We start from the raw sequence: 137,898 nt of genomic DNA on the forward strand, positions 1-137,898 counted from the left end.
GAATTATACAGAATATCCTCTTAAGTGGGACTAACACCAAGACATATTTACAGTTATACCAGAAGATTAAAGATGCAATTTGTAAACCAAAGGATTTTTTTAAATTACCTCCAACAGTGTTTTCTGAAACCATCCCAGAGAGATCACACTGCTATTTTTATGCCAATTCCTCTGTCAAATCATTTGCACTGCCACTATGAGATTTGCTGACAGAAAGGAAGACAGCAGATAGATACACTACTTTTTTTTATGTGACAGCCACGTCACAAACCTGCTTCTTACCTAAGAAATGTGAAATGTTTGTCATGTTATCAGCATGAATGTGCCAGTCAATACAGTTCTGCAACGATGATGACACATGAATAATTTCTTTTTCTGTTATGTTTTCTTGTTATCCACTGTGTAATGTATATTAGATATTGCTTTCTGCATGTGATCTACACAGTATTTAGGGTTATTACAGCGGACAGTTACAATCAGTTTGTATTGATTCATGATCGCTTGTTTGGAAAATCCCAGTTTGGATTTTAGTATGTCAGAGAGTCATGGCTCTGGCAACATTGAGGAAGGAGACAACCAAGAATGGAGTCTTTGAAATGCTTGCAATGAGATTTTGCAATGAAAGGGCATTCTTTAATGTTTTGGAACTGGGGGGAAAAAAAAAAAAGTTAGAGTGTTATTGTCCCTTTTTATGTCTATTTGTACACTATGAGTAAAAGGCTGTGAGAGACTGAACCAAGGGCTGAAAAGCTTTTCTTGCTTTTTTAACCTGAGGTACCTACTAAATACATACTATGTTAATTCCAGAAGACTGAAGATTCTCAAAAGAAAGCTCATGCATATCTCAAGCCTCGATCTGTTGAGAGGTGCCTCCTATCTTCTGAAATTTTAACTGCCCTGAGCTACAAAAGTGTAATTTCCATTTAGTTTGTCTGAGGTGTGTCAAAGGGGTATAATAGTATATAGTGCAGAACTGGCAGGCACCATATTTCATATTATCTTCCCTTTCACAGAAAAATCACACACAGCATACGTTTTTCTGTTGACTTGGGATAGTGGGAACAAACTAGATGGCATAAAGACAGACAACAGTGTGAATGCACACTGCTGAAGATGAAGGAAGCTTCTTTAATCAGTTCTTTCCTTTTTCTTTTGTTTCCTGCTTCTTACGCAAGGAGCAGTCATACCACACCGACGAGCACAGTGTGAATGCTTGTATTAATAGGTTTTCCTTAACGTATAATTTCAAAAACATTAATTTACTCAAATTATGTGTACATAGTGTAAATCACTTTAGCAAACTAAAAACCTGCAGAGTTTGACTCAAAATCCTATCATAGGTCATATTCACAACAGTTTTTAAAGGGATATACTGACAGAGATGGATCTGGACAGGCTGGATCAACGGGCTGTGGCCAATTACACGAGGTTCCACAAGGCTCAGTGCCAGGTCCTGCACTTGGGTCACAACAACCCCATGTAACGCTACAGGCTTGGGGAAGAGTGGCTGGAAAGCTGCTCAGCAGGAAAGGACCTGGGGATGTTGGTCAACACCAACACGAGCAGCTTGTGCCCAGGCGGCCAAGAAGGCCAACAGCATCATGGCCTGTATCAGAAATAGTGGGGCCAGCAGGACTAGGGAAGTGATTGTCCCCCTGTACTCAGCACTGGTGAGGCTGTACCTTGAATACTGTGTTCAGTTCTGGGCTTCTTACTACAAGAGACATTGAGGTGCTGGAGTAGGTCCAGAGAAGGGCAATGAAGCTGGTGAAGGGTCTGGAGAACAAGTCTTATGAGGAGCAGCTGAGGGAACTGGGGTTGTTTAGCCTGGAGAAAAGGCGGCTCAGGGGGGACCTTATCACTTTCTACAGCTACCTGAAAGGAGGATCGAGAGAGGAGGTGGCTGGTCTCTTTTCCCAAATAACAAGCAATAGGACGTGAGGAAACGGCCTCAAGCTGCATCAAGTGAGGTTTAGACTGGATATTAGGAAACATCTATTCACTGAAAGGGTGATCAGGCATTGGAACAGGCTGCCCAAGGAAGTGGTGGTATCACCATCCCTGGAAGTGTTCAAAAACCATGAGATGAGGCTCCAGTGACATGGTTTAGTGGTGGTCTTGGCAGTACTGGGGTAAAGGTTGGACTTGATGATCTCAAAGGTCTTTTCCAACCTAGTTGATTCTATGATTCTATGATCATATGACATGAACAAAGTGATATCAACTTCAAGTTGTACCTGCTGAGGAAGGAAAGGTCTTAATACTGTTTTGATGGATATGGCATACCTATGTATTAACAAATATGAACATGCCAGCAGCCATCCTTCTTTTACAGTGGTCAGAAGAGGCTGAGCACACTTCTTAAGTCTTTTTAACAGCTAAAGCATCCTGCAATTAGAAAAATTCTCCATTTTTAACTGCTTTAGCAAAGGAGACTCTACTTATTATAATGTTGTGGGACTAGCACTGTCTACAAAGTTGCACTGCTTACTGTGTACCCACACAGTTTGGGTTTTGTCACTGTATCAGCTCATGTACATTTATAACTGGATGTGCGCTCCAGTCTGTTGCAGCAAACAGAGAAACTGGCTGTAACATACCCTAAAGAAAAGGTAAAGCTATGACCTCTGGGGAACACTGAGACACTTTACCATGTGCCTTAATGTTAGAACAGAGAAATGTATTAAAAAATAGTTTTTCTATTTGGTTTCAAGATATTCCTGTAAGCTTTAGCTACCCTTCAGGTATTTTTCCTTCAAGAATAACACACTACTTTGAAGATAAAAATGCAGATGTGAATGTAAAATATTATTTTTTTAATTATTTTATTGTTCATATTAATTTGGACAATCCTTAAAGATATTAAAGTGCTTAAATGAAACAGAACTTGGCCTTTGTTCCTTCAGGACAAAAAAAATTCTTCTCGTCTGTTTCCTGGCGATTTGTTTGGTTACAGCTAACAGTATCGGTGACTTGTTCCACCTTGAAGATTAGGAATTTTGCAGGGGGGGGACTATGTCTAGAAAGCTAAGAATATGTATGAAACCTCCTGCATTTCACCACAGCTGATGGTCAGCCTGTCAATCCTAAATGACAGTTATATTAATCTATGGAAAGGGTAAAGAAAATAAAGGTAAAAAAATCACTCAATAAGGTACAAGAACCAAAAGGATTTAGTGTTGCAGATCTGCAGACAGAAATAAATCTGGACAGGAGAAGATCAGAAAGAACACAGACACTTGGCAGAAGCATATCAACGTGAATGAAACTTCAAATTTAGACATCATTTTCAGCCTGACACTGTAATGTTTCTAAAATTACTTGTTCCTTGCCATGATCAAGAATATGCATTGTAGATGAAGGGGCTGAAGAGAAAGCTAACTACAACAGGTGTCCTGACTGTCCTTTACACTACAGTGAATGGGTGCCAGTATCCCACAGGAAAGGTGCATGGAGGATTACACTGATCTGCAGAAGAGGCTTTTAGAAGTGCAGCCCAAGGAGGCTTTTTCTAGAGAAGGACAGGATAATGCATATTAAAAGGTGGTTCAATCATATGAAATGCGAGGGATGTCTTAACACTGGTAAAATTTATTTAAGGATTAATTATTTCAACTGATGAAATCTATGTAAGTAGCTGGAAAAACACACAGATAAGACAAGCTTTCAATTGCTAAATGATTGAAGAAAAAACTCATGTAATGTCCATGCCTGATTTCAGTAAAAAGCAAAAAGAAAATCATGCAATCAAAGACACAGGAAAGAGAAGGACTGCAAGAGGAGGAAAATCATAAGGTTTATAGGAAAAAGGTGCTAGGAACACAATCATTGGTAGAGTGAAACCTAATCTAGTTGGAAAATTTGGTGAGGGCAGTAAAAAGCTCAGAAAGCTTGTGCATTGTTGCAAGGAACAAAACAGAAGAATCTGAATCACTGCAGTAGGACATAATAAACTTACATTTTACAAGAGGCAGACAGGCAAGAATAATAAAACATAGTTTCTGAAAGATATCTATTATTAAACACAGCTAGAAATAAAAGTGCTGAAGAAACACTAAGTAAATAAATGTTACATGGAGAAGTGATAGAGCAGATAAAACTGAGTCATCACTGGAAAATAGTATGGAGGAATTTGTTTCAAGGTCCAGAATCAACTTTAAATACTGATGCTGTCTCAAATCCTATGACTATTCATTTACATTATGTAGAAGATTGAAATAGTCCTGAGAACTTGGGATGGAACCCTGATTTCTTACACTGTATTTGAGCATTCAATTCTTTCTCATTCACTTTTTTGTGCAGTTACTATGCTCTGAGGCCCTGCGTCCCCTCGTTAATCCAGGGACGCTGGCCCCCAGCTAGGCACTGGTTTACCCAGAGTGGACTGCTTCTGTGAGTAAGTAGGAGTCTAAGTTCACAAACCTGAGGAACTCTGAAGTTCAAAATACTGACACCAAAGTAAGTGATGAGTTCTGGGGAATAATGTTTTTTAATAACTGCGTTGCATAGTGCAGCAACATGTCCACATTCCACCAAAAACTTACCCCAGATGCCAAAAAACCCCCTCTGAATCTTACCTGACCAGCAAGATTTTAAGAACAGTTTGTTGAGTCTTTCAGTTTCACAAATACCCTGATCACAGCAGAGACATTTCTTACAGTTTAGGTCATTTTCTTTTACTGGTAAGTATGAAGAAAGCCAGAAGTCATTTTACTTTCACATACTATTTCCCTAAGCCAATCTGCGCTGCTTGCACAGAGGGAGAGTTTAAGGCAGAAGGAAGACAAAAATCAAATGAGTAGTAGCACATTTTATCAGACAGATTAAGGAAATCGGTCTTGCTCCCCAAATACCCTACCTTTCTACGCCTGGCCAATTGCTAATGGAACACCTTGATCATTTGTTTTTCAAACCACAGATAAGGAAGGTATACATTTATGAATGTGGTGCTCCTTTCTAAATTCATTTACCAGTGTGTCTATACAAATTTGCAGATATGTAAACAACTGCATATTTACCTGAGGTGAAGCTAATAAATGTTTAATGTATTCTAAAGCAAAATAACTTTTTCAAGCCAGTGCCACAGCTGAGTCTAATGCTTGCTGACAGATTCTATTTTGACAATTATTTTTAAAGGTCTGCTTCTCTTCATTTTATTAGTGCATGATAAAGTCAAGCCCTAAGGCATCCAATTTCTGAGTTAAATGGTGAAATACAGTAGTTACTGAAGAGGACTAAATTAAAAAGATAGAAATTACATTATATTTGAAAGAAAAAAAACCCCTACCCTCCACACAGAGTATTTTTTTAGAAACTTGGGCTCTAGAAAGAGTATATAGTAAGTATAAGGTGACAGTATAGACAGTATTATTGACAGGCCATGCTTTAAAGTTCAGTTTCTATGCCTTTCAGTTGTGCTAGATGGTAAGGTACATGTCACTGAATGCAAGAGAGAATAGTAACCCCTCTGACTTCGTGCTGTTTAGAGTTGTTTGTTAACAGGCTTGGTAGGAAAGGTATTGACAAAACTACTGAGAAAGGCAGCGAGCTGGCAAACCAGCAACAGCTATGCTGAGGGTGAGAGGATGCAAGCTATGAATTAAAAGCCTCTTCATTTTGGAATTGCAATGATAGACACAGAACTGTGAACAGAAAATCTGTCTATCATTTCAAAACATAACTTTTTGTCCAGTAAAGAAGCATGAAATAATTTATTTAAGTTCAAAGACGTTTCGCTAATTATCCAGACATTACTAACACCAGGGATAAAAGATTTTAAGCAGAACGCTGTTTCATCTTCTTCTGACTGTTTATTTACATTTTATGGAGAAGTCTTAGAACTGAATGATGTGCAATATATGAATGTAAAAAGAATTTGACCTACCCCTTTTTGGATACCTGAAATGTATTACAGTGTCAATAGGAAACTAGTAACCAGTATACATAAAAATCTTTTGAATTATAGATGTGAGAAAGAGGTCTGGAACAGCAGAAATACTAGCTTACATAAGCTATTCAAAATAAACAGCATCTAGTAACAGCACTGCAGCTGTTTGATTACTAAATTAAAAGGAGTTTATTGATTACCTTGACCTTTATACAAGTAGTAGTGTTAGTTACCGGTGTACCTGAAATAATCAGAAGCATAGGAGATGGGATGCATCTGACCATAGGTAAATTGCTTCACCGTTTATAAGTAGGCTAGTAATTTAGACTCATTTTATGATCGGTGGTGAAAAATGGGAATTCTAGATTGTGGTATGTCTCATGTTAGAGACGATATCTTAAAATAAATCAGATTAATAGTTTCTGTGTTTTCCTTTGATGGTAATGAGATACCTGCTGTAGACATCTACATTATAAATTTACCTAAAGAGAATGTCATGAATTCTGACTCTAAATGCAACAGAAATGAGTAGTATGTGCACATACAGAGAAGAAATAGTCTAGAAGATTCCCGGAGTGTGTGGGAGATAATTTCCCAGCTGATGAGTCAGACAAATAGAGAAGGTGCCTTGCTGTGAACAGAAAAGGACTTATGGTGATGTGATGGTTGAGGCCATCTTGGGCATAGCAATCACAAAATAAGTTTTTGATTCTTGGAGAACGAGGGGGCACAGTAAAACTGCTATTTTGGACTTCCAGAGGGCAGACTTTGGTCTGTTTGGAGCTGGCTGGTCTCTTCTCCCAACAGCACAAATGGAAACAGCCTCAAGTTGCACCAGGTGAGGTTTAGATTAGATACTAGGAAAACTTTTTTCATGGAAAAGGTTGTCAAGCATTGGAACAGGCTGCCCAGGGAAGTGGTAGAGTCACCAGTCCTGGAGGTATTTAGAAGATGTGTAGATGTGGCACTTAGAGACATGGTTTAGTTGCTTTCACTACATGAACACTGGTTCATGCTGACTGATTTTCTGCAATTCCATTAGTATGAAAGTATTTTTTAAACATTAGCTTCTGCTACTTCACTGTCAATTTCTAGCACCTCTTTTTCGAGTAAACAAAAGTATAACTTCCAAAATATACAAATTAAGCCTTCCAGTTTGTTCAGTCATGAAAAGAATTCAGCCATAGTGTGATATTTCTGTTCGAGCACTGTGCCTCAAAAAAACATGCAGTCCAAAGAGATGAGAATAATGGAATATCTAGAAACATGCCACGTGCGAAAAGTCTGAAGGACATAGGATTGCTAAAGTAAAAAATAACTTGCAGTCATACTTGCATACATAAAACACTGTTGAAGAGAAAGGAAGTAATTTGCTTTCCATTTCTACAGTGGATAGGAACAATGGGCCTCAGTTGCAGCAAGACACATTTAGAATAGACAGTAAGGAAACACTTCACAACAATAAAGATGATGAAGTACTGCCGGTGCAAGCTCAGGTGTCTTCATCACTAGAGGTTTTTAAGTGGTTAATCAAGCCACTGTCAGAAATGCTTTAGGTCTAATTGATCTTGCATTGAAGATAGTAGCAAATGGAATACATGGCATCAGTCCTTTCACATATATTGTCTATGAGGCATATCTGCTAGACCCCATATTCCTCTTCCCAGAATTGAGGAGAATTTACCACTCAGAAACAGTGCATTGTTTTTCATCTTCTGATATTCCAGTAATTAAACTTTCATGAACAAGAACAGACTGTGAATGTGCTTTAACAAAAATAAATAATCTATTTGAAGCAGAAATAGTATTTAACTTATCAGACATGGAATCATAAAATAATTCAGGTTGGAAAAGATCTTTGGACATCATCTAGTCCAATTACCTCCTCCAAGCACGTTCATACATGCACCAGAAGTCTCTAATTGCCCTGATCACATTATAATCTCTTTGCCCAAGGCTCAGCTGCCTGCATCAAAGTCAGCTATGATATAGCACAGCTGTGATACTCTGGTTCAGACTCCTGTGAAGACAACTAAGTTGTGAAAAAGAGCAGTGAGAAGCCTTATCTGGCTTTTCTAGCCATGCACTCCATGTGCATGGGCCCACAAGCTGCATTTAACCTCAGGCCCTTTGTTTTCATCCTTCCTTGAGCTACAATGTATGCATGCTGTGCATGGCCTTATATCTTGTTGATCCTGGCCTTGTTGGCTTGCCTTTCTGGCTTGACCTCAAACATGTTTTGTCACTACAGACTTCTCTGGTCATCACTCCATGAACCTGGCTACCACCACCAGATCTGATCTCCTCATTTAGGTTATGTGGAACTGTCCCCTATCTGCAAGGGAACAGTCTGTCTGCAGGAGACAATTTGTGCACACTGCCTGAGGCCATCAGTGAAGCTGCTGGTGCCTCTGTACCAACATATTTAAGAAAGGGCAGTAAACACCAAGACAAAGGAACAAGGCTAGAGCAGGAAAAGGTGTTCCACAGTGGAGATGGTTAACACTCCAGGGAGACTGCAGCCTCTAGATAATCCCATGATCGAGTAGGTACAACCATAAGGAACCTGTGGACATTGAAGGACCCATGCCAAAGCAGGTACATCACTGAAGAGACTGCAGCCTGGGGAGAACCACCATCAGAGGAAACCACTAAGAAGGAAGGCATAGTGGAAAAAAAGGAGTAACAAATAAGTAGCTGCAGAAACCAGTATGCAGTGAGCACCAACTTGCTGCAATGGCCTTTGCCTCAACAAAAGGACTGAGACTAGGAAAAGGGAACGAGATGTGTCTGGAATGAAGTTTAGCATGGGAAAGGGGGAAAAAAGGTGTTTTCTTTAAGTGTTTGTCTTTTTTGCTTCTCAATACTGGATCAGTAGTTGTTCTAAACTGAGTTAAATTTCCCAAGTCAAATCTGCTTTGGCCACAACAGTAATGGGTGAGTGACTCCCCTGTCTTGATTTTGATTTGTGAGTTTTCTCACTTGTTTTTTCCTATTTTTCTTCCCTGTCTCACTGTGTGTGTGTATGGGAGGAGTGAGCAACAGCTTGGCTACTAGCTGGGGCCAACCCACCTTAGCCTAAACAAATTCAGCTTCATAGCCCCTCTTCCTACATTATATACTCCAGGCCCATAAACACCTTAGTGGCCCTTACTGAATTCTCTCCAGTTTGTTGATATTTCTCTCGTACTGAAGTAGCCAAACTGACCAATTATAACTGGTTAATAACAAGACATTTAAAATTATGGCCGTCCTTAAAATTTTCTCCTTTTCTGAGTAATTCTTTAATTAAAGAAAACTTTTGATATTATTAAAAGAAAAACTACACTGACATACAAGAATAAAAAATTAAACAATCTAATCCTTCTAGCTAGCCATCCTCGTAGGGCTGAGATGAGATGGGTTAGGAAGGATATTTAAGGAGTAACAGAAAGAGGAAAATGAAACAACAGTTTCAGGAAACTGAAACTTGTTAAATGGATTAGGGCAAGGCTGAGACATTCTCCTTGTCTTCCTTCAGGAGACATTCTCCTTGTCTTCCTCCTCAGACTGTGAAATTCTTGTGTAACTGTTTTATTTATTCTTTCCAACAACCAAGAAGAAAGGAATGGACTGCAGTGATAAGATTTTTTGACATGCTTCCAGTCAGTGCTAGAGGGTTCAGAGTCAGAGTTTCTATTTCTTTCAACAAAACCCAAAATAATCTAACAAAGCCTTCTTTTGACTTTATCCCTCTGAAAATCTGGACTGAGAATTTTAGGCTGATTCCTGAAACTCACAGAAAAGAATCAGAAGCAAAATAAAGGAAAAACCCCTCAAACCTATGTCATTTACTCATAGAAATATAACTGACAACATTATTGGTAATGTTCTAAAATATAACAATAAAAATCAAATGGAGTCATAAAAATATATGTTTAAATAACATTTAAAACTTTAGCTAGACCTTATAAAGTAGATGATGGAAGCTTTAACATATTTTCTTCCTATGTGTTACTACCACATTTCCAAACAGGAGCTGCAATGTTTTACCGTGTAATAGGCAGAGACTATAATAAAATGGCTAAAGAATGGAGTTTAAAATGCTAATTTTGTATTCTCACGCTTTGTGTGAAGTGCGCCCCTATGTGCAATATACTTATGATGAGAGAGCTTCCTAACAACAAGATTTGCCTATTTTTTGGAGGTAACTAAGAAACAAAGCAACAATCAAACAACATGAGAACCATGCAACATTTCCAGCCCCTAGTCTAGGGAAAGCTAGTTCTCTCAAAACATAATTATTAGTTATGATTAACCATTCTCCCATACAGCCTGACTAGGATCATTGATTCATTTTAGAAGTTACCAGTTTATTGTCTCAAAGGAGGATATTTAAGCCAACAGCAAGCAGGAATCATGCTGAGATGGAAGTGATGTCAAAGCATTTAAGCCAAAAGGGCTGAAGCTCAGAAATATATTCAAATGAAAAGGGCAATGTGCAAAATTTACATATTTGTTCTTCCCTCTCAACAGAGAAATGCAATGTAACACCTGTCTTAAAGTCTGCTTGTTCATTTCATTGGCTTTGCCTGTTTGATTTTATCTTTTAAAAATAGGTCTGTTGAAGGATGATTCCATGCTTAGCTTTTACGCTGAACAATTTATTTTTGTTTGACATGCTACAGAAATTGTTGCACATAGTCTGGTTAAAGGATACACATGAACATTCACCTTTGCACTTCTACAAATTGCGGTTCTTCTTCAGATCAAGGGCAAATTATTCAGAAATCTGTGTTTCAGACCCCTCTGTGCTACCACTATCATCTAGTTGATCATTTAAACTAACAGATGACATGACTGCTAGTACAGATAAAGTCTTCAAAAGCACACAAAAAAAACGTAAGCTTAAGCTCCCATTGAAACAAGAGGTATTTATCATGGATATTAGTGGGTGCTAACTTCATATACAGATGTCTTTTTTGAGGCATTTGCTGGTTAAGATAATTTTGTAATGATAAATCACAGGAATAATAGGCCATAGGAACAGAATTAGCAGGGTTTTCATCTTGAAATGAAATGACAGAAGTGGGATTTGGGAGTTGATCCAGTCCAGATCCCTCAGCCCTCGTGATGTGGCTGAACTGTGCATGGGAACCCAGCTGTTTTGAGGGTATGAGCAGATCTGCCAGGGTACTGTAGGCCAGATAACCTGTTGAATTTAGCTTTGCAAAACTGGAACAGCCACTGAATTGACAAAGCTCCCTAAGACTAAGCCCCATTCTTTGCCAAAACTCTTGCTGAGTTGCAGGAGGAGGCAGGCTGTTCCACAGGGAGGGCAAACTACAGTTAAGGTTACACATAGCACAGGCATCACCGTGTCCTGTCACGGCACAGTGCCTGAGCAGGCTGAGCACAGTGGGGATTCCCATCACAATGGGTCCCATCTGCAGCCCAGACAAACTGAGGTAACCAGTCATGTCTAACATCAGCCCAAGAAATCTAACCAACAGGTCAGGAACAGCAGAGGACAGGGCTGGAGAGAGTCAGCTGAGGCCAAGACTAGGGGCTCAGGCTTGAGCTGAAAAGGGGCTCCTGGCCATGAACAGAGTGGGTGCGTCAGGGTCCTAGGGGAGGCTTCTCAAGGCACTAAGGTTATTTCCCAGAGGGATTCAGGAGCCTCAGCAGAAGAGATTTTCACTGTTAGCAAGAGGAAAATTCTCCCAGCACAGACTCTAAGCTGTCCTCCTACTTCTGTAGCAAAACATCGCAGTCTCATTACAGTTAGAATTACCTTGGGTAACCGACTGTGAAGGAAAAGTAAATGACTGTAGACAGACCCATAAAACCAAAGAAATAATTAAATAGGTCCTTGTGGATAAGCAACATTCCAGAAAACAGAGCAACAGTTTCGCCTATTTATTATTTGGTAGATGTGTTCTGACTTTATGGGAAGAATTAAAGCTGCTTATTACTTCTCCCATTTTCAGTATTGATCCTGGTATCCAAGAAATAGTGCTTGGATTATGATGCCAATTGGTTCCTGGGAAGGTGGAAAGTACACAAACCTTATATTTCACATTTCCCTCCTGATGCAACAGCATTGCCCCTCCTGCCTGTTTCACCCATGGTTAGTGTTAGTTAAATTTAAAATTAGTAAGACCCTACAAGTGTAGATTAAAAGAGACCTTCTTGCTCTCTAGCCCTTTGCTTTCTGTTCTATAATACAATTAATAAACAAATAAACTTGGCATTTGAAGTAATTGGTGGGTTTGCTGTCACTTTTTTCTTGAAGGCTACTCCAAGCTATTTCTTTGCATATCGTGTAGTCAGGATGTGCAACTCTCAACACTAGTAGGTCTTACAGTCAAGTGTTCCTAACAGATTTAAAAAAGAAAAGGCTAATTTTATGACTGGCCATTTCAAGTTATTTATTTTATCAACAAAAATGGATGAATTCCTGTTCTTCACTGAATCAGTGAATGGAAGAGGAAAGACCATTACACAATTGATAAGTAAACAAGGTCCCATCCCGCAGGGCAGGGATGGATCATCGGATCATCACAGTTTTCTCAGAAATATCACCAAGCCTTTCTCAAAGGTGTTTATCAAACAAGTTGAATAAATAGTCTGATCAGAATCAACAGCTTCACTTGACATCCATGTAGCACTGAAGTGTTGCAAATAATCGTGGTAAAGGGAAACTCCACCTGACAAAATTCCAGATAGTTCAAGCTATATAGTGAAATTTTTCTGCTTATCAGTTTTGCTTCATTCTCTAACCCTTCCCCCAGCTTTTCTCCAGTCTGTGGTAGAAACATGCTAATACTTGCCCAATAATGGAATAACATTTAAAAGAATACTCTTTCCTCCAGCTCTGCCAGTTTTTTCAACTATCTGAATACTGCCACTCTATTTATCTTATATTTCATTTATCTTTATACTACTGAGGCTACAACAGTACTATCAACAGTGAAAGAAGATCACTAAAGCGGCCTTACTACTGGCAAAACAGTTTGAGCGCTGGCATAGTGGATTTGCTGTGCAGATTTGGATAATCTTAAGCTACACTTATTCATAAGAAAAGTTTTGGCTTACCATAGAAACAAAAATATGCATTTGAGTGTAGTTCACCAGAACTCAAGGGAAGCTCTTTGTACTCAAATAGTTACTCATTGGTCTCAGATTAGTGTCTGAGTATTATTTATACAGCTATACTGAATTTTTAAGAAGTAAATATCCATGGAGAGAAAATAGCTTCTTCTATTTCAATTTCCAGCTTTAACTTTGGATGTTCTGAGCTGGATCCATAGCTCCCTGAGCACTTGCCAATTATTTTTCCACCAGAAAATCTGGTATAGTAAAAAAAAATAAAAAAAAAAATACAAAAACATTAGGCTAGACAGAAGGACTTGTAACAACTTACCTCTGCTCCTTCATAAAATCCTGATGTTTTCCCTTGAGAGAAATCACAATTTTACAGTATGAGAATCTGTAAATTCCATTTGAAAAACCTGAGGTTAAATTCTGAGGTGATAGTTTTTCGGTTTTTTATATGAATTTTCAGTGGGGGAGAGAAGCCAAAGTCGCTATTTCCTTTTAAGAGAGCTGGCCCACAGGGGGTTTTATTTCCATTTTGTGGTCATGAAAATGTCTACATTTTTTACTAAGTCTGCTCCATCTGACTACAGAATATATATAAAGAAAAGTATTATTTTACCTATATGTGATCCTGTTGCAATTACCAGTGTTAGTCATTGATATCAGCCATTATGAGATGGCCTACTGATTTCACAAGGATTAGTTATGTCAGTAATATTAAAAGCACGCATCTATGACAACAGAGAGTTTAGAATAATGTAGTTTATGAATTATTATATGCCTTTAAGCACTTCTGCTTCTGCATTTTATGATGTTTTGTTACATACTGCATTTACAGGAAAGTCTATTGACAATTTTTATTTCCAAAGCTTCAGTGTCTGGATTCTGGTGATTCTATGAGGGGCAAAAAGATTAAATTCCTGGACATAGGTAGTTGCAGACAAAAGTTTGAACATCTGAGATATAACACTTATGGTAAATTGAACCAATAAATGAAACATAAAATTATTTTCTTAATTGAACTTTCAGACAGTTTTCTAAGTATGAAAGACCCAGCTTAGTTTTTCTGAATGTAGTTTTAGTAATGCTGGGTTGTAAGAGATCAGAGGGAGTTTTACGAAGATCAAGTAAAAGTGAAGGGAAAGGAAAGATGACACCAGAGAATTATGCTAGTAAATTAAATTTACTGAGAATATTCCTGGGTCTTGAAACCAGCTGGCACAGCAAAGCCTGCTTCTATGCTAGTAATTGCTGCTACCCTGGGAAATCGGGTGGTTGCATGCGATCTATTGGCAGCCCTCACTGGAACTCTCCAACTCCAGCACTATGCCCAGGAATTCTTTGGGTAAGTAAGTTGCTTGTGGCACATGAAAACATCATGACAGGAACACTAACTAAAAAGCTAAAAGCTTACTAGCATAGGCAGTTGTATTCCAACACTCAGAAACAGCACTGCATATTGCATAAAGAGCTAGTAGCTTGTGTCCAGTATTAGGATTGCATGAAATATATATATATATATAAAATTTAGATATACATAAACATATAAAAAATAAATGCTCTAACAGCCATATAATGTGACAACAGCTCCTGTGGCTTCCTACGTACGTTGTAGTCTCAAACACTGTGTCTATTCAATTTCACGTCATGTCTTTACATTGGGTTAATCTAATGCTATGTTTACTTATTCACTGTTGATCTCACGCATTGGTCTTCCGCCCCGAGTTACAACTTCCTGCTCTGGGCACACTGAAACAACCCACAGAGCATGGTACCAAGGCAAACACATAAGATGACCTACTTGAAGATGTTCCTGCTCACTGGGGGGTTGGAACTAGATGACCTTTGAAGGTCCCTTCCAACACAAACTATTCTATGATTCCATGTCTGAAGCGCACATGTTCCTTTTGTCACATATTTTCTGACATTGTTTACAGCTCTGTCATTCTTCCAGAAAGGCCTCTAACTCACTGTCTCATGTCACAGAGCACTCTCAGGCTGGTTCAGCTGACCCACCATGCAGAACAGCGCCTTACATGGACAAGGCTGGAGTATATAGAGCTGATGATCAGTAACTATTTATAGGATCCACAATAAGTATAATGTATGATAACATACAGCAACAGGGAATTTCTCCTGTCTATGTAAACTTTGTTGGTGTAAAGTTAGCAAAAATATGCATGCAAGAAGCACAGTGGACTAGACAAAACAGTTTCCATGCAGCTCCAAACAAATCCAAACTGCCTTGAACTATGCACACACTATTTGCAGCTGACCTGTTCTGTTACATCCAGCAGTGGGAAAGAATTTTGAGTGCACAGATCATGACGTCAAGCTGAGAAAACTTACCAAACATTCCTTCTTGATAACAGAAAAAAGAACACTATGGCTCTTCTTGGCCAAGCCCAGCCATGATCATCTCCTGTAGCTGTTTCCAGATGATTTACAGAGCAAACACTATCTCAAGGCACAATAAATTGTTGAAGGGTTTGTGAACAAACTGCTCCACAAATTGTACACTGAGACAAACATCCTGGACCCAAAGAAAGTCAAAAAACATCCTCATATTTTGAAGCATTTTTCATCTCGAGGACAGAACATCAGGTTTGGGGAATTTACAAACCTTCCAGGTGAAACAGTCAAATTGATTTCCAGAAAAGTGTTTTGAGCAAGAGTGGTTCTATTTGTCAAATTCTGTAGTTCTCTCAGCCGACAGAGAAAATGTCAGCTGTGGTAGCACAAATCAAACTACCTCAAGTAATGTTTGCATGCATGTAGCAAGAACAAAAGGGTTTTGTTATTACCCGGGGCTCTCTGACATATAACTGCGACAGTGGAGCCAAGCACACTGGTTAGTGCTGAGAGTGTGAGGCAGAAGCAATTGTATAAAAGATTAAAAACCACATCTCTAGTCCTGTTTGTGCCATAAATCCTCCAAGGACTTTTGTGATTTTGTGGATATCAATTACGCGTCTGTGCCCACATATTCAGGTAATCTTGAGCTCATACTTCTACCAACAACTGAAAAGTCCTGCTGCTTTGGCCAGCACTGAAAGATCACTTCTTGTCCTCTGAAGCAATGCCATATATATTGCTCTGCTAAGCAACAAATCTGCTTTGTCTTTGTTCACAGCCTGCTATTGTTATTCACAAAAAGCCAATGCAGTTTTCAAAAAGCTGAACTAATTTCTCCACTTCATGCAAGAGATTAAATCAATACAGTAAACAGTAAATAACTTGAATCTCTCAAAAATTCTATATTACATCATGCAATGCTACTGTGAATAGGCTATATCATTTCATAAAGTACAATGATGTGAATGAAACTTAATTCCAGCTTAGAACTCCATACAGTCAGAATTGTTTTATATGTTTGCATTTTTTATTTTTCCTCCTCACTCTATTTTCCCCTAGTAATTTAGGTAGTTTTGCTTCTTTTGACTTGTGGCATCTGTCAAAACATGGCAAAAATCAATTTCACTAAAATAACACAGATCACATATATGAAAAGGAAGCAGGAGAGAAAACTAGTAAGATCTAACCTACCTTTTCCTGTTTTACTGCCGTATGTGTTATAACAGCTTAATACCCTGCTCTTCTCTGCAACAGGGAAATAAAAATAGCAAAAACTATTACGTGAAAACTTCTTTGCAAACACAACTTCAAAAGGGTGACAATATTTAAGGAATGCAGGATTCAGGTTGTCCAGCCAGTGAAATAAGTCGGGTTTTTTGCTATTCCATGTGCTTAAAGACTGTACCCTCATCATTTTTATAACACACACTTGAAGAGCTTACAAATATGGACCAAGTACTTCCTCAAGGGAAGTACTGAGTTTTCCTAGACCAGTGAGAATTTTCTGAAATACATCTTTGTTGCATGGCAAACTCTCAGATGCTGTTAGATAATTTTTAATGAAGCCCTCCTGCTACCTTCTGAGCTACTTTCTTCTGTTGAGATTTAAAAATATCTTACATTATTCCTAAATTAGTCACATTTGAAGCAATCACCAGGGGTTTCCTTGCAGGTTTCTCAGAATTGGTTGCTTCACAAAATGTTGACTTTGTGAACTATGAAAACACTGGAGTAACTGACAAATTTGTCAAGTCTGAACTGGAATGTAAAGGCAGCTTGTTTGATGCAGTAAATCATGTGAAAGCTATTTCCAAGAAGCTTTTTGACAAGCTGTCAGGACATTGGTTGGACAAGCACTAGGCAGTGCTACTCAGGAGTGAAGCAGTGACAATGGTGAAGAAACTCATGTCATTTCAGCTCTGTATTCCACTTCTTGAGAACCAGTTGTCATATGATAGAAAATATCCTTCCTGTCAGATTGATTTTGTGTGCTAAGGCTCTTCAAGCTGGCTGCTTAAAAGATGCACATTTACAAAGTGTAACTTCAGGCACAAGAACCTAAACTATGCAGGTTCCTCCTTTCCCAACCAGTGGTGAGAAAGGCTCTTCCACAGGCTCCTTCAGAGATCACAGGTGAGGCTCGTTTCACAAATTTACCCTAAAATGGCTTTTCTCCTGGGTTCTTGTCGGCCCACTTCTCTAAGCCTGTTATGGTCTCTCTGAAGGGTAGATAGCACAGCCATCAGTCATTCCTCCCAGTTTTGCATCATATTCAAACATCATATTCAAATGGCCTGTCCCGTTGTCCAGGACATTAATGAAGATGTATGAAGATGCCCCAGTATCAACTCCTGGGGCATGCCACCAGCAACTGTCCTCCAGAAGGACTTTATCCTGATGATTGCAACCCTCTGAGCCCAGGTCTTCAGCCAGTCTTTAGTCTACTTCACTGTCCACTTATCTAATTTGTACTTAATCAACTTGTCCTCAGAGACAAGCTGTTAGAAGAAATAAAATCAATAGCCTTACTAAAGTTGAGATAAACTGCCCTTCCCTCATCCTCCAAGGCAATAATTATCACAACTAAAGGGTTACCCAGTCTGCAAGTGTGTAGAGGTCGTGGCTGTGGGTTCTTAGGATTCCATAATAGAAAAGGACATAGAGGCTTTATCCTCTAAATGTCTTTGCTTTATTACAGATTACCACAAGCACCACAGAAATCACCACTAGCCAGTATAACTATGATTAATAACGAAAATATGTATCAAGCTCTTACAAATTATTATCAGCAATCAGTAATACAGTAATAGTAGCAATCAGTAGTATCACTACAACTGATCACATAGCAACAATCAATATAATAGCAACAACCAGTAACAGCAACAACAAAATAGGTATATACTATTACAGGTTACTGGAAACATAATTAATGAAGCAAACGTATCAACAATGTAACACTCATGTTCACATACCTATGAACACCATATACATATATGGATACATAATACTGGCATCAAGAAAATTAATTTCAGAAGGGGGCAAAAAACCCCAGAGGGAGAACCAACCATCCCAGAAATCAGAGGGCAAACCAAACAGAGCCCAGAAGTGCTCAGCGGGGGACCAAAGGGGGACCAGCAGAATAACTGACAGATTCTCACTGCAAAGACGATCCACATCGCAGAGTCTGAAGTCAGCTAGGCATCCCCACTGAGTCCAGGATCTTGAAGAAAGCTTGTGCAGAAAATTCAACCTATTTAGGAAAAGTATCTGCAGCATGGGAAGTTCTCAGAGAGAGGCTGCATTTTGGGCAAACATTAACTCATTTTTGCATCATAGCGACATAAGAGGCCATGGGACGCCACCACTTCGAGCAGCCAATAGATGTAGTTAACTTTTATTTTTCACCTGGAACAGCCAACAGGTGATTATATTTTCTGTTCTCTCAGACCAGTTTTTACTTTTCCAGCCTGTTTTCCTGTTCCTACAGTTCGAACAGCTAATGGCAGTTACTGTTTCTTACTTTCTGAAGATATTTCCCCTTTTTGTGGAAAATTGTCAACAATTTTCAGCAGCATTTAAAAAGAATATAATTATTATTGCATTGACTCAAAGCAAAAGCATTACACCAGACTCATAGCCCCACCTGACGAGCTCTGATGTTTCACAAGACCCACCAATTGCTGACATCTTTTGGGTTTTATGAGAGCATTATATAATTTTAAAGTCTACTGTAGGGATACTTCTCCTTAGTTATCAATAAACCTAAGATCTAATTGTTAGTCTCCCCTTTCTTGGAGAACTTATTCATCTTAGTTTATGGCCTAAGGGAGGTGGTATAGATTTAGAGTAAATTATAGATGTCTGGTCAGATAGCAAAATGTTAAATGCATCTTTTCTTGGGTTTATAGCCTTCCTGTTTCTTGTTCTGCTCCTTTTCTATCTTGTTTTCTAGTTCAGCTCTTCATATCACATTTCTCTGGTTTTATATGTAGATATGCCTATGACAGTTAAATAATTCATAAAAGGATTGTTCATGGCTTTCCATAAATATCATTAATTTATGGAATGTCACTCTACATAGAGAGTCCACAACAATTCTCACACCATTACATGCAACACCTGTTGGTATCAGGAAGCTGTGTTCTGTCATATGTCATCATTTGAGGCAGTACTGATAAAATTTCTATTTTACCAGTCCACTCGACAAAAATTTCCAGAACAATCTGATTCCTGACATCAAGGAAAGGAAGATTTTTAGTATTCTGAGCAGTGTGTGATACTTTGTTTTGCAAGCACATCGTATGGGAAATCAGTCTGTATTTCAGTGATTATTAAGTTTAGAGTGAGATTATGGTAGTAAACAGACTGCCAATTAATCAATGTCTTGCTATTATCTTGCCTATGAACTTCACAATTGTCATCTCAGTATCTTCCCACTTGTAAGACGTGCCAAGCTGCAGTACCACTGTCTTGAGAAAACTCTGTAGAAAGTCCTCTCCATAGAGGCCAGAGGTGCTGACCCACAGAATATAGAAACCCTCGTTTCCTTGTTTTCTTCTTCTGATCCCAAGAGTTCAATAAAACTACTATGAAGAAGGGTGGATGAGAAAAAAGGCAGAGTTAATAGGTAGTGATGGCACATTCATATTTAAGAGATGCACAAAGTATTGATCTTTAATCACTACTGCAGTCCTTTTTCACCTTTTTTCTTTTTTTCCTTTGAATTATCTCTGTGATTTCTACTGTCATTTAGCCAAATACACTAGCTGCAGGATATTTGAATCCTCTGGAATAGATATTGGATATTTCTCCAATAATGGTAATGACCTACACTGTTCATTATGATCCTTTTTTTTAAATCTTGTCCACCACAGTTCGTGCCTTCTGGCTTTTTCTCCCTCTTGACTTATTCTCACACATGGAGACTGGCTTCTGTCAGACCAACAGGAAAATGAACAGATGACTCACTAAGAAATTGGACAGCTGACCCTGGCAACACTTAATTTGCTGCTGTGCTAAGACTACCTCTCATCAGGCTGACCTTATTACTTTGCTGGCCTTCTCGTCTTCAGCTGGTTGGAAGCACTTACTGTCAGTAGCTGTTGCTCTCTTCAGGACAATGTGGTATTAGTTTCTGATAAAGCTCCTACTTGCTAGACTAATAAACCTAATATACATTAAAAAAAAGTTGCCCACCCCAAGAGAAATTTAGAGCTGGATGTCAATATAAATGATAAATTATCTCTGTCAATGCATAGCAATATCTGTTAACTATCACATAAGTCAGACTAACAGCTATAAATACAGATTTTATACATTACTTTTTTAAATTAAAAGCCATGAGCCAAGCTGAGAAGAAAGAAATTATGAAAGCTGATGAGAGGCATGCAGAACTTCAAATTTCTGATGATTCTATTCAGTTCTTACAGATGATGGGATATGAATTTTCTGTCTGAAAAAGCAATGTGGATGGATAAACGTTTCTATGTTGGTGTGGCAAGGTTTTGTTAGCGTGGAGTTGCAGAGGTGGCCTCTGTGGAAGGTCAGAGACTGTGCTGGATGCAGTTCCAGAGAGGTCTGGACAAATCGCAGGCCAAAGCTGAGCCTGTAAGTGAAAGACAGAATAAGGGAACAGAGATAGGAGGAGGGAATCAGAAGGAAACAGAAAGAGAACCCTGAGGTCAGAGGGGCAGGAACTGCTCCATAGCAGAGCAGGTATTCCCGAAGGGACAGAGCCTGTGAAAGACCCATGCCAGAACAGAGGAAAAGAGCATAGAAGGAGCAACAAAAGCAACCACTGCGCCCTAACTGCAAGCACCACCCCCCCTCACGCCCTCCCACACCTTTTGCGTTCCTTGCCTCACTGAAGGCATTGAGTATAACCTGCGGCCATAACGAAGTGAGAGGACAGGTGCCTGATGTGAAGCCGAGCCTGGGATAAGGAGTGGTGTGTTTTCCCTGTTTTAATGCTTTTTTCTTGGGTTTGTTTCTTGATACCTGAAAGAGTAATTAAATATCCAATTAAAGTCTATTTTGCCTGCCTACGTAACTGGTAAGTGACCCCCTTGTCTCTATCTCAACTCACTAGCTGTCTTGCTCCTGTTCTATTTTCTCCCCTGACATGCTGAGGGGGTGCAGTGAGTGCATAGTTGGGCGGATGCTCGGCTGCCGGCCAGGGCCAACCCACCACTACTGATAATGTTGCTGGCTTCTTTAGTAGTCCCTACTCTCAAAAAGAAATGCACCTTGTTTAGAAGAATTTACCTTTCTAAGCCACAGAGAAGCTAAAACTCCTGAAATCCTCACTGTTGTAAATACTTCAGAGACAGCTTCACATTTGAGAAGACACATGCAGATAGGTAGTGTTTGATCAATTATAATGTCCTGTGAACAGAATCACACAAAAGATTCTCATGAAACTAGAAAAGAAATACTCATATTCACCAGGGTTGAGACAAATGTGACCTACATGACTCTTCTTGGAAAAATGTCCTGTTTTCTTTGAAAATGCCATCTTGGACATCATCTCTACAGATATAAATTACATCAACATTAATAATCATATCTAAATAAATTGACCTTCTCCTCTATGAGAAGACTGTTTGTATTAGTAAGAGTTGCAAGCTCCAAATGTGGTGTGCTATTATGCTCCTTCAAGCCTGACTGCTTTCTTAAAGACGCAGAAATCGGTATCAGGAACCCTTGTCTATATTCAGTGCAAATGCAGCATTCAGCTGCAATTTTTCAAAATAATTAGATGCTTGGTTGAGCACCTACTTTTAGGCAGTTCAGTTGAACGCACATATAATTATACCAGAAAACACTGTTTACAACATTTATTCCTTTTTGATACTAATCAAATTATGAAACAGATTTTAAATTTTATTTTTGAAACCACTTAACACTTCTTCTTAGATTTTTGAGTTATCTAAAAGATGACAATTGCACCAATAACATTAAAACACACAAACCACAAAACTGAATAACACTGTCAATATAGAAAAAAGAACAAAGAACTAAAGCAGCATAAAAATGTGGCGATGAACAATCAAGCAAGTTTGTGTAAAATAAAACTAAATGACAGCTTTTAAGTACATATTAACCACAACCAATCAAATACAATGAATATATACTAAGTCATAAAAAAGCAACAAATTGTAAATATTTCACATACTGCATATAAAGAGCCTTCCGTCCTTGGCCAGCGATTGCTTTGTGTTAACGTAAAAGGCTTAGAACAATGCTGTCTAACTGAGAATAATACAGCTTTAAGAAGATAATAAATTTAAAATAAGTTTCATACCAAATCTTATAGAACCATAGAGAAATAAAGTTGAAATGACTTTCAGAAAGTATCTTATCCATCCATCTACTCTGAGACAGATCAGCTAGTTAAACTAAATATTTTATTAACCTGGTCAAAAAAAGAGATCCATTTAGTAATGCAGATTTCAGAAAACTTATTCCATACCTCAATTTTTTTTTTTTTGTCAGAGTCTGTCCTATTGTCTAATAAGTCATTTTGTAATTTAAGCTTATTACTTCTTCTCCTGTGTACCATGGGCACATAGAAACAATTATTTCTTCTTTGTTTCTGTGTTTTATTTACCACATGACTCCACATGAGAAAAACATACTCTCGACTTCAGGCTAAATAATCCCAGGTCTTTAATCCCAGTCATCTTTAGAGGTCGTGTTTCCTAAGCCTTTCATCATTCTTGCCAATGTCCTTTAGAACCTCTCCAACTGACCTATGTTTTTCTTGAAGTTTCATGACAGAAACTAAACACATTACTTCAGCTTATCAGAGCCCTTGAACAGAAGGTTATTTTATGTATTTTACAGGTTATTTATGTCATTTGTTCTTTTCCAGAAGGGAATGACATGGCTGACTCACAATCAGCTTGTGATTCATTCCTTTTTTCTCTAAAGAACTGCCACTTAGCCCATTGTTTTCCCTCATGTATTTAAGCAGTTGACAATTTCTGATTAAGTGCAGTGTCTTTTGCTTGCCCCTGTTGACTGTATCTGATTTTTAAAACCCTTTCCTTCAATTTGACAAAATACTTTTGTAGTACAACAAAGAAGCAACATCCTCAGCATGTTTAAGAGTCTTTCTTCAGATTACCATGCTTCCCAGGTGTGCTATATTTTAGAGACCACAGCAACAACTCCACTGCCAAGGATGTAAGAACATGTCAGCATATTTTCATAATTCTGGAGGTCCTGAATATCTGCTCTGACACTTTTAAGGAAATCCAGCTCATGCTGTAGTCTGCTAAATAAGGTCTTAACACAGCTGAAGAATGCTTATTTCCATAAAATTCCATGTGGCTTCAAGTCCCACAAAAATCACCAAAGTACCACATAGGTGCACGTAAAAAAACTGTGGCCAGTAACGATGAAATCACAAGTACTCTTAAATTAAGCAAACCTTAGAAGTAAAGATGAGTACAAAATCATCAATAAACTGTTATATCAGATAGATACTTTCACACAGGTTTGAAGCTTTTCCTGTGCTTCTCCCTTACTCAGTTGCTATGGGATACTTTTTCATATCAGTCATGGTAAAAAAAAAAAAAAAAAAAGGCATATTTTGCCTTAATCTGAGTATTTTGGCTGTTTCGAAATGTAAAGAAATGTTTATGTTCACCATGTTTTGGTAAACTCTGCTTCTGTTTTTCTGTAATACAGAAGCTTCAAAAAATAATCATCTGGCCTAAGAAAATAAGCAGATGAAAATTTTTGGAAGATTAAAACCAAACATCTTCAAAATTATAAAAGTTTTAAAATAAGGTGGTTTGTCATTTATGGTAGAAGAACTTCTTTTCAGGTTTTCACAGAGCACTGAAGCTAAAGGGGTTAAGAGCACTGGATGCGTGATGCTTTAGCTTCAGGATACCAAAAACCACTTAAGATCCTTTGACTTAAAACTTGAATTAAGGACCTCTTAGGAAATCTTCAGGATATCTCAGGATAGGAGATGAACATGACTAGTGATAAAGTCATTCTATTTAAGCCACAGGTCTTTCCCCTCCTTTATTTACATAGTTTTGATTTTCATTTAATTTTCCTTTTATCTTTCTGAAAGCAAAATATGTAACTTTTTAAAAATATATTGATGCAAAGCCAAAATGAGAATTAAAAGTAAAAAAAAGCAGTAAAAAAAAATTATATATATATTTTTAATAGTCCTGCCACAGTCATTGAAGATAGAATTATCAGAATTGAGCCCTAACAGCTAAAGATTTTCAAGAAAAAGAACAAATGCTCTTTGTGCTTTTGGGGTATTTCATATACACCAAAAAGTCTGGGGTTTCTTAAATTATAATTCATTTTATGTAGTGAAGTTTTCTTCAGGCTGGAGAATGCAACAGTATCTAGAAAGCTGACACCATTATTACATTAGTGAATGCTAAGTAGCTTAAGGAATAGGTTTCCCAGTAACATCTCTTCTTAAGTCTCCTCTTGCTTCCTGACGTAGTTTTTGGTTTCAGATTAAGTATCTCACTACATTATAAATTAACTCCAGTTCTAATTGTCTCAGTGTATTTTGACTGTAAACCTAGCAGGGTGAAGACTACCATCGCACTGTAGAACACAAATGGATTTTCAGTTCATGATGGCATCTATAGATTTCCACAGGGAGGACAATGATGCCTGGGATAATAAACATAGTCAGACTTTCATTCCTGAAACTGAAGAACTTGAATTTTCCACATAAATTGGTTGCTAAAGAATGCTATTTAAAAAGTCAGAAAAAAACTCCCTCTCAGGTCTTAGTATATATCATAGAAAAGCAATTGCTTCAGTTAATGAAAATAATAGAGCAAGAAACATTTCATTATATTACAAGTAATATTTAAATAGCTCTTATAGAAATAGTTTTGTTTATCTGTGCTCACACAATTTCACCCTTTAATAAGCTCTCTCAATGACTTCCTTGAAAATAGATGCCTAGGTTCCTGTCCTCTGTCGTCTACAATTGAAGCACATTTACAAATTCACCTGTAATGAATGGGCATACAAATGCTCTGACATTAAGTACAGGCACTTAAAAGATTAAACACCTCACTGATGCCATTTTGTTTTTCATTGCCTTGTACCTATGAATGTTATACTCTTCTCACAGAAATGTCTTATATTCCTGGATTTCTTCCTGTGCTTGCACACACACACGCGCACACACAAAAAAAAAAAAAAAAAAAAAAAAAAGGAAGATCCAGTGCTTCTGAAGTGTTGGGGTTTCTTTTCATTATCTTACTCCCAGGACATGTGTCACACTAACACATCAACTCCTTGGGAAACTATATAAATTAAACTATATAAATTAGATTTATTTTTGCAGGAGCTTTCTTAGCCAGTATAAGCTTATAAGCATCAGTGAAGGAAGCACACACAAACTTCTATAGCTAGTCAGATAGCTGAGGTTTTAGAATAAAGAACAGTATTTCAACATTCTTAGAGTAGGGAGTATTTAATTTAAAATATAGAAAAACTACTATGCAAAGGGAAAACAAATCTCCATTATTGTTCATTTCACCAGAAGGCTTTTGAGTAGCTGCCTCATTAAAAAATAAAATTGTATTGCTAAGCAAATTAGCTAATACACAACCACAAAGTAAGCATACTTAAAGAGTGTATTAAATTTAGAAAAGAAAAATGTCTCATTTTAAACAGAGGCAGACTTAATACTGGCAAACAAAAATCTCATCTGCAGTGTCTGTGATGATTTGATGAATCGGAAACCCTTGAAACCAACAGAAAGACTAAGATTGACTTCAATCATCTTTGGGTCGGGTTCCAAAATTTACACTGACTCTAATAACTCATCATATTCTATTAATATCTGTCTTATTAATGCTGAAAACCCCAGTAAGCTTTGAATTAGCCAGTAGGTATAAAAACTATTCCTTTGAGAGAGACTCCATGTATCACCTTCTTTTACAAGAGAACTTGGAGACTGAAGATATATTTTTGAGTTGCTGAACCACATAATTCCCACAAGCAGAGATGTTTCAGGAATCACAATAGTGGAGACCTTCTTCACTCCTTTGCCTTACATTCAGCCTTTTGCTTTTCCCTGGATGCTCTCCCATTTCTTTTCCTTATCACCTAAATACAGGAGAAAATTGTCCTCTGCCCAGAATAAGACTTTCTTCACCCACTACTCTGTTAAGAGAGTTATTTACAGCTGGCTTCTTCTGGTCAGGGAGCCAGTCATGACTCTGTTCTGTGAGTGAGGTACTGAAATATCAGCAATAACCTGGTATCATATAACTTGTACAATCTATAACCTATACAATTTGGTCTAATAAAAGATTTATCCTCCTTTGCAAATCTTGCTTCCTTAATTATCATAATATATCTATTAAATACTTATTAAATGTATGTTCTATTTTTATACCCACATAAGCTACATCTATGTAAGTGAGATTCAATTACATAGAACATTAATATAATACAAATAATGAAGAATTACTTAAGTACTTCATATATACTGATTTCAAAATACTCTAATTCTGGCCTCTGTATTTCAGGTTTGCCAGCAGTGATAACAAAAACTCATGGATCTGAGACTGTCCTTTAGAGAAGAAAAATGATTTAAGCACAGCACTTTGTAGTGATTCATTGCACAGGAGCTATGTTTAAAAAGATACAATTAGTCAAAATGCATTTTTGGAAATCACCTAGAACTTATTAAACATTTCTACTGTAATAATTTTAGTAATTTTAATAAATCTGGATTTTTTCACTTTTATTAGCCTATCAACTCCAACAAGCAACACATCATTTCAAATATATTGCAAAGGATCTCTGCCCCATAACTGTCTGAATTTGGCCTGTATCTGTAAAAGTCTACTAAAAAATTGAGTGCTGCCTTTAGCTGTGGAGGTATTTGGAAATAGTTTTACCATAGCTCTCAAAGGAAATGGAAGCTGATCCTTTTTCAGAGCTACATTATTTAGAATCAGAGTATATACTTCACGTTTAACACTGTCTCAGCAGTCTGTGAAATGTCTCATGCTGAACTTGGAAAACGTTATACCAGGAGAGCTGCTAATGGAGATAAGCTATATTTCTACAGGACAATTCTCTTGCTATTGTCTTCTAAGATGTCAGAGGAAAGTAAGGTTGAGCTGATAGAATTTTCAATATTGCTACGGAGTTGACTATCACTGCTAAGTGTTTAAAAAAAGGAAAAATTGAAAATCTTGCCTGATATTTTCAAATTACTCCAAAAATTTGAAAAAGACCCTGAGCCTGAGGCTAGTTTCTGAAACCCCTATTTAGCTTCCTGCCTCTTTAAGAGAACTGTCTTCAGGAGCTTCTGTGACTACATATTGATTTAATGTATAAAGCTTCTATTTCTGAAAGCTTTTATTCAATGCTTTCTGATTTGCATTTGTATTTTTGATGCACTGTGGGAAGTTTTGGTCTTGCTGAAGTGAATGGAAATTTTTCATTATTTTCAGTGGGATCACAATTTCAGTTGCATTTGGGGCTTTCTAGGATTCCTTAACTGGTTAGAAGTACAAGCAACTGTTGCCTGTTACAACAATCCCCCCATTTTAAAACACAAGTTCAAGAAATAAAGCTACCCTGTTGTTATTTATTTATGAACTTTCATTTAGTAGTGAAAGCTTTAAACACGATTTATTGAAAGTTATATAGCAAACCAATGTTAACATCAGAATTCTGTTGAGGGGAGTGTTTTGTTTGGGGTTTTCCTCTGCAGAGATATTACTTTCTACTAAGATACATATAAATTGCAGCACATTTAAAGATCACTGCAAATAGCACGAGAACATACAGTATATACTTACCGGAACACAAAAAATCATGGTCTGATGTAATGTAATTAAAAATATTTTTCATCTAAATTCTCATATTGATTGTAATATTATACTGACAGAAACTGGATAATTTCTTGAAGAAAAACTAATAACTGAAGAGTAAGATGACTATAATTAAAAAAAAACCAAAACAAAACCCCAATATTAAAAATTAGAGAAAAGATTTCAGGCTAAATTTCTGACAGACCCAACAACTATTCTGTTGACAGATAAAACTGGGATCTATCTTCTTTTGTCAAAATTCTGCTTGTATACCTCTTCTCCTTCATTTTTCTCTTTTGATTATTTACATATAAGTTTGAGATGAGAAGATCAAGCAACTATTTAAATTACTCAGGAGTGCAACTTCTGAACAATTTTAATTTAATTCATCTATAATGTATAAGCTTTCCCTGATTTCACTTCACCATAATTATAATTGCTAAGCAGATCTTTTACAGGCATGAAAAAAGAATCAGAACAGAAAAGAGAAGCACATCAGTGCGCTAAAGCACCCTTTTAAATTTTACAGATTTTTTTTCCTACTTAATGTTTCTAAAAATGTTTTATTCCTGACTGCATCCTTCGCCGCTTTATTAACTCATTTTCCGACAAATATTTAATTGTGATCAAAACTGTTGTTTTCAAAATGTAGATTTAAAAACAGAGACTATAAGACAGGGCAGACAACATTCCATGAGGATTGCTCACTTGACATAACTTATTAGTCTAAAAATAAGGTTGATATCTCCAAAGCTTTTGATGGAAACAAAGGACATGGGTAAGTGACACCAATCTTCTCAGCCTATCTACTCTGCTGTAGTTGGCTCTTCAGACAGCCAGATCATTAACCCTCCAGAAAACCAGGTGTGCTTAAATTCACAGTTCCATCTTAGCTCAACTGTGGGCTATTTTTATCATGCCTGTATAACAATATTCTTTGCTTATAACCAATCACGCTACATTAATACCCAATGGAAGGTATAGGGTCAAGATTTATTGAAAACAGTGACGATCAAGGAAAAGAAAGCTGTTCCAGAAAAGGCTGGCAACAATGGAAATGAGTACAAAACATAAACGTCAATGTACCCCCCTCCAGAGGCTTCCTGAACATGGATGGATTTAAGTTCCAATTTTTAAAGTGAATTTGAATTCAAAATGCAACTAAAAAACTTCAGAGACTTAACTAGAACAGTTCCATAATAGGGGAAGGATTGTGAAAGAAAAGTTTTAAAGGTAGAGAAAGGACAAAATTATTTCCAGTGGGACTTTAAGTCACTAAGTGATGAGAAACAAGAAAAGGAAAGCTGTCCCAGATACCCAGAGCTGCAGAGATAAGAAAGGGGAGAGCAAGCGCAGGCTGACAGAAGACGTTTCTCTGAGGTATTGGAGAGAGAAAGCTGCAATCTGTAAAGGAAGGAGCCTTGCTGTTGCGATGTTGAGCCATGTGTGCTGTAATTTTGAACTGGCAAGCGCTGAAAACGGCATCTTGGCATGCGTCAGCTCGCAGCGTCCATGCATCAGCAAGCCTGAGGGACCCTGTGCCTCTGACAACGACAAATACTGTTGTTCAAAGCCCGGCCTGACGCCTCCTGCCATTTAAACAACCACCAACAAACACAACCGAGCAGCAGAGCATTTTCCCCCATATTTTTGAGCAAGTGAGAGTTTTAAGTGCTCCTGAACCCCGTCGCGGCACCCACGTTTTACCGACTCCCCAATGCCGGGCCGGTTCCTGCCGGCGCAGGGCATCCCTCCCAAGGCGGGGGGGCAGCGCAGCCTCGGGCCTTCCCCTGCTCGCCGGGCAAAGGCGGCTCTCAGGGTCGCTGCAGCACGGCTGCTGGTAGGGCTCGAGGCCGCGCCGCGGGGCTCGAGGCCAACCCGGCGGGCCCGGCCCAGGGGACACTTTGTTTCTCCCGCCTTTCCTGCCCGGCCTCTGCCCGCGCGGCCGCAGAGCGCATGCTCGTTCCGCCTTCCGGCTCGTCTAACGGCTGGCGGGGTGTCCGGCGCCGGCGGTGCGCATGCGCAGGGCGCGCTGGGAGGCAGGCGGGAGCGGAAGCGGAAGCGGGGCTGGTGACAGGCGCAGCGGGTGTTGCTCGCTCAGAGGCAGGTACCGGTGGTGCTGTGCTGTGCTGTGCTGTGCTGCGCTGCGGCCGCCCGGCTGGAGCGAGGCGCAGCGGGATGCGCTGCCCCTTCCCTGGGGCTGAGGGGAGTGAGCGGGCGGTCTGGCTGTGGAAGAGGGGCTCTCGTAGCCCCGAGACCCCGCCGCCTCCGCCTGGCCGCCGCAGGGGAGAGGCAGAGCCCGCGCCGTGGCCTTGAGTCGCTTCGGCTCCTTGCTAGGCTTGGCTTTCCTCGACCTTCCCTCCCTGAGCTGTCCTGCACACGGCCTCTGCTGCGGGGGTCGAGTCTTCGCTTTGGCAAACGCAGTGCTTCAAGGATTAGAAATTCTTTTCCTTTTTCCTTTCCTTTCCTTCGTCGGTGCTGAGTGTACTGAAAAGAAACTTTTGTTGTTAATACGCCTGTGCTAATACATCTAAACTCTTGGTTTTAAAGATCTCAGCTTCTTGTAATTGCTCAGTTGACTCTGAATTTATTACAGTGTTTGTAGCCCTGTCTCCCTGAGGTGTGTTTTTCAGTGGGTGATGAAGTATTGTTGGGATAATAGCAGCATAGTAGTCCATTTTCCTTAGGTAACATTTGGTTGTGGCCTCTTTTGCACAATATCAGATTAGTAAATTTTAATCTGAAATTAAGGGAGACTTTTGGTTTGGGTTGTGAGTGGGTTGTGGTGGGGTTTTTTGGGTTGGGTTTTTTTTTTTTATTTTCCTTCTAAAATTCTAGTTGTATTCTAGTGAAAGTAAGTTCTAGCTGTGTCGTTAAGAGTAATAGCCTAGAACTTGTTTCCAGAATATAAGTACTTGAAGATCTGCAGCAACAGCAAACTGGATCTTTGCAGCTAAGGGAATAAGATGTGTCACACTGCTGACTTGGTTTCTTCTTCTGCTTTAGTTAGCTGACATGGTGTTTTCTTCTCTTGAGAATTCTCAAGGAAATCACGAGTTACAAAATTCTAGACTATTAGAAAAATTCTAGACTCTACAAGCTTTGTTCTTTGTGAATGGTCCTCTTGATTCCTTTGCTACTGCTGTATAATGAAAGGTTTTTGTTGTGGCTGATGGCAGGTTTAGTTTGTGGTAGTTCTGTAATGTCTGCTTTGTTCAATTGTATAAATGTTCATTTTTATAAGAAAATTTCACATAAACTGTATAAAGAGTGTATGGCAGTGTCTACATAAGTATGCATATTTAAAATGAAGCGTTATGTATTTTGCATGTTTTAACTTTTGCATAATCATCCCAAATATTGCACTGACTAGTGTTTGTGTTTACAGGGCCTTCTGATATCTACCATTTTGACAGACCACATTGATAAGATGCTGATGCTCTTGGCTGTTCCTTCATGCTTCATGAAACTTTGGTGAGGTTTCCTTCTGAGGTCCACACAATCATGTGTTTTATTCTCTGATTTGTAGAATGAGTGAGTTTATATGTCTGTCTGCAAGTAGCATCTGCTTGGATAGATGAGGAATCTCCTCATGCTTCTGACTGCTACACCTTTCTTCTCCCAAAATGACATTAATTCCCTTTTATGTCATTTTCATGTTCCACTGAAGTATTTCTTGGTTGTAGAGAGGAAGTAATCTTTCCAATTTACCTCTCACTTTTTGTGTTGTCTTTGCTATTCTGTCCCAAAGCTAGTCTCTCATTAATTCTTGAAGAAAAGTTGTGTTCTAGAGGAGACAACAGAGGAATAGCCCATTTGTCATAGTAAGTGCTAGAGTCAGGACACAGTAGTGAGTATCTTTGTGTTAAGTGAAAGCTCAAATATTGGCTGCATCTGAATAATCCAGGCAAAGAGGTGTTAATTACTTCCTGTCCTGTGCACTGGATTGATGTACTATGATGATAAGCCATAGCAGAAGAACAGATCTAACTTTGACTGCCTCCTCCATGAAGTTAATTCTGGAGTCCAGATGGATAATATTAATATGCTTATTTTTCAGTCTTGTTTTTTTCAGGATTTTTCAGTTTTTACAATGGGCTTCTATTGTCTATAATATTTATATTTTTCATTTTTGGCAGTGTGAACTAAACGTGGTAAAGCTTGTCTTGCATCTTAGTTAAAAATTAGGGTGCTATTAGGTGCTGAGTTTGTTTTGATATATTTTTATTCTTTTAAATATGTCTTGATGAATTTTTACTGAAGGAAATAGCAGAATTGTAGTGTTTTAGAGAACTAGACGTGGAAGACAAATATGGTGAACTCATTCAGCAAATAAAGACAATGGGAGAAAGTCTTGCTTTGTGATCTCTTTGTCCTCTTCCACAAAATGCTTGTTTCTCTTGATCTGTGAGGAAAAAACCCAAAATATTAACTCTGTCACCCTATTTTCCTTATATTACTTGTTCCACATCTGTCCTCAGATATGAGGTCTGTGGAACATCATTCCATTACTGGCGAAATGAATTTTTTTCTGATTTGTTATCCTCTGTGAATATTCAATTGATATTCAGTGAATGCTAGAGATTCTTCTTGCTCAAAAGAATTCAGCAACTTGTATATTCAAACTATAGGTGGAGTTATTCCTGGGTCTAACAGGTTTTCTTGATCTGTTTGTCGCGGCTAATAAGATGTTTTCCACTGCTAGAATGTTCCCTGGGGCTTTAGGTTATTATAAGGCATGTTGGTAGCCTTAGTTTAACTTTGGCAGTGTATGGGAACATTTTTATATACTAAGCTTGCTACCTACAGCTTTTTATACTGAAATCTTTTAAAACTTTTGTACTGCTTTACTATGTTTATTGCCATACAAAGTTTGGCTATTTCATGTTAGTTAGAGAAACATAGATGAAGGGGGGAAACGGTGATACATTATCTTGGTGATAAGAACAGATTTGCCTTTCCTATGTGACTTATTTTCCTTTGTTCCTGTCTTTTGGTCATGTTGCGCTGCTGTTCATGTCAACAGTTCTGTATTGTTTGCGGCTCTGCAGTGTTAACTTCAGTTGCAACTGTACCTTGTGGTTTCTTAATGATTTTCAAAAAGTGCAGTGAAGGGTGATACAACTAATGTGGGAGTTTAAATTCTGGTGGTTTTCCAAACATAATTTAAGATGATGTTTTGTTTTTTTTAATTATTATTATAATGAAAGCTTAAAAAGCCTAGAGAAAAAAGATGTGAGGCTTTCACAAAAAGAATTAAATGAACAGGGTTGGTTGGTTTTTTTTTTTTTTTTTTTGCAGTGCAAAGCTCAAAAATTACAGTCTTTAAACTTCTTGTAGAGCCACTGTCTGATTCTGTATGTGCATAAGCCTCTGGGTGTATGCATTTTTTTTAACAGTGAAGTTACCAGGCTCTCAGAGCTTGTATCTGGGTTGTGCTGTACCTAAAAGGAAATGGTAATTATTCTGCTTTCTGTGTGAACTCGTGAAAAGACTGTGAACCTGAAAGCTTTCTTGTTCTTGTGCACACACCCCAAAGCATAGCTAGCTGCCTAATTCAGGTCTGAGGATGTTTAAACTCTCAAGCTGCAAGTGAGAAGGATAAGGTAAAGTCCTTCAGATATAGGAATTTTTTCTCTTGCTTCTGGACATAGAGATAGAGGCATTCTGTGACTGCAATATTTTGATGAAATAATGTCCTCATTCCAGAATAAAAAAAAAAAAAAGTTACTTATTTCTGTTGAAGGTTAACCCTTGCTCAAAACCATTTCTACTAGGCAATTGTTTTCTGGTGTATTGCGGTTTAAATGGGTTTTGTGTGGTTGGAATACATGTTAATGTTCTATTGGCAATTAAGACAAAACTAGTAGATTGTTCCACTTTCAGAAATGTAAGGTCTAGAAAATTAGTAGGTAGAAAATCAAGGATAGGACAGAGCAGCACATAAAAATTCCAACCCATAGCCATCCTCAAATGGCTGAAGTAAGTGATATTGTTTTCTGTTCAGGGTGGTGTTTGCGGGTTCTCGTACAGTGTACATACTTTCACTTAATTTTTTTCTTTTTAAAATTAAGTCTTTTGGTCGCTCTCCTCTCCATATTTTTGTCACTTTCAGCTATTAAAAGTCAAAAGGTATTTGTAGTTCACTGTCTTTTTCTCTTTACTGTGTGTGCTGTGTGTCCCTCCTGTTCCAGAAGGGTCCCACAATGCTGTCTATCTTAATTGCAGGCCTGATTTTTTCTTTTCTCTTTTAATTCTTTTAAACCGATGGGCCAGTGCCAACCTCGTGAAGTTCAACAAAGCAAAGTGCAAGGTCCTACGTCTTGGTAGGGGCAATCCCAGGCACAGCTACATGTTGGGCAGAGAACAGATTCAGAGCAGCCCTGCGGAGAAGGACTTGGGGGTGTTGGTTGGCGAGAAACTAAATATGAACCAGCAGTGTGCGCTTGCAGCCCAGAAACCAACTGTATACTGGGCTGCATCAAAAGAAGTGTGACCAGCAGGTCGAAGGGGGTGATCCTGCCCCTCTACTCTACTCTTGTGAGACCCCACTTGGAGTACCTTGTACAGTTCTGGTGTCCTCAACATAAAAAGGACATGGAGCTGTTGGAGCAAGTCCGGAGGAGGGCCACGAGGGTGATAAGGGGGCTGGAGCACCTCCCGTATGAAGACAGGCTGAGGAAGCTGTTCAGCCTGGCGAAGAGAAGGCTGTGTGGAGACCTCATAGCAGCCTTCCAGTATCTGAAGGGGGCCTACAAGGATGCTGGGGAGGGACTCTTCCTTAGGGACTGTAGCGATAGGACGAGGGGTCACAAGTTCAAAGTTAAACAGGGGAAGTTTAGGTTAAGGAAGAGGTTCTTTTCTGTGAGGGTGGTGAAGCACTAGAATGGGTTGCCCAAGGAAGTTGTGAATGCTCCATCCCTGGCAGTGTTCAAGGCCAGATTGAACAGAGCTTTGGGCAACATGGTTTAATGTGAGGTGTCCCTGCCCATGGCAAGGGGGTTGGAACTAGATGATCTTAAGGTCCCTTCCAACCCTAACCGTTCTATGATTCTATGAATAGCTCTGTTTATGACACTTACAGGCTTCTGGAACAGCAGACTCAAAGACTCAAGTTGGAATGATTCTTGTCAGTGTTACGAAGTCAGCCTTTTGAGGACAACAAAGATACTCAACAGAGTTACTTTCATTTAGATGCTATTCAGGAGAGCTGTGAACACCCAGCACTACGCTAAACATATTTTCCTATAGATTCAGGAAGCCAGTGCTGTATAAATTTGGTTTTGAGAACTTACCTTTATGGCTCTTAAGAGCTGGATACTCACATCTTTGTTTTTTAATTGCAGGGAATGAGAATGTGGGAGTTGCAGTGCTTAGCAGTTAAAATACATGACCTTCGTTTTATATGTACAGAAGCTTAAGATCTAAAATAAAAAAAAAATAAGTCTTGTTTTCTACTTGAATGTTATTTACAGAAGTGTCTTAAATTGTAGGAATATACAGTAAGTAAAGAACATGGGCAGGTCCCACTGCATCAGCCTACGTATGGCTCCTTTTTAGAAATTTTCCTTTGTAAACTTGAGGGCACATATGAGAGATTTGTTCCGTTGAAATAAATGGCAAAGGCTCTTTTTAAATGAAAGCAAGAGAGCTGCAGAATTTGAGGGTAGTCATCAGAGAGAGTTTTTAAACTTCAGTTCTTGTCTTTGCTTTGTTTTAACAATGATGTTTGAATTGTAACAGAATGCATCTTGCTGTTAGACATCTTTGTGGGAAACCCCCAACCAAACAAGAAAGTCTAATTGCTCAAGTACCAGAGAGAAATACATAAAAAGTGTTAATGTGTTGTGTTCTACATCTCCCTAGCTCATTATAGTGTTGCTGGATGAAGATCGATATTACTGATTAACTTTGAAGTTGACTGATTCTGGGTGGAAAAGATCAGCTTCTTAGCCCGCTAGAATGTAGCATGAAGTAGAGTCTTTAAACTGAAAAGCTTTTTAAGACTTGTAATTGCTCTTTAAACTGGAGGCTTTGAAATCCTAGTAAGCTAATGACAAGGCTATCCTGGTTCATGTTTGAAAACATGAAGATAAAGGCATAATCTTGGCATCAGTAATATTTTCTAGAAATTCTAACTCCTAATACTTTACTAGTTAAAGCAGTCAACAGAGACAGAGCAGCATCTGCACCTCTGCATCAGGCTTTTACCTTTCCTTCAGCCCAAGTGGAAACTGAAACCTGCCTAATGATGTACCTCCCACCTCTGCACCATGGTGGGTTGACCTTGGCTGGTTCCAGGTGCCCACCAGCACTGCTCTGTCACTCGCCCTCCTCAGCAGGACAGGGGAAGAAAAGTTCGTGGGTCAAGATAAGGCCAGGGATATCATTCACCAGTTACCATCATGGGCAAAAGACTCAAACTTGGAGAAATTAGATTGATTTGTTGCTGATCATGTCACAGTAGGAATGAGAAATAAGAACAAATCTCAACTTGCGTTCCCCCCACCTCTCACATCTTAAGCTTAGCTTCACTGCTTCCTCCTCATGCTCTTTCCCTGTTCCAGCATTTGATCCCACCCACGACTGACTGTCCTCCATGAACTTCTCCGATGTGGGTGCTTCCCACAGGCTGCAGTTCTTCACGAACTGCTCCAAGTGTGGGTCCTTTCCATGGGGCGTGACTGTATCCTAGTGAGTATGTTTTAGAGATACATACTGGGTCTGTCTGGGATGGAGCTGTCTTTATAGCGGCATGCATAGTGCTGCATTTTGGATTTGTGACTGAACCAGGATTGATGACACACCAGTATTTCAACTGTGGCTGAACAGTGCTTGGGCAGCACCAAGGCTTTCTCTTCTTCCCTCTGCTTCCCCCAGTGAGTTGGCTGAGAGAAGCTTGGAGGCAATGCAGCTGGGACAGCTGACATGAATTGGCCATAAGGACATTCCATACCATTGAGTCATGCTGAACAATAGAAACCAGGGTTCTTTATTGGGTCTTCCAAGGGAGCCATTGGTCAGAGACCATCAGGGCACTGGTCTGCTCGTGAGAGATTGTGTTTCTGTTTTGTGATGTGTTGAAGCTCCCTGCCCTGCTGTCCATTGCAGATAGTTGTTCTTGTTTGTGTCTTCTGGGTTCCTTGCAGAAGAGTATAATTCTCTGTGGGACAAAAGACTCTCAAAAGCTTAAGTACTTAGGCTTAAATTTGTTGTTTGATTTAGGGGTAGGCTAACATACTCTACTTTGCAATTGGGAGAGGCTAGCATTGTACACAGATGATTACTGAGGTAAAGTTAGTAATTTGTAACTGTAGCTAATTCTTGTCCAGTTCACCTGTCCCCATATAAATTCTTTCTGTGCATATCCCAGGTAATAAACTTTTTGAATCATCTCTTCTTAGTAGTCAAGCTCTTAACAGGATTTGGTGAGATCTGTCTCTTGCTCAAAATCTATGGAGTAATGGTGCCTCCTGGAGCCTCCGTGTCTTCTGAATGTTATAAGGCATCCTGATTTCATGCACACTGGGTTACTGGGATGTTACAAAGAAGCAAGTTGTTAGATTGTGAAGTAGAGGAAAATACATTTTAAGCAGGGAAGATGCATGGCAGCGTGGCTTGTTATTCTCCTGCTCCTGAGTCTCCTGAGTTCTTGGGGCTACTTAGTATTTTGATGAAGGACTGGTTTTCAAAGTCTAAACTACTTTTTAAAATAAGATTTAAAATAAGATCCGCAAGTCAGGCACTAATGTTCTTCCTGTTTGATATATGATATTTGCCAGACTTGCTAGAATATATTTTGCTTTTGAATGCCTGCTTTATTGGCTAGATATAGTAGCTTAAGAAACCAGAGGTTCTTTTGCTGTTACTGCTATTTAACTCTTGAGTGTTAAGGAAAAAAGCTGATACTGCTCGTGGAAGGTTAGCTAGTCTTCTAAGAATTGCAGATTTGAAATTAATGTATATTATGGCAAACTTTTCACTTGCTACTCTATATGACAAAGTAAAAAGGTGCAGCCTGGGACAAGCAACAAAAAAGGTGTGTAAATTGAAAGCTAGGAGAAAAACAGCAGGCAGTCATCCTATGTATAGAGATTTTGGCTGAGAGATATTGGAACCAAAGTATTTTACTTTATAGAATTCTCATTAATGAATGTAAATTCTTGATAATATCTGTTAGACAAGAATAGCATCACTGTGAAGTTTCCTGGAAAATGGGGCAGGAAATAGGGTGGTCACTCACAACTAGATAAATAGTTATAAGTGAAGTTGGATATCTTTGGATACCGGAGTGACAGTTAAGGTGGAATTCTGATTTTTCTGAATAATAAGATACTTTTTTTAAAAGAATATCTATAGTATCGATGAGTGGCATCACCTATATGCATTGACTTATGTTTATAAGTTATGATCCAGTGATTTTTCCTTTTTGCAGTGGCTTCCTGTTTCCATTGAATTGTAAGAGAATATTTTATAAGAGTTCAGTCTGCCTAGCACTGAAAGAGCACATCTGAACTAAGATAAAAATGCAGTTTAATTTTTTATGTAGTAAAGTAATAAGTTTTTGTGTCCATCTGAAAGAATAAGAAATACTTTTTTAATTCTTCACTGTCATATAAAAATTGCTAAAATTCTCTGTGAAATTAGGACTGTGGCTATAATACTGCCAGCTGGGTTTGTAGAAAACAGAAAACATTTTCTTAATTTATTAAAACTTACTGAAAACAGAAGATTGATAACACTGACTTTTCTGTAGATACATGCTTTAGCTAAAACTTGTACAGCATAAAACCAGAGATGTCTGAGGAAGAAGGAGATGACCATGTAATGAGAAAATATAAAAATAACTACTTACTGCTAGATCACTTTCTTGTATTTCTCATATGTGTAACTTCACTATAATAAGCTGCTCTTCCTCTCTCCCATTCTCAGTATTATAAGTGATGTTACCAAGAATTTATTTCATTGACTTTTAGCACACTGAGAACAAACAGTAGATAACAGTTATATATTTCTTAGCATTCAGTGTTTAGCATTTTTTGATTCCCATCTTAGTTTCTGTATTATTTTTTCTGGGTACATTGATGACAATTTTTTAATCTGTGTGGAAGCGTTTTTTGTTCATTATCAGTTAAAATGACAGACATTTTACTTCAGTGCAGTCAAATTGTCTTTTAGGGAAACAGCTGAATATAGAGACTGTTTATCCATGACCTATGCCGGGGAAGGAGTCATTCAAAGTCTCTGCTTGTTTTTTAATGTGCATTTCTATATAGAAAATGTTCAAATTGTTTATATTACCCTTTGCATTCATATATAAAGTAGTACTTTATTACCATTTGCAGTGTTATGGAATGTTTGCAAAATAAAGTAATTAGGATGGCTGTCTATTGCCGAGGAAATGTTACTTTTTCTCTTCCTGCAATTCATGGTACTAAGAGATGAGGCCAATCCCTCTGAAGATTTTTAGTCTTATGTAGTTAAACTTTCTTATTACAAAATAGATAAATACTCCCCTTCTGAGTAAATTTCAACTTCTACTAACTCTTAATTTGAACAATATGAGTAGCTTCAGGAGTCTGTTTATTATTTTTTTTGAACAATATGAGTAGCTTCAGGAGTCTGTTTATTATTTTTTTTCAGATAAAGCAGCTATGCCTGTTCAGTTGCTGAAGATCATCAAGGGACGGTCTGAGACTCCACTACCAAGACATTTGCAGAAGGTGGATTTGAGACATTTGCGAGAAGGCTTTGATCATACCAACAAATACTTTGAGGTAACATACTAACAAAACAAATTTTGGCTTACTTTGAAATAGCTACTGGTGTATTTATGAGGGACCTCCATATTCCAGCTCAGTTGGTGGCTTGCTGCAGCTGTGTGTCTTTGTGTGCGTCTGTTGCGTATCTGTAAGTCAAACAGAATTATGACCCTGTTAATCTTTGTTGCATGTTGCTATTGACCTCACTGATTTACTGTTCTGCCTCTTCCTTTTACGTAGTCAGACTTTTGTGAGAGGTTTTCTTAGTTTCAAAGTTGTGGACCCATTTAAAACCACTGATATGCAGAAAGCTGTGCTGAAAATAAAGGCATTGGGGAAGGTTAAGTGGTATTTTTTTTTTATTTTTTTTTTGAAGCAGTAAGCACCATTGTCCTTTCAGAGGTCAGACTTCAGAGTAATGACTTCTGAAGCAGTTTTCTTTTTTTTGTATGAAGCAATGCAATATCTAGTTTTATGTAAGGAGGACTCTGTAGCAACTCCCCGCATCAAGATAGAATTAGGGTTTATTAGCATTACAAAGTGTATATTTATATTTTACAGTAGTCCCAAATATATTTCAGATTGGAATTACAATCCTAGTGTAGTAATGAAATATAGAATTTTTTATTTCATCCTTCAATATATTCGGTAAAATGGAGTGTCAGTTCTTGAGAGTTTTCTTTTTTAACCTGTGTAACTCTTTATGAATGGTTCTGAAAATCCTTTTAATAACTTCTGACAAGTAAGTGGCAGCAAGTCACCATCGTCCTGGGCCTGCCTTCAGTCTGTTAGAAAAAGAAAAAAAGCTGGGGGAAGAAGGGGGAATTCTGTAGAAAACCTTAAGTGGCTTGAATCCTTAAAAATTGGCACAGATATTTTAAAAATGAGCTGAACTGGTCTAATGATTTTCTGTATCCAAAATCCATGTTTGCTTCCCCAGGTGTATATTCCCAGATCCAGCTCTGGTGCTTATCTAACTCTGTGATTGAATCCATTCATTGGAAATAAATTGGCAGAAGGCTGTCTATATTGACAGAGAGAGCATAGTTTGCTCCTGCTCTCTGGACTGGTTCATGATGATGTCAAAGAGATGCCAGGAGTAGTGCAATTAGGTAAAGCAAAGGAGCAAAACTGCCCTTTTAGGAAGCAGGCAGCAGTAGAGTGTGATGGGAAGTGATTTGACTGAGAATGATCCAGCGTCCTTTAGGTCTTATAAAGGAACAAATGGAAATATCAATAATCAGTGCTTCTGGTAAATGGGGGTTTTATTCCTCAGAGTGTCGTTTTCTGTCCCCATTCACCTGCGGGGTGTATAGGCTTTCCTGCTTTTAAGAACTATGTCTGCAAGCACCCCTGACATGGAAGAGCAGGGATTCTTGTTCACAAAGGAAATGTTGAAGCAGACAAAAACAGATTATAAATTAGAAAATCTTTCTGCCAAAATAAATGTTTCCATTAGGAAAGCAGAACAATTATTACCATTATTAGAGCATACATGCAGTGTTACAGTTGATTGCTGAAAGAGAAAGTCTCTTTCTCAGACTTCTACCTTATGTTAGAGAACTTCATGCTGCTGCTGACGTGGATTAGTAGGTGACTAAAAGAGCTTGGCAAAAACCAGTGCAACTGGAGAGCTGATAAAGCTGGTGCTAATGTACCATTAAATATGTAGGAAAATCCAGTTCTGCAGGCTGAGCCTGAAGCGAACCTTAGAATGCACTGATGTTAGTTTATCTTAGCCATGGCACAGCACACTGTCACTCTAGACCTGCCAAAATAGGGATCAGGTCCTGCTTTGAGGAAGGGAAGAGGATGAATTTTATGAAGTGCGTTCTAGGAAAAAGCAAAAATCATCCATGATGCTCCTGTCTGGCTTGTGTGCCTCAAGTCCTTTAATTCTTCTGAAACTTTTTTGCTTTCTGGCATCCCTCTGAACAATATGAACTTAAATTTATAGGAACACAGCACAAGCAATGTCATACATCCTCAGTCATGGTGTTCATTAACTGAACCTGATGCATTTTCTGTTAATTCATTGTCCTCTGGATTTTCCTGTGGCAAAGCTGACCCAAATCTGTGTTGGACCAGACTGAGGAAGGAGGTCACGGCAAGGAAGGAGATGGATTCACTAGGCGAAATGCACGTAGTCAGTTTGAATCTAGTGGCATATGGAATGGGGAGGGCTTTGGAAGAAGTTTGTCTATGAGCTCAATAAAGAATGCAGGATTTGTGGGGGAAGAGTGAATTTGGTAAGGTAGGTTTTGTTGAAGCTTGGAGCCAGGAGTTCCAAGCATGTTGAGAAAGCAGCAGGTGGTATTTCTGCAGAGGAAGAGAACTAAAGCATAGGTGTTTGGGATACAAAGGAAAGTGGTGGGGCCAGACTATTTTAGTGAACGATGTGGTCCCAGAATTTGAAAACTCATTGGAAGATACCAGAATGTAAAAGAAAAAATAAAAAGTAAAAAATCATCAGAAAACAGCCTCTATCTGAGCTGATTGACATTTCTTAAATAAGAAAAAAATAAATATGTAAATACAGTGTTCATTAGGTGATTTTGTTTCACTGCAAAGACTTTATTACAAGAAAAAATCTGTAGTTTATTAACCTGTGAGAAAACAGTTCAAGACAAACAATCTCAGCAAGAACAATTATATATAATACCTAAAATTTTAAACAAAGTTGTAATTTTGTAAACATATTGCAAGCCTTTAAGTATTCATAGACTAATCTCAGAACAGTATTTTGCAGATGCTGATTGTTAAAAAGTATTTGATATTTAAGTTTCCTTACAAAATTCAGTAGACTTCTCTGTGAAAAGCAGGAACTTCCCTGTTAGAAACATACCGTCATAGATTTTTGCCCTTCATTTTGCTCTTAAATGAAGCATTACTACTGCATCAAAAGAAATGAAGCAATATGGTACATGCTAAATCTAAGTAAACATATCTCTTTTTTTAGTGTAGTAAAATATACTTTGGGTTGGAAAAGGATGATCTTACTATTTCTTTGTCAAGCAGTAAAATAAACTGTTGAGTTTGATTTGGATTCCTCCTAGTCAACATGTTGTAGGACTAGTCTTACTCTGAAAAGCCTCTACAGTAAAAATTCACTGCCATGTATTTGGTTTAAGAAGTTGTCACTAACATTTAAGTCAAACTTCCCACTGAATATATGTACTGTAAAATCGTGATTTACCTGACTATCCTCCTAATGTTGCTTTTGTGCATTTGCTCCTGTGGTCTCTGTATAAGAAACCTTTTAATTTTTATTTCTTGTGCTGTTTGTGTAGTTCTCTTAAATACTTTATAGAGTCTGTTTTAATCTTTTTTTCTCTTATTTTTCCTTATTGAATCAATTTCTATGTTTTTATCCTTGCGTGGGATACAGTGTTTTATGTGTCATACTTTGGAGGAACACATTTGTCTGACCTTTTGCTACTGTTGAAGGAGAACCTCTTTTGATGAGTTACCATCTTTCTAACAAAACGTACTTGTTCCAAAGAGATGTTAATATCACTGAATGTGCTTATCTGTGATTTTTATTTCATTGTAACTCAACTTCACTATAGAGAGAGTGTTTTTATATAATTAATAGAACCTTTTTGTCTTTTAGAGCATTTGTATTACTGACAAATTAATATAATAGGTCACTACAGCTTCAAGACTTTTCAGTACTGTCCTCAGCTGTACAGGTTTTTATTTTCACAGAAGATTGTTTATCCTCATATACATCTTTTCTACCTTGACTGTGGTTTTGTTTTCATATTTATGTTGTAATCCTTTGCCAATATTTTTTGAGAAATGGCTGTAATTGCTACCTTTCAGGTTTTGAGCTAAACTGTAGCCTTTGTGCTATTATTGTAACTGGTAAAAGGCACTTCCATAGCTACTATTTCATTACTCAGTCTAAGTTTATCATCAGCAACATCTAAGTAGTATAGACATGTAACATTTCCCTTTTTATATCCCAAGAATATTGCTCTTCGGTGCTGTCTTTAGCAGGGTTTATTATTTTATTTTTTAAGAATTCAGATGGTAATTATCACTTATTTCAATTCCACCTTTTTAGCTTACAGATGTTTCAGCTGTTATAGTGTTTCAGTAACTTAGAAGTATATAGTCTTAGTTCACAACATTTTTTTTTTTTTACTTTTTAGGGAATAGTTATTCTTTCCTACCCAGTAACAAAACTCGGAGATGGGACAGACTTTTTCAAGGTCGTTCTTCAAGGTACTACATTTAAGTATACATTTTAAATTTATTTTGTTGAAGTTCTTGACACTTTTTGACATCACGCTCTTACATCACTAGTACCTGCTTTTTAGTATTCAGTAAAATGTTATATTTAAAATACTCTCTAAAAGTTTTTGTTCTCTACAGAAATAGATTGTTAAATTTATGCTGAGTAAGTTAATGGAAGCAATACGGTCTTCATATATCGGTAGACTTCTTGTTGCAGAATCTTCTAATGTACTCTTCTGGAAGTGCATTAGCTATATGTACAGATGTGATAGTGTATTTTTAAACTGCTTGTCGTAAGGAAGGACTAAGAAAAATGCACACTTAATAGTTGCCATATAACATATATACTGTATATACTATGTAAGTGTGCATTTAATATAGGTCAGTAAGTTGATACTTGTATTTCATTCTGTTTTAATCTAAGCAGTAAAAAATGGAATTTCACCTGATTACTCAGGTATTCGAGTATCAGTAGACACATTAACATGTTGAAAGACTTAAGTTGTTCATCATGTAATCAGTGATACTAAAAAATAATACATCCCTTTTAAGTCCAAAGCTCGTCGTCCCCTCCAGCCAGGAAGGAGGAGGATGTCATTAGTCAGCAGTCTATATTGGATTCAAGGAACTTCCATTTTCTTTCCATTTCCTTCTCAGCTCCTTTCTTACACTGGTTAGAGAATCATCTCTTGCTCCCTCTGAGCATTCCTGATTCGACAAATTCTGTGACTGTGACTGAACAGCAGGCTGGGGATGCAGAGGTGCAGATCCAACCTGGTGATACTGCTTATGACTGATATTAGCAGAGGTGAATGAGGTTGATGGGACCCGAGTCAGTTTCCCAGATGGTTTCAGAATTCCCAGAGAGGGATCTAAAACTTCCTTGGGTCTTGCTGATTTCACATGCTGTTCAGGAGGGCCAAGAGTTCCTGCACATTTTCCACAGTCTAAAAGATTAAAATAATCTAAATCATTAGTGTTGTTTCTGAAACAGTAAAAGGTAGAAAACTCCTTTAAAATAACAATACAATTTCTGCATCAGTCTTTCTGAAAGGCTGTTTATTGATATGTCCTGGAATATCTCCAGTTTATATAGTTCTACAATATGATCTGTGTAAATGTAAAAAAATCAAATGTGACTGGGTAACATTTCCTATCTAACACTATACAATGAATTGTCGAAGTGGAAATCTTTGTAATTTCTGTTTAATGTACACTGATGTAGAATGTTTTCACCTTTTAAATGGTCTTTTTATGAGGAATGTTCTGCTTGATATACCTATAGTTAGCACATAAAAGAAGTTGTGTAGCTATTTGAAAGGATTTTCTGTTTGTAGATTAATTGGAATGAAAAGTGCTAGACTGTAGATGAATTTTTTTTCTTTTGAAATCACTTCCCATTGCTGTTTTGTTTTGGAGAAGGTACAGTGACGGGAATCACTTCTGGGTTTTTTCTTTTCTGTAGATATGGATAACTCATGTTCACGGATCAACAGCATCAATATTTTAATATATGGAAAAATGGCAGAAGATTGTGCACAAGTTATATGCCATGGGGTAAAATATGTATTCTTTTTTTTCTTATTTTAGGAATTGTTTTCCGCAGATGTACATTGACTTCTTGTTTTTGTATAGAGATCAGTTCAAGTATATAAATATGAACTAGAAGAAAAACCTAAAAAAGTATTTGCTTATGTAAATTACTTCTAACATTAATATTGAAATAAAGCAATTCTTTTTGTCAGTGCTGTTTACCTAGCAAGTAAAGGATCATGAATATGGATGATAGAGAAGTCATCCATTTATATACATAATGCCTATTGCCATTTAATAAGGTAGATTTTAGAATTAAATTTATTTAAAACAATTACACTAAAAGCTTTTTAAAAAAGAAGTTAATTCAAAACTGTTCATGCAGTTTTCTTTATTGTCTGGGTGCTGGTGTCTTGCATCATCAGAGATACAAGGGTGGTTTGACTGGCTCTGGGGTAAAGGACATTGCCAAATCAGCCTGTGTTACAATTGAAGAAGGAAAACAAACTGAAAACAATTACCTCAACTTAATATTGTTTATTAGATTGCCTGTCAGTTTGCTGACATTTAAGTAGTAGCCAGATATCAAATTAAAATTAGTATAGGATATGCTATGAGCTCATGTTGTTGCTTTTCCATTTGCAGTTTAAAATCACACTAAAGCATAGAATGTTCTGAGCTGGAAGGGACTTTAAAGGTCATCTAGTCCCAACCTTCCACTAGACCAGGTTGCTCAAAGCCCCATCCAGCCTGGCCTTGAACACTTCCAGGGATGGGGCAGCCACAGCTTCTCTGGACAACCTGTGCAAGTGTCTCGCCACCCTCATAGAGAAGAATTTCTTCCTTATGTGTAATATAAACCTCCCCTCTTTCAGTTTGAAACCATTGCCCCGTGTCCTATCACTATAGGCCTTGGTGAAGTCTTTCTCTGTCAAAAAGATGGAAAATTACTTAGTGAAGAAAATAGGGCTTTGTTTTCATCTTCTTAGAAATCTATGTTATACACAAAAATTAAGGGCTTTCTCAAATATGGAAATAGCAGTGGCTTAGTTAGAATTCTGCCAGGGTTTTTCAGCTCAGATGGACTGGTACACCTGAACTCTGGTTTGAAAAAGGGTAAAGTTATAGCAGACCTTAGGGCATAACATCAAAATATTTCTTGAAGTCTAAGTTGCTCTGAATTTATGGAACATTTTAATTTCAGTTCAGAGACGTGCATATTCTTTGTATGTAATTTTACCTAAGGTTGCTTGGTTTCTAGATTGATTTTTTTATTTTTTTTTTATTTTTTTTTTTTTAGAGAGAGGGAGGTGGGAGGGAAATCTGTATTCCTTGAGAGTGATCTTGCTGTTTCTCTATAGTAGTATATACCCTGAATTGTATCAGCTTCAAAGACACATACATGTTCATGAGATGTATGGGACCAAAGCTGCTAATTTCAAGAACTATACTTACATAAACACCTCAGCTCTAATTATAAATACTATTATATAGATTACTATACATTATATTCTTACATATATAAGTGCTTATAAATATAAATATTCAGATACTGAAAAGTTTTGTATCCCTGTGTTTTCAATGTTCTTAATCGGACTAATACAGATTTGATGAATATATATTGAGTAGAGAGAAGGAACTGCATATTTAGTTATTGGTAGGTGTAGTGTGTTGTCTGTTAAATAAAAGTCTGGGTGAGAGCAAAGAAAAGTTCTTTGAGGCGATCTTCCTTTAGTTAGATCTAGTATCTCCTCCAACCAGCATAGGTTAAGGAAAAGTCAGTAACACCTTGTGATTGTGAATGAAGGATTTCACAGAATTCTTTCATTTGGATTTAGCTATTCCCTTTAGTAGAACCTGTTTGGAGATTGTGCTATGAATTTGATCTTGAAATTGGTGCATTGGCCCTTTTCAGCCCTTTGGTATGTATGAGCTTGAGGGAACAACATTGAAGGTCTTTGGACTGGGTGGTAAGGTGGGCAGGTCAGAGAATATTCAATTTTACATTGGCTTCTGCTGTGAATCAAAGCCTCATTTTAATGTTTGTCATGTGACATGCTAAAGTAAAATCAGTCTGTTTAGGGCAGAAAAATCTTTTAAAACTGTTGGATATGTAGAACGAAGACCTTAGGCCCATTGTAGGAGAGGATCAGGTTCGAGACCATCTTAAGAACCTGAACGGGCACAAGTCCATGAGACCTGATGAAATCCATCCACGGGTCCTGAAGGAGCTGGCGAATGAAGTTGCTAAGCCACTGTCCATCATATTCGAAAAATCCTGGCAGTCAGGTGAAGTTCCCGATGACTGGAAGAAGGGTAATATAACCCCCATTTTCAAGAAGGGGAAGGTGGAAGACCCAGGGAACTACAGACCAGTCAGCCTCACCTCTGTGCCTGGCAAAATCTTGGAACAGTTTCTCCTGGAAAACATGCTAAGGCACATGAAAAACAACGAGGTGGTTGGTGACAGCCAACATGGCTTCACTAAGGGGAAATCCTGCCTGACCAATTTGGTGGCCTTCTATGATGGAGCCACGGAACTGATGGACAGCGGCAGAGCAGTTGACGTCATCTACCTGGACTTGTGCAAAGCGTTCGACACTGTCCCGCACGACATCCTTGTCTCTAAATTGGAGAGACATCAATTTGATAGATGGACCACTCGGTGGATAAAAAACTGGCTCGATGGCCGCACGCAAAGAGTTGTGGTAAATGGCTCGATGTCCAGTTGGAAACCTGTAACGAGTGGTGTCCCTCAGGGATCGGTGCTGGGACCGGTCCTGTTCAACATCTTTGTCGGCGACATGGACAGTGGGATTGAGTGCGCCCTCAGCAAGTTTGCCGACGACACCAAGCTGTGTGGTTTGGTTGATACGCTGGAGGGAAGGGATGCCATCCAGAGGGACCTTGGCACGCTTGTGAGGTGGGCCAATGCCAACCTTATGAAGTTTAACCAAGCCAAGTGTAAGGTCCTACACCTGGGTAGGGGCAATCCCAGGCACTGCTACAGGCTGGGCAGAGAAGAGATTCAGAGCAGCCCTGCAGAAAAGGACCTGGGGGTATTGGTTGACGAGAAGCTTAACATGAGCCGGCAGTGTGCGCTTGCAGCCCAGAAAGCCAACCGTATCCTGGGCTGCATCAAAAGAAGCGTGACCAGCAGGTCGATGGAGGTGATCCTGCCCCTCTACTCTGCTCTCGTGAGACCTCACTTGGAGTACTGCATACAGTTCTGGTGTCCTCAACATAAAAAGGACATGGAGCTGTTGGAGCGAGTCCAGAGGAGGGCCACGAGGATGATAAGAGGGCTGGAGCACCTCCCATATGAAGATAGGCTGAGAGAGTTGGGGCTGTTCAGCCTGGAGAAGAGAAGGCTGCGTGGTGACCTCATAGCAGCCTTCCAGTATCTGAAGGGGGTCTACAAGGATGCTGGGGAGGGACTCTTCCTTAGGGACTGTAGTGGTAGGACAAGGGGTAATGGGTTCAAACTTAAACAGGGGAAGTTTAGACTAGATATAAGGAAGAAGTTCTTTACAGTGAGGGTGGTGAAGCACTGGAATGGGTTGCCCAGGGAGTTGTGGATGCTCCATCCCTGGCGGTGTTCAAGGCCAGGTTGGACAGAGCCTTGAGCCACGTGGTTTAGGGCAAGGTGTCCCTGCCCATGGCAGGGGGGTTGGAACTAGATGATTTTAAGGTCCTTTCCAACCCTTACGATTCTATGATTCTATGATTCTAAAATAAGAAGTGACAGTCTTAAACTTAGGGCCACAAGGATGATCAGGGGTCTGGAGCATCTCTTTTATAAGGAGAGATTACTGGAGCTGTGCCTGTTTAGTCTGGAGAAGAGAAGACTGAGAGGGAATCTCATTAATGCATATAAATACCTCAAAAGTGGGTCCCAGGAGGATGGTGCCAGACTCTTTACAGTGGTGCCTAGTGACAGGACAAGGAGGAATGGCTATAAACTAAACCACAAGAAACCTCAACATGAGGAAGAACTTTACATTGAGGGTGTCAGAGCACTGGAACAGGCTGCCCAGGGAGGTTGTGGAGTCTCCCTCTCTGGCGATATTCAAAACCTGCCTGGACACATTCCTGTGTAACCTACTCTAGGTGGCCCTGCCTTTGCAGGGGGGTTGGACTGGATGATCTCCAAAGGTCCCTTCCAACCCTTGTGATTCTGTGATAGAGATTTCTGGATTCCACAGAATTTTAACAGTGACTCAAGGATGGGAAGTTCCTGAGCTAATTTGCTAAGTATACAAGTTGCAGAATCATTTTAAATTTAAAGAACAAATCATTTTTATTATCCTGATAAAATACAAATCTTGAACAATGCCCTGAGCAGCAATTAGAAGATAGAAAGATTAATACTAAAGAGCTGAGTAGGAAATCACAACCCACAGGCAACAACTCTTAGACAGCTAGAGTGCACTAAAACCAGTGTTCAGTCTTCCCCAGTGAACTGAACTTTCATGGTACTTTCCACATGTTTCGAGTGAGATTTTAATTTTGGAAGGATCTGAATCTGAGGGAACAGAATGATATCTAAAACTAGCAGAGTTGCAATTCAGCACTTATGAAATAGATTTAATTAAAAAAACACTCAAAGTTTTAGCCATTAAAGAATTACTTCAGTAAGGTCCAATCCGTTTTGTTTGCTGCTGACAGTTTAAAACTTCACAGTTTTGTAAGTTTCCATATTCTATTTCTCATACTGTAACAGCTTTAGTGAAATTAGCCTGGGGGAGGAGGCTGTTCCCAAAAATGTGAATAACCATGTTCTTTCTCCTGAGAGTCTTCTGGTTCTATAACAGAATAACCATCAGGGAAAATACTGTCTTTCCTTTATTTCTCAATTCCTTTGAATGAGGAGAGTAGGATTTCTTCTTGCTGTTTAAAAATGTTGGTCAAATCTTAGTGCTTATATATATGCAATGTAGTAGTCTTCTGTTCACATGAAAATTCACCAATTTATGTAAATGGTTTTGATTCCTAAGCCAATTATAAGAGAACATCTTAGCTAAAGGTGAAATGAAAACTAATCTATTTTGAAAATTAATAAACATAAGATCTCAAAGCACCATGCAAATTATGTAAATTTTTTGCATGTTTAGCAACTGCAAGTTACAAACTTGACTAGGAATTTGGAACAGATCTGAGAATATACGTGTTCTTTATACCTGTAAAACTACACTTTGAAGTTAGTTGTTTTTTCCTCATTGAAATTGCACAGTCCTTTTGCAGGTGTTTTTTGAATGTCATGTTATGCATCATCAGTAATCACCAGTGATCTAATACTATTCACAAAAACAATTTCCATTAATTATCAGCCTGTGTAAAGGCTTGAGTCTGTGTAATTCTAAAGTTCCTCTGACACAGGAGAACAAGGCAAGTCAGCTGTACAGAGCTCCAGTCCTGACTCGGCAACCAAGTCCCAGCATCTTGTGCAGCCTGCAATCTAATAAAATGCTGAAATGGGAACAATATATAGCAGGGCGTAGCTTTTTAGCTGAAGGTTGATTCCACTGTTGAAGGAATGCGAATAGCGTCCATACAGTGAAAGGGAAGACACATGCTAACACCTGGTTTCAGCAAAATAGCCGAGTTTCCTGAAGCCTGTGTTTGCGTGTGTTTTTATCTGGAAAGAATGAAACGTATGTTAGCAGAGCAGTATGTTCTAGGTGTAAGGAATATTAAGTTGTCTAATTGTTTTGGCCTATTTTAACTTATTAGCTCTGAGTATGGCTTACACTTAGGGGACTTACATATTATATTTTAATCAAAATATGCATTGTATTCCCATTTATGACACTACCTGAAAATCACCGTGCCCAAAGCAGATTCATTATGTATTAAACTGTCTGATTAAATTTATTTTCTGCAAATTTTTTTTTTTTTTTCAAAACCCTTTAATAACTAAATACATCACTGTCACTTAAGCTAGCAGCCTTTCTTTTTCTTGAACAAAACATAAAGGTTTTGGATTTTAAATCATTTAGAGTAGCATTGTCAGATTGCTGAAACTGCAAAAAGGAGCCATCATAGCACAACGTCTGGCTAAAAATGTCGCCTTTAATCAGAAAACTCTCTGTAATGAACACATGAACAGAAGTCCTTCAGTAAAAGCTTATGGAAGAACTTTTGGTAGAAGGTCATCTAGAAATAGGATTCTGAGTCTAATATGTTTATTGGAATGGATCATAATGGTACAGCACTGCTGTACTGTTCTGGTACCGAAGGGGCTGACTATAAAGGAGCTTTACATTGCATCAGAGTTCCCTGCACTTTGATCACATACCTTTCTTACCATCTCTGTCTCCTAAATGTATTTTCTATCTTCCCTCTCCCCTGTTTTTTTTTCTTTTTTTAAATTGGTTGCTACTAAAAAGGTGAGCTGCTGCAGGCATTGAATGATTTACTCCTTAAATCATAGTTTTCTTGTTCACTTTGTGGTATCTGAGGAACTTTATACCAAAGTGAAAGTGCAGTTGTAAATGCAATTGCTTCCTGTGCTGGAATCTTGGGAGTGATGCCAGAAAGGTTTGTAATGTCTCGTTTGCTAGCAGAAACCTACCTAAAGATTGACCTGCTTGACCTTTAAGGAAGAAATTGGAAGACGGTGATCCAACCAAACCAGAAAATAATTACAAGGAGAGTCTCTTCAAAATGCAGCTGTAGCTCAGGAGATCAGCTCTGAGAAAAGAGTGTTTATCACTGCTGGTCCAGTGTGTGATTCCTTCTCTAGCTTAGTTAAACTTACCCAGATAGGAGTATATTTGAAGGGGAATGATTCTTTATTTGGCATGACTCTTCCCATCTAGCCCTTGTCAAAATTAGCACTCAGTCACAGTAACATTGAGAGTGTGAAAATTTTAGCAGAATTTGGAAAAAAAACCCAAAAAAACTTTCTGGCATTGGCTGGAAAGATGAATTCTGCTGGTAGAAGGACTAAATAGGGAAACTTAAAGGCACTGTTTAAAATTTGTCCAGGATTTTGTTTCTTGAATGTCTTGAGACTTTAGGGTGAAATTTCACATCACATACTCTTAAAATAGAGTGTGTGATACAGCCTGTGTAATCATCTGTTTTATCACTTTGTCCCCATAGGACACCTTTGTAGTTGCAGGATTTAAGTTGGCAAAATCACCTACAGCACGAGAGGATGGTAGACATGGTTACCACCTGGAGGTGTCTGAAGAAGCTGCATCAGCCATTTATGTGCGTGGGTACCCAACTTTTTTTTTTTTTTCATCTTTTTTTCCCCAAATGCCGACATGAACATTTTGCCTTACAGTAGAAAAAATAGTAAAATCTATTAGAATCTGAAGTGCTACAGATTATTTTAGCATGTTCATCAGGAAACAATCGGGACACATTTTGTGTGTATCCAATCTTATAATAACCCTAACCATGCAAAAGCCAAATTATCTTAGGCCTCCCAGGTAAGTTTCTACTTGTTGAGTGCAGAAAGTTGACCTTAGTTGGCTTATAGATAGATCCCTAGAGCTGTTTAAATCATTCTTGTGCATAATACAATGCAATAATGCAGGCAAGGTAGTGCAAGGGTGGTCTTAGGTCTGTCATGAGCTTGTACTGCTTTAATTCACATCATTACACTTTGCCTTTGAAATACAGGGATTCCTAGATTCTTAACTTTTTTAAAAGAGAATTACACCCCTTTTTTTTAGGAGGAAAATAGTTCTTTTGTACTATTCTTATATCAATACTGTTCATCTTAAATGCTTCCATCTGATGGGAGTGGAGATGCCCTGTTCTGCTACTATTTCTGTGTCTGTGGTAATGAATCAACTGCATGTTTGTTGTGGCTGTGTCTTTGCTTCAAAAAACATTTGCTACCCTTTTTAAGTCTAAGCATTAGTATTTTAAAAGTTATAGGACTTGAAAAAAATCACAGAAGCTTAAATACCAAAGGATTTAGGATATTATTCCACATTTGGAAACCTGTAGTGGAGGGGAAAGAGGGGTTGAGTGTGCAATAGTAACAGAGTTGCAACAACTTTGTTGGACACTTAAGCAGGCTTAAACACTTCATATTTCTTATGAAAGTTATCCCAACAGTTATGGACATCTGGTGAGAAAGTGTTGCACATTTTTGATCACTGTAATTGTCTACTGCTGTTAAAAAGAAGGATGATAGCACTGAACTGAGCTCTCAGTGACAATACTGTGAACTCCATTCTGTAGTCAGTGAAAAGGAAAAGGCACCTTGACTGGAGAACAATACAGCTTTAGGCTGTGTGGTGATTCCTTTGAGCCTATCTGTCAGATTTTGAAACAAACTTAGAAATAATTACAAAAACTTCAACACAAAAATCACATATAAAAATACTTATTAACATAAATCCTGCGCTCACATCAAGGTTTGAACTTTTGTCTGTATAATTGTTGTCTGACAGTTTTAAACTTAAGAAAATACATTTTTTGGTTAAGAAAGGAATTTTTACCTCTACGTATAATTAAAGCTTGGAATGCAGCTCAATGAGAAACAAAATGAATTAAAATTGTAGTGCAGACTGTTTCATGACATTGTCTGTTGATAATGATTATATAAAGGTAGAGAAAGTATATTCCATTGAAGATAACGGATACGAAAGCCGTGCCCTGGGTCTGAGTGAATGTGTCTAAATGTCCCTAAATTTTAGGCACAACTTGAGTATTGGCAGAACATCATCACAAACAATCTGAAGGAAGATGTGCAGCTCATTGAATGTCTAGGTTGTGCTGAGGAGGCTGAGGAGGTATCTGTCTCATCATTGACCGCAGAATGGAGCCTGTGGCACTTGATTTACTGACACACTCATTGAATGCTTGAAATTAGTCTGAATTATGTGAATTTTTGCATGCTTCACTTTCTCGATTATAACTTCACTCAACTATTTAAAATAAATAAATGGACGTAAAACTTGCTTCAGGAATGCAGTTGAGGGAGAAGAGCAAAACCATATCCCTAGCAGGCAACATGCAGTTGTGAGTGGGACCCTGCGTCAAGCAGACAGGCAGCGGTGTTGCATCAGGGTGTCAGCTGAGCCCAGCGTTTCTCATTATAGGGTGATTAGGAGTTGGTATCATGTCAAATCATCACAGTCGGGTCCTTAAAAGACCTTACACTGAAGGTAAGTCTGGCTTACAGGTAGGGCTCTAAAAGCTTAGGAACTACCTTTAAATAGAATTTATCCCATTCTGGTGAATTTGCCTTAACCTTCTTTTTATATTTTTTTTTTCCCCCAAAGGAGAGTAATGAGTCACTAAAAGTAGATCTAATGCTCTAAGCACTGACATGTATAGAACTACAATTTTAAATTTGTGGCCTCTGACTTTCAGATGCTGACTCTATTAATGTGACCCGACTTATATTCAACTAAGTGCATTTCTGCTTTAGAAAGTGCATGTTATTTAAAGTACCTTTGTCTGAGTGTAATTGGAGTTAATATTTTCTTTTTTTTCAGTATAAAAACATATTACTGGTTTCAGAGGTGATTCACATAGTAAAACTGTCTATAGTGCTGCTTTGTGTTTGCCTAAGCATTATATTTGCTGTAGAGTTATCAAATGTTGTTATGCTTGCAATGCCTTAATTTTTTTAATCAGAGAGTTTGCTATTTTTTTTCTTCTCAGATTTATAGTAAACAAAGAATAACTGCTGCTTCAAAAACTGCACTGGTGGTGAGTTTATATTTGGGATGTTTTTAAACCATGTGAGACTAGCTGCATATAAATGAGAATGTGTAGAATTCTTTTTCTTTCCTGTTTATTTTACTCCATACTCTCATCCCAGCAGTCATTTGTTTAGCTTTTAATTTTGCATATAATGTGCCTGGAAAAAAAAATAAAATATGAATAAGTAGTACTTTTTCTATACTTGCAGTTTCTGTCTTTATGTCAAAATAGTCTGCATGTTGGTTGGAATATATAAACTAGAAAGGTAACCATTCTAAAGAAGATTGTATGTTTGTGCTTTACAAAAATGGAAATATGAATCTTCCTTTGATTTAAAATCAGACTTCATGTACTGGTCTTAACAGTACTTTTGATTACCGTTTGGAACAAACCTTTATGTATCTAAACAAAAATTCAACAGGAAATAGTGTATTAAAGGCATAAAAATTAGTGTATGGTATTTTATTGTTCTTTATCATAAAGATTCAGTATTGACAACAGCTTGGATTTGAGTTAATTTTATAAAGAGTTTTCAATCAGTTTGACATAACTTGTATTCTTAGAAAAAAGCTAATCAGCATATAGTGTAACCTTAAGATGGCAGGAAAGCAATCCTTAAACAATAGAAGGTAGTCCTTAATTACTTTAATCCTCCAACAAGTGTGCTATTTTAATAGGAAGACTTACTCAATGACTGTGAGAGGTACTGCCCACCACAAGACAGTGATTCTGAGCAGTGACACTGCCAATAAGGATTACAAAATTGTTTATGTGCTTCAAAAAGCCTTTTGAATGGACATGTTAAAACCAATCAATAAAAAGTTACTTTCCATCCTTATTATAATGACTTTTATTCACCTGTTTCATGTACTGAAACTAATTGACTGGTTAGTTGATTGTAAGGAAGATGCCATTTCAAAAAGAAATGGGAATAAGTCTGCTTTTTTTGTGGTTTATTGCCTGTAAATATATTTATCTTCAGAGAGTCTAAGATAGAAATTTTATTTTTTTTTTTTAATAATATGATTAAATAAAGCATATCTGAGGGTGGATGGTATTAAAAGACAAAATTCTGGGGGAGCAGGTTTGAATAATATTTTCTTCTGTTCCCTAATTTTGTCACACCTTTCCAGCCTGTTGCACCCAAATATGTGTATACTCCTCTGAATCATCTTAAAGATGGAACTATAGTGAATTTGTATGGCGTCGTGAAATTCTTCAAGCCTCCATATATAAGCAAAGGAACTGGTAAGTACTATATTCAAAAAATTTAAAATCTCCTCTAAACAGAACTATTCTTACTATGTTTGTTAAAAGTAAACCAGAAGAACAAATTGAGGTGATCCTTTAGCTGTGGCTCTCAGCTAACATACAGGAAACAGAACAACAAACAGGTAAAGGATATCAGAGTTGGTTTAGGCACGCTGGTGGAGGTAGCAAATGAAGAAAGTATTTATCAAGCTAATACTATCAGTACAAAGCAGGGAAATGGACCTGTGCAAAAAAAATGTACAAAAGCCCTGCACCTGTCCTGTGGGAAGGGATTGTTGTGTAACTATGTGCAATTCTTCCTTGAGATTTTGACAGGATGTGCTATGGTATGCTATAAATGTGCTGCCGGCATTTTTGTTACTTTAGAAGCTGTGCGACATCTGAATCATTTTTTCTCTCTGTGAACACTTACTGACTGTACTAGTTCTGCTAGAAGAGTGTACCATGTCACTAGGTGCTTGGTAAGTACCCAACTAGTTGACATCCCTGGTGAATTTGATTAAGCAGTAGAATTTCTTACTCAGATTCAGAATTAATCAAAGTATTTTCTGTTTATTATAAAGTTACTGTGCATTTTAATATACTGGTTTGAGTGCTTGGTTTTTGGGGCTTTTTGGTGGTTTGGGGGGCGTTTTTTGGTTTTTTAATTGTGATGGTGACTGTTGATTTTTGTGGTCTAAATTACGCATGCAAGTTTCTTGAATAATGTCAATAGCCATGAATTTGGCTTCTAAATACAGAAATTCAAGAAGTGAGCATGAAAAAAAAATCAGAAACCAAGAGTTAGTGGCTTGTCTGCAAAACCTTTTGCAAACAGATTTTTGTAATCTTACTTCCTCAAAAATCGCCGCTAGCAGTCAAAAGGTGATACACTCAAGATAAGGCAGTAAATGCCTTTGTGAGAGTACAGTGCTCTACCTGCAGTACTATGGCTTCCAGAATGAGGTTTGCTTACAGTTAGGTAGCTTCAAATGTAAGTGAAATAGCTGAAAGCTGTGCAAGCGTGGTGGTACACCCAAAAAAACTTCCAAGTCCTGCTAAGGTTCAGCTAATGGCTTCACATTTTGAAGACCAAGCAATCTTCAGCCTTGGTTTCAATCAGTTTACAGCATATGAGCGGGAGGAACATCTGGAAGGTCAGTGCAAATGTGTGTGTGCTGTTTTCAGTATGTTAAACTGAACTATATTGATATGTTCTGTATTGTGGGCATGCTTAATCACTTCCTTTTGGTGCATGTAGTATTCTTCTAGATGAACAGACATACGAGTATGAAAGACTCTTTTGACAGGAAATACTTGGTGTCACTTGTAGCTAAAGTGTGGCGTTGCTGTACCTGTAGCTCAAGTGTGGACTAACGCTTGCCCACAGAAAAGGCAAGACATGCATGTGCAGCTCTCTAGGCTATGGAACACCAAGTGTCAGCTGTAGTAAAGGCAGCATTCAGAGTTAAGTTATGCAGAGCAACATAGGATTTTTCAAGAACGTATTAAATTTACTGGATCCAGAAGCTAATGAATAGCTTTGGGGAATTCATCAGCGTTTTTACACACTGTTGACCATGTCCACAGGAGAAACATGTACACAAAGTGCTTGGGCTCAGTGCCCTGGTGCCTGCAGCAGGGCAGTTCTGTGCTTCCCACGCTGTTTGTTCAAAATGCATCCCCATTGGTGTTTATAATATGTGATAAGGCTTGCTCCTAGAAAACCTTTCTGCTTTACATTCTTACTCAGTGTTGAGAGGACAGTAGTGTTTCCCAGAATAACTCTGAAACATAAACAAAATTCTGAAGAATATGGGATCATCCCATTTAAACATTAACATTTAAAAATAGATGTAGTCATTAAGTTGGGAACTAAGCCAGTAACAGTCCATGTTTTTATAGCAAATACAGAGCGTGTTCAGGGTTACTTTTTCCTCTTGAGACTTAAATATTGTAATATTCTATGTAGTCATTGATGCACTCGTTATTTTGCTAAACAATGAATTGCAAATCTTTAAGATGAGATATTGTTTTGATTGTTTTATATAGGAAAAGGCATATGGTAATTGTTAGAGAAAGCTGTGGAAAAGTGGGATTTTGCTTTTGTTTGTTTGTTTTAGAAAATAGTTGGGTTTTGATAATACTGTAGCACCGTAAAAGTGGGAGAAGTACAAATTCCAAGTATTTTACATTACAAATGTTGCAACACAACAGATACTTCCAGATGTAAGTGAGGAATAAGGATAAGTGAAAGTATGTGCAGGAGCTCAATGCATTTAGACTGGAAACAGAAGTGTGTTCTGGCATCTAATTAGAAATGCAAACATTCATAAAATACTAAATGAAGTGTGTGCATGTTTGCCATGTGTACAGCAAATCAAGTTATGTTGTTAGCTTAGAAGTAGTAGTAATAAAAGTACTTAATACTTGAAAAGTATTAATTAAAAAAAAGACAGAGGGATGTCTTTGAAGGTCAGAGATAGATGTCCAGGTAGGAGTGAATGGGTGGTATTAGGTTGCTGGGGGCTTGAGGAAAGGATTCAAGGCTGCCAGGCATGAAAAAGGATCAAAAATGGAAAAGCAAGCTGTGGTGGGTATCTCTGCCTGGGCACTGGTGGGGGGCTGTGGGGTGGCCTCTGTGAGGAGCAGCTGGGGCTGCCCCGTGCCCGGGCATGGCCAGTTCCAGCCGGCTCCAACTGACCCACCGCAGGGCATGGATGAGACCTTTGCAAAAGGTGTTGGTGCCTTTGGGAAAGGGTATTTGAGAAAGGGCAAAGCACTGCATAGCAGTGAGGAGTGAGGGGAAAGTGAGAGGAGCAGCCCTGAGACACCACAGTTGGAGAAGCAGAGAAGGAGGTGCTGCAGGGCAGGAGCAGAGATTCCCCTGCAGCCCGGGGAAGAGATTGATTTACACTGCATCTTCTTGCAAAAAAGTGTGCGAGGGTGTAGGAGAGAAGAGGAGCTGTTGTGGACTGACCACAACCCCACATTCCCCATCTCCCCTGTACTGCTTGAGGAAAGAAGAGATGTAGGGTATGAAGAAGTAAAGTTGAGCCTAGGAAAAAGGAATGGTGGGAATAAGTGTTTTAGTCTTTGTTTCTCACCATCCTACCCTGTTTTTATTGACAATAAATTAATGTTCCCCAAGTCAATGGTAACCTGTCTTTATCTCAACCCATGAGCTTTTTCATCTTGTTTTCTCCCTGTCCTGTTGAGGAGGTGGAGTGAGAGAGCAGCTGGATGGGCACTGGGCAGCCAGATGAGGTTAACCCAGCACACATGCTGGGACTCTCCAGATTTTTCAGACTTTCTGTTCTTTGGGTTATAATAAAATAAGGATAAATCTGATGAAGGAATCTTGAGAAATGAGTTTCCTTTGAAGATAAGAATCTATGGGGAATTAAAAATTTCTTTAGCTTAAAAAGAAGAACCATAATAACACACAGTCTTTATGCCTTCTCAAATGGAATAACCAAATCAAAAAGTTTACGAAACCCTTCCTTTGGGTGGGAGATTTCATCATAGATATTCTTTCCTACCTAATGTGCCACTAAAATTTGTAAAAGACTTCATTGTAAAGGTGCAAGTATAACCTAGACATGTATACAGGAGAGATCAGTTGTGGGTTTTTTTAATGTAAAAAATTGGTAAATTATTTCAATATTGATTTACTCTATTTGGTCTGCACAGGCTGCCAAGCAACACGTCTGTCGCTGTAGTGAGCTCCTCAAAATCTTCATTTTGTGGTGGCATCTAGTGATCGCTTGCTTATGCTAGATCTGTTCAAATGCTACCAATCTTAAAATATATAGCATATAAATATATACAGTACATTTATTTACTTAAAAATTTGAGCTCTCACTGCTATTTTCAGCCTGCAATTGTAGTAGATTTCTTAGCTGTGTTTATAAGGTACTGAAAAGATTAGCTTTGTCTGCAGTAATTCAGGATATTGCCAGTGGTAAAGAGAGGTACTTTCCTCTTGAAAAATATTGCAGGTTTAAAAGGAAAGAAGAAAACAAAACCCCACAAACATTTTAAAGTTGGGGTTTTTTTCCTTTGTTCACATTGCTGACAACAAAAAGGGTAAGAAGGAAATGAGTCAAATATAGAAAGTACTAGTTTTACTCTTTGAGTAAATCATGGAAGGGCAGTTCTTGAAGGATCACGTGGTCTAGATCTGTCATTTGTCCAGCTGCTTTAACAAGACTCTGGGGACATGAGGACTTTGAACATCTTACTTAGAGAAGCACTGATTGCTGGACATTATGAAGACAGCCGTTCTTTACAGATGTGTAAAAACAATAAAATTAAATGCACTGACTTTCAAGGTAATATGTCTCTGAAACAACTAGGACAGATTTTTGCAACTGAGTTATTTGACAAGTTAATTGCTTCAGTTTCATAAGTAGTAGAAATTTAATAGGGAAAATGATTTACTTAACAACTAGTCCTTGCCTAGATGTCATTAATAACTATATATCTTTCTAATATATCTATATATTTTCAGTTGGTAATATTAAAAAAAAACTAACACAACAGAATCAGTGGAGATCAAGGACACAATTTGAGAAGTTTCTTATTTATGAAGGTAGTTGTGATTCACTTTCTACTTTATCATGAAAATTTCTAGAACAGTTTTAATTTGGGGTTTTAGAATTATTCACCACTCAGTTAAATATTTCAGAGTTGGATTTTGGGGTTTTTTTGGTGGGTGTTTTTGTTTTGTGGGGGTTTTTTTGTTGTTTTTTTTTTTTTTTAACCATCCAGAATTATGTCTGCTTGAGAGGGTGCAAAACGTTCAGTGATTGTTCTGAATTGTCAGGGCATAAAATGGCTCTTGTCAGAAAATTCTATAGTCTCCTTAGATCTGGCACAATCTTGTGCTAATACAGTCGCTTTCTGACACTGTGTTAATAGAGTCATATAGCTTTAAGATGGTACCTGCTGGAAGCATGGGCAGGGGAGCCACTATACTTAGTCCATATGGGCCTTTATTCCCTATATAGGTAGGCCCCTAGCTATGAGATATTGCTCTTTCTTACATATATTACACCTTAAGGCTGAAGTTCCACACTGTATTCCCACTGAAGGCAAGTGGTACCTAATTTAGCCTTGTCAGTATGTGTAATCTATAATTAAATGTTCATCATTTCGATTACTATTATTGCATTAGACAAAAGTTAAGACACCGATGAATGAAATGAATTTTCAGTATGATAATAAATTACTATGTATTCCAGAGAAACTTGTTTTAACTGAGCATGCTTCAGCTGCTCAGTGTAGTTTGGAATGTCTATACGTAAGAATTTTATGTGTTCTAAAAACGGTCCAAGGACATACTTCAGGTCCAGCTTGGTACAACAGACAGATGGGTTTCTGTCTGCAGGAAGGTCGGTTGAAAGTGTTCAAAATTATGTTCTAGCTTTCCTTCCCAAATAGTTTAAGAGTCTTAGATATTTTAAATTTTGAAACAAAGCTGATTCTCACTTCTCTTCCCTCTCAAGGACGTGTCAAGTATTTAGTCTGAGTAAAACCAGCAAATATAAAAGAAAAAGAGCTTTGGCCTTTTTGTAGCATCCAATTACAAAGATTATGTGCTTGACCATGGAACTTTGGGGACATTGCAGTGTGATGCTCCTGCTTCTCCATCTCTGTCTCTTTTTCTTGTAGATAATAGGCAATGTTTTCTATAATACAGGGAGGAATTATGGCAAGAAGAATCCTTGCTGCTGGTTAACAGTTAGTCATAAGAGTAATAGCCTATTTCCCTGGGGAAACCTCCACCTAGCTCGCTCTCTCAGATATATGCAGTATATTCATTATGGCACATGTTGAAGTAAAGCCTCATTTAGTCTACCTAGACATGCATGTGGAGGGTAACTATTTTATTTTTATAAAATAATTCTTAGAATCAAAATTAATAAAGGGTAGCACTTTCAGAAAGTACACTTCTAAAAACCATGAACAGTTCCAGATCATCATTTTTACATGCCAAAATACAGCTTTATTACCATAAATCAGATTCTTAAGGATATTTTGAAGCCCTAAATCTTATTTTAATTTTTTTATTTGATCTTGAGTCAAGTTCATCAACACTCTTAGCCCATAATTTGTTTAAAACTATGTAGCTGAAAAAACATTAAGCTATAGCATGTGGACATCCTCAATTAAAATAGTCAAGGTTTCGTAAGCAATAGCAAACCAACCTTAGAGTGCAAAACAAGCCAATCACAGACTGTTGTATCTGATGGTCTATTTTGAGAAAGCAGACTCAGTTAAATCTGCAGTAGTTTTGTTCTGTAGAGTTGTTTTGTTTTGGTTTTTTTTCCAAATCAAAATATTGAGGATGCATTTCTATTTTGAACAAAATAGAAACTGTTACAGAGGTAAAGATAATGATTTTCATTTCTGGAGCCTAAAGATGAGAGTAATGTTCTGCTCCCTTCTAATCACAGTGGGTTGTGTGTGTATTTCTTTTTTAAAGAATTTCCATTTCCTACTAGTTAATATTAAAAATAAAGTTGAAAATTTTAAAAAGGAAAGGAAAAATTCAACAGTTGAATAAATAGTTAATAGAAAGAAATCTCAAGACAGTTACTTTGATCTGCAATTTACAAATGATAGCATTAAAGCATCTGTTTAGGCAGATGCTTCTGGTAGTTACTGAATGTTTGTATCTCTTAAATGTATTGCCATGTTGGAAATAACATGCTGTAGTAAAACACATTCAGTTTGATTCTTTAGAGGTTTTGTTTTGGGCCTCTGCAATATCTGTGTTTGTATCTACGGATATATATACACATATAGGAGAGTGTGTACATTTGTAGTATTCTTCTTCCTGTGTTTTGTTGAACATATTTGATAAGTTAGCTGGTTCAGCTGCTTGGTTTTAGTACAAAGACACTGGTGTACTGAGTGGCCTCAGTAATTCTTAAAACCAATATTAATGTTTGGTGTAGTTTAGAACACTAATCTCTCTTGTGTGCATTGAAATACAAGAAACAGAAGGCAATGTCTAATTGCATCTGTCATTGCCAACACATGGCCAAAAACGTTTTTATCTATTTGCAGGGGGAAGTTATTGATTCAGGATAGTGGGCTTCCACTTAAAGGTTAGTCAGAAATACATATGTGATTGCCGAAAAAGAGAGTCATAATCAGGCTGATGCTTTGTACCTTAAAAATTTATATAAGCATGTTTATTAGGAACTGCTGAAGTCCTCAATAAAACTAAAAGTTTAATCAGTAAGTATTAAATGTCTTCCTACAAAATCAGTAACTGCTAATCTGGAAAGCTGTTGCAGCAATTCTGGTTTTCTTACAATGACTGAAAAATAAATTTGTGAGGCCATGTGTTTTGGGGGTTTTGTTGTTTTGTTTTTATAATATATATGTGTGTGTGTGTCTTTACACTGTGGAGAGATGCTGACTTTCTGAGCATGCTAGTGATTGACCTAAGAGTCCATAAAAGAGTTGAAATGCTATGATATTTATAAAAAGAAAGCTATAACATGAAGAATGAAGCTAAACCATCATCACAGTGGAGGAAACTTTAGTTTTTCAATGAGTGTTACAGGGATACAGAACATTAATGTTTCAAACTATTTACAGTGAGGACCTAGAAGCTTGGAGATCAGCATTCTCCATGTAGTTAATGTAACCTTCTGCTATCTTGACTTGGAACCTTATTGTTTTGGGTTTTTTTGTTTTTTTAAGATAGTCCTTGCAGTAATAATGAATTCCTGTTGTTGCATAAATATCTTCTCTGAACAAGCTACTTCTCTGAATAGTTGTGGGGTTTTTTTTATGAGATAAAACGCCAATTTGGAAGTGTTACAAGCATCCGTACAGCTGCCCATTATTGGTGGTCCCTCATGTGATGTTGATGTTAAGCCTGAGTGGGAATACCTCTTTAGAATAATTAAGTATATGTAAAAAAAACCAAAACAAACCATAGGTGCAGTTTGGAGTTCTGTGTGTTATCAGCCTAAAACCAGTGCCTTTACTGAGTCAATCTAATATGAAAGTAAAAACTCTCTTTTATAATATATAAATTTGCTGAACTGTGCATCTGTTGTGCCATATTTTAAAGACAGATTATTGCGAGTAAAAATTACCAGTGGTAAAATTTCCTTTCTTTAGGAAATGTCCTGGGTTCACCTGTAACAGTTATTTTTCACCTTCTTAGTAGCTGGTGCAGTGCTGTGTTTTCAATTTTAGTCTGAGAACAACGCTGATAACACACTGATGTTTTTAGTTGTCGCTAAGTAGTGCTTTTCCTGATCAAGGACTTTTCAGTCTCCCATGCTTTGCCAGTGAGGAGGGGCACAAGAAGCTGGGTGGAAGCAGAGGCAGGACACCTGACCCAAACTAGCCAAAGGGATGTTCCATACCACAGCACGTCATGCCCAGTATATAAAGTGGGGGGAGTTGCCCGGAAGGCTCAGATCATTGTTCAGGTTGGACTGGGTATCAGACAGCAGGTGGTGAGCCTGCTGTTTATTGAGGGGTTTTTTTCCCTTCCCTTTTAAGTTTTACATTCTCTCCCTTTGTTATTTTCCTTATTATTATTAGTGGTAGTAGTAGCAGTTTTATATTATACTTTAGTTATCAGACTGCTCTTATTTCAACCCATGGGGTTTACATTCTTTTGATTCTCCTCCCCATCCTGCCTGGAGGGGGTGGGAGGAAAAGGATGGGAGTGAGCAAGCGGCAGCATGGTTCTGAGTTACCGGCTGGGCTTAAACCGCAACAGGAAAAGATAATGAGTGAAGTAAACTTATCTACTACATACTCCAGTATGTAAACTTTTCCAATTTTTTTTTTTTGTTTGTTTTTTTTTTCTTTTTTTTTCCTCTTAGTAAGTGGGGGGTTTTGCATCATTGGAACCTATATTGTGAAAAAAATGAAAGTTTGACCAATGACATGTATTGTTTCCTGTAACACTGGGACATTATTTAAATTCTGCAATTCTGTTTAGAGTTTGACTCATTATTTGTGCAGAAAAGTGAATTCAATCACTGAACTATAATGCTGTATGGAAAGCAGAAAGCAATTTTCACCTTCCAGTTAGAGAAGGAAAGACAGGCAGCTTTTTATATTTTAACCTTCAAAAAGGACTTGCTGGATGAGGATTTCTTTAAAAGAAAATAAGTCTTTATGCTTTGTTCTTGAATAACTTTATTTTAATTAGATTTATTGTAGAATGATTTTTTTGAGGTGATAGTTGAGAATGGAAGGCAAAAATCACAGAAACAGAGAACCTATATTACGTAGAAGGTGTTCTGTGACTGTATAAATCAAGTACGATGTTTTTATGATACTTTGAGTAGGATGATTGTTGGTTGAGTATGCTAATTGCACAGAAAATACAGGGAGTGTGTTAACTTTTCTCCCCTCAAATAGGCAGCTTCACAGGTAGGAACCTGACTAGAATAGGTAACCACAGCATCAGAAAGTAACCACAATTTAAATGTGGAATGTTTTTGTTATTCTACTCTTGGTTGCCATGTTGGATTATATCAGTGCACTGTAACGTGTTATCCTGTATCCTCAAAGGATTGTAAATCTATGAACTACATGGGGTTTTTTTCTTCTTAATTGCTCATTTTGCTCATATTGCTTTGCAGCTGGCCTGTTAAGTTAACCTCTAGAATTCATACCCAAAGAAATACACCAATCCATCTCTGGATTACAGCAGTAAATACTTGCAGTTTTGTCAGCCACTGGCTAGACTCTATTCATGTCTGCTAATCCTAGCAAGAACATCAGAATAGATGCTATATGACACTTGACCTTGTACCTTTGGTGGAAGCATGCAAAAGAGTGATGCTTAGTAACTCCGGAGTGCAATAGATGAGAATTTAACGTTATTGAGCCTGTGTAAAAATTTTGGGAAGAAGACTAGTGGTTTTGTAGAAATATTAGAGGTTTTTCTATCTGTAGAAATAGTAGTTTTATTTTTCTTGGTAAGCCTTCACTTGATTTCTTCTTTCAACACTTCAGTCACTCAAATTGTTGGTGAATTTAAACTTTTAAGTTTAAATGATAGTAATATTTAAGAATGTATTTGCTGCAAGCGGCAGATTATTTCTTTTGAAGGCATAGGCAGTGCACATACAAGCATGTATTTTCATCCAGTCTAACCTATCTGTCTTTGTGGTTGGGGAATCTGTGCACAAAGTTTACATATGACAATTGTCTTCTTTTGACTGCCTTCCTGTAGTTTTTATTCAAGGCAAATTTGTCAGTTGTAGTAGACAGCCAGTATTCTCTTTCAAAGCTGTCTGGCAACTGTTTATCCATCTGTATCTTTATAAAATGCATGATGGAGATTTTATTGAATTTGTTTTGGCACTACGATACCTTTGTTCAGTTCCCGGATATATCAACTCTGGTTTACTGTCATTATCACTAACTGCCTCATAGAATTACAGCTAAGGGAAGTAGGGGGGTTCTGTTTGTTTTGGGTTTTAATTTTTGAGTGTTGAAAAGGTGTCTGTCACAGCCAAAACAGATTTGACATGGCAAATTTTATTTATTTCCAGTTAAACATTTCATAACTGATTCAGGTATTGAGAAACAAAGAAGATAAATAGTTTTATACTTAGGGAAAATACCTTCCCTCCACCTTTCCCAGGCTCAGCTTGACTCTAGGCACCTTGCCTTTCCTCTTCCTCCTCTCCACTCCCAGTGTTACTGTTGGAGGTTACACTGTGTCTCTTGGGGGAGCAAAGGATGGTGCAGGAGGTTGCGGTTAGCATGTACTTGCTGCTTACTCTTTCCCCCATCTGTACCTTTCTTTGTGATGTCCTCTTCTCCAGTGTGGGTTCCTCCATTACCTCAGTCCTTTTGTTAAGGGCACATTTCAGATTCTTATGGTACTTTGACTACTATTGTGTGGCTGTATCCTTGCAGTACATATCTTGCATATTTTGTTGAAGTGAAAGATAAGTAATTTATGCTTTAATTTGCTTTTAGAACTTGCAGAACTCATTACCTCTTCAGGAGACAGGGACTGTACAAGATTGTACATATGCTTACCATTTTATAGAGGAAGAAATTGAAACCTGAAAAAATTGCATGCCTCTTGCAGACAGAAGAAAAAGCTTTGTGTGTTCCTGGCTCACAGACCTGTGCTTAATCACCTATTTAATTTTCAGTTATTGGGCTAATTATTGGCAAGATGGACCACACTTCATGCTATTGTGACTAAATTGACTTTGGAAGTCACAGCAGAAAAAAACGGCCATATGGTTGTTCATCCCAAGTTTAATGTCTGTGTATTATTAATAACTCCATAATGCCTATAATTTATTCAAACACTTTTATCTTCTGCAGATTTCTGCTCAGTTGTAACACTTGTGGACCCATCAAATGCGAAGTTAACGTGCTCTCTTTTCAGTGGAAATCTGGATTCCCTGCCAAAAATTTACAAAGTTGGAGATATTGTTCGATTTCATAGAATAAAGGTATGTACTAGGATGTAGGGGGTTTGTGTGCTTGGTTTTTTGCAGTGAGAGGACTGTAAGAATAATTTAATTCTTCAGGTACTGAAATTAACACATGGAGACATTAGATGAAGCAGTTGATTGATAAAACAGCCTGTCTGGGGTTGTTAGTGTGCAATGTCTACCTGCTGCTTTGATATTTTCCTGCCTTACCTTATTCACCTTTATCAGAGGCCATGAAGGAAACAGTGTTTATAGCTTTAGCGCTGCTTCTGCTGAATGTTGTTCTTAGGCCTGCTGCAACTGTATAGGGAAGAGGGACCATGCTACACAGACTGAATGGAAGTTTTGTAATGCTTGACCATACTAGAGGTACAGAATAGTACAAAAGACACGATTTTACATGTTACATATTAATTTGCAAGATAACCGTATACAGTTATATATTTTATTTTTGCTTAAAATAATTATAGCAGAAATAAGCAAACGTCCTGAAAGAAGCCAGTTACAAAAAAAACCAAATTGCATATTTAAACACTGTTGAGAGATCTAGGAAATTCAGGATTGTACAAAAGGATGATGAAAGCAGTAAAGATCAGTAGTCCTAAGCATGTGCGCTTTGATATGCCGTAGCAGGAGAACAAAGAAGAAAACCCCATGACAATAAATGTAAGAAGTGCTAAGATTTAGCCAGTTATTGAGATTTGTACCACTGAGATTATTAAGAAAGAACTTGTTAAGATTTAGAAACAGTGTTCAGTTATTCCTGCATATTATAAATACTTAAAATGGAGAGAGAAATTAACCTACCTGTTCTGGGTTAGTATAAAGGCTCCTTAATGTCATCTATATGTATAATTAGAGTAGAATTAAACTATATTTAGATTTTGAAGCTTGCGTTACTAATCAGTACCTGAGATGTGTGGTTAGTCTTGGGAGTTCATTGATTTGACTTCAGATGAGAAAGTCTTATGCTAAATTTTAAGTTCTCTCTGAATCCAGCAGGGTGTTACACAGATATTGTTTCTGAAATTCAGTGGAGAGAGAAACATGTTTATTGCTTCTGAAATAAAAATACAAAGTTTATATACGTGGAAATAGAGAAAGTAAATAGGAGCCTGATTAAAAGAACTGAAACATTGCATGTCTGTGGTAGGTTAACACTGGAATTTTTTTTTCGAGATGGAAAGAACAGGTTCAAAAACCAAAGATCACTGTCATAGAAGTTATGTGTGCACCCTCTTATGCAAACACAGTAGTGTCTCAACTCTATCTTTTAGTATAAACTTATTAAGGAAACTTACGGATGTAGCACATGTAAGGAACCTCACTGTTCTCCTGATTTGGCATCACATTTTTGAGGACATTATTCTAAAATTCCTGTCAATTGGTACTTCTCCGTTCTTCAAGATGATGTTTCATTATTTAAAGATGGGTTTGTCAATCTCCCCCATATACACCTTTTTCATCACATCTGAGCTGTTTTAAGTGGTTTCCAGCCTTAACTGACCTCCAGCTACTCACAATCCGTGTCTCCTCAGATGCATAAACTGACACCTTGTTTAATTATTTTCTAAGTTAGAATGATCTGAAGTCACTAAGTAGTCTTTTTCTGGATGAGAATGTCTTGACTACCCCAGGCTAACAAACAGCTACTTTGGAAGTTTTCATATGTGATCTGAGCAGGTAAAAATCTGACATAGAAGCCTGGTGCCAACTGCTGGGAGTGAACTGGGAGGGGGGTGACCTCTTTCTCTCTTGCACCTGCAACCAGCATAGCATGTATGATTGCTGGGCCACACAATTTTCAATTAAAAAAAAAAAAATCTAATTAGAGTTTTAATTACATTGTCTGCAGTTCCTTCTTAACTCTCTTCTTTTGTCTTCCGGCCTTATCACCTTCTCTTAACTTGCTGAATGGGCAGCAATTGAGGGTAGCAGAGGCTACAGCCTTCCAAAGCTGTGCTTACCAGTGAGGACAGAAATACGTAGTCCTTATAGCATGCATTCACATTTCCCTGTCCCAGATATGCTTTTGAGAGTCTTCCAAGAAGTTGACATTGATAGCAAACACATTTCAAAAATGACTGCTCTCAGCTCCTAATGAGTATCTTCTCTTCCTAGTAACACAGGTGTTGGCAAGGTCCGATGGTTCAGAGCTAATAAGAACTTAATGGAGAGGATTCCGTTGGGTTCACTCTGGGTAGAGAATAATTTTATTTGCTCAGTATTTGTTGCAGACAATTAAAATTTTAAGTGTCTTTGTAACAGAACTGAAAGATTAACCAGTTTTAATTAAATTCCAGTTAATATTCCTTGAAGTGCGTTTTTATGACTTCTTATGATGATTACTTATGAATTATAGTGCTTAGTGATTTGCAGTACTATATTTCGGCCTTCAGCCTCAGTCAGTGCTCTGCAGAGATGACAGTGGGGGGGATTCCCCTAACCAACACTGTAAAAGCTAGGCCCGTGATCTGATTGCCTAGCCCCCATCTATCTTCATGGCAAAGAAGGAGTTATCTCAAATGGAGTTTTCTTGGAACTTTTTTTTCCTATAGTTAACTGTGGATGCTCTTGATATCTTAGACTTAATGCCTAATGTTTAAGCTGTTAAAGAGAGGGACAAGGCAACCTGCTGGTACTGACGAAACCTGCAGTACTTTATCCTCACTTGACTTAGGAGTTTTGGCATGTATTCTGCCTTTCTTGCATTACTCGAACCCTGCCATGATGACAGAATTGTTAATTTCCTCATTGGCTTTTCTCCAGTATTCCTTATTACCTCTGAGTGATTTACAAACAAAAAATTATTCCCTCACTCTTAGTGAAGTGAATTGGTATTTGATTTCCATTTTAATGTTTGGGAATCAGAGAAAAGTGAAGCACATTCTTGTTTAGGCGTTCATCTTGTTGAGCCTACACTAGTTGTCTAATACAGTCACTGTCTAGAATGTGTTTTGGTGGGTCTTTTTCCCAAATACACGGCATTCTAGAGCTGTGTGACTCATGTGGAACACTTGGAGAATGAAGACCAAAGGAGTGACCTCTTATTATAAACTTTATTGTAGGACATCCTCAGTATAACATAATCTCTGTAGCAATAACAAGTCTTAATTCTCAAGGTTTTGTCATGTCTTAAATATGTAGGAAATATTCCAAACTATTCATTTTTTACTTTACTAGAATTTTCTCAGATATACTATACTGCTTTCTCTGAGGAATGTTTCTAAAGCAGTATCACAATACGTGCTGTTTTTTTAAAATTATTATCAAAACAAAAATTATTTCAGCTGGTTTAAGTATATATTTTGACTTCTGCTTAGGTAAAAGATACCTTACAGTGAGGTCTTCAGATGAACGTGTACTCACATTGGAATAGAAGTTTGGACAGTAAATTTCAGGTGATAAAATAATTCAAAAAACAGATTAACAAAAATAAAACCCCCAAGCAAGCCACAACACAACTTGATGTCTTGAAATAATTTTATATGTATAAATAATAATCAAGTTTTAAGTTCAGTTTACTCGTGTTTCAAAATATTGTCTTGAATTCCTGATCCGCAAATTGACAGTAAAATTTATTTTAGGAAATCTTTCTTCTTAGTACAAGAATGTGTACATTAGCTCAGTATATGTTGTTTTACAAGGCATTTGTTTCATATTCAAAAATGATCTGTGACTGCAGTGATTTTGTAATAGTCCTTTGCTTCTGCAATTTAATGATCAGGTTTGATGGAAAACTACCTTGGAGATGCTATTATGCCAGCTTTATACATTACTTAGTATTGCACTTTTCTCTTTTATTGAGTGAGGTGAATAACACCAGCTGCAGTAAAAAAAAATAAAAATAATTCAAGTGGTTTAGGCTGCTGTAAATCTATTTATAAATGTTTCAAGATTAGCTTCTTTTCAATGAGCATATTCAGGATAGAGTTGTACCCCGTAGAAATCACTAGAGTTTATTGTCCATATAGTTTGTTGAGGTGACATTTCACCTTTTGTTCTTTAGTTCATAAAAACTATGCCAAACACTCCTGCAATGTGTATTTGAATTTACTTGCTTGCTTAGAAAAAGCCAAATATATTGTATCTGCTTTGGTTTTGTGCCAGAAGATACTCTTGTTTAGCAACCCTTATTTATTGAATTTATTTAAAATTCTCAGGGAATTTTTAAAGCAATAGCCAGCTGGCCTCTCCCTTGCTTCTCCCCCCAGTCCACCTTTTTTAAAAAATGCTCTCTAAAATGGGCCTAGAATTGGCCTCTTACTTTAAAAAAGCCCTCTACAAATGACACAAAATCTACTGAGGGGGAATTGTCATCATACAGAAAAGTCTCAGATTAGCTCTTTTCCCTTAGTTTAATAAAATTTCAAAATAATTTGTGTGTGAAAAATAGAACTAATTTAGGGTATAACTGCTTAAGTTGATGAGAGACCTGCTTAGAGTAGATAATGAAACAGCATTTGTCCATGGATTTTGTTTATTTTACATTCCAGCGATTCCTCATCACTCCAGCACTGATTTGTTTTTAAAGGACAAGCCTGGAGGACTTCTGTTGACCATCATCTGTTCTGTGGGTCTGACATATGTAATTTTCCAGCTTTGAAATATTTTGTTTTGTAACCCATTCTACACTGATTTTTCTTGTTTGCTCTGTTGTTCACTAAATAATGTTGTTGAATGCTGTTTGCCTTTGAGGTATTGTGGCTTCCCCACATACCTCTGCCTTATGGACATTTGGGTTTGCTTCAAGATCATTAGTAACCTTCTCATTATGACACATCAGGTTTACCTTCTTACATATTTAATATTTTTATTATTTATTTTTAAACTGCCCTTCCCTCCATTAAGGCTGACTTCATATCCACTAAATGAGGGTGTTGGGAGATGTCAAAAGTTCAGGCACAGCCTCATGAATGTTCAAAACATGACATAAAGGATTTGAGGAAACAGGGAAAATAGTCTATGGTGAAATATTAGTGGAAGCCTAGGGAAACAAAGTAGTTTCTTGAACTAGTTTCCTGAAAGGTTTAGAGCCCTCATAAATAGGCTAGATGTCTAGGACAGAATTTTAGTAAGAAAGAAGTCAAGATATTTTGATGATGATTTAAACGAATCAGTGAAGAAATAAACAGGTATACTGGAAATTAAAACACTGTGAGAAACATTTGATGCCTTAGAAAAGATCCTTAAAGATACGCTTGAAGTATCTTTTGATAATGGATGAATGAGTAAAAGTGATAAGAGTTTTCTTCCCCTCTGGATGTTACCTGTTTTGAGAAGCTATGGGATATAATGCCAGTGGCAGCAACTGAAGTAAATGTGTGTGTGGAACATATTTTTCTAGATCATTCGTAATGGGCACGAATTGATTATAAAACTATGTATTTTCCTGATTTGTCCATTGGCTTTTCTTGAATTTTCAATATTTAAAGGTTTAAAGACTGAAGCTTTTCAGTGTTATAGTGAACTAAAACTACATCCTGAAAGAGGGTAGATTTAGATGAGAAGTTAGGAAGAAGTTGTTTATTATGAGGGTGGTGAGACACTCAAACAGGTTACCCAGAGAAGTTATGGCTGCTTCATTGTGGAAGTGGCCAAGGCCAGGTTGGACAGGGCTTTGAGCAGTCTGGTCTAGTGGAAGGTGTCCCTGCCCATGGCGGGGGGGCTGGAACTAGATGATCTTTAAGGTCCCTTCCAACTCAAACTATTCTGTTACTCTATGATTCTATGAATTGACGTGCTCCATTGGTCAGGTCTGGAGAATACTTAAGTAAATGAAAATTTGTCCTAGAGGTGATCTTTGATGCATTTATGCATTAATTAATTATGCATTTATGCATTAATTAATAAAGGAGTTCCTGTCACCAAAACTGAACTTTGTTTACGATTTTCCAAGGAATACTTGATTTGGGTGCTTTTTAAATTTCAGTGTGCTTATAAAATGTAGGCCTAAATAACTGGCAATGTTTTGGTAAAAAATGTTACTGTTTAGAACTTCTGTCACATATTTCAGATTCTGCTCTTTTAAATCAGTAGATTTTCAACCATTTGAAAATTGAGCACTAGGAATCCTAATCTATATTGTCTCACAAGTGCTATATGGAGAAGTCTTGCTGGTTTTTTGGTAAGTAAAAATTAAAAAGGGATGGATCAAAACAGCCAATTTGAGATTTCTGATGATTGCTTATATATATATATATATCCTGCAGTGCTTTTATATAAGTGCAGGGAACAGGAAGGTTAGACTAGTTCCTTGAAGGAATGCTTCAGACTTTAAACACTGTGTTTTATATGGTAGCAGATACACAACTAAATCAGCAGGATAGAGGGGATCTGCCATGTGCAGGGTGGTAGACGTAAGAGTAGTTGTGAGAGCTGTATTCATAATTCAGTGCATGAAAGCTGGTCACTGCTTGCTTTATAGGAAAAAAATAACTCCTAGAGCTGGTATTTTCTTTTTCAGTTCCATAATATCAGGAAATGGGGCTATTGTGAGAGGCAGAAAAGAGGAATCCGTAATAACTTTGCTCTGCCATTGCTCTGCTGTGTGACCCCTAAAAATTGTGCCTCAGTTTTCCCATCTGTAAAAGCAATCCTGATGTGTTCCCCACACAAACGTTGTGAGATATGTGAATGCTCTGCACTGATGCTGTATATTTACAGGTAGTCTGCCTCTTTAAAAAAAATCTTTAATGTTAAACTATATTTTCTGCTTATTCACTTTGTTTTCTTGTTACTGTGAATTTTCTTTTTTTTATTTCATTTTTATTTTGACTCCATTCTAATAGCACCAGGAACAAAAGTGATCAATGGTCCGTTCTTCATGCACATGATAAAACAAATGTATGTATATTTCAATGCAGTGCAACCATTTTTTTTCTTCATACTTTGTTACAGATCAGGGAGTACAATGGACAGATGCAGGGAATTACCAGTGCAGGATTTGCATCCTTGGCATTTGACGGAACTGTAGGAGCACCAATAGTTCCTCGAACCTCTACCAAAGGGTACAGTTTCATGGATGAAGAACAGAAAACAGTAGAAGATTTACGTATTTGGGCAGCCAGTAATCTTTCCATCTCTGGACCAGCAGCAAAACTGTCTGGTGTTCAGCCAATGCTGTTCTTTGATCTCACTTGCCAGCTGGTAGGAAAAGCAAAAGTGGATGGATCTTCTTTTCTTCTAAAGGTAGATTATTTTTTTAATAATAATTTGTTATGTTTATTAAGGCATTGTGATTCAATTTTTGATAAAACAGGCATATTCATTGCTTTAATGTTATGTAGATAAGTATTTCAAGGTTAAGTAAACTGATGAACCTTGACCATTTTATTTCCATGTAAACAAAACAGAAATCTCAGTTCGCTTTAAAGTTCTTCATCTGATTTATTTCTTTAGCGAGGTTTTGTAAGATGGCATTGGTATGGATCACCATTTCACAAACATTTGTAGATAAATATGACAAGATTTCTTAAAGTTGAAAAATATTGTTAGTTTTCAATTTTAACCTTGCTTTTTAATTAGCAGCAATTGTTGCTTGTTTTTCTAGATCTGCTGGATATAATTAATGCAGTAAGTAGCACTATCTAAGGAATGGATTATGTTACCTATCTTGTTGGATTTTAGGTAGCTGCTTTTAGTTGTACATAAATGCTTTGGGGATCAGCGCTCACTGAAAATATGAAACGCAAAGTGCCACACACCTTTCCCAGGGTGATCCTTAATGTCAGCTAAATAAAAAGGAGATCTGCATAATTTTCCTGGGTTTAGCTCCAGGTGTAAGAGTCTGATGTTATTCCGAAACTCCCTTGTAATTTTTTTTTTCTTTCTTTTAGAAGTTGACTGTTAAAATGTTAGTGAAGAACAGCCTGTTATTTTCCATTTTATGACTTCATAAAATTATTTGTTCTACTGTATTAAGCTGTACTGCTACAACATTTTTAGAAACAGCACAATTCATTATTCCTTCATTAAAGCAGCAAAGATTTTTCTCTTGATGCTTGCACTACACAGAGACAAACTGAAGTGTCATCCTATAATATGCTTTGCAGCTGTTACGAACATTTCCATTTAATTATCCCATATGAAATAGATGTTTAATGAGACCCAGTAAAATTTCAGAACTTTGTACTGTAATGAAGTTGTTCATTAATAAGTATATGTTCAGCATTGAAGGACCCTTTGCAAGGACAGAGACAAGTGCTTTTATAAATTATTGATATTTCTTTACACTCTATTGTAAGATCTGAAATCGATTTTGTCAGGTTTGTATAGTTAAGATAATGACTTGGGGAGAAAACTTAGGATAAGCTTAGGAAGGTAAAAGCTTGAAATCAAATAACAGCAGATAAATTTTTCTGATACATAATTCCTTTGACAGTATATTTTTTTAGTGGTGTAAAATATTTAATACTTAAATCTATATTAAAATACATCAGACAAGCTTAAAAATGGTATATTAACATCGGTAGGCTGGTGGTAATTTCCTCCATTTTTCAAGCATGGCAAAATCTCTTTCTCATGTCAAATGTTGGTCACAAGAGAAGAAGCCTTTTTAAAAATTGCAGAGAGATCCCTATTTTTTTTATTTGCTAAACAAAAAAACAAACAAACAAACCCACCAAAACAAAAAAACAACAAATGCAATATCAGCTCAAATGGAGTGGTCATTAACTATTGTATTATTTTGGTTATATGGTTTGTAATAATGATTTAAATTTACCATGTCATTCCAAGTATATCAGTTATATTAATGGTTGATTATACTGTAAAACATAATGATTATTTTAAATGTTGAGCTCATGTAACTAGTGGGGATTGCTTCAAAGACAACTAAAATGAATTTCATTGATTTTGTGCATCACCCATAGCATAACTTTTAATATTACACTCAATAAATTAATTGGGATATGCTCAGCTTGGGGCTGACATGGCATAAAAAGCTGTAGTACTTACCTTTTTCTGAGTATTTCGTTATTGAAACTGATGGACACTAAAAAAACTCACACTAGAAATTTTTCTGTCATTTATGTCTTTCATAAGAGTGTTACTACTAGTCTTTTCTTTCCTTCTGTCTGTCAGTTAAATTGCCAACGTTAAGCTATGTCACACAATTAGCATGCTCCGCTGAAGAGAGAAACAGGTTTCGTCTTTCCCATTTCAGTGTTTTGCCCACCACGATGGTCAAAGGTTGCCACTAACTATTCCTTAGCTCCAGTCTGTTCATGCTGGATAAACAGTTGAGGTTTTGCTAGCACTGATTTTTTTTTTTTAAATTATTATTATTATTTTTAATATTAACAAATCCCAGGTCTCAACACTTGATCATATTCTCTGTAGAGGATATTTTATACTCTGTAAGGAATGATAATTAAAAATAATAAAATCAAATTGAAGTTATTTAAGGACTTAAAGACTAGACTTCAGTTAAGATTTCTTATTGTTATCAATTTCTAATCAACAACAAATTTGTTAAAAGAAAATTATTTACAATCTCAATCTACAGTATTCTGGGCATATTGAAATAGTTCTCCTGCATTGCAGGTATGGGATGGCACAAAATGTCCCTACCCAACATGGAAGGTGCCTGTGGAAGCAAGAGACGTGGAAGGAGAAAAAGGTCATCTTCATCGGCTGCGAAATCTAACAGTGGACATTCTAGTTTATGACAACCATGTACATCTGGCAAGATCGCTTAAGGTAATGCACTGTTTGAGATTTCTAGCTCTCATTTTGTGGCCTATTTTCTGCTTAGAATGCACTTCAGAGAATGTGTCAATTCAATTGCACTGTTAATTCGTTTCAGATGTTCCTCTTTATCTTTCACTGTATTTCCCATACCTTTTGTTTGAATGCAAAACCCCTTCAACATGTGTAGAACAGCCTCATTACCCTAAAATTGCCATGAAAAAAAAATCTTTCAATTAAGCAGTTCTTTTCAGACACTGCAATACCATATAGAATTCTGTGAAAATAATGCACTCAGAAAACATATTCTATGCTTTAGAATTATTTTTTAAATTATGGAAAGTGGGGTTAAACTTGTAGTCCCAATAAAGGCCTGTAATTCTAAAGTCAATAAAAGATTTGCTATTCTATAAACTTCTGCAATTTGCAGTGCAATCTTCATTTAGTGGGTCAGTAATGTTGATTATGCTTAGATAGAGAAAACAACAACATAATTAAACATTTGATCTTCAACAATACTGCCATCTTGCTTCTGAATACAGTAAATTATCAAAGAATAATTCATTTTATGCTTTGCCCAATATATACCCAAGCATCATGTTTAAGGAGTTTACCAGAAAATAAAGGTAAGTGATAACCATTTGTTAGGCTGGGGCTATCAGCAAACATAAAATCAATTTGATATATTAATGCCTGTTCATAAGTAAATGACAGATAGCAAAATAAGTTGTCTTTGTGTAAGAATTCATAACAAAACTCAGTCACAGAAGTATTTCATTGCTTGCAGGTTCTATTCCAGAATTTTTCTTTTGCTAACTGATGTAGTCTATTGATATAAATATCAACTGATACTCCAGTGAAGGAATAAGTTTTGAAAACTAAGGGGAAAAATATTTTAAAAGTAATAAAGCATATTTTCTTCGGCAGCTGGGGATACTCCCTTTATTGCTCTCTCCCATTTATATTCAGGAATTCCTGTTGGATATGTGTTACATGGGATGTCTTCATCAGCTCTCTCTTTTTTTTTTTTTTTTTTTTTTTTTTTTTTTTTTCTTTCCTGTGAACCCTTTCTTACTTCTAAAGCATCCGTGGCTTTGCCGTGTAGCGGAAGCTCTGATGCCAAAGGAACCTTAAGAAACCTGGTTTGAAGTACCGAGCAACATGGACTGTTCTGGCTATGTCCAAAGTTGCAGTAGTTTCACTCATGCAACGTGTAGAAGTTTTAAGTTAGATCATTTTTGAACACTGCTTTTTAGTGGATTGTCTTAATGAAGTCATTAAAGAATAAGTACTGATATCTTGACAGTTAAAACTTCAGGAAGATTTACTAAGTTCAGCTTGCAATGTGTGCAGTTAATTTTATTTCACAGAATAATCTAAAGATAATAGAATTTGGGGTGACTTTTCCTCAAATGGAAAATTTAATAAAAGGTTTGGTTTTAAATACTGGTGGAAATCATGTCATGTCATAAGAAAGTATAATTGAAATACTCTATATTAACCTGTTTAATATTTTATTTAGTTCAGGGTCTTGTTATGCAAAAATTTTTTAAGAAATCATTTACGTAGACGTATAAAACCAGAGAGCATTTAGTGTGTGCATGTGCACCTTCCTGAGTGTGAATGCAGAGAACACTGTGGACAAAGTGTAGTAAATGTCTTGCCAGCTTATGGTTTCAGAAATAATAAAAGTACACTATTTTTCATCTATCTCTTCTGCATTTGACAGTAGCTTAGAATTGCCTTTTTCAATGTAAATTGCTATGGAATTGTTAGGTTACACTCTCCCATGCTGTCAGGTACCATTTGGAACGACAGTTGCAGCTCTTAAATGATGTTTTATGTAGGAACAATCTGTTTTACGCAGCCTTGATACCAAGAAGAGCAGATTAGAGAGGAAAAAAAAAAATACTCAGACACAGAAGCTCTGAGCAAGCACTACAAGTCTATAGAGCATATGTAATGTATTATAGTGAATTTTTAACAAATCCTGGAGCACAGTGTCAGGGATATTCCTGCAAGAGTTTGTTAAAAGCTCCTTGTTTGGATTGTCTATCCAGAGAACACTGAAGATAGGAGCATTTTATCCCATTTTCTGAAACAGTCAAATAATATTTACAATTTTCAATGGAGAGAACTTTAGTAATACTGAAGGTACACTACAGTACCTTACAGCTGATACCGTAAGTAGACTTTTTGTCCCCTATGTTTATTTGCCTCCCTTTCCTGCTGGGCAAGATTGTGGCTTTCAGCATTTGCTGCCTTAACAGAACACAAACAGAATTTTCAGAAATCTCATCTCTGAAGGAAATTATTTCCTGAGGCATAAAGACACAAGCAAGAGCTACAGCTAAGCAAAGGCACTGATGATCACTGCTTTTTCCTGAATTTCCCTCTTCCTCAGCTACCTGGGTGCATGGAGCTTTCTCTTTAAGAGAACCCTAGCCTGCAACTAAGTCTCCAGAGTACAGTCACTCCCCACAGGCTGAGGTTTATTATTCTTCAGCTTTTCTCATCCCAGTTTTTCCAGAGGGTCTCAGGATTCACTGGCTTTGCCATACACGGGTCTGTAACGTGGGTTTCTCCATCTGGGGCATTTTGCTAGATGGTAAGCATCAAGGTGAGTGAGCATCCGTGCTCAGCCGGTGCACAGTAGGGATCCAGCTGTCTACAGTGGCTTAGAGATTTCTTTATGTATTACCATTCATTGAATATGTGATATTGTGCTCTTATGGCTTGATACCATCAGTTTTGTGTTGCCTTGCGTTTTCTGGGCAGTACAATTAAAACAACTAACCTTGAGTATGCATACAAATCCTAGTTCGTAGTTTCACAGTATTTGCTTCATGTTACGTGTCTTCAGTTGCAGAATTAGAATATTTTCAGCTGTTCCTCCTGCTGTATACGTCATGTCTTTTTTGATACTACTTTGGACTAAGAAGTCTTGATTGCTTTTTGAGTGTCTGAGTGGCATTTCCAACCTGCAACTTAAATAAATGAGTTACATGGCTGTAATAATTTCTAGCTTCCTAGTTTTTCAGGCCTGGGTAGCATTCCTTGGACCCATCAGTGGTATTTTCCCTACTTCTGTCTTTGTACTCATTAAAAGAGGAAAAAAACCAACAAACCACAACACCATCCCACCAAGTCCTCCAAACTCTTTAATGATTTTAAGTTGATATTTTTTATTGCAAAGGGCGATGCCCAAGTGCTGTGTGTATGCTTCCTCTCATTTGCAAAAAGTTGTGCACAATCTACTCAATAAAATTAGACTATTGGTATGATGAAATTATGACAAAGAAATGTCATTGAATATAATCAGCCATAAAATAGGCATAAAAAATAGTACAGATTATTTTAAGTGATTCCTGTAAATAGACAGCCTCTTGTCATGAGTTTCTTTCTGGTCAGACATGAACATTTAACTGCCATGATAAATGACCATTCCAAATTCATCAGTGCCTTAAAATTGAATACAACCCTATAATTTTTTGAAATAATTATGGAAAATTTTGAGAGAAATGAGAAAGTTGTTTTATTTGGCTAACTACAGGCAACTGTATATGTAACTTCTTCATTTTACTTCTTTTAACCTTAATATTTATTTTTAAAATAGTCATACTTGAATTAGACTGCGAATAGACTCTTAGTCTATTTTATATTACTGCAAGAAATGTGTTCTTACTGTTTTAATTTCATTTTAAATGAACTTGCTCTAAATGAGGTTCTGTTTTCTAAATAAGCAGAACTGCTGTAGTCAAGTAAGCAGTTGGTTTTGTAGTAGATTTTAGATGTGGCTCTGTAAATCATGGTGTTTACTTTAATGTAGATTATAATTTCTTCTCAGTCAAGTATATGAAATGTACTCGGTCTGCAGGCATTCTGTAAACAACAGAAATACAGGGACATTTTCAGCAGTAACTCCCGCATTCGCTCGCCGCCGTTAACAGTAAGCAATGCTGCCTCCTAAAGGAGCTCACGGAAACTGCACTAGAAAGATATTATAGTGATCAGAAATCTCGGGACAGTAAGACGTGTAATTTGGCTGACTTCTTGCAGGAATTTCAGCACAAAAGTCTAGAAAGCAAAACCAGCACTTTGTATTCTTGCCTGGACTCTCCCCTCCCATGTTTAATGTTTTATGTTTGTGCGTACAGTAAATAGTAAATACTTTTCATACATGGTTTTTGAAAGAAAGAAGTTCTTCAATTATAATCAACTTTTACCCACTTATATACAAATTACTCTAGGGGAAAAAAATAGTTTGTCACTATTAAATTGACATAAGGTAGTTTGATAAGGAGAACTTTGCTAAGAACTTTTAAAAAAAGCTTTCTCCAAAAGCAGTTGTCATAGTCATTAAATTAGTTTTATAATATGACTGTCCCTTGCATTTTTGGATATTCAACATAATTAAGTGAAATTTAGCACCTGGGAAAAATAAAAAAAGGCTTTAGATCAGCCTCTGAACTGCCACCGAAATGCACAAGCTGTCATGTTGATACGCTTTGAATGAACAAAATGAGCAGCCCCCTGATGATGCAGATCAACTAAAACTCGTAAGAGCTCCATGCTAGAAGCAAAATAGGTGCAGGTTGAAGTGTGCTTTTTATGTCCCTGGTGCCTCAATTTGAAAATACGCTGCCTTTTTCAGTGTGATTATTGTTTAAAAGAGCAGTTTGATACCAGCATTATATACTCATAGCCTGTTCCTTGATGCAGATGATGATTCTAGAATCAGGCTGTTGCTTTACCTGTTTTTATGTATATATACATACATTTATAAGTATCGTACTAAGACCTGGCCAATCCAGTCTAATAGGGATACTTTTTAGGTTTCTACTGGTTAAAGCAGGAGCTGAAATAGAAGTGAGACCTAACAGGCTTCTGCTGTAATATTAATGTTAATTGAAGTAAATTTAAAGTAATTCATCATTTATATAGGGCTATTTAAAAGATACTTAGAGTGAACATAAATTCAGGTTATTGAATGTGTGTAGCTTGCCAGCTATCAGCTGGATCTTAGGTTATACTTTAAAAAAAGGTTTCGGGTGCTAGTTAATTTGATTCAAAGGCTTTTAAGACACATTGAAGGAAAATTAACTATCTAATTAAGTCTCCAGATTGTCTACCTTTAGAACCTTGGTTTGGGTTTACGCTTTTAGGGAGGCGAGAGGGAGGCATAATGGGAGTGGTATGTTGAAATAAAACCAAATTTAAAGATGTATTTGATGTTCATGCCTCCATAACTTCTTTCTTAATAGGAAGAAGGAGGGGAGTGAGCGAGCGGCTGCATGGTTCCGAGTTACCGGCTGGGCTCAAACCACGACAATAAGTTAGCCTAAGTCCATTTGTATAACTTGACAAAACTGTTTTAGGGAACACAAAATAATTCTAAGCAAAACAAGATGTACTCCATGTACCCAAGGAGAAAATCTAACAGAGTTAGGATCAGTGCCAGAATCTTTGAATTTCTAACATGTGTTACCTTGTATCCTGGTGCTGAAAAAATCTTACCTGTAATGTAAGAGACGATAAAGAAATCTGGGTAAGCAGATGTGTTTGCATGTAAATATAAATAGATAATAGTCCAAGCATGGTGATGGACATGAGGTCAATTGCTGAGTGTGATCATAAATGGAGAAATCACAGCATGTCAGTCTCCAGAGGGCCATGCTGTGAATACAGAAGACAAACTGTGCCCTTAGGAAAGGAATATATTGGCTCGTTTGATCTGTCTTCTTAAGTCTATGTGAGAATCAGATACAGTAAGAAGGCTTGTGCTGGTTCTGAATCAGCCTTTGCTGCCACTAATGCTGTCTGATAAAGCAAAACAAACAGGTCACCCAGAGAGGTTTTGGGGTCTCTGTCTTTGAAAATGCTCAAAACCCAGCTGGACACAGCCTGAAGAAATGTGCTCTAGTTGATTCTGCTTTGGGTATGGGGGTCAGACTAGGCACTCTCCAGAGGTCCCTGAAATTCTCAGTTGTTATGTGATTCAGTGAATACTGGGAAGAAGCTGTATGAGGCCTAGAATATTCCAAGTAAGCAAACAATTTTTTTTCTTTTTTTTTTTCTTCTTTTAGATTGGAAGTTTTCTGAGAATTTACAGTATTCATACAAAACAAGCCAGTGCTGATAATGAAGATGCCTCACATATAGAATTTCATCTTCATGGAGGCACTGGTTACGGTCGAGGAATAGGAGTCTTACCAGAAAGTAACCCGGATGTTAAGGATCTAAAAGTGTAAGTTCTATATGTAGGGGTGTTTTTTTTTCTGTAGCTGATTCTGGAAAACTCTAAGCTAATGTAACAACTGTAGAGATTAGAACTGTAAATGTGTAAGAACCAGAAGCTCTGGAACAGCATACGCCTTTAGCACCACTGAGATGAAGGTTACGTAAATAAAGGCTAATTTTTCAAATTTAAAATACAGTAGAGATTGAGATTTCTGTTCTATAGTGCTGTAATAATTATCACATTTATTCTCTTCTATACTGGCATATAATCTTTTAAAGATAAATCTATGGTTAAGCAAATTGTGCACATTTTAAAAGTGCATATGTGTTAACTGAAAGTGGTGAGACTTAAAGATACTCAAAATGAGCCATATAATATAAATTTTTTACTGAATAGTGTTATATACATAAAGAATCATAGAATACTTGAGGTTATAAAGGACCTTTAATATCATCAAGTCCAACCATTAACCTAACATTGCCAAGTTCACCACTAAACAATGTCCCAAAGCACCACATCCATTTAAATACCTCCAGGGGTGGTGACTTAACCATGTTTCCAGCTGTACAGATTTATTTTGGCACTATATTGTGTTTAAAGTTCCAGAAATTATTTGGAAAGGAGTGTCTCATCTTCATCATTAATATACATTCCTACAACTTCCAGCTCAATTGAGTTTATGTCTCAGCTGGAAAATCTGGACATTATACCTGTGTATTGATAAAGAGTAGGCTTCATATAAGTATATGTGTGTATGTATATATATGAAAGACTTACCTACATTATAAAATATTTATTTATTTATTTAGATTCTTGGAATCGGTGGATCTGGCTGACAGTCAGGATATGGAAAGCATGTCTTCAGTCGAATTAGATGGCACTTTTTACAGCGATACAGGTAGGAGCAATTGGAAGCTGATACGCTCTTTCTTCTGACACATACGTGGTCAAGATAAGGTCACAGTTATTGCTTCTGTAAGTGTATAATATTACTTCCAGACACAAAGCTTTAGAGAATTCTTTTGGATTATTGGACTGGAAATTGACATTACCCTAACCTTCTGTCTTGCAGCAGAAGCCTTTCATATACATGGAGAAATACATTCATAGGAGGTAGTGAATAAATTATTAAACACAGATGTTGTTTTATTCATACTATATTAGATTATAAAGCAGTGTTTAACTCCCTCTAAAGGGGGATTCCTCAGAGACAGACACTGAAAACACTACTAAACAGCTGCTTGTTTGAGGAGTCCTTGTAAAGCCATTGGATGGAAAGTTGTGTCAGTGGCAGAGTTGCAAGGTGCAGTGCCAGGGAAAAGTAGTATCTTACAGACGGTTCTACAGATCTCATATTATACTTTCAGTGGTATTTTTAACCCAGAATAACTAAAAATGAATTAAACTCTAAAGCTGTTTGGACACAGTTTGCATCTTTGCTTCTGGCTTTTAAAATCATATGTTACTTAGCCGTTATTGACATACTCTGACAGGATATTTCTAAAAGGATGCAAAAGTCAAGAATAAGTCCTTCATGTCTAGACCATAACACTGCAAATTTAGAAATAATTTTGCACATATTTACTGCACTGTGTACATGTAGTAGAGGTTGTTCAGAGGAGGCACCAGGCAGTCCATAGTGCTTTTAGAATAATGTATTTATGCTCTTGTCCAGAGGGATTACAGGGGGATGAATACAGTTTATGTTAGCAGTATCATTCACAGTATGCATTTGAAAAGTGTTCATTTTGATGGGCATTGCTATTTAATATATACACTAATTTCTCCTCAAGTATATTAACCTTTCATAATTAATGTTTGTCTCCTGCTTACTTTGTGTTTTGCAGTATTGTTTTCATACATTATCGGGATCTTCATTTTCCTTTGTTCAGCTTTTGGTTTTATGTGTGTATCTATCTGCCTGCCTGTCTATCTGGTTTTGTGTGTCCACATGATAAAGAAGGAATGAAAATAATTAGGAAATTCTTCTTGATTTTAGATTTTGAATCAGACTTGCAGAGGTATCAGCACTTACCTGTTACAGGTAGGAAACATTTTGACCTCAAGACAGATTTTATTTTTACTAAAGAACAAAAATATTTTTGAGACATCAGCTCAACAACATTTATTGTGATTTACCTGGAAGACTGTAGTAACATGTTATATTGATAAAACTGAGACTGTAACTGAGAGGGGAAGCTGGATATTAAGGGAAAATGCATACTTGGAATGGCCATTTCCCGTATTCCACATATTATGGTGTTTAATAGGTATGCATGGCTTGTTTCGTTTTGTTTTGTTTTTGTTATTTTGCAGTATTAACGGATCATCAGGATCTGAATAACACAGAACTGAAAACCATTCTGAACAGCACGGCTCCTCAGCAGTACCGCATTAGAGCAAAGCTGAGAACTTATAAACCACAGAAGCTCTATCAGTCTGTTAAACTTCATTGTTCCAAATGCAACTCTTTGTAAGTGTTTCACACAATAAAAGTAATTAAGAATTGTTCTATAGGTTTTGGGATGCCTAAATTTTCAGTGTATTTTCATCTTTTTTGTATAAAATGAGCTGAATGTAAATGTATTTTAATGGGTGTATCTAGAAAGATGACCTGTTATGTTAGGTCCATTGCTTTTGCGTTTAAAATAGTAATCCTGGAGCACAGGTGGAAGGAGTTCATGTGAACAGTACTGTGTTCATGAAATGAAAGTTCAGGTTCAGGAAGACCTCTTGTGTGCCAGTTCTATAGTCACAGCAGAAGAATTATCACCATCTGGTTTCAGAGGCAGGAATTATTCTATTCATTGGTGGAAGCAGCTGCTCTGGGGTTTGAAAGTGAAGTTGTCAGAATAATCTGCAGGAGTTGACGGTGTTTTTTCTTTAACACCACTCTGATGCTTGGCATCTACTTTCTTTCAGTGTTTTGTGAAATAGCTTTTGCTTTCCTTCTCCTTTGTCCCTTTTTTTTTTTTTTCCCCCTCCATTGTCCTTTTTATCATGGTTCATATTCCTGAAGCCCTGCCTTGCTTAGGAGAAAACATTCTAAGGCATTTTTGTGTGCCAACCACTGTCTTTTTGCCTGTTGGTGGCAATATTGGTGAAATTTGAATGACCTGCATTACTTCTCTGGATGACAACTGGAAATGTACAAATGGTACATTCTAGCAGAATAGGAAAGAAATTGTGTGGTGGTGCGGAGTTGCAAATTTTCCCTTTACAGGACATATGTGAAACTATTCTGCTCCTGTCCTTCTCCCCAACCCCCCAAATATGCAAAGTAAAATAGGCTAGAACATAGAACTTGAAATTATAGGAGTTTACACAGTCTTTCCACTCTACTGAAATGGTGTGCAGTTGTGTGGCCCTTTTAATGTGGATTCAGGCCCAACTGAAATTATGTAAAGCCTGTATAATTTTTTTTATTCTATGGATTTACATACATGTGGACGAAGTCGCAAGGCTGCCTCTGCTCCTTAATCCTAAAATTAGATTACTTGGCATATTTATTAACACGGAAATTAATTCTGTTGTCATGAGTTGCTATACAACCTTAAATGTCTAAGCTGATACAAACCAGTTTTTTTTCCTGTATATACTTTAACTCTCATGACTATATTTTAATATTTATTTGGAGTACTGTTGTCCTTGTTCCTAGGTTGCCTAAGGAGAAGCTGTTAGATTTTACTTACTCACTTTGGAAATTGTTTTAGGCAAGAAGTTCCACATGGAGATAAGTTGGCCTTGATTTTACAAGGGTCTGCCATTACTGCCCCAAACCCAGAATTATGCAACACATCCTGGTATGATTCTGTAATGTGGACTACACAAGACCAGAAACAAAGGAAAATAACTATTCATTTTGTAAGGCATAATGAAATGATTCAACAGCCTCAAAATGCTTTGCTTATGATAGAAGGTAAGACAAATTGCAAATATACCACTTCCTACAGCACAGTGTCCCCTCTGAGTATATATAAACTTAAGATACGTTGAAGGTGTATTGATTGTAAGTAGAGATGATCATAAAGATATCTTCAAAGAAAAGAAAAACTCAGATGGAACTTTAAGTTACTGTTGTGCAAACAGCAAAAAGTCATCTGTGAAAATCTTGTAAGATCTACTTTATGCCAATAAATTTACTATTGATTCTGCTAAAATTAACATCTCAATATGTTGTTTTCTAGCTACGTTTACTGATTTCTCAGTTCTGGTTTGAGAACTGAGAGTCTTCTAAAAAAAAATAATCTATTTTTAGTATTAATGTGGAAAAGTTTTTTGAAAGCTTCTGATAATATAAGCCTAGAATTAACTTTGTCAGCCTCTGGATGTCAGTGTTGTTCCAGATTAATAGAGCTTCTTGCAGCTAGAGGTATTTTTGGTTTGGTTTTTATAAGATTTCTTCAGAGGACAAAAATAGCCACTGGATGTTAAACAAAGCAATTTAGCAGTAATACTAATAAGGAATGTTTTGAATAGAAAACAATTGCATATAGTACCATTCTGAGTTTAAAACAAAGTCTTCAGTTGTGCTCAAGTGGTGGTGTGAATAAGTCAGGTGGCCCTTTGTGTAAGGATCAGTGACAAAACCCCTTCTGTTTTATAGTTCTGTTTTATAGTTGTTTTATAGTCAACTACTTCTGATAGTTGCTTTGGTTTTGACATGTTCCAAACTGGATTTTTGTTTTATTTTTTTTTTTTTCTCTATCTAACCTTATATTTGTGAAAACAAAAGATAAAATAATCTATCTCTACTCTGTGTTCCTAAAATAACTGGGAAAAAGAAAAACCCTATATACATAAAAAAAGTCTTGGTAAATCTTTTTTTCGGATATTAAACTGCCAGCAGATAAGTATGTGTGTATGTGGATATATGTGCTTCATGTTGGAGCTCAAGGAAAAGACATAATCAGTGTTTTCATACTTTTCCCAGAACACTGATCATGAAACTTGTCAAAGCTACATGCTTTTGAATTGTTATCTCTAAGATTTTGGAGGTGGAGATTTTGAAGTCCCCATAGAAATCTTCCCAGCACTTTTCCCATTACAGACAAACCTCAAAGGCCAGACATATTATAACATTTATTAGACAGACATCATCTAGATTCTACTCATTTGTTAAACACAAGCAATTTGCTCTTCTACAACACAATATTCTTCCTTATAATCATTATGCTGAAGCAAGGACTTCTTTTTGAGTGTTTGGCATCTTTTGGGCTGGAATTGAGGAAATAGTTGGGTAATGGACACAATTTTACATGACCCTCTACAGGTAGTGAGAGGAATCTATACCCGTTGCTACAAATTTGTTGAAATGAAGAGTGAAATGTTACAGTTAACAAGATTAACACTCCTTGCATGTCTTCATTATTTGTACATGAGATCACTGTGATTCATGTTAGTGTCAATCCTTGGCAGTTTTCTGTGGTTTATGCCAGTCTCTTAGAAATCAGAATACATTTGCTTGATGTAACTTCGTATTACAGCAAATTTGAAATTCTGGAGACCTTTTAGCAATGTCAGTTAAAACTGCCCTGAATTTTGTATGTTAATCCTTTGAATGAGAGTTCAGGTGTGCATGAGAGGTTTTATATGTGTCACTGTACTTGGAGGACCTTTGTTTTCTAACCTTTTGGGAAGCCATTTCAAATATCTGCGCCTCTGTTTTCTTTGATTTTTTTTTTTTTTTTTTAGTTTTTACTAGAAGTTAAGTTTATTGAAGTTTCGTGCTGTGCATTTTTCAATCACCAGTGATAATGCAATTTTATTGATTTTATTTTCTTATTACCTCTGTAATACAAGTGACAAGTATATGTGATAAATATTTTATAATCCAGTGTCCTAATTATTTGTCATAAAGTCTTTGAAACATCTTATAGTTAGTGGTGTACAACAAAGTTGTAGAATATATTTATTTTAAAACAGTTTGCTCTCTTTGTTAGTTGTTGTTCACTGTATCTGTTCACTGTTCACTGTAAAAATGTATGATATTAAATCATACATTTTTATTGAACTATGTTCAAATTACTGTTCTCTATGTATTAAATTAATAAATTTAACCACATTTCTACTGAATTGGTGAAATGTCAGAAAGATTCTGTAATCAGTTCTGCAGTCCATACTGTAGAGATAGAAGGCAGATTATCCTGTGACTTATAATAAATTTGAACCTTTTCCTGTCGCTGGAACTGGAAAATCTTAGGATTCCAGCTGTTAATATGTTAAATTTCTTCTGTGTTCATAGCATGGCCCCAGTTTAGTGGCACTCAAATTAGCATGAAGTTTGGTGGTTCTGCATTTCCCACCTCATGTCAATTTTGACGGGGTTGAATAACTACTTTTTCATAAACTGCTAGTTAAAAATTAATAGATTTTAGGAGCACATAGTTTGGGGTTTTTTTCTCTCTAACTAAATTGCTAGTAAAATCATAGTAGAAATTATATGAAGGTGATGCTAGCTAAATACAACTTCATGGTTACAGTGATAGCTACAAGGAAGATGTTAAGGCATCTGCTCTAGTTAATGTTCATCTTTTATTCTTTATTGAGTCTGTTGTTGAGTAAAAGTGAGAAGGTAATGGACCAATTTCTCAGTTCTCAATAGTGGATCTCAATTTTTATTGAAGGTCCTGAAATCAATATCTAATCAGCCAAGAATTGCAAGTTGTTTGATTTATTCTTGATTTATTCTTGATTACAGTTTAAAAAAAAACACTATGTCTTTCTGTTTTTAATAGGTGGAACATTAAAAGAAATCTGGAAGCTTACAAAAAGATTTAAATGTGTTATTCCTGTGAAATCCACAGAACATGATCTTGAATTATTAGATCTTTCAGCTCCTTTTCTTTTACAAGGGAACATAAAATATTATGGGTAGGTTAAAAGTATTTGTTGATATTTTAGTAGTAGCAGTAATAGATAGATATAATTTTCTTCAGTAATTCAAAACACGGTGCTCAAGGGATAACTTACCCAAAGATTCTTCGGTGCAAAATACATAATGTGATCAGCAGTACCGAGATCAGGGATGAAGTGCCATACTACTACTTTGTTTCAAATGACTCAGCTGCAACTGGGCTTTATCTTGCTCTATAAATTTTATGCCTTTAATTACACAGTGTCCCAGGTTCAGTCTTCCCTGTGGGGTGGGGGTGTGGTAGTATGCTACAGAGACGGAAATGCACACGTGAGCCTCTTTAGGTTGCAGAATTCCTAAATCTTCCACTTTTAGTCCAGATCTGCCATCTTGTGGCCAGAAAAAATACATTAAGTACATTTTCTGATCTTACGCATTAGACTAAAGTCAAAACATTTGTTGCTTTAAAATTGTATGCTGGTGGTTTTTTGTACACACGTAATATTTAAATAGAGACCCAGAAATTTCAGGCTGTCAAACCACATCTCATTCTCTCTCATTCTTACTGTTGGGAAATCTTGGGTTTGGGAAGAAATAAGGGATTTTCAAGGCCTGTTGCGATAGGACGAGGGGTGCTGGTTTTAAACTAAAAAAGGGGAGATTCAGGCTAGACGTGAGGAAGAAATTCTTTACCATGAGGGTGGTAAAATACTGGAACAGGTTGACCAGAGAGGTGGTGAATGCACCATCCCTGGAGACATTCAAGGCCAGGCTGGGTGTGGTTCAGGGCAACCTGATCTACTTGAAGATTATTGCAGGGGGTTGGACTAGATGAACTTTGAACTCCCTTCTAACCCAAACCATTCTGTGATGCTATGATTTTGGACAGCCTTTCCTAGCCATTTGCCATTTATTGAGATCCACAACACTATGAAGTGCCTCACCTACTTGTGGATATCAGTCACTGTAGAGACAGCTTCAGTAGGTTTCTGAATTCCACAGTTCCAAGGCTGTGGAATGTGTTACATGCATCTAGGTCTGGTATTGGAGCAATCCCATGCAATATGGTGTTCCTGCTCAATGAGAGCTAGCAGTAGTATCTCCAATGCACAGCAGCATGCATTTACTGAGATCAGAAATACCAGTCTACTTCATGCAAGCTATTGAGTCCTCTCTCTCAGCAATCCTAGTTAGTTCAAGCAGAGCACAGAGTTGCATTACTTCAGTCCTGTAAGCAGTAGAAAAATTTCTGTGCAGAAATACTGCATGCTTCACATGAACCCTAAAGTTTCCCTTAAAGGCCTGATAAAATAAATACAGATAATAATTTCTGTCATATATTGTTTTGACCTTTTGACACATGGCCGTTCATGGGTTTTTTTTTTAAATAAAGACAATATATAGATATTCCTACTGGGGCTGATTCTTCACCAGTACAAACTATTTCCCCTTGCACTTTCATAATCTCTGTATTTTCCCAGCTAAGCACAACTTGCCTTCAGATGTTCTCTGTTTAAATGGCTGTATTGTAAAAACCAACGCTCTATAAGATATTCCATTATTGTTTATAGAATATTTACAAAAGAGCCTCAAGAGAATGGTGACAGTTCAGAACTTTGTTCCACGTGCTTTTTTTATCGCTAGCATATACTTAGCAAAGTCTAAAAAAGATTCTGTATAGTGTAATAGAAAGCAAATTTATTTTTGCTATAGCAATGAGCTTGAATAACTATATTTATGTGTGTGCATATATGCATGTGTATTCATATATAAATATAAAAATCATAAACACTTGCATATAAAAAAATTCACAGCTCAGTTACTTTATTGGAGTTTGGGTGGGTTTTTTAAAGGAAAAAAGTAACTTCATTGAGCTTGGCCTTATATCACTTGAGCAGAACCAGTGCTGTTGATTTTTATGACACATTTTGCATGTAATTTTAAAAGGTAAAAAATGTCTATTTTGTTCTAACTGTAATATGCTAGTGCAGAAGCTTAATTTGGAAAAAAAATAGTTGTTTGGTAATTTTATTCCTTGAGGCAAATGAGAACAACATTAAATACAGTTCTCCAACATTTTTATCGACTTCAACATTTGCTATGTCTCATGTAAAATTTATAATTACTGGTGTAAATACAAGTAATAAGAGACATTGTTTAATAACTCATAGTTAATATTTTTTAACATGCGTAAAGCCAAATTTCTTGTCTAACTCTGTTGTGTTTTTAGCGTGCTACGAGTTCAGATTCATTCCTGCTTTTACAGAGTGAGTTGTTTGTATTGCTAAACAGCAAAGTACTGACATATGAATGTATATTTAGCAATGTAGTGATCTTATAATCATAGAATAGTTTGGGTTGGAAGAGACTTTAAAAATCATCTAGTTTCAAGCCTCCTGCTATGGGCAGGGACAGCTTCCACTAGACCAGGTTGCTCCAAGACCCATCCAACCTGGCCTTGACCGATGCCAAGAATGGGGCAGCCACTGCTTTTCTGGGCAACCTGTGCCAGTGCCTCACCACCCTCACAGTAAAGAATTTCTTCCTAATGTCCAATCTGAATCTACCCTCTTTCCCTTTAAAGCTATTTCCCTTTGTCCTATCACTACACACCCTCGTGAACAGCCTCTTTCCACATTTCTTAGAAGCCCCCTTTAGGTAGTTGAAGGCTGTTCTAAAGTCTCCCCAGAGCCTTCTCTTCTGCAGGCTGAACAACTCTGACTCTCTCACCTTTGATATACAGTTTTCCTCCTTTCTATTCACCGAGGTGGTCTTTTCCAGACCAAAATGATTTTGTTTCTCTGCAGGGATAATTCAAAAGGAGCATTAAGGGGTTTGGTGTGGTCTAAAGCTTGTTTTTCTGGTAAAATAGTTATTTTAAAAAGCAGTAGAAATACTTTTGCACTCCCACTGAGTAAGAAAATCAGAATTTTTATTTTTAATTTTTATTCTGTGCAGAAACTTCTAGTATAAATAAATCAGTGTTTGCTTAGTCTCAGTATCTTGTTTTAAATGCTAGGTGCAAGCAGTGTTCAACTCCAAAGCCTATGAAGAGTCTAAGTTCCATGGCAGCAGAACGACAACCATCATGGGAACCAACTGAAATAGCACAAGGTTGGCTGACATGATATTGTCCTGAAATACTTTCGTGCCTTGATTCTGAAGTGTTTATATGAAACAGTTTGGTTTCTGGGTTGCAGTTTTGTACGGGAAGCATGTCATTTATGGTTATGCTTGAACATGAAGCTGTAAAATTTATTCACCTTTACCAGTTGAAATAATATGTTTCCTTCTGAAACTGTCACGGTATTATTTAAAGGATTTTACATGTTAAAGAGTTTCTTCTACCATGGGTGTCCCTAGTAACACCTATTGTGGCACATCACAGATGTGATGAATTTTTGGTTGCAGATGTCATTTTTAAACTCTACATACTTGCAGTCCTAGAAATTAGTCTTGCTTTTCCTTTTGAAGATACAGTTTTTCTGACCTAAAGACAGTCTTATTTAATGACTAGTGTAAGTTAGACTTTTTCTTCTGTAAGCATTATTGATCCTAAGCATATTCCAGAGAGTCTGCAAGAAATAATATTGAAGTTAAAGGAATTATACCATAACACATGTTACATGCTTTGTGTTACTTTATGTAGTCAATACATTCAAATGCTGGAGGTAAAATGGAGCTTAAAACTTCACATTAAAGAAAAAGAATATTCTCATGGTTATGTGTTCATGTTCTGACATATTAAGTTGTAATATCTAGCAGTATTTAAGCTTGGTAAAGGTTTTATAGAAGAAGAAAAACTATTTGAGCAGTACAGTGGTTCTCTTAAATAAACTGTCATAATTATATTCTCTTAAATAAATGTAAAATATAACTGGCAGTATTACAGCATCTGCTATTGACATTTAATTCTCAAAATGAAAACAATATTCATTAAACACTTTCTGCATTTGAACTATTTTATGTATAGTATTCTTTTATCGTATGTATTTTCAGACTAAACTGTAACCTGCAAGTATATCAGATCAGTTGAACATAAAATGACTAGCCAATTTAAGTAGATGTACCCAGAAAAGGCTGATGAAGAGTTGCAGTAACTTTGTATGTTTAAGATATTTTATGTTTGCAGCATGACAATTACTGCTGCCAGTGAGAGAATGACTACAGTCATTTATGTATGCTGGAATATTTTCAGAACTGCCAGCAGTTTTTCTGAATAAGGCTTTGCCTGGTAGTTTTTACTACATCACATAAAAGAAATATTTTCCTCAGAAGATATGTTTTCAGGTGGAATGGCATCTTACTATCACTGAACTAAGAACAAGTCTCCTTTAATCTTCCATGGATAAAAGGAGTAGGAGGATCCTACCAAGGTAGTATCTAAGATCTAAGCAAATATTAGCATTTCTTTTACTAGGATGAGAATAAGTACTTAAAAAAAAAATTCTGCGTGTTTATAGACTGATCTGTTAAAGTGTTTCTAGGCAGATTGCAATGCACTCTCAAAATACAAACCACATCTTGCTATTCAGAGCCTTTATTTTTTTGGCTTGTCAATTTATACTTTTAATGGCAGTCTTCAAAGTCAGTTTCTGTTAAAGGAAGAATATTGTCAGCTTGAGTTGTTATGGTTTGTCTTGCATACTGATTCTAAGAAACAATTTTTTTTTTTTTTTTCCTTCAGTTTTAGGCATTGAGCCACTCCAGTATGTTTTTATTATGAAGTTTACACTGGTTGATGGAACAGGAGCACTAGATGCATACCTTTTTGACTATGTAAGTAAATACAGATAAAGGTAGACTATACAAATTATGTGGCTTTGGATTTTATTTGTTTTCAAAATAGCAAATGTATGTACAGAAATATTCATTCTGTGTTACCTGCAGTGTTTTGCAGGGACAGGTGCAAGTGCTGTAATGTTATTAACACTGTCCATCAATGAAGATACATGGAATGTAATTTTTAGTAACAAGAGCTGGTCATTGCTTCCTACATCTCCGATTTAGGGTTGAAGATGAATTGTATATGTGTGGCATCCTCCTTAGTGAATTTACTCCTTTACATGTGTGTTTGTGTGCAGTAGAAATATCTGTTGCTCTGTACTTTGTGGTTTGTTGTTTTTTTTTTTCTCTTTTGTTTTACCTTTTGGGGTTTTTTTTTGGTTGGTTGGTTTGTCTTGGTTTTTACACAGACATGCACATGCCCATTATAGTTACTACCCTAAATTTTGAGATGGTATGTTAATAATTTTAAAAAGGGAATAATAAAAAAGTGAGAAGAGCTTGGCAAAGAATAGAATTGTAATCTAAAATAGATTAGTATTACATTATTCCTTTTGTCCTTCTATAAGTGCATTTGTGTGTTTTCTTATTCCAGCAGTTCATAGTTGGGAATATCAGGATCTCACAATACACTTTGGAGTAATCTATCTACCCAAATGGAAAATAATCAGTGTAGTGGCAGTTCAGAATTACAGCTTTGTCCAAAATAGGACAGAGAAACAATTTAGTGGGATTTTATTTTTCCCCCACAACGATGCTAATTAATGTGTATATATCTACAAGTTTTCCACCATTACTACGTGACTTTGAATGAGACTTTGAAGGGAATACTCTTCCCTTACTTTTAAGACTGTAAGGAAAAATAATATTTGGAAAACCTGTGTGTTTTCTTAAAACACACGGTGTATTAGCAGCAAAGGAGGTCAAAGACGGCAATCCCCATTTCAGCTAGTTGACTTTGCCTTCTACTACTGTCCTTTTTATATCGAGAAACTAAACTGCAAAAGGAAAGTGGGGAAAAAGATTTTTAAACCATGTCTTGATGCAGAATTCCAAAAACGTCAGGGTAGCTCAGATTCTTAATCAGATACTGCTCAGTACTACAGCTTGGCTGCAGGAAAAGCAAAACCACAGTTTCTTCTGAAGTGCCAGCTGCTAGCCTTCCTGCTGGTGGCACTTCAAAGACAAGCCAATACCTTCCAAGCCTGAACTTGAGTCCTCCAGCACCACCTGAGAAGGAACTGGCCTACTTTGAAGTGCAGCTTCACTAATTTCCAGTCATGCTTCCATAGGAATGCTCTCAGTTCTTTTCTTTCCTCTCCTCTTTATAGGAAAAGGCATTGAAGGAATTTAAAAGTTTTATGGTCAGAAGAAGAATTGGAAGAGGAAAAAGTAGTTGTCTGTCAATTTTGCTACTGGATCATCTGTTAACTTGTGATCACTTCCAAAGAACATGTCACAGAAAAATTTCACAAAGGCAGATAATTCTGTATTTCTATCTTTTAACAAAAAGTAGAAAGTGCCATCAAAAACCTTAGCTCACTTTGTGAAGGTATCAGTTGTTGAGTCTTTAGAGATACAAAATCAGGTAACAAACTTAGAAAAAATAAAATGAGACTTTTGTGAGTCATACTTACTGTATATGGTTTAAAAATACACAGAAAAGGTTTATTTGGCATTTCAGTGTTCCATTCTTTATCTTACTCCTCCATTCAGAAATGTATCCTGCAGTATAAGCCTTTCTCCATGGTTTCTAAAACTATCCAAAAATAAAAGTCATGCTAAGGGAGTTCCACTTACACAAAGCCAGGTTGCAGTGCCCCCTTGTTTTCAAGTCACTTTGTTCCTCTCAAAATGTTCTGCTCACAGCTGTGAGGGACTGTTGAGGAGGACTGAGCATCCTCTGTGGCCATAACACTGTTTGCTTGTGGAGGTTTATGAGGAATGTCTGCCAGTTATATGTGTGCTTTCTAGGTGGCTGTAGTCCTTGAATACTCAGGGGTACTGAAATACAGACTGTGAATTTTTTCAGTTTGGATTTTTTTCTGTATCTGAACAGTTTCAGAAATAATATTGCTCTTCTGTTGTGTTACCTATCTGGATAATTTGAAGTTCTGTAAATTATAAAAAAAAACCTCATGCATTGAGGGTTCTGGCTAATGATTTCTTACCCCTCTTCCAACACCTCATACTTTTCTGTTCTCTTCCAGGAAAAGTTTTTCAAAATTCCTGCTTCTGAAATCTTAACTACTGATTTTCTTCAGCAAAAGATGCAGATGATCATGAATGCGCTCTGTCCTCCTGGAGGAAAATTAGGTCAGCTTGCTGATATTTTAAAAGGGGGATGGGAAGGGAAAGGGTCTTTCAATCTGCGATTGCATATGCAAAGTCTTAGAATTCATATTACACATGGGCAAAACTCAGAACAGAGAAATGCAGGATCTGGTAAGAAGAATTCAGGTTATTTGTTCAATACATTTCTATAATAGTAGGACTTCCTTTTGAGAAACAAAAGCAATGGTTCAGTAAATTCTCATGTAGCATGCAGTGATGTGTGAATACAGTCATGCCTGTGCAGGCACTAACATGTCATTTGTATTCATAACCAGAACACCCTCGTACTGTCACATTAGGGAAAACTGAAAAGGAATTCGGCACATGGCACATGCTTTGTGCGAGGTTCTAATTGTGAATGCTCATCTGACTCAGAGCATCCCTTACTGCAGGAAACATCCATGGAAATTGAACAAAAACTTAATCCAAACCCAAGCACAGAGGTTTTTGTGCAATATTTCAGTTGTGGCAGAAAGTAGCTCTGCAGATGCCCAAAGTAGCTGTATGTCTCTGCCACAGCTCCAACCTTTGCAATGTATTCCCTCTAAGCACCTGGCTGTGAGTGGCCACCACAACCATGCTGGAGTCTTTACCAGACCTGTAAAAAGTGGCCCTGTTGTAAAGGGTGTCAAGGATGTTACCTTTGAGACCAATAAAATTGTCTCATTGAGACACATGGAAAGGAGTTTTTATTGCTGGAAAGTCTTTATAAGTGCTGTGCTGAGGTACAACTACTGGCACCAAGTGCATCAAGGGGGTGCAGGAGTGGGGAGGGCAAGGCTTGGGAATTTGTCACTGAACACCATTTCAGATGGTGTGAGAAATTTTTAGATACAAATTGGAATTTCAAAATTAGTAATTCATTTATTTTCCTATTAACTGTTGTATACATTTAGATATCCTAGTAAAGATCCTGCCCAAATTATACTTCTGTCTTATAAAAAATAGAAATTAGTATTAAACAATAATTTTGGTTTTGTTTATAGATGACTCGCCATGGCTGGAATGCTTCATCAAGTCCTATAATGTCAGAGATGCGATGAAACATCAAGTTTATTATCAAATTTTTGACACTACAATTGTTGAAGATGTTCTATAGTGATGTGTTGCTAATTGGATTCTTATTGGATTACTTCCTGGTTTGGGATCAGCGACTGTATAAAAAATCTTCGTTCCTGTCTTAGGAATTCAACCTGTATGTATGAAGTTTTAGTTTGTATATTAATGTGAATGGGAATTATGCTTTGATGTATTTACTACTTTCCTGGCATGCAGCCTTATGATCTGAGTGCAAGTGCAGGTGCTAAGCTTTTCACTGGAGGCTGCTTGGCTCAGGCTGATGGAAGCAATCTAGTATCCATCTGTCCTTCAAGAAGGCAGTGATGAGGTTACTCTAAACTGGTGTTTAACTCAGAAAGTACAGTCAGAATTTTGCTGCTTTGTTCATTTCTGTTTTAAAATAAACAGTGTCAGCAGAGATAGGGAAAAGGAGCGCTTCAGTAAACTTTCTCTCAGACAACTTTATGCAAGCATATGTTGCTGTTCTCGGCCAGTTTGATGGGGAGGTTGTCCGTTTTTAGACTAATTTGATTTTGCACCGATACATACGTTTAGACAGAGCTCTTCCTGATAATCACAATAAGGTAATTGCTGTGTGCACCAGTTACTATAAATTTTGATGGAGATATGAATGTGACTGTGTAATGATTATCACTAAAAGTCAAGCTATGAAGGTAAGGTAAAATTGTAAAATGAATATTGACATTCACTAGAACATAATGGTTTTTAAGGTGGTCTTACTGGGTATCAGAGTTAATAAGCATGCTTATTAGCTGGGTCTGTGTTTTCAAAGGCTTTCACATATCTGGCTCAATTTACTGTCAGATTACACTGCCCAGATCTGCCTTTTCTGTTTTACATAATCAGATTATATGGCTAAATTTAGAGTTACAGAACTGATCTAGTGATATTGTGGCTTAAAAATACTACTGGGCTAGAAAAATTACTCAGTGGTTTTACTTTGCATTCAGAAGTCTGTAGGACAAATTCAGGACATGTTTCTCCAAGGATTATTAATGTAGAAATCATTGTCAAATCAAATGCGTTCTGTCAGAGCAAAATTGATTAATATTTACAACAGCTGGTTTTTAAGGAAGTTCAGAAGCAAGATGGAATGTTTGTAAGTAAACTATTATTTTGATAGTAGATGACATTTTTTTTTAATTTATTTTTCAGGGTTGTTTTGATTATGCAATTTGTCATTTCATCTGAATATCTTCTGATAATTTTCTGGTACTCTAAAAAATTATACTGGGTTTATATGTCATAAACTAGGAGATTTCTTGATTGATTTACTGATTGGTATATGGGGAGAATCAATATTAAAAGTGGTTAGAGGATATTTCCTTTCAAGAACATGTAAAAACAACTTTGGAATTGAACAAGCAGCTTACAGAGAAGCAGTACTGTCTTACGAAAGCTTGACTGAATCTGTGAATTAATGCATAAACAAACAATAGTTAGAACAGTTTATTAAATTAATATTATAAAAATTTAGGCACTGGCCCTATCTAAATGATTTCAGAAGTTAGGGGTTAAATTGAAGGCAATCATTTTTGCTTTTCTTGTATATAGTGTATGAAAACATTGGAATGAAATGTTTTTATTTTAAATTTTTGTTAACTTAGGTACTGATATTGTACATTTTTTCTAAATGAGTCTTTTTAAAATAATAAATAAGAATGTTTTGAACTTTGATGTAAACTGTATCAATTTCACCACATCCCTTGCCCAAACTCCCTGCCAGAAAACCCTGCATATGTATCACTTCACTTTTCATTCTTGACTATTGTATTGAAAAGTTTAATAAAGATTTTCCAAATATTGAGGTTTTCTTGTACTTGACTTTTAGTTCCTAGGTTTTAAACTTTGTTGTCAGTAGCTTTCATCCAACAAAATGCTCCAAATTAATGTTTTTATACTTGTTGGATTGAAACATACATGTTTAATTCTCTAAATATAATTCATAGAAATAATTCTAATTAGTTATTAAAAATTATGTATTTGGCAATACTAAAGATAACTGTAAAGAAAGGAATTAGTGCACAGACAGTTGAAAATGTCTGTGTCTCATTGGTAGCCTTTATATAGAGAGATGGAAGTCACAGAGATGGGACTCAGTCCTTTAGGTACTTACCCTGGCAAATGCTGAGGCCTGCGAATGGCTGACTGATGGATGGAATATTGAGATCACTGTGTCCTGAACTTACAGCACCACGAGACTCCAGTTTCTGAAAGCTGAGCATCCTGGGCAGCAATGACTTTTAGCCATTACTAGCAACTTTCTGAATGGAAACAAGAGTCATGTTGCCCTTGGTCAGTTTCTTGATTTACAATATGTGATTTACGGTTCTGAAACATTAATGTCTGTTTTAATAGTTAAAAAACCCCAACCTGAAATAGATGACAGTGTATGTAAAGACACTCAAAAGTTGAACCAAAAGTAAATCAGATTAACATTGGTACACTCAGATCCAATGAAAAATCCAGGCATGTCTTCTGGTATCTTGCCTTTTTCCTCCATCCACATACATCCTAGCATACAGGGTAACTGCATCAAAGCATCAGCGTCTTACTAGAAATGTGGGCTAAATGGTAAATCTGTATGGAATGTGAATTACATAGCACACAGCAAGCAACATCACCATGGGCAAGGGCAAAGAATATCCGATTGTAAAGCGGGAGCTGTGAGGGAAAACAACTATTAAAGAACAATAAAGGAACATGAACCCACCCCCCCTCAAATACACAGGTAAGTGCGTAAAAGTGGTGAAATTAAAAAAAAAAAAAGTTTTCAGAAGAAAAGAAACAAACAAGAACATAAATATGGAATAGTGTTTTGGGGATTGGGCTCCTTGAAGTCCTTGTTTTGATGGGGTTTAAAAACACAGGATTGGAAGTCTCTCTAAAGTCATTTGAATTTAACATCTCTTGGAACTCCAATTGGAAAGACAGAAAGTAAATAAATATATACTGCAGAAACAAAGAGTCATTCCTGGTAGGTGACTTGCTGTTCAGTGGTGATTGGACTTTCTCATCAGCTTTTGCTGTTATGGGATCCAGAGATTCACAGACAAGACTTTGAAATGCTTTGCTTAATACTAATCCTTCAGCTACTGAGCACCAGGAAGTAGGGATTCCAGGAAAGACAACAGAGCCCACAGGCTAACAGCTGGGGCTTGCAACAGAAAGAAGAGAGTTTATGGTGTTAGCAGGGATGAGGTTTAGCTCTTCAATACCAGTGTCTTACATCCACAAGAATTTACTCACGTTAAGTTACTTTTTGGATGAAGACTTTGTGTTAATATGTGAAAGTGTCAGGAGCTGGGGCAATTCAAAAAGGGGCAAGACCAAATATTGAAATGGAGTTGTGAAAAAGCAAGTATGTATGTTCGAGTTCTTCAGATGGAATGGGAGCACTGCAGGAAATTTTTTTCAGTGGAGGAGAGAAAATTTTTCAAATACGAATTTGCCACAAAGAAGCATTGTTCTAAGTGTAGTGAACAGTGAATATTAAGAATTTGAAACGAGGAAGTTCAGCAGAAGATGGAGAGAGAAGGAAAGAAAGAACTTTCAGAGGACAGTAGCAAAGGCAGAAGTGATAGAAAGTCTATGAGATGGTTTGCTGCAGCTCCTGTTTACAGCATTTCCTATACAAGAAATTCCCATAAGAACTATGATTTGTTGAAACATCTATCTGATGAAGGATTACCAGATCCTAAGTGCTTGAAAAATAGAGAGCAGAAATATGCCATTATTAATGAGCTCATATTTGTGCTAAAGCTACAGATGAAGTTCATCCCAGGACCGTGCTACAGTGTGTTTTTCCTTCTTGTTTTCTGCTACAGCTCCGATACATGCCTGCTGAGGTAATGCCATAAAACTACTGCAGCATTATCATCAGTCTGCATAAACTGAGCAAATTCAAAGTCTAGGAATAAATCTGTGTTTAGTAGGTACTTGTTTTAATTTGAATTTTTGCAATGAGGAGGAAATGTGCTTAATGTGGTAATATGCAGCAGAGAGGAAAAAATTACTTTTTTGTCCCATAACTGTTCTATTACAAATGCAAAGTTTTGAGCATAAATTTGTTCTGTACCTTCTCCTGTGTGTGTACACAGGAGAAAAATACAGTTAAAAAATACAGTTTTGTGAAGTACAAGCTACATCTTTAGAATTGAGTCTGAATTTAACTGTAATTTCAAAGACTGGGTATCAGGTAGCTTTGAGTTATGGACGTGTTATTTCACTGAAGGCAATTCTCTGAATGATAGCAGTTTAGAAATGCTGCTTGAATTTTGTGACTAAAAGAGTGGCAAAACTGTGAACACTAAAATCTACTGACAGATTTGAGTACAGACTTCATTTCTTTCTTCTGTCTACAAATGACCCCTTAAGCAACCCAAAGCTCTTCTGAAGCAACGCTTCAGATGACAAATATGATCAGTCACAGGCAGGATGTGTATTTACCAGAGGGGATTTTTATTGTTTTGAGCAGGGGGTAAGAGGTTTGCACCAGACAGCAGTGTTCCATGCTGTTATTCTAGCATACATTCATATGATACTCCATCTTGAAGGATACTCTTTTCCTACCACATTTACTATGCTAAAGGTGCAAAATCTCTCTTAAAGGGAGACAATTACTTTACAATTCCCTATTTGTTGTGTTTTGTTGAGGGTAAACCAACTAACATTAAAAGGAGAAAGGTGAAGAATTGCTTTTTGCCTACAGGTCAGTCTGCATTTTGTTAGCAAGGTGCTGCGGCTTGGGTCTTTCTAGCAGGAAAACGCAGCAGAAAAGAAAGATTGAAAAGCTTAATTTGAAGAGATGAGAAAGGTCAGAAGTTACACAGGAAGGGACAGTAAAGAACAAGGAGTGTGCCTTAAAGATCTAACAGAGCCTTTCTAAAAATCAGATATTGTAACTTGAAAATCCTGATGCAAATCTGTTGACTGCCATGATCTATATGATTTGTTAATGATTAACCTTTTGAATATCATTCCAATCTGTAAGTGATTAACTAGACTACTAAATGACAATTATGTTTCTGAACAAGTTTAATCCCTCTGGATTCAGCTACTGGAAATTGTTTCTATTTGAAATGAGAGATGTCAGTTTGGTTTTCCTTTAAAAACTGTGTGAAAAAAAAACACTTGGCAAAATTACAACATTTGTCGTTAGCTAGATGCGTTCTTGCTCTTCACTAACTGCCAGGGCCTGCTCACATCAGATCATTTTTTTCTGGCAAGGACTATAGTCCACAATGGTACCTTGTAAGTGTGCCTATTCACAGCAAGCTTACCAAAGCATTGTAAAAATAGCAAGAGTTTTCAAAGCTCATTTAGCTCTTCTGCAAGACCTAGAAAAACATGAATGTCTCTGGCCTACTTTTCAGTCTCAGTAAAGAGGTGGCTGATCTGATGTGATGGGACAGGGAATTCTTAACCCATTGCTTAGTGGCAATGGCAAAGATACTCAAGCCTCATTTTAAATATTGAGGTCATTGGCTAGTATGTGTCAGGAAAGCACAGAGCTGTACCAAATACTCCTGTCAGGAGCACATGCACCAAAGAAAAAAGAACAGGAAGCCAATTCTAATTAAAACTGACACAAGGGAAAATGTGACAGTGGTATATTCTACTTTTGGTAGTTCATCTTTTCTAGTGAATTCTGGTCTGAAACTTAATAGTAAAGAAAAACTTAATCTGATTAAAAGCATAATGGAAATACTTGCTTAAATAGAGTAGAGACCACAGAAGGGGCACTGTACTGAGAAGCACTTTTTTTCTTATTGAAGATCAACTTGTCTTCCTGGAGTTCTTTAGGTAATTCTCCTCATAGTCAGTACTTAGGTTCCCAATCCAGTCCAACCAACCTTTGGATTTTCCATCTTATTTTACTGGAACTGAAGTGTAACCATCGATGTCAGCATAGAAAAACACAACTGCTTGGAGGCTGTCATTGTTTTAGGCTCCAAGAGGCTATCCTGAACATACTAGGTGATAACAAATGTCACTAATATTCATGAACAAGTCCTCTATGCAGTCTTTATCTGTAGTAAGGTGGCTGGAAGACTTTTGTACAAGGAGTTTGAGATACATGAGCTTGCTGCCTTCTCATGTATACAGGTGTACTCTGAATAGCCTCTGAGTGCTTACCAACAGAGTAATCCATGATTACTCATGTGTATGCCTCTGTAACACGGATAGCATGCAACTGCTTTATACAACAGCATAACTGACCAAGGTATACATAATAAAAGCATAAGTAACCAATTTGCATGTATTCAATTACACATATAGCACCTTATCTTGTGCACTTCAAATACATATGCACTTCTATGGCAACCATAGTTTTATCGAGATAGAGTATCGGAGCACGCTATCCAAGGGACTCATCAAAGCAGAGTCCGGATCTCAAACCTGACAGCTGCCAGTGGCTGATGAAGCTGTACCTGAGAGTGTCAGTGAACACAGAGCTGGTGAACCCCACCACCAACTGGAACATCGTGCAGCATGCCATGACCCACAAGGAGGGGTCCTGATTTTGGTCAAAGAGAACAGCGTGAAAATTGACAGCATAACAAATAAATCATGTGGAAAGTTGTTAATCCAGAGTAATTGTAGCCTGTTCACTGATGGAGCAGAGCCAGGCTCTTGATAAGATGTGAGAGTTTGGTAAACACAAGTAAGTTTGATTATGATCCATAAATGGCTCGATTTTCCAAAGTAAGAGCAGAAATAATGTGGGACACAAATACGCTGTCCTCAGTTACCTGAAAAACACATTATTAAATACTTACAGGGTGTATCATTCCCTGTACTAGATGCATACAACTTAAATGCTGGTTGGCAATAGAGGATTTGGGCATTTTAATCAAGACAAGAACTTAACACTTGAGGCCTAATTGTACAAATAACCCATCTGTCTTGTACAGTGCAGAACAGAGTGGTATTTTTAAGGCTAAATCAATCCTTTAGAAATTAGGCAATCTGTTGCCACTTCTACCCAGCTGTGCTTCAGGCAGTGGCATTATTAGCCATTAACTCATCTAGTACTAAGCGACATGCAAGTGGACAGAAAGAGCTTCAAATAATTGAGCAAATTATTATCACATCTCTTCTTTTCATGGTACTGGAACTGCTGCAGCCCCAAAGGTGTATGTACTCACTGAAAGAAAATGCTGCTTCATTTATAAACGTGTACAAGAAGGAATTGGGAAATTCTCCACAGATTTCTCTTAATTTTCATTTTATTATTATTTGAAGATGTTGTAGAATAAGTGTTTTTTATGTAAATAAGATCTTCACAACAAAAGGCATGAGCCTTTTGCTCTTCCCTTTATTCTGTAATGAGAATCTCTTTGGCATATGTCTGAAGGATGTTTAAGCTTTTCTTGTTTACCTTTATTGTTCTGGTTGCATCAAGATGCTTTCAAAGGGAAACCTACTTTAAAGATACACAAACTGAGCATGAGGACTGAAAGTTGACTCTGATGAAGAGAAGAAACAAGCATAGAGACAATCCCAGTAAGTCTTTTGTGAGTCCTTCTTCAGTATTGTCCAACAAGACTATGACATTATTTTTTTTATACATTTTGCCATAGGCTCGTGTGTCCACTTAAAAGAAATCCAAAGTCAAAACCTTTGCAGTATTTCTTGAGGCAGTGGCTATCATCTGGACAGTTCAGTCCATTTATTCAACTATGATCTTCTGCAGCCACTTGAGATATAAAGAGCATTGTGAAACTGAAGAAGCTTCAAGGTGTACCAGTAAATTCAGATATTCATTCAGGACAGATGAATGAAACAAGCGGTCAGGTGAAACTACTCCTCAGTATTTGAAGCAATTGCTAATGTCTGACAATGACAGCTCTGAATGAAAAATGTGTTAGATATAATACTACTTGGGGAGTAAGATTTATACTTGCCTTTGTGTTTTACAGAGGAGCATTTTAATTCACTGTGGTAATACTTCAAACTTAGATCAGACCTTCAAGTGCTATTCAAACGCAGAACAGGAATGAAAAAAATAAATTCTGACACAATGAGCTGAAAGGGAGCAAGGATTAGTCAGAAAAATTGCCTTTAGACAATCACAATAGCAACCATATTTCATTGTAATTTACTTAAAAGAGCAAGACCTCAGCCTAAGCAATCATGTTATCTTGTTAGGAGTGCATCTGAAGCATTTGCTAGCTGATTTCCATAGGCAGAAAACATCTGACTAATGCACATCATTTTTAAGCCGGTTAAGCCAGCGACCACAGCCAGAGCCAGGAATCATGTGTGTTATGCCCCTCACAGACACACATATGGAGACAGTCCCTGTTGTAGATTGTGCATATTTATAATCAGATGCAACATAGAAATGAAACAGAAAAATGGGGGAGATGTTAAAGAAAGGTTGTCAGGATAACAGTTAATATAACAAACCTACATAGCAGCTACAGGCCAGCTCATCATGCCCATTTTCCCAGAAGAGGTATCATTGTATTTCAAGTCCACCAAGTACAAGAAATTTAGTTTCCTGTCTTAGCTTTGCTACAGGCCAAGGGTTCAAATACTGCTCATCTCCCACTTGAGAAAGTAACAAGGTTGTTAAAAGCACTTTGAGAGCTGTTCATCTTGTCTTTTGAAAAGGTGGCAAGGGCTTTGCCCAATGACTTTGTTAGAGGCTTTAATTCAAAGCTCTGAAGCACTACTGAATTATTCTTTTTCCTAAGGAAACAGACTGAAAGCAACAGGACATCATGCATGAGGTATGAAATAGATCTTTCCTCTGTGTTAAAACTATAGCAAGAAAATTATTGTATATGGAGAAAACCAAGTTTGATTGAAGTTCATCACTTAATACTTCTAAAAGAAATAGAAAAATCTCCTACCTTCTGAGATTATACACCGGTCTTGATATCATGCATAATGCTTTGTGGATATGAAAAATAGCTAAGAACTGGATCTTTACAACTTCATGGTCGTTCTTTTTGCACATCCAAGGCAGGAAACAATTTTTGAAAGTTTGCCCAGTGTTGGTTTTCATTTTCAAGCAAGTTAAACACCTTTTTATGCCAAACTCTTAGAGTTTGAGTTGAGATTGACATAGCCTTTCTTTGAATACTGATGAATGATCATTTTATTTTTGGAAATATGGAGATAAGCCCTCTTCTTGCTTTCTTAAACTCAATAAGCCTTATTCATCCCTTGTGTAATTATGGCAATTCCAAAGCAGTTATGCTACCAATAGGCTGGACTATGTGAATCATATTTGCCAATGTATGACTCTCTAGAAAACAGAATGAAAACCTAAACATATTTCACTTTGTAGCAAAGATTTACTGTTGGCCTCAGACTGCTGCAGCTGATTGTTAATTAGACATTTGGCCTTAAAAAACAAAACTATGTAAACACACCAAAATCTTTCATGATTATGATTGTTAATCTTGTTAGAGTGTCATACTTACCAAAGCCATCATGGGAAAGTAAGTATAATTATTATAACAGTACAGGCAAAAGACCTTTGAAACTTATGGCACTGGCAAAAGGCTAGAGCTCAATTCTTTCTGATACAGGAAGCAATTTTTATATCTCAAGCCGAGTAGTTTGTTATGTGTTGGTTGGAACACATAATGGAAAAGAATTCCTCTAACAGATTTATCCCTTTAATAGATAAGCTATGCTTCACAGTCTACCTTTTTGAGAAAAAGGAGCCTGTGTGTATACATTTAATAGGTTTAGTGCTCCTGCAGGAATTCATTTAAAATTGCTTCATCTATAGCAAAGAACATGGATGGAATTTGTGCACCTGAATAGAAAAAGGAGCTGACAGCCTTGGTCTGATACCAAACTCTGTGGAGGTGCCTCTGTGTCTGGTTTACCTGACTGCATTCTGAAATGCTGCCCTACTCTGAAAACTCATGTGGTGAAAATATAGCAGTCACTTCCTGGTCTGGGAAGGATGGCATGGGTTCAAAGATCCCACACTGACAGTGCTTAGTTGGTACTTAATGTTAGATGGGAGGTCCTCTGAATTTTGTCTGGGTACTGTGAATCCAGGTTGCTGATTTGCTCTCAGGCATGACCACTGATATCCTGAAATATCACCACTGGATCCTGGAAACAACTGCTGTCTTCTCTTACACCTCCATGGAAGGCCCTGTGCATCAGCAGGATTTGCACAGGTACAGTTCTTTCTGAAGATGCAACTTCATAAATCACTTAAGCCCCAGCAAGTCTATGATGCCACCAAAAAGATGAGTCTTTCATTTTCTTCTGCTTGTAAGTTCCCTAGCCCTCCTTCATGATGGTAGTAGTAGGGTTGTGTGATCCCTGATGTAGCTCAAAAATAATTTTTACAGAGAGAGAGAAAAGGAGAGAAGAGATTTAGATGCTATCTATGTAGATGCAGGGAGCAACCACAAATTTTGGCAGCATTACTGTCTGTCTTAGGTTTTGAGCAACTAAGACACCTATGAAATCTGTGTCCAGGCAGGGGCTATTATAGGAAAAATAGTACTAATGTTTGGTTCTCCAGAGCTCCTTGGAAAAGCTCAGATTTGCCTCCTCTTGCTGCCAGAAACATTTGCCATTCTCAGTGGACTGTGCAAATTTCTGCAACGTGATTTCTCCTTCTAGTGTGATTTGATCAACAGTAAAGTCATTAAGAGGGCGGCCATAAATTGTTTTCAGCAACTTGTCATAGTGAAAATGAGTGCAGATCACATGCCTCAGGACTGTTATTTCAGGTTGTCTCCCTTCAGACTGTAGGAGCAATTCCTGTGCTGCTTTATATTCATCTTGCTTCTGCTTCCCAGATCGATCGATCTATCTATCTGTCTGTCTGTCTGTCTGTCTTTCTGTCTATCTACCTACCTACCTACCTACCTACCTACCTACCTACCTACCTACCTACCTACCTACCTATCTACCTACCTACCTAATTCTGGGGATTGGGAATGTAAATTCTGGAGGATAATAGACAGGAAAATACTCTGCATTGTTCTTGCTATTGCACTGTAACTCCCTGTCCTGAAATGGCTTTAGCAGCTACCTGCAAAGCCATCTATGCTCTTAAAGTCCTTCCATTACACACACAGCTCCAAGATTCCAGTTTTGCAGTTGCTTTTCAAAATCAAAGAATGTTTTAACCTACAGCAAACCTTTTAATACCATCCCAGCTGGTCATTCATGGCATCATAACCTGCTAAGGTGTTTCAACACTGAAATTGCTGAATTAATTTCTACAACGTCTGGAGATATATACAATATACCTTAAGAGCAACCTTCTGAAAGTCATCACCAATATAAAGAATAAGTATGGTGAATATAAAAAAAGAGGCTCCTCTTCTAGGCCAAAATAAAAGCTGTGCTAGAGACTTGCTCAAGATCCTCATACTGAATTTCAGAGAAAACTGCATTTAGATGTTGACCTGCAGACAGGAACACGAATATTTTACAGCTAAGTTAAGTTCAATAAGAAGTTTAGTACTATGCATGCATCTGTATTGAACAATTATTTCATAAAACCCAGAAACAGTCCACAGAGCAGAGATTAGGACCCTCTTGGTCCTGCCCTAGGAGAGCAGGAGGTCACATGTAACTGATTCTCAACAGTAGAGCTGCAAGTGCTGCATCCCCTAAGAGTCATTTTGAGTTGAGATTGTAAGAACGCAAGTGTCTATAACAGAGCTAATCTTGAGGGGCTGAAGTTTTTTATTAAACCTACTCATTATCATCTGACTTCTAGCTTCTTCATATTGAATTCTCTTTCTTTCTACCTCTTTTCTCCTTTCCTCCAAAGGAGAAGGGCAAAGTAGCACTTTCAAGATCTGTGCACTTTCCTTCATTGTTGAATAGAAAATGTGATTTTTTTTTCATTATCTACTCGTATCTAGGTAGGACTGTCCTGACAATAGGCAGAGAAAGAGGTTTTGTCTTTAGTAAGTCTTGGGTTCATTCATCAGCGGAACTTGCTGGATTATTTCTTGTTTCCAGGGGCCATTAAGAGCCTGGCAGTTCTTCCTTACTGTCCTGTTCTGCAAGTCCCTTCTGAATTTTGAGAATTTCTCCATCAAAACATGATAAAAAAAGAGCTTAACCAAGAACTTTCAATTTTTAAATTTCAGTGAATTACTAGTTAGGCAGAAGCAGCTTTCTCTCCACATGAGCTGCTATTTTATTGGCAGCAAATCCACTTCCAGATTTATATTTGTACTCAGCTGTGTTCTCCTACATCCCTTCTCCAAAAGTTTATCGTCTCCTCCGGATTTGCGCATAGCAGCTCTCCAAACAATTTTAAAATGTCTTGGCCTAAACAAAAATTTCCTTAAACAGAAATGTTAGAAAGTGACCACTTTATTCCACAAGTGCAGCTGTGGAAACAGTCACACAAAAAGTAGGGTTGCCAGAACTAAGAAGCAATAATAAGTAACAGAAATGGTGGAGGTAACATCTTAAACTGGATTTGTTTATCAGCATATAGTGACATGTAAGCATGGCTAGAAAGACCAAGTAGACAGGGCAATCCTTGGGTAGTGTACTTAATAAGTATTTAGAGTTAATTTCTGGTTAAACTCATGATTAGTTCTTAAAATCTGTTGCATTGTTGGAAGCTTGGAGATCTGTTCAGGTTTCAAAATTGTCTTATGAATTTCAGAGTGGTTTCAAAAAATAATATTGACTCATATAATGATTCAAAATATAAATCACAGAATGATTCAAAATAATATTAAATCATAGAATCTTAGATAATATCAGCCCTTCTCTTCAGACTGAAAAAACAGAGTGTTTTTACAGCGCTTCATGGGCTATACACCACCCTAACTGAACTGGCCAAAGGCCCCAGGAATATGTCAGTAGACTGAATGATCAGACCAAGCTCAGAACTGTACTAACCATGCCAACATGGATTTCTTTCAGCTCTGGCAACTGGAAGGACATGTTTACCTTCTCCTATGAAATACCCCAAGTGAAAGACTGATTCTTCTGTTGAATAATTACAGCACTTTTAGTGTAGAGAGCATCATCCTTTTTGAGATGTGGGTAGCCTTGCCCTGTGAAAAGACCTTTGTTGTATTGACCTTTGAAGTAGGCAGAGTGAGATTTCACCCAGGTGAGTCCATATAAGTGAGACTTCAGCCAGATGAGTAAGGATAATGTAACCAAGGAAAAAAAAGCAACTTTTTTAAGGAGCATCTGTGTCCTAGAAAAATCCAGTAGGATTATATTGCCTAAACATCGGAGAAACTCACAGAAGTATAAACAGAGAAAGCAGAGGAGGTGGAGGAAAAGAGGACAACATGATAGAACCATAGAATCATAGAATAGTTTGGGATGGAAGGAACCTTCAAAGATCACCTAGTCCAACCGCTCTGCAATGAACAGGGACATCTTCAACTAGTCCTTCACCCAATCCCAGGCAGAACTTGCTATGCCTAGACCTTTCCTGACAATGTTTGCTTTGACCAGCTGTAACTGACCTTATTGCCCATGGCACGGTCAGGAAAAAGACTTGGACAGTGAACACTGTGAGGTTAAGGTATGCAGCATAGCCACACTTAATATGTACATGCTGATGAGGGAGGCCACTGCATAGCCAGGATGACCTACATCTAACCAACGCAACTTCATATTTCTGTTGGGAAAGACTTGGTGAGCCACCTCACAACGCATTTGTGGCCATGAAATCTGCAACATGTACTTAAGTTTGTCACGGAGATAATCCACTCTGAATTTTATGTAAGTACTAAGCAATAATTAGCTACTTTAAAAAGTCCAGAGGATGAGGGAAATAAGAAAGGGGAAGCACATTATAAGAACTGAAGTTCTGAATAACATTTTAATAATTGGTGAATGTTGCATGTCTTTTTCATAATAATGCAGGAGGAACTTATATGTAGTTTTCATTAATATGTTCTAAAACTTGGCATATTATAAGAAATTGTTTACAGAGAAAAAGCAGCCTTAATATCTCTCCCAATCTGTCACTAACAAAAAAAAAGCTAAATTGCTAAACAAAAATCGTATTTGGGGAGCTTTGCTGTCTATCTAACCAACAATAATTCATGATTGCCTCACATTTGAATCATTTGACACATTCTTTCTGAGACCCAAAATTACACATTTGATAGTCAAAACAAGAAAACTATGTTTGTTACAAATTTGCATAAGCCCTGATTTCAGACCAAACAGTGCAAACTTGTCATGTATCATAAGAAAAAAATGCAGATTGAAGTGGGTATTTTGGGGAAGCAGCAAAAAGCAGAAACATGAGAAGCTAAAATCTTACCAGCCATTTATATTTACTTTAATTGTGCCAAACCTTCAGTCAAGTTAATAATAAGCACGCAGGTCATTAAACGGCTTAATTGAATTTGAGTGACACCTGCTTTTGAACACTTTGGAGGCACAGCATATTTTCATAATGAAAGAATTGACTTAATTTCTCTCTTCTTTCACTGGAAGTTTATTAAGTAGTTCAGCCATTAAAGTGCTTATTTATTACTGAAGCCCAGATGGCCAACCACTATAAGTGTAAAGAATAGCTGAGCCATGTCAGAGCTTAATTAAGTGATTGCAAATTAGATTAATATCACTCAAAGCACAGAGGCTGAAATTACACTTTTCTACCTTATAATTCCATAATAATTTGTGGAGAGGAAAAAAAAATCTAAATATGAATTGTTCAGAAAGTAAATGTAACCACAATGCAAGGAAAATGTGCGACATCCCTGGTGTTAGCCCTGTACCAAAACTCTGTCACTGCTTCTGCTGAACTTGCAACCCCTTGTCCTGGTTTCAGCTGGAATAGAGGTAATTTTCTTCCTAGTAGCTGGTGCATTGCTGTGTTTTGGCTTTAGTCTGACAATGCTGATAACACACCAATGTTTCAGCTGTTGCTCAGTAGCACTTGCTCTGATCAAGGACTTTTCAGTCTCTCATGCTCCGCCAGTGAGGAGGGGCACAAGAAGCCAGGATGAAGCAGAGACAGGACACCTGACCCAAACTAGCCAAAGGGGTATTCCATACTACAGCATGTCATGCCCAGTATGTAAACTGGGGGGAGCTGGCGAGGAGGGACTGATCGCTGCTTGGGTTGGGCTGGGCATTAGTCAACGGGTGGTGAGCAATTGTGTTGTGCATCACTCTTCTTTTTTTTTTTTTTGTCCTTTGGGTTTTATTTCTTTCTCATTGTTATTTTTATTATTATTATAAATCTTTATTTCGATTATTAAATTGTTCTTATCTCAAACAATTTTTACCTTTTTTTCCAATTTTTCTCCCCATCCCACTGGGTGGCTGGGGTGGGGGGCAGGGAGTGAGTGAGTGGCTGGTCACTCCTGTACTTCACATGCCCTCAATGGGAACTGGAGGTACTGAGAAGGTGAAGCATTAGGTGAGAAGTCTGACATATGTATTTAGTTATAAATCTGTCTTGTTTCATCACTCTGAAAGGAAATGTACATGCAATATTTGCCAGCTCCCAGGGGACTGTTTTGTTGGGTGAACATAGAGAGCCACAGCTCGCCCAGGCCCCTCTTATCAGTTTTTATGTCTCAAAATGCCATCTTCACTGAAGATGGAGAAAGGAGTTGTGATTTAGACTACAGTGGATTTGCATTTACTGAAGATCCACAGACAGCACTCAGGCCAGTTTTCTGCCTACTTTGCACAAAGCTGGTGAAAAAAACATCCAAAGACCATTGTTTTTTAACAAAGCATCATGGCAAATTTAAGCCCTTTATAAATACAGATTTATGGCTCCTATGAGATGTGTTATTCAGCAGCTGGGTTTTTCTGTGGTTCAGCTTCTGTTTTCAATGCTTGTTTCTAAGCTGAGTATCCAGACAAAACTATCACAGCTTAAATAACAAAAGCAAATTTTGTTCAATGTTCAAAGGTCATCTCTTGGGAGCCCAAGAAGAGTTTCCATAACAAAGCATAATTCTAAACCAAGTTGGTAACTGTTGCAACCCAGGTATTCAATTTAAATAACTGCAGATACTAATTAGACCCACTATCCAGGCTAGTGCTCAAACACTGAAAATCAATTAAAGCTTAATGATGCACATAACTCTTCCTAGTGTAAAGACTGTGAAAAATCTAGAACACATTTCACTTTTCCTTTGAACATTTAGGAACTTTCTGGATGTTGCTGTCAACAAAACAATTAGAAGACAACTTTGAGCTGAATGCAGTGACAACACAAGACCACCAGTCCTTTTATTCCCAGCTCAGGGTTCTTTGTCTATGCAGTATCACAGGGAATGATTTCTCAGGCGAAACGCCAGAGATGAAATAATAATTCTTAAGTTCACCCCATTCCTTCTGGGTTTAATGTTTTTCAGTTCCAAAGGCCACAGGCAATAAAGATTGCTTTGCAGCCAAGCTTGGTGTTACCACACCACCTCACTGCAGGAGACACTACATGAATTTAGCCATGGTTTTAGGCCATCGATTGAAACTCTCAACAATTTGCTCTTGTGAATTGAAAAAGCCACTGGTCACACCACCTTTCTAGCATGAAATGGGAGGTGAATTTCACACTGGATGCATTAAGGATGAGAAAAGCAAACAGATCAAGGGCAAAATCGCTGATGAACTGGTAAATGATGCAGTCAATAAATTGCTAGTGCTGCTGAAATCAATAGGTGTGTTTTGCTTTCAATTTCAAGAAGGGCTGGATTTCACCAAGAGTTGCTTGTGCTTAACTCCTGATAGGATTTATGCTCACTGCTAATTGCTTAGCAGTTCCTACTTCCAGGCTATTCTTCACTAATCAGGAATATGAACTCTCTGGCACAGCACATCCCTAAACCATTAAGGCACATCAAAGAACATTATTCATCAGCACTATTTCTTGTACTCTTCTTCAGCTTTTGTCAGAGAGACAGGTCTATATCTTACCAGAGTTTTACAGTTAATTGACTTGAAATCGTCTTGCAATTACATCTGGAGGAAAACTGAAAAAGTTTGAGTTTACAGTTCTCATTGTAACTTTGTGATGAGTGTACCAACTCTTCCTTTAGGTCACACTGCTTACAGCCATAGAATCATAGAATATCTGGAGTTGGAAGAGACCCATAAGGACCGTTGAGTCCAACTCCCTGCTCCTTGCTAAACCATGTGACTAAGAGCGACATCCAGATGCTCCTTGAACTCTGACAGGTTTGATGCTGTAACCACTTTCCTGGGGAGGCTGTTTCAGTGACCAATCTGAAGTTCTCCTGACTCAGCTTCATACCATTTCCTTGTGTCCCCAGAAAGAAATCAGCACCATCCCCCCACCACTGTCCCCCTTGAGGAAGCTGTAGAATGCAATGAAGTACCCCCTCAGCCTTCTCTTCTCCAAGCTAAACAAACCAAGCCAATCCTCATAAATCTCAGCATATTCCATTATAGTTTACCATTGGGTCCTATAATGCAAAAGGAGAAAATATTCTTAATTATATGTCACTGTCTTTTTTTTACTGGACTACCATGTATTTAGTCAACAGTTAATAAACTAAATGGCCATCAATCTATTAAATCTTCTTAAAAAAGCCTTCCTTTGTATTATAAAATGAGTTGGGCTTCTTGTATTCATAACTGTTCTCACCATTTTGTCTTTGCTAGAGACATCTTTGAAAGATCAGATATGCAGCACTACAAGCTATATATATATATATGCATATTTACATACAGTCCTCAGCTATGGGCCAATGTGTCATTTGAAAGAAACTGGACAGCATAATCAGTCTCAGTAAGGTTATGCCCTTTATTGTGGCCAACAAATTAGAATCCATCAATATGATGTGCAACCCACCAAAACTGTACCAACAACAGCAAAAAGTAATTGTGTGGTTTAAAATATTTTCTGTATGAAAAAGAAAAAAAAGAAAAGGAAACAATGAAAAATGCATCAAGAATTCCATGTTACCAGTTCCACCAGGTTTCTTTCTCTTATTCTAGTAATAATCCGTGATCTGATCTTAATTCCTATTGCATCTCTGTCATCTGGGAAGATTCATCAGGAAGCAAAGAAAAGTCAAAGAATGTTACGTCAGCAGTGACAGGTGGAAACCTAATGTGCTTTATACCCTGCACACTGCCTAATAGCCAGTTCTCAGAAATGAGAAAAGAGATGAAACCTGTTAGCTCATTACAATCTTTTTACTGTTTTTAAAATTGCCAGTTTCCTTCTGCCAAATTCTCCACAAATGTGTATGTTTTACCAATTCCAAGAGTGAGGATTTCACAGATACTTGTGCTACACATCACGGTCAAAACCCAGAAGCTTAGCAGTTTGCTTTTGCTCTAAATATGTCTGGGTATTTTTCAGATGAGATGCTGGAAAATGATTGACATCCATATTTGACAGGCGGTTTTAGTGGCTTCTTATTAAAATAACATATGTCTGGATCTACTCTTTTGGTACTGGTGGGTTGCACATTATTTGTTATTAAGCATATGTTGAGAATGATGTGTATAAACACTGTGAAGATTCTCTTTAGAAAATCAAGCAAAAGGCATATAATTGACATTTAGTAACTGTTTTCAATAAAGCAGACTCAATTCCCACTTGTGTAACTCTGAGGAGGATGTTTTGAGAGCCAATGTTAAAATTTCTAAAGGTAAAGAAATGCTTCTTTACAATCAATGTTTCAGAATCAAAAGAAACATGTTAGTGGGAGTAAAAATAATGGACTCTTCAGCAAGTGCAATATAGCAAGGTTAATAGTCTGTTCTGCAACTGTGGACCTGTAAAATATAGAGGATCTGGCAAACTTAAATATACTAATTTCAAGCTAAGGTCAACATATAAACTTCTTTGTTCAGTTTTAAAATCCAAGTGTCTCCCTCCTTCTACTCACTCCACACCAGAAGGGGCCCATTTTCATTCCGGGCTCAGCAGGCTTTCATGCCACACAGCTGAACCTGCCCATTTACACCAGGGCTCTGGCTGTTTAGGATCTTAATCTTGGTGTTATTTGAAGCTAACGGCAAAACTTCCCTAGATATGAGTAGAGTACACTCAAGGTTATAGTCTTCTTAATTTCATAATTCTGGGAAGGTTTCTGATATGAGGAACTAAGCCTGGCTCAAGAATACAACTGAACTAGAACAGTTTTAGGTCAGTGGTTGACTAATACTCTTTTTTTTTGGCCACCCCAGACCACATGTTGGTGACCTGATTTGGAAAAAAAAAACAGATGCAAAAATATGTTGTGGCCTGATGGACAGATAGAAAAAGAATTGCCGTATTCTGGCTGGCAAACCTCTGGAAATAGCCTCCTCTCACCTGTTGCTCTAAATCTGCCTTGACACCTTTTGCTGAGCATTAAAATACCTTTACAAATTTGCTGGATAACAACATAGAAGTTTATTATTGTAGATATATATATATTTAATTCATTCTAGTGTTTCTTGTAATTTCATACTTCTAATCTTAGCACTAGGGGAAGAGGGAGACTTTGATCGATGCTCACATTATATTTATTATTTGTATTGCTGTTGCACCCAGGGGTCCCAATGAGTATGGATATTTCCAAACACCCCTTAAGCAAATGCAAGCAGAAAATATTATCTAAAACACTTCTCATCTTTGGTAAACCCATTAAGTTACTTCTTAGTCCATACCTCTTACAGAGGATGCATAACCTGTTAAACTACTTCATAAATTTTATTGCAAACACATGAGGTGTCAGAATTCCTAAAAATGAACTCTAAATTTTTTCAGGCAAGTGGGGTTTATTGGGCTTTGGAGTTTTTTTAGGAAAAGATTGCTCTGTATGCAGTTCTTGAAGCATAAGACACCAAATACTTTTTGAGACAAGATATTATGATAGATGGACTGACCCAGCATTTGCAGTTCTTAGAGTATTTGTATTCTTACACTATTATGCTGTCTATGTACTGAGTATGAAACAGATGCTTCTTTTATCATCTTTTTATTGGATGAATATATAAGCCCTCTGATCAGAGAAGTCTAACAGATGCAAAGTTTGTTTGTTCTTAGGAAAATATTTCCTTAATGAGCTGTTTCTATTGTGTTTCTTAAAGATTCTTATTGTATTTGTTAATGAATTTACAACTGAGATGCCTGACTAAGTCACAAATTACATGCTCTAAATATAGGAAATACTGTACAAATGGATCAGCAATTGCAATTTACCACTGGAATCCAATTAAACAGGCTGATTTTCCCTTTAACTCTTAAGGAATAGGTACAAGATTGGTCGTTTAGGGCTTGCAGCAATACCTTCTGTTTTGCAGGGGAGGGAGCTATTACCTGCATTTTTTAGGATGGGGATGTGTAAAATCATTCAGTGTGCTAAAGAGAAATACACAGCAAGTGCAGCTATGCTGGATATGCTAGGGATGCCTGTGAAACATATATTGTTTTCTTCCGTCCTGTTTCCAAGATTAAAACAGATAAATAGAGATGATAAGAACAGAGGAAATGCTCCTTTCTGCCAACCTTCAGCCTAACAGCATGTTCCAGCTACTTGCTCTACATCCCCATCTCATCTAGGGAGAAAGGACCTGAATCTTCTGGTGTCTTTATGGGTAAATGTGTCTGCACATATTTAGTAGTGTTAATGCCACAATCTTTTTCTGCCAATATAAATAAAATGTAATGTTAAAAACCATATAATTCTTCTACCAAATCTTGGCTATTTGTTGACATCTAGCAAAAGCTTTGTGCCCACTCAGAGGTCTATTCCCGCAGAGCGTCTGCACTAAGGACCCTTAAACTGAGTTGGAAAGTTACAAAGTGCTGAAGGAGAAGCTGTTTGTATACTGGTAATGTCTTTATCTGTAGTATCAGTAGTACATTACTCTTTGGACAAATTACAGGTGTTTCTTGCAGGGCAGACAGCAAGTGCCTTTTGTGCACTTTTGAGAATATGTGTAGCCCTAGTTGTGCTCTGTGTGTACATCAGTTCATCCACCTGTGTGGTACCTGGGGGAGCCAAATCTGAGTCAAAAATTATTTCTTGGTTTATCCATATGTCACCCCAAACTAGTCTTCTAGCATCTAAATTGGGAGAAGTATGCATTAGATGGGGGGAGGGAGGGGGAAGGCCCCACCAAACAACATTTTGAAATATTAATAGTGACAGTTGGAATTATCTCTGTCTCCTTTCATTTAGTTCCCAATTCAAATTTCCATGCTGGTCCTATTTACGCTGCATAACAGTTTACACTGCAAATCGATGTGATTTCAACACAGCCTTAACCACACAGATGAAACATACACAGAAACATATTCACTACATTAACTAGCAACATCAGTCAATCACCTGCACTGTAAATTGAAAATCAAAATAGGACAGATTGTATTGGCTAAACACTTTCTGAAATCCACTGAACACCCTCTGGATGGGCGGCAAGGGAATGGAAAATAACTTCTTTGCGTCTATAGCATCCCCTCACTCTTGCCTTCCCTTCCCAACATTGTGTTCATTAGTAAAACATATTCATTCCCCCATACCTGCCCCTTCATGCAAAAGGTAAAGCAAAAAATCAAACACACCTCAAATTCAATAGAGCCACTGCAATTTCAGATTAAAGAGACACTGTTGAAACTGGTAGGACTGAAATATAACTTCCTCCATTCTCATTTTTACTCTGTAATCTTAACGTAATGTTAAAGTTATTTTTAAAAATTACTCTTCTTGGTTTTTTTTTCTCTTTAGCTTCCAAAGTGGAAATGCGGGTGCCAGAAGCCCATCAGTTTATCTCAGCAAGCCAACCTGGACACAAATTGAAGGAAAAGAATTGTAATAAAGAACAGATTCACTTTTATTCTGAGTGATAGTTGTTATGGAACATAGAGAAAGAACAATTTTTACAGTGATTGTCATAATTTTGAATGGCATCCTCCTCTTCCAAATCCTTTTTCATTCTCGGGCAATTGTATTTATGGATGTTAATAGACTTTTTATTTCTCTGCAAATTCTCCTCCTGCAAAACCAGCTACAAAGACCAGTATAAATTGCCTGCAAAATCCTCTTTAATGCTCAATTTGTGTCTATACTGAACACATTGATGTTGAAGTAAAACACAAGAATTGTGTTCATTATTACACAGAGAGGTTCTTCAGGCTAAAGAAATAGCCATCCCTTGCTTCTGCCTTGGAACCTAATGTTGTTCAGCACATACTATTTATTACTGATATACAAATAATTTTGATATAGCCTTACATTTTAAGGTCTTTACCGAAAAAAAGAAAACCAAAAAGCAGTGTTATATTCTTATAAGACAGATTCATGACTAATATTTGCATTTTAAAAGTGGTATTTATTTGCTGTTCTTGGTACAGTATTTTTCTGCAAGTATTGCTGTAATTCACTCAGTTTTATGACAAATATATTGTAACAAACTCCTCTGCATTTCACTTTTGTATTGTAGTTTTTATTAGGCCTGAAAAAGGAGCTTCAGGAGCTTCAAAGCCATCTCATACATACGTCTGAGTCCTTTTTGTTTGATCTTGGTGTGAAGTTTTATTTCTTCCCTCCTGCCAGTCAAAGCAATAATAGCAATATGATAAATAATTATATGCATACATCAGTTTGGGGGTTCCACAATATCGACAAATAACTAAATATGATTGCAAACCCCCAGTCTTTTGGCTAAATTTGAACAGCTTGACTCCGACTTCACTCACAGTTATTTGCCTGAGTAAAAACAGGAAAAATAGCCTGGAGGCAATGAAAAATAATATCAACGACAAACAAGCGTCAGATCAAGTGTCTGATCTGTCAAATCCTCCTCCTGTTTTTATGTGTTTTTCTAGCTCTGGGAAATGCCCATTCAAAGTCAAGAGGTACTGTCCCTTGTTCAAGCCAGAGATGAATACCTGAATCTTTGAATGGAGCCTTCAGGTCCTTGGGAGAACACCAGGAGCTCAGAACTCTGTCATTCCTAGGGGGGTTTCCAGACTGCCAGGATTGCAGCTCCCCATTTTGGAGTGCAACTGGCAAAGCATCTCACACATTCCATCCCAAATAATTTTCCTTTTCTATCCACATTCAGACTCCTGTTGCAAATAGTACTCAGGAAGCATTTCCTCCTGCTAGTAGATGGATAAGCAGCAAACTGCTCAACTGCTGCTCAGCCACCCGAAGGCTTCTACAGCACAGGTTTTCACCCAGCTGCTCAGGATTACTCCTCAGCAAGTACGTAATGTAACGTGCAGAAATGCCCTGGGGAGTAGAGGTAGGGGTTGTGTTTGCTTGCTTTTCAGGAAATTCCTAGCCCTAGGATGCGAGGTAGGTAGGACAGAGGTGTCTGAATGACTCCAAGGAGGGAACTGAATGTAGGTTGCTATTTCCCCATGGAAGGTACTAGTCATTAACCTGTGATGCAAAAGATGAGTGTCTAATCCCTTATTTCTGGAGCCACATTTTCTTCCCTCCTTTTTGTTCCTGTAACTCCTACATTCCTGAGTACACAAAGGAATGAAAAAACTGCACTGGTCTGAAAACAGTCATCTTCCTGTCCAAGCACCTTAACCATTGGAATATAACAGAAGAATTGGCTGCTATGACTATAGTATCATCCACTTCAATTGGTTTGGATCAGACATTTAATGCTTTACTACCTGTCAACTTCAGAGCTCCCAAAAATCTCTTGTCCCTTCGCTAATTATCTATCTTTGCTGCTTCATTTCTCCTGCCGTCCAATATGCCCTCCCCAGCACTCACACAGTATGCTTCTCACTAATCTCTCCAATACCTGTTGTTATATTTTCCATTAGTTACAGCTATGAATTGCTAAGCTGCAGCATATTTGAACAGTTCGCTTGATATCTTGCTGTTAAATATTTCAGTTGCATCTCATCAGTTTAATTTTTATGCTACTGTAGCAGGATAACTGAGTTTTTAATGGTGATAAGGGTAGCATCCTCAGAGGCTATTCAGAGGTGGTTATTGCTAAAGGCACTCAAACTTCATCACTTTTGCAATAAGGTGAGCATATTTTTTTTATAACTGCCAAAGTATCCCATGAAACATCATTTCTCTTTTTAAAGCACATCTCAACAGAAATGGCTAAAAACTCTCACTCTTATTCTGACTAAGCTGCTGGGAGGTTTAAAAACCTTTGTGAATTAATTGCTGTGATCCCAGGGAAAGAGAAGAACGTGTTGTTCCCCCATTTTCCCTTTCACATTTCAATAGCAATTTTGTATCAGGCTTCTTTACTTATTTTTTCAATCATGCCAAATCATATTGGGTAAAAAAGTCAACAGTGTGATCAGCAAGTAGGAGCATCTTCCAGTAGCCCTTGAGCATTCTTGGTTGCTTGTTAAGAGAGAGGTCATCTCCTTTTGACTTATTGTAGCCTCAGAAAAAGGATGCAAGTAGAATGGAAAGACTTTTCTGCAAGTTTATTATGTTCTCTCAGGACTGCTCTCCTTACTTGGTCTTTATATTTACACAATCCAGAACAGGTTTCTTTGATATCTCAGTGTAAAGCAATAATCCTGTTTTCTGAGGCTATTCTCCCAAAGGCTTTAGAGGATTTCAGAAACGTGCTAGACAAATCATCTCCTGGACCCAGTCATTATTTAACTCACCTCATTGCCGGAGAATGATGTTTTTTGCAGGTCTTTCTGCAGTCCCCAGCTCCAGAGACAAGGATGCCATACTGGTAACCCACCATGGCAGCTTAGGACAAGACTGCTTTGTCTAGTCTTCCCTCACAATACCTAGATGTTAAGATGTCAGAAATAGCAATATTCTCGTAACAGGAGAGAAAAAGAGCTGCTCCTACACCTCTTGTGATTATATGCAGCAGAAGATACCAGCAAAAAGAACCAGGAACTTGGCGTCTCAGTTATAGAAAGCCGTGTACCAGCACCCCTGAGTGACACAAAATGGCACAGTTAGCAGAAATATGACAGACATATTTCTACAGGGGCATGCAGCATTCATAACTCTGTGTGTGTATTGTGTGTGGTCAGCAGTGTCCTTACAATATAAAGCACTAAGGCACATGTTAATGAAATGACATTACCATTCCTAAAAGTTCTGCCACACGGAGCTAAGTTGTCCAACTTGACGGTGACTCTCTAGGATAACAAATTAATGGAGACACTACATGGTTGGTACCAGGATGCATCACCAAATATATTTTTATAAATCTGCTGTCAAGCACATGAGTAAAAAAGCACAAGTGTTCTGGAAAGTGTGAATTCAGATGTAATCAGTAATAACATCAGCTGAAACACTTTGTTATGTGAAGGTACCATATATTTGCCATATTTTTTTTTATGAATACACAACTGGCATTATGGTTAGCATTCTTGTATTGATAGGCAACAATAATTTTCTCAATTGTTGTCTGCTTCTCTGATAATCTACCAAGCTATTAGTCCATGTCGATCTGATATAAAAGGTACTCAAACATGTGGATAGACATATATCAAAAAGTGGTACTCAGAAACAATAATGTATTACATTGATGAGGTGGCCACTCATTTAATAGGTGGGTCTATAAAATACTAGCAGGGCTCTCATTATTTTCTCCAGCGTATTATTTCAAGGAAGTGCTGCAGGAGATGTGAGCATTCAGATTTTTAAACACCTCTCACTGCAGCCAAGGTCCTGCTGCTTCTCCTTCGTGATGACAGCCAAGACCACTCCCCTCTCTTTCCTTCTGTGAATACCAATCATAGATACTCAAGAAAAGGATCTTTAGCAGCACATTTGGCTGAGAAGGAGAGGCAAGATCTGTTATTTCACATGACTCACAAGCCATTTCAGTGTATATTCATTGTATGCAGCAGGTACAGGGTTAGAGGAGCTGCCAGCCCCTTGGCGGATGCTGCAGTTTCAGTACGATACACAGACCAGCCACACGATACCAGTGCTGCAGTGCTCACGGGCATCAGCTCTTCTGATTACACCTGCAGCCCCTCCTTGCCTGTCTTTGGTGACTGATACTTTTGCTATCATTACCAGCAGACACACAGAGTAATTTCCTGACAGGGTACATCAGGGGCAGAATACCAAAAACAGAATGTCTCCCTCTGTGTGTGTGCACGTGTGCATGCACGCATGCACGTGCACAAAGGGAAGACTGCAACTGCAGCCCTGCCATGAGTCTATGGTGCGTCAAGGTCCTGCCCTTACATCAGCAAGAGAGAAGGGCACAGGTTGTCTCTGCAGCATCTGCCCACATCTAATGACGATGGACCCTCAGCACTGCTGGGATCCTAGAGGTATAACTGGTGCTCTGTGACAGCTGCCGGTTGCTCCTAGCAGGTCTGTCGCTGGACACCTGCAGCAGGTACACATGGCCCGGAAGCTCTCCAGGCAAGAACTCCTCTTGTTCCTCTATTCCTCTTGTGCCCAGACCAGGCTCTTGCCACTAACACTGATAGTAAGTAATCCAAAACAAAAGGAGATTTGCTTCTGGAATACTTCAGTATCTGTGGAGGGCTGCCACCAATATTTTTGGCTGGAATAATTTCTAAGTGGAGCATTTTCTTTGTGAACCTTTTTAACATAAATACTTGTGCCTTTCTTGACCGATTCATAGACCTGAATAGCGAGTGAAGATCTAAAGTTGCAACAGAAGCACAGGGTGGGTTAAGATTTAGGAGCTCCTGTTTGTCCCCTGTGGCTTGGTATAAGTTTGCAAGGGATTGCAGCAGATTTTTCTTTTCTTAATTCTCCTCTATGCCTTGTGTCTCGGCTCCCTTTTCCGGTGTTGGTTGCTGAAACTGATGTCCTGGCCCCACTTCTTTGCCATCTTCTGACGATTCACCTGTCTGCAAGTGGCAAATGCTGAATTACACCACCCTACCTTCCTTCTGAACATATTCCTACATTTGTGCTATACCACTACTCTGCATGTTATAACAGTTGTTCTTGTTAACTATGACGTGGCTTTTGTTCAAGCTTGTCTCCTGGATTGCCCAGAGCTTTATCTCAAGCTCACTTGGCATTTCAGATCCGCATGGTCTGTCTCCATAAGAAAGTCTGCAAAGCTAAAGCAAAATCACTTGAACAGATTTTGGTTCAATCAAGCCTGAAAATTTACATTTTCCTAATTTCCTGATCAGAAACTTTGCCCTTGCCTGATCTAAACGTGATTGAAGCTAGATAAGCTAAATTTTGCTCCATCTTGCTCATGCTTAAAAGAAAATTTCACTGCAAATGTTGTTTCAGAAGTCTGAAATCTATGAATATGTGTGGCTGCTGCCAGGCAAAGTTTTTTACGTTTTAGAAAGACTATGTGAGTGCTGTAAAATAGCCTCACATCCAAAGTGGATGTCTTCTAGAAAGGTCAGGATTCTTTTTCTGAACTCCAGCAGTGACCTACCGTGAGAAATGGAACATAGGGTGAGGTAAACTCATGGATAGGCAGTCACCATTTAGGTAGTCTGCTCTTCCTAGAAGTGCATTGAATTTGGAAAGAGTCTTTTCAAATCTCTAGATCAGAGGGTATCTAGAGATCTAGAGGGTCTAGATCATGGAAGGCTGCTGGCAAAATAAGCCCAGTTAGTTTTGCTCCCTATTAAGTACATTAAGCAACCCAATAATGCATAGGCCATAGGTAGTTAACAATGGGGAAGTAGCCTTCATTCAAATATTTTCTGAGCATGCAACTTCTAAATTCTCTGAATACTGTCCACAGTATTTTTAAGACACTAAAATGTTTGGAGCAGGAAGGGGAGATTCCCCTGACAGACTCTTGATGGGATATAACTACTCTCCTGGCACAATTCTCTGGCCTTTGATGGGTGAGTGGCAGCAGTGGAAGGCCAATATCCCATTAAAAGGGATATTGGTTTAAGAGCAATGTTTTGGACAGCAAATGGCTGCTGATATTCAGGATTCTTAAGCTCAGCTCCATATTCTAGAAGTTTTTGCCCAGCCTCCTTCCCACCCCATCCAGGCCTTCTCCATCTCCTCTTTCTTCTGTCAGCTCCCAGCCTCCTGCCATTCCCCATTCTCCAGACTCATGAGTTGTCATTCCCTCAACCTCATCCTCACTTCTGTCACCTTCCACTCAATTCCCCACCCCTAAGGTACCTTCCCTGCAAAACTCCTGTCTTTCTTTCTTTTCTGATCTCTGGTTAGAGGAGGGAGATTAGTAGGAATATGAATGGTAGAAGAAGGAATTTCCTTCCTTTCATTCACTGTCTCTGCAGCCAGATAGATACATCTTCATGGCACCAGCAACTGGGATGAGCAATTTCAGAGAGTCCTGATTTGGTGCTGTCCCCTTGGGATAGCGAACGTTCAAACACTAGTGCTGGCACACATGTGGCTTGGTCAGAGTGCTGAAGCATCTGCAGGGATAACAGGATGTGCACCAGGAATCTTGCAAAGAGAAAAAACAGCTCAGGTGGAATAACATTTCAGGGAAACGATAAAAGGGAATCTCCTCTTTCTCTGCCCTTTTGCAATCCACTTCAAGCTTCTGCTTGAAAGTTTCCAAAGGAAACAGGTGTCAGCATTTCATAGTGATCAAAACAATAGATTGTTTATTTAATGCTCTACCCAGAAACTTTCCAAGAAAATAGCCTAAAAATTCAGCCTGAACCAAATAAACCTACTCAGTTTTGCCCATTTCTAGGAAAATGGAAAAACTCATAATTAAATTTAAGGTCAGCATTAATTATAGGTGTCATTACCTGTTCTGTCCCTGAAAAAGTTTAGTATCATTCTGATTTTCCTGGAATTTTTAAATAAATAATATTTCTGATCCATAATATTTCATTTTTAGCAACCAGAGGAAATGGCTGGTGTTTCTAAAGCTGTTCTACAGGACTGTTATCCACTGTTCATTATTTGCAGGTTAGTATCGCACAAAGGTGCATTGGAATGTCATGTGTCTGACACTTTACAGGTATTTGCTGCAATGCAGTCACACCTTCAAGGGCCTAGAGATATCGAGACAATTAGAAGACCAGAAATAGTAATCCTCTTGTAAATCAGGGGTACCAAATAGCAGCCAGTTGAAGCACTTACTCAAGAGCACACTAGAAGAGCTTGCTCAGAGCCAACTACTGAGCTTGTATTTCCCAAGGTCTTACACATAAGAGCATCCTTCCTTCTCCAGCTGTCTAAAAAATGGAAGATAACTGGCTTTGTTGGGTAATTATGTGTCAGAGTAAAGGAATTTGAAATGTGGCACCCTTCAAGGCTCTTTTCCTTTCCCATTTCCCATGCTGTAAATACAAAGTCTCTTGGTGAGATCATTACTGAGCACAGGACAGAGCATTATCATTATGCTGATGATGCAAGATATATTTTTCTGGCCTTGTAGCTGCAGGGCCTGCTCCATGGGAAATTTCGAAAGATGCTGTTAACTGAACACAACAGGAGTTGTTAAACCCCAAACCAGAGAAGATCCACGTTCTTGGCAAAGGTCACACACCTCAAGAGGGTATTCAAAATCCCCTGTATATGCTGACAGAAACTTGTTTAATATTTTTGTTCAGTTGCATTATTCCAAGACCCCATCACAGGACTATTGATGGGGTAGTTGACATCATTGCAGCTGTACATTATCTCAATGTGATGGGCTATTGTGACACATTATGTCCACCCAGCAATTTTTTTTGCATCAGCTGCTCCTTATTATTTCTAAATCTTCCACCAGGCTTTACTTTGGCTATATTTAAGAAATGCTCACTGAGCTCTAAACTGGTGTGCCCCGGCGCTCATACACCACCCACTGCTGAAAGATTCTACCACTGAAAATGAAGTTAGCTGGATAGCTTAATTCTGTTATGACAGGCCTCCAGAATAAAATTCCTTCTACATCACATCTGTTCCCATTTATCTATTCCAAGTGCTATGAATTTAGACTGAAAATATGCCTATATTTTCTTAGTTTTAACATTACCATCCAACACAAAATAGAAAGTATGACACATACACTTTAGTGGTTGACAGCGCATGTTTGTGTGGAACAGTACATGTACATATTTGCATTTACAACATAGAGCATTATAAAAATATAATTAATATTTAATTGGACTATGCAATCTGAACAAAAAATCTATTACATGGATTTCAAGATATCAGTGTTATGCTTTTTTATATTTCCATACTAATTTTATAAGCACTCTATGAAATACTGTGTAACATTTCTATTTACTCTTGTGTACACAGTTGCATTCCAAATGCTGTTCAAGATCATACTCTCCTGTACTACACAGATGTCACAGAATATGTAAATATTTTATTGTAATATGCACACACTGTGACCTAGAGGGTATCCCATAAGTGCTTGATGAAGATATTTAGGTTTTACTTGATATTATTTATTTTTGATAGCATCGCAGGAAAGCTAGCGTGCAGGGGATAATCTTGATGGATTTGCTATGACAGATCTGGTGGTTTATAAAATTTTCTACCCCAAAGAAATCAGTTCTTCTGCAGTGATGACTCATGGGAAACTCAGATCACTTCCATTAGCAACAATGCATTGGTAACATTACTGTATTCAGATGTTGGGGACTCATTTAAGGTTAGGAGTTACACAGTGAACATAAAGAAAGCACGGGGGTTTCTTGGATGGACTCAGAGTAGCTGTGGTGCATTACCTCCCAGCACAATGATACCTGAAATATTTGTATTTTTCCTACTATTTTGCAAGCTTTCCTTCACAGTTGCTCTGTCACCACCCTGTATATTCAGGGAATAAAGCCATCTCTCCATCAAGAACACTCCAGGGTCCTTTGACTAGAAACCCCTTCCCCCACGCATGGCCTCCAAGTCTCACATCTGTCTGTCTGAAGTCATTAATCCAAAGACTTCAGCAAAGGCAGGATTCTCACGCTAACAAGCTGGCAGCTTGAGTTGTGTTCTGTGTTTCCTGGCTCCAGCTAAAGCCTGACCTGCAAGAGATTAGAAAGAGCAGCCCTTCATTTTAAGCAGTGCTTAAGTGGATGGCTCGAGCTTAATACGAGTGTGTTTCAGAGAGGCTCTGTCTCAAAAATACCAACAGCCTTTTCCTATTTAGAATATTAATTAAATTAAATATATTTTTAAAATTCTTCACATAAATCACTCCTGCTGTTCCTCACCTTTGTAATGCTGGAAGGGATGTGACAGAAGCCTTAGCTTACACTGAGGTACACAGTTCAGCCAGGCTTAGGCTGTATGATGTATGTGTGTTTCGCATGAAATGCCTATGTTTCACTCTACAGTAAGCTAACATTTTGCCAGCACCCAAATGAAATACAGTTTGAAAGTGGCTGCTAAGACAAAAACAAACAACCCCTCCCCCAAAAAAACCCCAACATATCAAAGCAGATAACATTCATATCATGATTAGGAAATAATAATTCTCAACTTACAGGCTGCAAGTAAAACTAGAGACAAAAATAAATGCCATTAGCTTTCTTTCAAGCCATAGTTATTTAAAAGCATATTCTATATTATTTCATGGATTTTGAATTATTATTTTAAAACAATTTTAATCACCTCTTCCAGCCAATAATATATTTTCCTTCTAGAAAACATTTCTCTGTTGTTCAGGCTCCTATGTAATTAAATTTTTTGGGAGATGAATAACACATTTCTAAATCTCTTTACAGTGACCAAACTAGATCCTTGACCTTTCTTTTTTTGGTCCTTTAATGCTATGAAGTACACATATTAGAAAGCAGCTAAAACAAGGCAAGTAAGAGTTCCCTGATAGGGGAAAATTGCTGATTGCCAAGGGCCATCTAGGATGGCTCTGTGACACCCCTCATGAGGAAAGGGAGCTGCAGATTAACAGTCCAAAGCACTATTTCTGTGAGCATCCCTGAACCCCACAGCAGTTTTTAGAAGCTTAAAGGCAATTTACTTTAACTCTGTCCCTGTGTCTTTGCTGGCCTGATTAGCAAAGAACAGCCACAGCCAAAAATTCGTCCCACTGTACAAGTCACTCACCCACCACTCAAGTGAAGACGTTTCTGGTATGGGAAATGACCACACTCTCAATGTCAAGATACCCTCAGTCTTGTAAAAAGCATCCTGGAATTTATTAATGGGCACGGCTAACAAGGGCTTTTTGGTAATATTATTTCAGTTGACAGAGACACTCTGGTAACACTGGTGCTTGCTTAAATTAGGGTATTCACTGATGATTTTAAGGGAAGAATATATTAGCTCACACAGCAAGCTGAGGTTACTATCTAAACAGACATGAGTGCTGATGCTATTTAGGTAGAAAAAGCACAGCCTAATACCGCATGACCACAAGCAGTTCTCACCAAGACCCTCAGAAGCTTTGTGTGGTCCAAGACAGCTGTGATCTATAAGACCAGTGACAGAAGAGCTGGCATCCCTGGCTGCCTCTTCTCCTCAATGACCTGCTGACATTACCAGGGACTTTATACTACGCCTCCATTAAGAGATCCTGGCAAACTGGTATATATAGCAATGCTATAGAAGGCAAGAATTTCAGTCTTTAAAACAAATATAGAAAATTATACTAATATGGAAAATCGAGCTACATCTAAAAGAGGTAACAGATATGTCCCTTACAAAGGCATAAAATGAAAATGCACAAGAAATAACCCTCCAGCTGCTGAGATGCAGTTAGTAGATCTCCCTATTCACTGTTAACTTTTAGAAGCTATCAATTTATCATGAGATATAGAAGTGGGAGAGAGGGAAAAATAAAAGACAAGGAAAAAACAAAACAAAACAAAAAATAGAAAAGAGGACACCAACTAAAACAAAATATGAGATTTGACAACTAAGGGTGTGATACAAATTCATTGCAGTGAATTGGAATATTCTCATCAACTTTAACACAATCTGGATCTGTGCATAACTGAGAGCAAAGATTACATGAAAGGGATCATGTGTATGAAATACATCATATAGTTCGAAATAACTCTTCCCCCGAGTGATATATTTACTTATTATGAAGAAAGCAAACAAAATATACAAAGTGGGCCAGTATTCAAGGAAAAGATGAACCATAGAAGATGACTTGTATGAGCAACAGCAAAGCATAAAATCTTGTTCTTCACCTGAATGTATGAATATTCACCAAAAAAGCTGCATGATGAAAAGTAAATATATTCTCACAATTTCATTAGAGCATGGTCAAAGTTCTCAAAGGCTTTCAGGATAAAGCCAAGAACAAGTTACTGATACAAAAGGGGATTGTTAAAAAAAATAAAATAAATGCAAGCATAATCCAAAAGTAGGGCCACTTTGGTAGGAGAGAGGTGGGCAAAACTCGTAATTCCAGATATATGTATTTATTATGTGTTATTATTGAAAGTAGAAAGGTTGACAGAAAACAAGTGCCATGGTTTAATCCCTGACAGCAACTAAGTACCACTCAGCCATGTGCTCACCCCTCACAGCAGCCTGCTGGGATGGGGAACAGTATCAGAAAAAGGTAAAACCTGTGGGTTGAGATAAGAACAGTTTAATAATTGAAATAAAGTGAAATATACTAACAACAACAATAATACTAATAGCAATGAAAAGGGAGATAACAAAAACAGAGAGAGAAATAAAAACCAATAAACACAAGTGATGCACAATACAATTGCTCACCACTCGCTGAGCAATACTCAGCCCAACCCAAGCAGCGATCCATCTCTCGTGAGGGGCCCAAGTTTATACACTGGGCATGACGTGCTGTGGTATAGAATACCCTTTTGGCTAGTTCGGGTCAGCTGTCCTGTCTCTGCTTCCTCCTGGCTTCTTGTGCCCCTCCTCACTGGCAGAGCATAAGACTGAAAAGTCCTTGACTGGGGTAAGCGCTACTGAGCAACAACTAAAATATTGGTGTGTTATTAACATAATTCCCAGACTAAATCCAAAACACATCACTGTACCAGCTACTAGGAGGAAAATTACCTCTATCCCAGCTGAAACCAGGAGAACAAGTAATAAAAAATTGCTGTTGATAGCACATGAGTAACAAAAGCAGTTGTATCCAGCCAGTTAGTCAGGTTAAAGGCATTCCTGAGTACACAGGGAGAATACTAAGCCCTCAAAAATTATTTCTGAAAAGTCATATAGCATAGCAAGTATAGCCTCAAACATCAATAAAGGGAAGAAAAGTGGTTTATTAAACAAGGAGTTTAATTTCAAGCGTATTCTGTAATGTGAAAGAACAGAACAATTGCTGAGGGCAAAAAGAAAATAAACAGAAAAAAACCCAAACAACCCCAAAACACACTTCTAAGCATTCAACGGATAATGGAATGATAAGCAATAAGCAGCATGGGTTCATAAAGAACATGTCGTGCCAAGGAAACGTGATTGCTTTTTTGATAGAACTACAGAAATCCTGGATGAAAGATACACAGCATGATTTTAATAAAGGATTTAATACAGTGTCTCACTAAATCTCCCAAAATGCATTTAAATTGCTTTGGACGTAAGCACTGTCATGTAAATTGAAAACAGGTTGAAGGATCACAAGCACTGGCTGATGAGAAATGGCAGTGGATTGCACTAAGTTGTGGGGAAGTATGTGGTGGGTCCATTGCAAGGTATAAAGATGTTCCTTGTTTTAATAACTTCATTAATAAGCTGGAAGAAAAGGTAAACAGCATGTAAATGAGGTCTGCAGATGAAACTACAGCTGGAGTAACTGTAGGCAGAAAATAACAAAGTAAGTCTAACTTTAAAAAACAGAAGTAAAAGGACAGCAGCAAGCTACTGCATTGGAGAAGGGACAGCCCACAGCAGAAGTATCTTGCATAGGCAAAGCAATGGCCTACACTTGCCCTTGGGAACGAAAGGCGGCATACATGAGAAGGTTTGGAGTGCTCTTCACTGCACACAAAAGCTAATGTATGTTTAGGCTGCATATTTAGTAGTTTAATGTGGCACAGAGAGGGAGAAAATCCTCCGTACATGCAGGAAACATAAGGTTTAAAGTGTTTACAATTAAATACATTTTAGCTTTCCAAACTGGAGAAAAGTCTTGAGCGGCACATGGGAGGCAGAGATGGAGACCACTACTCTGGGACATAACAACAGGGGTTAGGGACAGATGATCTAAAGCTTCCTGCTCCATGCTCCCAATGGATGAGGCAACCTCTACACCACAGACTCTCACTCTTCATTTTATTCCTTACATTGTTCTTCTTTTCTCCATATTCCCTCCAGAGAAACCCTTCTTCCTCACTCTTGACTTTTCTGTCAGCCTTCATGACTCCTCTCCCTCTTTGTCCTTCACAAAGCCTTTTTCAGCTCCTCTTCCCCTCATTTAATTTCTCCTTATAGCTGCACTTTCTGCTTAAAACCAACAACTGAGGTGTCACTTGGCTATGTCAGGCACTCCAAGATACATATTAACAATGCCACTGTAGGTGGCATTGGAAGAGGCGCTGCTGTGGTGGGCAGTCTGGCACAAGTCTGGCACTAAGGGCAGAAGTGCTTTCCAGAACCCGCCAACTCTTGGGAATTTCTCAGCACAGTTTCAACTTGAAACGGTGGAGCTTTCATCTTGAAACGGTGGAGCTTTCATCCTTCCATCAGGTTCTCCACACCAGCTGTGAAACCTCTGCTATGGCCTCACAGATCTTCCTTAGTTCATTGTCTACAACTTAGAAGTCACCACAGTTCAGGTCTTAATTTCCCTTGAACTTCACTTTGCATTAAATAAGAAACTAGGGCAAGTAGTGGCTAACTGGAGTAGTGGTTCCTGGTGATTATCAGTATCATAAGGGCGATCTGACTTTAAGCTCTGAACACTAGTTTGTGCTTTTTAGGGTTTATGGCTCCAATCCACATGAGTTGAAATAGTCAAACTTGGAGGTCAAGAAAGTGAGAAGGACCATGGACATTTTTCTGCATGGGGAAACTAAAAGGACTGTGGCAAATATAGGGAAAATATTTTGCATAAAGCAGGTAGCAAAAGAATCCCAAACAACCAAACAAAAATCCCCAAACACAAACAAACAAAAATCAACCAACAAACAAACAGAATCTAAGAGTTCTCTGAAATGCAATGATCAAAAAAATTTCACCATGGTGGACACTTTAGAAAAATCACTGTTAGCTTGAAAGCTGACACCAGCTATCACTTTGAGTGTCTGTAAACATTTAACCTGTGTCTGTAAGACTCTTATTGCCCTTCTACATTTCTTACTGATTATAGAGTGAAAATCTAGGATAAACTTTTAAAAAGGAAAGGTTTTATTATTTTCTCCTGATCTGAATTTCATAGCCAGGCAAAGGGGGGGAAAAAAAAAGTGTCTTTGCATCTCACCTCTAATGTTGTAGATTATTGAGACTTTTTATCTGTTTGAGCACTTTCTGCACAAAAACTTGTGAAGAAGATCACACGTAAAAGGGATGATGCAAATGTGAGAGACTGAAGTAGAATGATTTGATGTGTATGGACATGACTCATGTGGCTTCACCCTCATTGTCTTAACTTATGGTCTATCAAGGATACTCACTAATAATAGATACTCTTTCCTACAGCTCCACATTATATAAATATAACTTATTCTCTGGGTAATTCACCTTAAAAAAAGAATTGATGACTTCTCTCTCCAACAATCAATTTTGTTAGGTAGTCTATATATCGTTCTGCCTTTTGGATAAAATAGGACAGAAAAGCACCAATGCAAGTATTAACCACATTTTAGTCTTCCATGTAATACAGATCACTTGTCTCTTTATTGCTAATAGTAATAGAAGGGTTGCTGGTAGTTATCTTTCAAAACAAGGATAACGTAAACAACAATTCTATTTGGACTACATGATACGAGCACTGATGCTTACCCTTTAAAACAGAACTCAAACTTCATAAAAAGAGAAAGGTTAATAGAAAAAGCATTATAATTTAATGTGGAACTGGACAGGAATAGCAATCTATACTCAGGAGCCATTGTAAGCTTTCCTAATGGACATCAATGAATGCAGAGTCAGAACAGTAAATACAAGAAATTCCCAATATTATCACTAAACTTTGTATTTCTTCTTGAATTTCAATTTCAAACTTTTCAACATTTATTATTACAGAGGCTGACCCAGCTATATAAGCAACTGAATTCAGTGACAAAAGTCCTTTTACTGATTAGGGGATTTTGGTCTGTCTGAAATAAAAAACCCAGTGATACCACATCACAAAAATTGTGTTCTCTCTGAACTCAGATTTTTATGACATGGTAATACACATCAAAACCCAGTGAGATGTAAGAAGACAGCATAAACAAATCAGTCTTTTTCCTATAGGAAAAAAGCTGTCCTATTACATTTGCCTGAAGTAAGAAGGATAGTGGAGTGTAAGGTGGTATCTGAGCACACCGTAGTTTTAAACCAAAACAGAAGTTATTTTTGGAAGTATGTTGTTTTTTTGTCTTCTTCACTGATGAACTGCTGAATATGAACCCTGAGGAGAGGTAAAATGCACAGCAATAATCCCTTCCTGCTGCAACATGCTCAGGCTAAGAGTATCACTTATTCAGATAATGAATATTGAAGATGTCAAAAAAACAACATTGCAGGCATTGAAAGCCTATTGATTTCTTTATCATAATTGAAATGTTATAGAACACCAACAAAAAAAGAATTAATGTATTTAGAAACCTTTTAAATTTTTTTTTTTCTCTCATGTAGGAACATGTTTATTGGTTTTCCTTTTATAGATTTTGGCTGCAAAAACATCTCTGAATTTTAGTTCCCTCATCTAACAGAGAAAAATGCCTTTTTTTTTTTTTTTTTAATGTGTTATAAATATAAATGTCTGCTTCTGGTTTGTGAGACTATTTATAATGCAGGAATTGGCAGAAAGACTGTCAAAACATGTGCAACTCCTTTAGAAGAGAAGCAGACTACAAGTTGTGAAAGCCTGAATGAACTAGAGGCTGTATCAGAATACGGCAGAGTAGAAGCTTTATCCTAAAGGAAGATCTTATCATAAGAAGTACCAAAAGTATTTGGAAGACATAGGACATATGCTGGACTCCCCTCAAAAAAATTAAAACCAAACCCAAGAACAAAACCAACAACATCCCTCCCCCAAAAAAACCAGAACAAAACAAAACAACCTACACAAACAAACCAACCCACCAAAATCCAACAAACTACCAAACCCCAACAACTCAGAAATTATATGGACTGCAGCAAAATGTCAATTAAATATTTGAGACCAAAGAAACTGGGAAAAAACCTTCAGACACTAACTTTCAGTATGTGACATAGCAGCAGTAGTAAGCAGCGGACTATGATAATGGCAAATTAAGTGTTTTTAAAGCCAGCAAAAGAGGACCTTTTTAGACTGGCAGAATTAATTATGGTGAGATGCAGATACACCTAACACAAAACTGCATGTCTCTGAGATAAGAAACCTCTAGAAAACATCATTCCTCTGATTCACTTTGATGTAAATGTTTTAACAAGACAAAAGGCAAGAACACTTCTGTCATGCCTATATAACTACAAGCAGCTCCTCCATTCCAGAAAGGGTTGTTGTATTGCTACAAGCTACGGAAATCCAATTTTTGGGGGGATGTGCTGTTCTTTGTAACAAGCCAAATACTTAATGAAGTAAAAGAAATGTGACAAAATGTAAGCAGAGAACAATAATTTATGAGACTTTTTTGTGGTTAGAAATCAATTTTCTCTATTCTAAAGCAGGTGGAATGCTGACACTGGAAAACCTATGCACCACTTGGTTCTTATCTCACCATTAAAGGATGACTGACGTAAACCAAACACTGCTTAACCTTCTTCTTGATTCACATTTCTTGCAGAAGTATGCAGAAGGGCAGCATGTCTGCTAACTGCTGCTGCTCCTTTCACATAAAACACAGAAGCAATATTCGTCAGTATCCTTTAAGAACAAGCAGTGAATTTGTCATATCTGTTTGTAAGGCCCTTTGGGACTCTTCGGGAAGAAAGGCGCAGTAAATGCAAG

At 37.5% G+C, this 137,898-nt stretch overlaps 1 protein-coding gene across 2 annotated transcripts; it reads left to right on the forward strand.

Annotated features, from left to right (window-relative positions):
• Nucleotides 1–30,218: 30,218 nt before the first annotated feature.
• Nucleotides 30,219–100,879, forward strand: POT1 (protection of telomeres 1). Of its 2 annotated transcripts, none has more exons than XM_030479282.2 (21): nt 30,219–30,268; nt 31,550–31,635; nt 39,805–39,938; nt 44,081–44,153; nt 45,631–45,722; nt 52,806–52,916; nt 55,335–55,382; nt 56,510–56,624; nt 67,974–68,104; nt 74,987–75,277; nt 77,633–77,788; nt 83,863–84,023; nt 84,827–84,915; nt 86,017–86,061; nt 86,334–86,490; nt 87,731–87,936; nt 90,755–90,890; nt 93,893–93,987; nt 95,561–95,652; nt 97,869–97,974; nt 98,979–100,879. In XM_030479282.2, exons 3-21 carry the CDS (start codon nt 39,816–39,818, stop codon nt 99,089–99,091), a joined length of 2,340 nt encoding a protein of 779 aa, XP_030335142.1. In that variant the 5' UTR covers nt 30,219–30,268; nt 31,550–31,635; nt 39,805–39,815; the 3' UTR covers nt 99,092–100,879. The 2 variants fall into 2 exon arrangements, with proteins under 2 accessions (XP_030335142.1, XP_030335144.1); XM_030479284.1 differs by lacking the exon at nt 30,219–30,268 and adding an exon at nt 30,277–30,781.
• The last annotated feature ends 37,019 nt before the right edge of the window (nt 100,880–137,898 follow it).

Source organism: Strigops habroptila, chromosome 3 (genome assembly GCF_004027225.2).
Source record: "Strigops habroptila isolate Jane chromosome 3, bStrHab1.2.pri, whole genome shotgun sequence".
Classification (NCBI taxonomy): domain Eukaryota; kingdom Metazoa; phylum Chordata; class Aves; order Psittaciformes; family Psittacidae; genus Strigops; species Strigops habroptila.

Excerpts from the sequence above, each read along its gene's own strand:
- POT1 (XM_030479282.2), top strand. The coding sequence starts at position 39,816 with ATGCCTGTTCAGTTGCTGAAGATCATCAAGGGACGGTCTGAGACTCCA. Across the intron at positions 39,939-44,080 it reads ATACCAACAAATACTTTGAG|GGAATAGTTATTCTTTCCTA; the intron begins GTAACATACTAA and ends TTTACTTTTTAG. Across the intron at positions 97,975-98,978 it reads TCCTCCTGGAGGAAAATTAG|ATGACTCGCCATGGCTGGAA; the intron begins GTCAGCTTGCTG and ends TTTTGTTTATAG.